The 140823-nt window shown below is 40.7% G+C and overlaps 4 protein-coding genes across 18 annotated transcripts; 2 read left to right on the plus strand and 2 right to left on the minus strand.

Moving 5' to 3' along the window:
• Window positions 1-7302: 7302 nt before the first annotated feature.
• Window positions 7303-48952, plus strand: GNB4 (G protein subunit beta 4). Of its 3 annotated transcripts, none has more exons than XM_036349581.1 (10): window positions 7303-7496; window positions 28064-28161; window positions 34708-34746; window positions 40698-40804; window positions 41882-41945; window positions 43302-43464; window positions 44895-44961; window positions 45065-45266; window positions 46024-46240; window positions 47411-48952. In XM_036349581.1, the coding sequence occupies exons 2-10, from the start codon at window positions 28105-28107 to the stop codon at window positions 47515-47517; spliced, it is 1023 nt and encodes a 340-aa protein (XP_036205474.1). In that variant the 5' UTR covers window positions 7303-7496; window positions 28064-28104; the 3' UTR covers window positions 47518-48952. The 3 variants fall into 3 exon arrangements, with proteins under 3 accessions (XP_036205474.1, XP_036205475.1, XP_036205476.1); XM_036349582.1 differs by lacking the exon at window positions 7303-7496 and adding an exon at window positions 9805-10303; XM_036349583.1 differs by lacking the exons at window positions 7303-7496; window positions 28064-28161 and adding an exon at window positions 32862-33881.
• LOC118676151 (acidic leucine-rich nuclear phosphoprotein 32 family member B-like) lies at window positions 23665-25030 on the plus strand. The gene has a single exon (XM_036349585.1). It carries the CDS (start codon window positions 24183-24185, stop codon window positions 24954-24956), a length of 774 nt encoding a protein of 257 aa, XP_036205478.1. The 5' UTR covers window positions 23665-24182; the 3' UTR covers window positions 24957-25030.
• Window positions 48953-52823: 3871 nt separating the features above from the next.
• Window positions 52824-90267, minus strand: MFN1 (mitofusin 1). Of its 7 annotated transcripts, none has more exons than XM_036349588.1 (19): window positions 90148-90207; window positions 88976-89071; window positions 88758-88876; window positions 85729-85864; window positions 83399-83561; window positions 80974-81098; window positions 78975-79083; window positions 77734-77841; window positions 72876-73029; window positions 72696-72763; window positions 66297-66418; window positions 64530-64656; window positions 64246-64350; window positions 63864-63966; window positions 63507-63736; window positions 61827-61970; window positions 60807-61003; window positions 58572-58706; window positions 52824-54848 (listed from the first exon to the last, which is right to left on the minus strand). In XM_036349588.1, the coding sequence occupies exons 3-19, from the start codon at window positions 88867-88869 to the stop codon at window positions 54767-54769; spliced, it is 2220 nt and encodes a 739-aa protein (XP_036205481.1). In that variant the 5' UTR covers window positions 88870-88876; window positions 88976-89071; window positions 90148-90207; the 3' UTR covers window positions 52824-54766. The 7 variants fall into 7 exon arrangements, with proteins under 7 accessions (XP_036205481.1, XP_036205482.1, XP_036205480.1 ...); XM_036349589.1 differs by lacking the exon at window positions 90148-90207 and adding an exon at window positions 89844-90115; XM_036349587.1 differs by lacking the exon at window positions 90148-90207 and adding an exon at window positions 89844-90115 and having other exon boundaries at window positions 88976-89115.
• A 1910-nt stretch (window positions 90268-92177) lies between these two features.
• Window positions 92178-104204, minus strand: ZNF639 (zinc finger protein 639). Of its 7 annotated transcripts, none has more exons than XM_036350154.1 (6): window positions 103947-104204; window positions 100063-100133; window positions 99071-99155; window positions 97759-97869; window positions 95575-95709; window positions 92178-95436 (listed from the first exon to the last, which is right to left on the minus strand). In XM_036350154.1, exons 3-6 carry the CDS (start codon window positions 99126-99128, stop codon window positions 94283-94285), a joined length of 1458 nt encoding a protein of 485 aa, XP_036206047.1. In that variant the 5' UTR covers window positions 99129-99155; window positions 100063-100133; window positions 103947-104204; the 3' UTR covers window positions 92178-94282. The 7 variants fall into 7 exon arrangements, with proteins under 7 accessions (XP_036206047.1, XP_036206043.1, XP_036206044.1 ...); XM_036350150.1 differs by having other exon boundaries at window positions 99071-99139; window positions 103947-104202; XM_036350151.1 differs by lacking the exon at window positions 103947-104204 and adding an exon at window positions 103731-103923 and having other exon boundaries at window positions 99071-99139.
• Between the last annotated feature and the right edge of the window lie 36619 nt (window positions 104205-140823).

The following is a 140823-nucleotide window of genomic DNA, read 5'->3' on the forward strand; positions in this document are numbered from 1 at the left end:
GGTCTCTATAAGCAAAGGAGACTCACTCCCCAGCTGGATGCCAGCCGGGTCCTGGATTTGCTGATTTGTCCAGGAAGGTGCTCTCAGAGCCTGGGAAGTGTCTGGGAAAGACTGCCTACTATTTCATGGTGGTATTCCAGGCACAGAAGGGCACGGACAGTCCCCTCAGGTTGTTGGCTTTAAATACAGAAGGAAGGACAGAGGAGCCAGTTTTTGGAACAGCACTGACAGAGAAGGCAAAGCACCTACTCTCAGAGAGGCAAAAGAACTAGGTGGAGTGAAAATTACAGTAAAACAGTAAAAGATGAACCTGGAAAGGTAAGTTGGAGCCAGATTATGTAAGTAAGGCTTTGCATGTCAGGGCAAGGCAGGTGTACTCAATTCAGTGAAAAATTGGAAACCATTGTAGGTTTTTAAGCCAAAAGGGATCTCATAAGTGCTGTGGTTCAGGAAAATCCATTTGACAGAAATGCATGGACGGTTCAGGGCAGGGAAAGGTAAGAGGAAACATGCATGTGTGATGCTAAAGAAGATTTAAAGTTAAGCACCTTTATGAGATACCACTACATACCTATTTGAATGGCTGAAATTAGAAAATATATACTGATAATATCAAGTGCTGGTGAGGACTCAGAGCAACTGAAACTCCAATATGTTGCTGGCCAGTTTTGCTAAGTGGTTAGAGTCACCCTGCACACCGAAGGATCTGCAGGAGGCAACCCACAGACGTGTCTCTCTCCCCTCTCTCTCTCTCTTCCCTCCTCCCTTCCTCCCTTCCACTCTCTCTGTAAAAAAAATAAATAAATAAAAATGTACCAGCCACGCTGGAAAACAATTTGGCAGTTTCTCATAAAGTTAAACATACACAGACCATATAACCCCCAAATCCCAGTCATAGTTATCTACCCTAGAGAAAGGAAAATATATCCTATCTAATAAAAGAGAAACATGGTAATTAGCTGTACCTCCACTACCCTTCCCATTGGCTAATCAGGGCAATATGCAAATTAACTGCCAGCCAAGATGGCGGCCGGCAGCCAGGCAGCTTGAAGCGAACATGAGGCTTGCTTGCTTCAGTGACGGAGGACTCCAACGTTCCCCGCCTGCCGCTGCCGGCCTCTGAGCTTGCAGTTTGAAACATAGTTACAAATATAGAAGCTAAACAAAACCCCAGAAACCTGCTTTCAGCCAGCCGGGATCTCAGAGCTGGAGTTGAAACAGTGTTTTGATTATAGAACCCAAACAAACCAGATACCTGCTTTCAGCAGCTGAGGCCTAAGAGCTGGAGCCAAGCCTCAGAGCTAAAGCTGGCCCAGAATAAAAAAAAAGAAAAAAAGGAGTGGTTGGGAGCTTCAGTCACCCGCCAGCCTGAAAACAGCCCTCAGCCCCTCACCCAGACTGGCCAGGCACCCCAGTGGGGACCCCCACCCTGAAGGGTGTGTGACCAGCTGCAAACAGCCATCATCCCCTCACCCAGGCTGGCCAGGCACCCAAGCGGGACCCCCACTCTGATCCAGGACACCCTTCAAGGCAAACCAGCTGGCCCCCACCCGTGCACCAGGCCTCTATCCTATATAGTAAAAGGGTAATATGCCTCCCAGCACCGGGATCAGTGGAGCCGCGAGGCCTCCTGGCACCGGGATCAGTGTGACAGGGGGCAGCGCCCCAACCCCCTGATTGGCCCTGCTCTGTGCGTGACAGGGGTTGGTGCCCCAACCTCCCAATTGGCCCTACCCTGAGTGTGACTGAGGGTGGCATCACAACCTCCCAATCCGCCCTGCTCTGTGCATGACAGGGGGCGGCACCCCAACTCCCCAATCGGCCCTGCTCTGAGCCCGACCAGGGGCTGCACCTAGGGATTGGGCCTGCCCTCTGCCACCCGGGAGCAGGCCTAAGCCAGCAGGTCGTTATCTCCCGAGGGGTCCCAGACTGCGAGAGGACACAGGCCGGGCTGAGGGAGCCCCTCTCCCCCCCCCCCCCCGAGTGCACAAATTTTTGTGTACTGGGCCTCTAGTCTATATATATAAAAGGCTAAGTGACTTCTGAGTGTCCAACCGGCTGGTACATATGACGCACACTGACCACCAGGGGGCAGGAGCTGCCGAGCTGCGGTGACTTGGCAGCAGCGGGTCTCTGGTGACACACCCCAGAACCAGAGAGGAGAGAGCCTGATTCCTTGTGGGGCAGTGCAATTCCACCTTCGGCCGTGGGTTATGTTGTTGCTGGGGCACTGTCGGCCCTGAATCTGGTTTACTGCCAAGCTGCAGTGACTTCTATTATAGAGAAAGGGCGAATAGTGATATTATAATATTTCTTCTAATTAATTTCCTTTCAATGTGCACGAATCTGTGCACTGGGCCACTAGTGTTAACATAAAAACCTATGCTTGAGTGTTAATAGAAACTCTATTCATAATTGTCCCCAAATGGAAAACATCACAAAAGTTTTTGAGTGCGTGAGCAGATAAACAAAGTATGGTACCTCTGTACCATACAGCACTACTCAGCAATAAGAAGGAATAAGGCATTATGCTGAGTGAAAGTTTCCAGTCTCAAAAGATTTCATGCAGTATGATTCTGTTTATATAATATTCTTTTTTTCCCCAAAATATAGTTTTATTGACTTCAGAGAGGAAGGAAGAGGGAGAGAGAGATAGAAGCATCAATGATGAGAGTGATTCATTGATCAGCTGCCTCCTGCACACCCCACACTGGGGATCAAGCATATGCCCTGACTGAGAACGGAGCTGTGACCTCCTAGTTCATAGGTTGATGCTCAACCACTGAGCCACACCAGCCAGACCATGCTCTTCTAAAACCTTGCTATTCCTCCATCAAGAGGTCAGCATCCCTATCATTTGAATGTGTGACTGCCTAGACCGAGAGAGTATGGTGGAAGCTACAATATGGGCTTCCTGAGGCTAAATCATGAAAATACAATGCACTTCCTCCTTGTTCTCTTAGAACACTTGCTTTGGAACCCAGCCACTGTAGTATGAGACATCCCAAGGCACCCATGGAGAGACCTATGTGAAGAGGCATGGAGGTCTCTGTCCACAGCCCTGGCTGATCTTCAACCGAAATCCAGCGCCACTCGCCAGCCATCTCAGCCAGCCATCTTGAAATTAGAGTCAAACTAGCCGACACTGCCTGGAGCAGAAAAGAGTGTGTCTGCCAAGCCCTGCCGAAGCTGGCTATTATGAGCAAAGGAAATGAATAAGGAAATGGATGCTGTTGTTCTAATCTGCTATTAGATTTGGGGTGGTGTGCTACGCAGCAATGGATAAGTCACACAGTGCTTTTACTCACTTATCAACATTAAAATCAGAGTGCCTTCCTGGTGTGTGGTGTTCAAAAGAATTCTTGGGACGGGATGAGTCTTAGAGGGAAAGAGTACATGATGGATTAATGAAGTTACACATTGGGCATAGTACTGACTGGTGGGATTAGTGATATTTGCCAATCCTGTTAGAACCCAGAACTTTCCTTTTAACTGTTGAATAAGACAGGATTCAGGAGAGTTGTGACCTGCTCAAGATCATGCAAATATTTAGAACCGAAGGTAATGCTCTAAATCAGATCTTCTGACATGCAGTTTAGTACTCTTTTCACTTTGCTTGCCCTTCCCAATAACAGATTCCAGAGACCTGAATCACAGGACCTAGAAGAGCAAGTATATTCCTGGGTGTTTCTGCTCCCCACCCCTCCCCCAATGCCTGTGATATACATCATGAGTTAAATACAGCACTCTCCTAAGGTCACTGATGTGTAGACCATAGGCCCAAATTACAATTAGAGACCCTGAATAGGAAAACGCAAGATGCTATCACTGATTTGCTATCAGGAGTGTCAGAAGCACGCAGCAAAGGTGGGCCGCTCAAAATATAAGCTGTAAAATGATTTAACATCAAAACGCATTGTGCCTGAGCAAGATGGGAGGCTTTAGACATGGCTGCTCAGGATTAAGTTGTCTGAAAAAAAAAAACCTCATAAACTTATTTCTTACAAGAATCTACTTAGGAATCCATTCCCATATCCTTAGGGACCTCTGCCGTAGATCCCATTAGACAAGTTCCATTTAATATTTTAAAGTTTTATATTTTTTTGTAGTTGCAAGAAAACCTTTACTTTAGTTCTAACGTTGCATGTATATCATCTGGCCTCATCCCAAATACAATAGAATTGGAATGCATACAATAGGACAGTACTGGAAAATTGTACCCTTCGATGGTTCTGTTCTTTATAATGCAATTGATATTGTCTGAGAGCAAAGTAGGCTAAAAAAATTAGACCATTTCTGGAATATGATTTAAAAGCAGAGTTTACAGGCCTATGGCATTGTGGACTTTAGGGTAACTCATCTAATATAGGACCAAGAGCAGAGCTTCTCCGAACTCGATCATAGGAGAGTAAAACACTCTGCAGTGGCAAGTGTAACTAAATAATGATTGTTCTCCTCTTTCTAGGATTCGGAGTAGGGCATGGGGGTTATGTATTGAAGGTTCTTTGAGTAAAATAAGTAGCCACGTGCATTCATTCATTCATTCATTCATTCATTTGTTCATTCACTGAGTACCTAGTATGTGCAAAGTATTCTGTTAAAAACTACTGGGAATACAAAGATGTAACAGGCAGGGAGTTTGTCTTCACAGGTTCTCTAGCAGGAATGCCACCAACCTCTCTTAATAGAGTAAGATTTGAGTCCTGGCCAGTATGGCTCAGTTGGTTGGAGCACCATCCCATAAACCAAAAGATGCAGGTTTGATTCCCTGTCAGGGCACATACCCAGGTTATTGGTTCCATTCCCAGTGGGAGGCAACTAATCCGTGTTTCTCTCTCACATTGATGTTTCCCTCACAGCGATATTCTCATTCTCATTCTCTCTCATTCTCTCTCTCTCTCTCTCTCTCTCTCTCTCTCTCTCTCTCTCTCTCTCTCTCCTTCCTCTCTCTAAAAAAATGAATTTAAAAAAAAGTAGGATTTGAGAACATGGGCCTAAGGACTTAGAAATCTAAATACCACCCAATGGTACCCAAACACAAGACCCTTGGTTTTAATCGTTAGAAGCAGGACATATCACCACAATTGTCTATACAAATTAGCAGTCTTCAAAAATATTAATAGCATGTCCTTCTTTCTCTCTCTCCATTTTTTCCCTAAATTGATTATATTATCATTTGAAAAACAACTAATGGCTGGGCCACTTAGATGCATTACTGTGCTCTTAGGAAATTATTCGTGGTAATGAAATTCTTTTCATTAGCTCCACTTTCAGATTTGTAGTGCAGGCTTGTCCTTTAAAAGTAAGTATTCTTTTCAGAAAAGTATTCAGCAGACGTGGCAAAACAGAAATGGGATATTCTTAGAAGTGGTCTCTTTTGGATAATAATTACACTTTCCTTTCTTGTACTTGGACTTTATTCTTCTAGTAATTTTTCTGTCCACGTAAAATTTTCAAGAAGGTTAAATTCGTCATTTTGTGTAATTTATTCTCAAATCTTCAAAGACCAGTAAAATCTTTTCAGGTTTCTGTGCTTAGAAGCTATTGTTTTGTATTTCCCCTAATCTTTTCTGGAATAAAATATCTCAGTACTTTCCACTGGATTTTCCTAAATATCAGCAACTCGTTTTTCAACTGATCATCTTAACCTAATCACCTCCCCACACCCTATAATACCTGTTAAGTGTCAGTGCCCGAGAATAAGACAGAAAGAATCGTGGTGGACTTTGGAGTCAGTCCAACTTGGGTTTCACATAAAGCTCTGCCACTCCCTGTGAGACTCCAGATAAATTACTTAATCTCACTGAGCCTCAGTTTCCTGATCTGGAAAGTGGGGATACAACACACATTGTAAGATCATTATGAGAATTAAGTATGATTTGAAAAAGCAGAGAGCCTAGTACTTAATAGGCTCTCCTTAAATAACAATTTTCCTTTACTTCCTTCTGAAAAGGATAACAAGGCTCAGGATTTAATCATTAAAACACTTAAAAACTTAACAGTTGCAAACCACACAGGTCCCAATCAACTTTCCTGATACTTTGATATGCAGAGGATTTGGCATTTCTTCCCTTTCTTCTGAATGGGAAACAGCACTGCACCTTAGGGAAAATGAAAATTTGAGCTAAAACCACCTCTCATGTCATCATCCTTCGCCCCACGAATCTTTCCACTTTTGTCATGGTCTGGCTTTTTTACAAAATGGTCACATTTCTTTCACAGTCGCCATCAGGGTGTGCGTATCATGGCATCGCCGCTTTTAAGGTACTAAGAGATTTTTTCCAGATGATAATGGGAAGCTGCTGAAGAAGAAGGAATGGCAGGCTGCGGAGGTGAGGCTCAAGATACTGTTGAAATCTTTCTCCGGCACAGAAACTCCACAGAGAACTCCTCTGCAGTTTCCCTTACCCAGGTCTATTTCTTTAAATTGTTTGACGTCAGAGAAGGAATGCTATAGCAACAGTCTGTCAAACTGAAATTAACTCAGAAGAAAGATGGGGGGTGGAGAAAGGAAAACTGCTCCCGGGCGGGTACTGACTTCAGAGCAAGTAAACTGGGTAGTTGCATTCACTTTATGACATTTTAAACATCAAACGCCCAGAGGAATGAAAGAAAAAAGTCGCTTGCGATGCCTATGATCTTTAACTCATGCAGAGAAGAGCGACTTGACATGCAGGGTTATCTGGAAGGCCTTCATTAGCGACAGTCGTAACGATACCTTCCAAGTATTGATCATTTATTTAGAGGCAGGCTCTGTGTAAACGTTATCTCATTTCACATTTTAACACCTTTCTGGGGCAGGTCTCCTCATCCCTATTTTCCAACGACGAAATCAAGGCCCCGAGACGGTACGGTCGCACCACTAGCGATGGTAGCGCGGGGATTGCAATGCAATTTTGTATAACTCTGGGCTTCCGTTTACTTCTTACTTTAGAATGTAATAAGGTCGATCTAAACGGGACCTTGGGGTCTTCCAAGTCGGCCCCGCTCTCCTGCCCACGAGCGCACTGAGGCTTCTGCGGTGCCAGGAAGGAAACCGGCCACACCACTTGGGCGCTACTCAGAAGTATGCGCGGCGTCCAGGCGCCACGCCGACAAGAAAACGAAACTGCCCGGGAATTAATGTTTTTCTTCTTCTGGCAGGAAACGAGACAGAAAATAGGAAGCAGAAGCTGCCCGCTCCCTGCGCCCCCCGCCCAGGCCGCGCGCGCGCGCTCCAGGGTCTGCGCGCGCCCGCAGCGCGTCCCCGCCGGTTCCGCGCGCCTCGTGCCTCGCGCCTCGCGCCTCGCGCCTGCGGCCACGTCCACGCCCCGGCCCGGCGCGTCGCGGAGTTGGCAGCGGGGAGGCGCGGGCCTGGGTGTGGCCGACGGCTCTCGGCGGCGCTGGTCTCGGCGGTGCTCGGCGCTCTGCTTGCCAGCTCGGCGCGCGTGGGGCTGCTGAGAATCCCGCGGACCCAGGCAGCGCCCGGCGGTGGACGCGGGCCCGAGCTCCTCCAGGTAGGCGGCGATCGCGCGAGGGCGGCTCGGCGGTGCGCCCCGCCGGGGGACCCCGAGCTTCCCGCAGGGGGCGTGAGGCGCCGCGGGGCCGCTCCGACGGAACCCGGCCCGTTGGCGGCGCTGGGCCGGCTGGGTGCCTCCCGACGCGGGGACTGGGGACTCCGGGCGGCAGACCCCGAGGGAGAGCGACGGGGCGGGCGCGTCTCAGTCGCGCTCTGCTCCCGCGCGGAGACCGGCCGCTCGGCCGCCGCCTTGGGCATTTCCTGGGAAGCGGGAGGACGGTCGGTATCCCTGGCCTCGGGACCCCCAGGTTCCTCTCCGCGCCCCGAGCCCGCCGGGGGGCAGAGCGAGAGCTCGTGTTTGCCTTGAAAATAGCGGTTATTGGGAAATGCCCAGAAGGGTATTGGGTGGAGAGCGCCGGGAAAGCTCATAAAAGTTCTCCGCTGAGTGCTAAAAAAGAGCCCAGCGGTTTCGTGTTAAATTTACTTGGGAAATGTTATGATGCCCAGCATTTTGGAGGTGGGGTGGGGGAAATTAATGGATTTCGAACACTTGGAAGTTCAGTACATGGCAAAATGTTTTCCTTTACTCTCCACGTCCTTTTTCTGTGCAAAACACAAATGATTGCCGTGTGTGTTGATATTTATTACTCTTCGGCAAGGGAGGATTGACTTTCCACAAGCTCAAAAACAGACTTTCATTTGTTTATAGAAGCTGTGCGTTGTTATTTTGCATCCTCTCTCTTCCCCTTTTTCCACTCCTTCGATTTCTCTTCTAGTGAAAGATTTGGATGCATCTGTCTGCCATGGGCAAAACAGCTCCGCCGTGGATTGGCACCCTGCTGGGAAGTCTTCTGAAGGCATTTAATTGTTGGTTAGATCACTGTGTTATCAGCCCATTTTAGCGTTGTAAACTGAGATGGGGGCCTTTTAGTACATCTTGTAGAGCAGAGATAGAGCACACACTGCTTATTTAAGATGAAAGAGAAGTCGTTCCTACTCGGGAGGAAAACAAAGGTCTGTGTACACAAGATGGCATTCGTGGAGTCTCTGCCATTGCATATTTTAAGACTCTTAAGTGTGGGGCTTTCAGGTTATTACTGACCCTCGGCTCTGTGGAGGTAAGGACCTTCCAAAGCTGTAGAGAATTGTTAGAAGAGTTTATTTGGGCCAAACTGACTACATTTGGGGATGCAAGATGTCAAATGTTCCTGGAGAATTACAGTTTTGCAGGGGGTTTTTTTGCTCTTTTTACACATTTGGAATTAAGGAGGGAACATAAGGAACATTGTATGAACCCATAGGAAAAGGCAAGGCAGGGAAGTCACTGGTCGATTGGATTACAGCAGCGATTTTAAAAAACCCTTTTCCTCTCATGGCACACATAATTACTAAAATTCTGTGGCACACCAAAAAGTATATTTTTGGCCAATCTGACCTAAAAATGTAATTTTGATTCATGCATTCACATTGCACAGCTATTGTTGTGTTGGCTGTTGTCCTTTTTAATTTGACGACCTAAGAGGAAGAGGTCAGCTATTACATGTTTAAAAAATGCTTGCAGCACACCAGTGGGCCTGCCTCATTACACTGGTTGAAAGTCGCTGGATGGCAGGATACTTAACAAGGTTTTATGCTCTCTTGAGGGTGTCTCAAAAAGGGACATTTCAAAGGTGTGTTAACCTAGATGCACAGAAAACAATGGACAGGGTTACTTAAGATAAAGATAACCTTTTACTAGGGCAGTTATAGGCCTGAGGTGTAACTACCCACTGTAACCTGCCCAGTTAGGGATTTCTGATCCGATCACTCCATGAGGTTACTTTCAGATAGATTTATTACAGAAACCCCCTCCCCCCCTTTTTTGTCCACTGCTCTGAAAGTTTATTGTATATTTCAGTATTTGGTTAAAGTTCACTTTAAGATTTTCCTTGTTGCATTTTAGGTTGTAGATAAATTTGAAACTGAAATAGAAACTTTTACAAATGTTTTTTTTTAAAGTGTTTTTTTTTTGTTTTGCTTTTTAAATATATTTTTATTGATTTCAGAGAGGAAGGGAGACAGAGAGAGAGACAGAAACATCAGTGATGAGAGAGAATCACTGATCGGCTGCCTCCTCTACGCCCCTACTGGGGATTGAGCCTGCAATCCTGGCCCTTGATAGGAATCGAACCCAGGACTCGTCAGTCCACAGGCCGACGCTCTACCCACTGAGCCAAACCAGCTAGGACCAAAATGTTGTTTTCTGAGCATGGTTAATTCTCTTGTGTACACATTTATAAAATTATAAAATTGTTTAGTATGGCTTGTGATATATTTAGGTTTATCACTTTGTGAGGCATAGGCATTATTTAGGTTATTCTGAGTCATTTCTCAGAATAACTTATAGGATTGCTTCTTTCAGTATTTCTCCAGCTTTATTGAGATATAATTGACATATAACATTGTGTAAGTTTAAGATGTACAATGTGATGATTTGACATACATATATTGCAAAATGATTACCACAATAAGGTTAGTTAACCACACCCATTACCTCACATAATTACTTTTGGGGGAAGGATGTATGAGGCATTTAAGATTTCTCTTAGCAACTTTCAAGTGTGCAATGGAATATTGTTATCCATAGTCACCATGCTGTACAGAAGATCCCCAGGACTTACTCATCTTATAGCTGGAAGTTTGTACCATTTGCTAGACATCTCACCAGAATTGTTTCTTTTAAATCATTGGCACTTTAGTATGTCAGCACATATTTTTACACTTTAAAAATAGAGTCTGGGACATTTTGAAGACTGAGAATTGCAAGTAAGTGTTGTACATTTTTCTGCCCTTACCAAATACTGCTTGAGATGGTGTGATTTCTCTGATTTCTTTCAGGCAGGTTGTTGAGGTACACTGTGTGATTAGCTTCTTCACCTTGCTGACTAGTTTAATCTGCATTTATTATAGGGACATCTGTTTATTGAACATCTGTTCTGGATCAGGGGCAGTGTTATACATTATTCTATTTATATCTCACATTAACTTGGCAAAGGAGGCATTATTCAGTTCTACAGTTAAGGAAACCACCCCTGAGATGTGCCAGTGACCATGTAGTTGAGTAACTCAGCTGGGATTCGAGGTCAGACCTCTCCATCTCTAAAGTCCATGTTCTCTGTGCCTTATTGACTTAGAGCCAGTGCATGAGGAATGACCCTCCATTACTAGCATACATTATTAGCATATCTGTAACTTTCCCAAAACATGTTAGAGATGCGGTTTGTTTTTCCAGAATGATTGTTATTGTTTGTTTGTGTTATTACACAGATCCTCACCTGAGCCATTCTCCTCTCACCTGTCTATTCCTGATCAAACATCTAGCTCAGAGTTCAAAACCTACCTCTTGCTGTGGCAGAATTCTATTGACATTAATAGGTAGTGACAGCTTAGTTGTCCTTCCAAAATAATAACCCCATTTCAATGTGGGTTCTCTAAAGCCATAGATATAACTCATTTGGAAGGTTACAAACAGGATGGCAACCTATTTTGAAATTTGGTAACCTTTTGATATCCCTCAAATTAAACTAGAAGATACATATATATTTTTATTTTCAATCCTCACCCGAGAATAAGTTTTTCTTGAATTTTAGAGAGAGAGGAAGGTAGAGAGAAAGACAGGGAGGGAGATTGGTTGCCTCTGTATGTGCCCTGACAAAGAATTGAACCCACAACTTAGGCATGTGCCTTGATGGGTAATCAAACCTGCCACCTTTTTGGTGTACCAGACAATGCTCCAACCAACTGAACCACTCAGCCAGGGCTAAACCAGAAGACATTTTAATAGATATTTCCCCCTTTAATTGTCCTGTCCCTCCTACAGCTTCAGTTTCAGTTTCTATGGAATCATTTAATTATTATAGAAACATTCTGTTATGTGTGCCATCCTATATAATAAAGCCCTAATATGCAAATCAACTGAACAGCGGAATGACCGATTACTATGATGCACACTGACCACCAGGGGGCAGACGCTCAATGCAGGAGCTGCCCCCTGGTGGTCAGTGTGCTCCCACAGAGGGAGTGCTGCTCAGCCAGAAGCCGGGCTCATGGCTGGCAAGCACAGCAGCGGTGGGGGGAGCTTCTCTTGCCTCTGAGGCAGCGCTAAGGACACCTCGGGGGATGTACAACTGCCCACAGGGAGCAGGCCTAAGCTGGCAGGCGGACATCCCCTGAGAGGTCCGGGTCTGTGAGAGGGCACAGGCCGGTCTGAGGGGCCCCCTCCTTCGAGTGCATGAATTATGCCCTGGGCCTCTAGTCTTAAATAAAATTCTTTCTCGATCCAGTATTCTGCCCCATCTCTGCTCAACATGTAGAAAGCATAATTTTTTGGTAGAACAAAACCAAATATTTTTTTGAGATAACCAGAAGCTAATTAGTTACCTACAGGGAATGGGTGGTGGGTAGGAACTGAGTAAAAAGGATAATGGAGGGAATGCTCTGATTATACCTTTTTGTATACTTTTGAGTTTAGGAAAGTTGTTAATGTTTTATATGTTCAATGAGGTTGGGTGAAAAAAACCTCCAAAATTGAATACAAACAGCAACAACTGAACCAATTGTATTTCAATGAATAACATCAACTCTCAGAGGGAAAAAAAATGAATCCAAGTATGTTTTATTGTTTGTTTTTAAAATATATTTTATTGATTATTCACAGAGAGGAAGGGACTGGGATAGAGAGTCAGAAACATCGATAAGAGAGAAACATCGACCAGCTGCCTCCTGCACATCTCCCACTGGGGATGTGCCCGCAACCCAGGTACATGCCCTTGACCGGAATCGAACCTGGGACCTCTCAGTCCGCAGGCCGACGCTCTATCCACTGAGCCAAACTGGCTAGGGCCCAAGTATGTTTTTATTTTTTATATTTTATTAAATTTATTGGGGTCCCATTGGTTAATAGGATCATATAAGTTTCAAGTATACATTTCTATGGTACATGATCTGTGTATTGCATTATGTGCCCCCACCAAAAGTCACATCATCTTCTATCAACATATATTTGGCTCCCAAGTATGTTTTTAACATAGGACTTTGACTATATACCTTTAATATAAAGGTAAAAAGAACTGCCAGAAAAATCTTGAACCCTGTATAGTAGGCTATTATTTATAGTGGTAGAGATGAGACATAGCAGTCCTAAAATAGATTTGTGTATATAGTAGGATTGGGCAAATGAGTAAATTTATTGATATTTGGGGATCTGGGGTTTTAACTGTGGGAGAAAGGAAATAAAAATATGAAATGGGAGAAGGCAATGAACAACTCCTTGTGTTGGATTGGAATTAGAGTTATCAATATGAACTTGTGATTAAAATACACATACATTCATATGTTTATACGCATATATTTCCTCTTCCTGTCTAACAAAAGGGCCTAGAAAAAATGATATCCTAGTAGCAGTGAACACAACCAGTGCTCAGATCTAGTTAGCTGGTTCCAGAGCTGGAACAGGGGAAGTATAGGATGAGCCTAGAATACAAAGTAAAAGAAGTGTTCAAAAAAATTGATGGGGCATGTGAAAAGGACGTAGGAACTAGCTTGAATGGCCAAATCTGGGAAAATTTGAGCATCAAAATGAATTAATGATAATAATGTATTATAACCTATTGACTAAAATAAGAGTTCACAAATCTATCATCCTATCTAATAAAAGAGAAACATGGTAACTAGTGTACATCCGCTACCCTTCCCGTTGGCTAATCAGGGTGATATGCAAATTAACTGCCAGCCAAGATGGCGGCCGGCAGCCAGGCAGCTTGAAGCGAACATGAGGCTTGCTTGCTTCAGTGACGGAGGAAACCAACATTCCCCGCCTGCCTTGCCGGCCTCTGAGCTTGCAGTTTGAAACATAGTTACAAATATAGAAGCTAAACAAAACCCCAGAAACCTGCTTTCAGCCAGCCGGGATCTCAGAGCTGGAGTTGATACAAAGTTTTGATTAGAGAACCGAAACAAACCAGATACCTGCTTTCAGCAGCAGAGGCCTCAGACCTGGAGCCAGAGCTAAAGCTGGCCCAGAATTAAAAAAAAAAAGAAAAAAAGGAGCAGTTGGGAGCTTCAGTCACCTGCCAGCCTGAAAACAGCCCTCAGCCCCTCACCCAGACTGGCCAGGCACCCCAGTGGGGACCCCCACCCTGATCCAGGACACCCTTCAGGGCAAACCAGCTGGCCCCCACCCGTGCACCAGGACTCTATCCTATATAGTAAAAGGGTAATATGCCTCCCAGCACCGGGATCAGAGGAGCCGCAAGGCCTCCTGGCACCAGGATCAGCGTGACAGGGGGCAGCGCCCAAATCCCCTGATCGCCCTGTGGCTCTGTGTATGACAGGGGGCGGGGCCCAACCTCCCTATCCGCCCTGCTCTGTTCGTGACAGAGGGAGGCGCCCCAACCCCCTGATCAGCCCTGCTCTGTGCCGGATAGGGTGGAGCTCCCCAACCTCCTGATCGCCTTGCGGCTCTGTGTGTGACAGGGTGTGGCGCCCCAAGCCCCCCCACGGGCCCTGCTCTGTGTGTGACAGGGGGCGGGGCCACAACCTCCCTATCTGCCCTGCTCTGTTCGTGACAGGGGAAGGCATCCCAACCCCCTGATCAGCCCTGCTCTGTGCCTGATAGGGTGGAGCTCCCCAACCCCCTGATCACCGTGCGGCTCTGTGTGTGACAGCATGCGGTGCCCCAACCCCCCGATCGGCCCTGCTCTGTGTGTGACAGGGTGCGGTGCCCCAACCCCCTGGCCCCCCACGGGCCCTGCTCTGTGTGTGACGGGGTAGAGCCATAACCTCCCCATCGGCCCTGCCTGAGTGTGAGAGTGGCGGTGCCCCAACCCCCTGATCTGCCCTGCTCTGTGGGTGATAGAGGGCGACGCCCCAACCCTCTTATCCGCCCTGCTCTGTGTGTGACAGGGGGCGGTGCCCCCACTCCCCTATTGGCTCTACTCTGTGAGTGACAGGGGGGAGCTCCCCAACCCCCTGATTGACCCTGCTCTGTGTGTGACAGGGTACGGAGCCCCAATCCCCCTGATGGGCCCTACTCTGTGAGTGACAGGGGGGAGCTCCCCAACCCCTTGATTGGCCCTGCTCTGTGCGTGACAGGGGGTGGCGCCGCAACCTCCCCATCGACCCTGCCTTGAGTGTGACAGGGGGCGGTGCCCCAACCCCCCAATCGGCCCTACCCTGAGCGTGACTGAGGGTGGCATCACAACCTTCCAATCCGCCCTGCTCTGTGCATGACAGGGGAAGGCGCCCCAACTCCCCAATCGGCCCTGCTCTGAGCCCGACCAGGGGCTGCACCTAGGGATTGGGCCTGCCCTCTGCCACCCGGGAGCGGGCCTAAGCCAGCAGGTCGTTATCTCCCGAGGGGTCCCAGACTGCGAGAGGGCACAGGCCGGGCTGAGGGACCCCCCTTCCCCCCGAGTGCACAAATTTTTGTGCACCGGGCCTCTAGTCCTATATAATAAAAGCCTAATATGCTAAGTGTCTGGTCGTCCAGTCATCCATTCAACCAATCAAAACATAATATGCTAATGATATGTTAAGGCTGCTCACCACTCGCTATGACATGCACTAACCATCAGGGGGCAGATGCTCCAACCAGTAGGTTAGCTTGCTGCTGGGGTTCAGCCAATCCCAACTGACCTAGATGGGCCAGACACACCCTGGAGCCCTCCCGTGATCCCTCCCCAGCTGGTCAACCTCCTGTGTCCCTCCCCAGCCCCAATCATGCACCGGTGGGGTCCCTCAGCCTAGCCTGCACCCTCTTGCAATCTGGGACACCTCAGAGAGCCGGTTTCGGCCCGATCCTGCAGGCCAGGCTGAGGGACCCCCTGGTGCATGAATTGTGTACCAGGCCTCTAGTAAATAAATAAAATAAGGAAAAGGGGAAAGATCTGCTAGATAGATTGCCAATAAAAAATGTAGAAGAGCCTGGCTGGTGTGGCTCAGTGGTTTAGCATCAATCTATGAACCAGGAGGTCACGGTTCAACTCCCTAGTCAGGGCACATGCCCAGGTTGCGGGCTCTATCCTCAGTAGGCAGTATGCAGGAGGCAGCCAATCAATGATTCGCTCTTATCATCGATGTTTCTCTCTCCCTTCCTCTCTGAAACCAATAAACACATATTTTTTTAAAAATGTAGAAGAAATGATATTAGTCAACAGTTTGCAATTATCATGGTAATGGTAATTCAGGCAAGTACTACTAATGGAGAAAGTTCGGTAGGGAAAATGATATTAATACAATTTCCAATGATCTCTCTAGAGCAGTGGTTCTCAACCTTCCTAATGCCACGACCCTTTAATACAGTTCCTCATGTTGCGGTGACCCCAACCGTAAAATTATTTTTGTTGCTACTTCATAACTGTAATTTTGCTACTGTTATGAATCGTAATGTAAATATCTGATATGCAGGATGTATTTTCATTGTTACAAATTGAACATAATTAAAGCATAGTGATTAATCACAAAAACAATATGTAATTATATATGTGTTTTCTGATGGTCTTAGGCAACCCCTGTGAAAGAGTCGTTCAACCCCCAAAGGGGTCGCGGCCCACAGGTTGAGAACCGCTGCTCTAGAGGTTAATGACCAAGAGAAAAACAACTTCACAGTGGAGAAATCTGGCAGACACCACTTCAACCAAGTGACCAAAGTTAATATCACTGGTAGTGGGATAAACATATCCTTCTTGATGTGCTTAAACTAGGGACATCATTACTCTTCTGCAGTGTTTCTAAAATGCTTAACCAAAATCTATTCATGAGGAAACAACTGAGGAACCTTAATTGAGGATTGTTCTACAAAGTAACTGGTTGTAGTCTTCCAGTATGTTCATGTCCTGAAAGACAAAAGCAAAAGGGACTGTTGCAGATTAAAGGAAGTTCATGATACCTGGCAGTGAAATGCAATGCATAATTCTGGATTGGATCTTGGATTGAAAATTCAGTTGCAGAGAGAGAGAGAGAGAGAGAGAGAGAAAGAAAGGGAGAGAAAGGATCCAGTTGCTCAAGAACATTATAAAATTTGAATATGTACTGCATATTAAATAATGGTGGTGTATCAATGTTAAGCGTCCTGAATTTGATTGTACTGGGATCATGTAAGAGAATACCCTTGTTCTTAGAAGAGACACAGTAGCCCTGGCTGGTTTGGCTGTTTTTGCTCAGTGGTTAGGGTTACCCTCAGTTCCCCTGTTTCACTCACCGGATGTCTATTCTTCCATTGCAAGTATTATGGGCTCTAACTTAAAAATTACTCCATCATCTCTAATGCCACTACTTTTGTGTCAAACCACCCTCTTTCCGGGCCTGAACTGCTGGGGCAGCTAACTGGTCTTTCCGCTTCCAATCTCTGTCCCCCAGCAGCCAGCACGAACTTTTAAAAAATGTCACACTAGTCAGATGTCTCTCAGTCATCTGAACCCATTCCGGTGAGATAAAATCTGAAGTTTTCACTATGGTCAGCAGGCCTCCTTGATCACATGATAGGGTTCCTCCTGCTGGTCCCCCTAATCTCTTGTGCATTGCGCCCTTCCCTCCAGCCGCACTCTCCTCCCTGCTGTTGATTCAGCAGCACGCCAGCTTGGTTTCTGCGGCTCGGCCTTTGCATTTACTGTTTCTCCTGCCTGGGCTGCTCTTCCCCCTTTTAAGGCATAACTCATTCAGTCATTTCATTCAGGTCTTTACTTAGATTAATTTATTTAAAAATAGCCTTCCTTGTCACCCTCTAATTTCCCTGTGTAGTATTTATCTGTACTTGAAACTGTTACTTATTTCTGTGCTTTATTATCTGTCTCCTAGACAGATATAGAATAAGGCTCCATGACAACGGGAACTTTGGCTTGTTTTGATGACTGCGGAATCCCTTGGAGCCTGGAATGTGCCTGGCATGTGTTTGGAACTCAGATATTTAAATAAATGAATAGATATATGAATTAATATTTGCTAACTTTTTTTGCTGTGTTTTACCTAATCCTATTTTCAAGTGACACTGTCTCCGAGAATCTAATAATGTTAGTGCTGTTTAAAGTTTCTTGGTGACACTGCTACAGCTTCTCTGGAAGATAACAAGTTACCAACTTTGTTTTCTATCACTTCATCTTCCTTTTGTCTGCCCTCTGGTGGGAGTAATCAAAATAAGCAGCAGATGAATAGAGTAGGTTGGTAGGAAGAAATGAAAATGGAAGAACCTTGCCCTGGTTGGTGTGGCTCAGCAGTTAGAGTGTTGGCCTGAACGCCAAAGGGTCTCAGGTTCAACTCCCAGTCAAGGGCACATACCTGGGCTGTGGGTTCAATCTCCGGTCTCACATCAATATTTCTTTCTCTCTCTCTCTTTCTCTCTAAATAATAATAATAATAATAAGTACTATTATTATTATTATGATGTCTGCTTAAAAATAATTCTTTCCATTAAAATACTTTAAACATTTTTCCATATTTAATTCAAAGGCACCTTTTTCTCAACTGTAATAAGAATTTCGGTTAACCTTTGTTGATTTTTCTACATGTCAGTTAACATACACCAGTGGAGAAGCTAGCACTCAAACCCTAACCGCTGGGTACTAGGGGCAGCACTCCTTTTTTTTTTTTTTTAAATTCAGACTCTGCTCTTCATTTTATTTTATTTTTTATATATTTTTATTGCTTGCAGAGAGGAAGGGAGAGGGAGATAGAAACATCAATAATGAGAGAATCAGAGATTGGCTGCCTCCTCTATACCCCCTGTTGGGGATCCAGCCCGCAACCCCGGCTTGTGCCCCGACTGGGAATGGAACCGTGAACTTCTGGTTCATAGGTTGACACTCAACCACTGAACCACACTGGCCAGGCAAGAGGCAGCACTCTTGATTATGATGTTTCACTACCTTCCTAATGTCCGAAGGATGGTACAGGTACCAAAGAATTTCCTTTGGCGCAATAGTTATATCAGAAAGTGCATGATAAATTCCTCCGTACCACCTGTTCCTCAATACCATTTTTCCAGGATGCATTACGGAGAGCCTTTCCTTCTCGAATTGCTGGGAACTATATCTTATTTAATGTTTTAAAGTATGAGATAATGGCCTGACTGGCCAATGTGGCTCAGTGATTGAGCATAGACCTATGAACCAGGAGGTCATGGTTTGATTCCTGGTCAGGCCATATGCCTGGGTTGGGGGCTCAATCCCCAGTGGGGGACATGCAGGAAGCAGCCGATCAATGATTCTCTCTCATCATTGATGTTTCTATTTCTCTCTCCCTCTCCCTTCCTCTCTAAAATCGATAAAAATATGTTTTTAAAAAAGTATGAAATAATGATTTCAATACTAATGTGCTAGTGACCTGCTAAAATAATATTAAAATTTCTCTTAATGTCCACATTTTATGTTTATTTATTTATTTGTTATTATTAGGGTGACACTGGTCAACATGATCATATAGGTTTCAGGTGTGGGTTTCTATGTTACAAGAAAAGGTGTGGGTCTCTTTTGCACCATGTGCCCACCACCCAAAGTCAAATCTTTGTCACCATATATTAGGACCCCTACAGGATTGTACAGCTTAAATTCCCCCCTCCCCAATTTTGGTTGTAGCAGTTATTACCAAGGAAACTCCATATATACTTTGCTGGGTAAGAGCAAACTCCTCCCACCAGGATCCTTATCTGCTTACAGTTGGAGCCCCAAAAGGGAGCATTTGTTCAGAGGGCATATTAGTGTTGGCATCTTTGCCAGTACTTAGAGCTCTGACATTCTCTTCTTAATAGCCGCATAATATTTCATATCAGCTCTCCTGTTGATTTATATTTGTAACTAGAGGCCCAGTACACAAAATCGTGCACTGGGGGGGTGGGGGGGTTGGTGGTCCCTCAGCCTGGCCTGCGCCCTCTCGCAGTCTGGGAGCCCTCGGGGAATGTCCGACTGATGGTCGGACATCCTTAGCACTGCTGCAGAGGCAAGAGAGGCTCCCGCCACCGCCACTGTGCTCACCAGCCGTGAGCCTGGCTCAGGGCTTCTGGCTGAGCAGAGCTCCCCCTGTGGGAGTGCACTGATCACCAGGGGGCAGCTCCTGCATTGAGCGTCTGCCCCCTGGTGGTCAGTGTGCATCATAGTGACCGGTCGTTCCTCCGTTCAGTCGATTTGCATATTAGCCTTTTGTTATATAGGATTTTTTGTTATATAAACATTTGGCAATAACTAACCTTAAACATTCATTCTTATCTATTCAAAAATATCTTGTGTTTAAAAGCCTCGCTATTTCCTCATCATCTAACTTGTAATAAATTTTAGCCATAGACTCTAGAGAAATAGATGGAATCTGTACCCTAAAGTGAGAACACTACCTTGGGAGAGACGAAGGTGCGAACAGTGGTCCCGGTGCTCAGAGAGCTCATCATCTCTGGGCTCTTCCAGAGGAGTGTTTGATTTTTTGTTATGGTAACATTTAGCAATGGCTTGACTCCATTCCCCCCGCCCCCCCTTCAATTTGTATGAGGTCCCCACCTAAGCACCTTTACCCAGGAATTGTTTCAAGTACAAAAACTGGGTTTTAACTATTTGGTCAAGTGAAATTAAAGCCCAGTAATGAATGAGGCGTTGTTGTCTAATTAGCATGTGACATAGGTTATACTAGTACATTTTATCCAGGATAGTTAATAAGGCTTATAGTGACCAGCTGTTAAAAGGAAATAATTAAAAATATATTTTTTTACTTTCTAGACTTCTGTAAATTAAATTATCTATTTAAACGGGAAATGGTAGACAGCTGACTACTTAGGGAATTTAAATTTGTCAAGGGCTCGTCATTATGTGCATCACTTATGAAACGGGCCTCTAGGGAAGCTGTTGGCATGGGGGAGGGGGACTGTCAACTTTGAAAAATGTCGTCTCCTTATCCTACAGCGTAAGAAGCAAAAGCAGTTGGTACTTAATGATTTTTAAACTTAGATGTTAGTCTTCATGGTTATGTATTAACCTTTATCAATGGGAATTAAAATTTATTAGCAAGGGATTTTATTATGTTTATTAATTGTTAATGTGCCATTACAGAGGCGTTTGAGGGAGAAAAACAAATTTAAAAACACACACAAAGACTCCTCCATGTCTTAAGATATAAAGAAGAGGAGAAACGTTGGTGTGTAAATTTCACCCATGTTTATGTGCTAACTAATCTTCCAGTGAGGGAATGTCTTTGTGAAGGTGTTAGAGGTGATGATGAGAGTATGAGGGATAAGGAGTAACCTGTGTTCCCTTTAAGGCTGCTGGTGCATGTGATACTAAGTGTTGCAGGATGCAAACGTCAGGAAAATCAGAGCAGTAGAATAAAACTAAATGTGACAAAATGAACTCACTGTTCAAGGTCCCTTTGATTGATGGGTTTTGAGAACATTGGTGGTGAGGGTAAGGAGTTGGGGATGGAGTGGAATCCCAAATGGCTGGCCTGAGTCACTCATTAGCTGTTGGTCTAAACCCCTGACAGCAGTTGTATGGTATCTTGGTAAATAAAGCGGGATGCTGAAGTAGCATTGGTGGATGTCTGTTCATCACAGACCAATGTCACACACTTGCTTTTTAATTAGTAAAACCTCCAAGGTCTTATCTTGTCCCTTTATGCCGGGGTCCAACCCCAGCAGGTCCAGGGGTCCCTGAAGGTGTGGATGGAGTCGGCGAAGAAGGAATGACACGGAGACAACATTCAGTTGATCAGCAGCCTAGCCAGGATCTCTAGCCAGGACCTCCAGCCAAGTTCTGGTCTGGATCTCCAGCGAAGTTCTGCTGTTTATTGTCTTGTTACATCCGTATTTATACCAGTTGATTTTAATCCTGTCAATTTCTATTACAAAAGTTAGGGTGTTTCTTATCTCCATTCCAGGGAGTAAAGATTATGTAGCTTAAGCATGATTGTTTGTAGTGATTAACTACCCGCCTGGCACTTAGTTAAGGAGTTTTATCCCCTCCCTGACTTCAGGGAAAAATTCCTACCTGGGGAAGCAACCTTTCTAGGAGGGGCATCCCCTCCCTGACTTCAGGGAAAAATTCCTACCTGGGGAAACAACCTTTCTCGGAGAGGTGACCTTGGTTAAAACACACAGCGCTAAGGGGAGCAAACATATTAAGAACAGTATGCTATATACGCCAGGTCCTTTGAAACATATGCTGTGCAGATGTTTCTTTCCTGCAGCGACTGTGTCAAGCAGCAAGGATGGACCGGCTTCCGGCACCTTTAGGTGTTATAGCTTTCTGTTAGAATGAAATCTGCACTGGGGGAAAGACTCGAATTAACACTAGAGTACTAATTATGATCGGCAACTTATTATTGGTAGTAAGGAGAGAGAGAGAGAGAGAGAGAGAGAGAGAGAGAGAGAGAGAGAGAGAGAGAGAGAGAGAGAGAAACAGAAGAGGAGGGAAGAGAAGAGAAGAGAAGAGAAGAGAAGAGAAGAGAAGAAAAGAGAAGAGAAACATCGGTGTGTGAGTGAACATTAATCAGTTGCCTTCCGCAGGTGCCCCCACCAGGGATCCCCTGCAACCTAGGTATGTGCCCCGACTGGGAATGGAACCTGAGACCTTTCGGTGTATGGGTGATGCTCCAACCAACTGAGCCACACGGGCCAGGGCTATTATTGGTAACTTTAAATATTTTACTTTTGTTAAAGCTGTGAACACATGGAATTGTAGCTACCTTTCCATGAATATGTTAATTGCACAAGTCATCTTTTGTCCAGTGACGCCAAGTCAGCAAGTAAACTAGATCATGATGCCTGTTAGGCTCTCATAAACATTTGCTAGATGGAATTCTGATATCCCTGGTTGTCATATTTTCATTCTTTAGCAGTAAGATTCATTAAAAAACATTTTCATATAACAGAGTAATATGTAACCAAGTCTGATAAATTTAAGGCTTTTTTTTCTGGTTAAACAAAAACAAATTATGTGACTTTAACGCGATACAAGACTATGTGACTTAGTGATACAGGGTGAGCCTCACATGGTCCTATCAAAAAATCCAAGAGGCGATAATACTTGAGTAGAGTCATATGAGAAAAGATAGACTGTCAAGGTTATGGTTTGTAATTTACATAATCATGATTTATTTTCCTAATGTTTAGTTCACACAGTCTTAGGAATCCTAAAACTAGAGGTGTCGCGACTTAGAGAAGGTAGTTTTAGGACTAAGTAAAAGGTAAATAAATTCACTGTCAACTATGCTGTTTGACATAGCTGACAGTGAATTTATAGAACTTGTTACTTTGAGGTAGTACAGCTAAAAATATAAGCACACTAAAATGGTTTCAACAGATACACCGACGGTGGTTTCAAAATGTATTGCATAAAGTTTAAGGGAAATCTTCAGTATATTGAGTTCAGCTGCGTTCTCATGAAACAATTGGTTTTGGTGGCGTAAACCTTGAACATTTGTAGCACTTGCATCTTGATGTAATTATTATTAGCCAGCTGCTTTTCTGAGTGGAGTGGGGCCATTCCTGTGAGGGAAGGTGTTAAATACATGTTTGTTGAGTGGAAGAGTGGGCCACATGATGACCTGGATTGACTGTAGGTCAGGAGAATGCTCATTTTTTTTGTATTTTAGGCCTATAGATAAAAATAACAGGAATAACGCAAGAAAAAAAACTTTCTGAAAGTTTCCCAAAATGTTGACCGGAAAAAAAGCTAGATCTATTCATTTAAAGCTTCCAGTGTAGCCCAGCTGCTGTGGCTCAGTGGTTGAGTGTTGACCTATGAACCAGGAGGTCACAGTTTCAATTCCCTGTCAGGGCACTTGTCTGAGTTGTGGGCACATCCCCAGTAAGGGGCGTGTAGGAGGCAGCCAATCAGTGATTCTCATCATTGATGTTTCTATTGCTCTATCCCTTTCCCTTCTTCTCTCTCTAAAAATATAATCAATAAAAACATATATTTTTTTAAAAAAAACTTATGTGATTTGAATTCATTTGGTGCCACAACCTCACCTGATCTAATAGGACACTTGCTGGCCGATTTTCCCCCACCTCGTATGAATGTGCTTACGTTTTTGCTACAGGAGCACTCCTTCCTGATTATGTGACATCCTTTCCCAGGGTCTAGTGGGGTATTATGTGATATATAATGAATACACTTTTTTAAAATCTGAAAACTTCCAAATTCTGAAACGGATCTGGCCCTAGGGCATAGGGTAATGGGTTGTGGACCTGAGAGAGTGTGTGCTTACACATCTGCGTTTCCTCTTAGACTGCCACGTGCTGGAGAGCTGGGACTGCCTTATTCACGCGTAGCCCCGATTCTTGGCACATAACAGAAATTCAGTCAACATTTGGTGAAAGAATGAACTACGTTAGAAAATAGCAGTTAGGCGAAGGGAAACAGACCTGACCCTGGGAGCAGCACCTTATTTGTTTCCCGAAACACAGACAACACAGGTTGCCTTCGGTTTACAAGACGCTGAATTGGTTTACTTCTGGGACATTTAAAAATATTCAGTGTAGGCTCCCTCGAGTAACTTGGCTCCGGGGGTTCCGCTCGCCTGCCCGCAAGCTGCCCGCAGCTCAGCCCCACGCCCGCTGGCCTCCGCCGCAGCCGACCCCTCCCAACAGCCCTCGCTGCGCAGGCCGGGACGCCTCTCCCCCCTCTGCCCCCGCCGCGGAAAGTTAAGTTTGAAGAGGGGGGAAGAGGGAAACATGGACATGAAGAAGAGGGTGCACCTGGAACTGAGGAACCGGACCCCGGCCGCTGTTCGAGAACTTGTCCTGGACAATTGCAAATCAGATGATGGGAAAATTGAGGACTTAACAGATGAATTTGTGAACTTAGAGTTCCTCAGTTTAGTAAATGTAGGCTTGATTTCAGTTTCAAATCTCCCCAAACGACCAAAATGGAAAAAGCTGGAGCTCAGTGACAATAGAATCTCTGGATGTCTGGACATGTTGGCAGAAAAACTTCCAAATCTCACACATCTAAATTCAAGTGGAAATAAACTGAAAGATATCAGTACCTGGGAACCTTTGAAAAAGTTGGAATGTCTGAAAAGCCTGGATCTTTTGAACTGTGAGGTTACTAACCTGAATGACTACCGAGAGAGTGTCTTCAAGCTCTTGCCCCAGCTGACTTACCTGGATGGCTATGACCGAGAGGATCGAGAAGCTCCTGACTCAGATGCTGAGGTGGACGGTGTGGATGAAGAAGAGGATGATGAAGAAGGAGAAGATGAGGAGGACGAGGAGGATGAGGATGGTGAGGAAGAAGAATTTGATGATGAAGAGGATGAAGACGAAGATGTAGAAGGAGAAGAGGATGAAGATGAAGTCAGTGGGGAGGAGGAAGAATTTGGAGATGATGGAGAAGTTGATGAAGATGAAGACAATGAGGATGAGGATGAGGATGAAGAGGAGGAAGAATGCGGGAAAGGTGAAAAGAGGAAGAGAGAAATAGATGATGAAGGAGAAGATGATTAAGAACCCAAATCTGCAAAAAAAAGAACTGTTCAGTATTGGTTGGAATGCTCATCATATGGATTTGGTAGCTGTTTTTTTTTTTAAAAAAAAGGTAACTGTGATACAAACCCCAGGACACCCACCCACCCAAAGAGCCAAAGAATAGTTCCTGTGACATTCCGCCTTCCTCCATTTAGTCCCTTTTGGAAATTCACCACCAAGCTTGGGGACTGCACCCCAACAGAACTGTAAGCGTTGCTAGGTTTTCCTATAAGACTCTTGCTGTAGCGTGGATAGCTGTGATTGGTGAGGCAACCAGCTGTGGCTACCAGTTACACCAAGACTGTAACAGCATTTTTACTTTCTGTACAACAAAGAAGCTTTGTGAATAAAATCTTAACATTTAAAAAAATATATATTCAGTGTAGCCCTAGCCGGTTTGGCTCAGTGGATAGAGCATTGGACTGCAGGCCAAAGGGTCCCCGATTCAATTCTGGTCAAGAGCACGCACCTCGGTTGCAGGCTCCTCCCCAGCCCGGGCGCTGGTTGGGACGTTTCTTTCACATCGATATTTCTCTCTCTGTTTCCCTCTCTCTTCCACTCTCTCTAAAAATCAATGGAAAAATACTCTTGGATGAGGATTAAAAAATAATAAAATAAAAATCCCACACCCAACCCAAGGAAAAAAAAATTCAGTGTAATGAGAAATTTGATAGCAAAATGAAAAACCAAAACTTAATGCCTATGCTACAGTTTAAGCATCTCTAACTTCTATTTTTCTCTCTTATCCGTTCACCCATGCCACTCTTAAGTTTTTTGCTGACTTCTTGAGAGAGAAAGCCACATGGGTATATCCGTATACAGAATACTTGGGATGAGTAGGCAAGAGTGTATTTAAATTCCTTGTTAGGAATGATCATAAAAGCTTTTTAAATATCCTACCTAACTCATTATGGGGTTAGGGTTTTTTTGAATTTTACAAAGTGTAGAAATTATATTTTCATTTTATATGCTTTCATGATCAGAATGAAAATTATTAGTAGCTAAGCTACTTGTATTTCTGTCTCGTATGATTAAAATAGCTATTCACTAACACAGCAGTATAATTGTACAAGCTACATAATGCCTTGCTTTATTAAAAATTCTGTGGACATTTGAAGAAGTGGAGGGAGAAGGCAGTTTGAATTATGCAACTGTATTTCCCATTTTGTTTAATAAATTGGCTTGGACACAGTGGCTCATTGGTACTTTTGATATTTGTAACTGGTACAGCTGGCTTTTAAAAGATAACTGATATGCTGCTTTCTGCTCCACTTACATGCTCTCACTGTATGATAGTTACCTAAACTGTGTTAAATGAATCAAATATTCATGTCAAAAAAGAACTTGGTCAAGAAGTTACAGTAGTTGAAAGAGCATTTTAAACTAGTTTAAAAGTTGTTTTACTCAGCAATTTCAATACCACTTCAGAGTTGAAGTGAATAAAGATGGATACCTGAAAAAAGTTCTTATGGGAATTTGGGTTCTAATCATGCCCTGAGCAGATATAAACTGAGCCTTTTGCTCAGAGAAGCAGAGGAAGTAATTCTGTAGAAAGAGGAAAAACAAAGATCTGAAGAGAAAAGCAGGACAGTTAGAAAACGAATGCTACCAGTTTTAGCCTCTGGTCTCTTCCTGAGGTGGTAAGAGTCATGCCTTTTGGTTCTGTGATTCATCCTAAATCTTTAGAACAAAGTTCCCTTTATTTCTTAAGCGATTTCAGGTTAGCTTATTTACTGAAGAAGAAAGTGTCCAAGTCCCTGCATTAAGGAGCTTATATTCTGCTAGAAGGAAACAAGACAACAAATAAGCAGATACATGCTAAATGGTGTTGAGTCTTTGGTGACCTGATTGAGAGAGAGTGAGGAGGCTAGATGGGTGCATAAGTGCTATCAGGGAAGGTCCCCGAGAGGTAGCATGGAAGCAGAAGTAAAGGACCTGGGGCGGGGGGAGGGGGGAGTGTAAGAGCATTTCAGGCAGAGGGAAGAGCAAGAGTAAGGACTGGGAGGCCAGAGCTACTTGGTGTGTTCCAGGAACATGAAGAAAGCTTCTGAGGGGCTGGATCCGAGTGAGAGAGAGACAGATGAGGTCAGAGGGGTGTGTGTAAGAGTTGAGTAGGACTCTAAATCAAAATAAAGAGTAAGTCTCTCCTCCGAGTGGAGCGGAAAACTGCAGTAGGAATTAAAGCGGAAGAGTGATTTGTGCTTTGAAAGGATCACTAATTGCTATATTTAGAATATAGATTGGAGCGTGGTTGAAAGCAATAGAAAGGAGACCCGGTGAGAGATGATGATGGCTTGGACCAAGGCGCTCAAAGTGGACATAACCAGGGTTGGTCAAATCCTGGAATCTTTTTTGAAGGACTGTTTGGCATGCGTTGCTGATGGTTTCCGTGTAGGGTGTGAAGGGAACAGAAGTTAAGGATGACTCCCATGTCTTTGGCTTAAACGATTGGAAGGATGGGATTACCGTTTACCGAGATAGGGAAGACCTGGGGTAGGGTGGGGTTAGTTTTGAAGCAGTAAGTTGGAGGTGTTTATTAGACATTTAAGTGGGTATGTCTGTGTGTGCCCTGTTGGGAAGTGCTTCTCACAAGACTCCATTCTAGTACGAATTCTCTCTAGTTTAGTCTTGAAAACTACAATTCAAGATTTCGCTTCCATCCTCTAGTCCAGTGATGGCGAACCTATGACCTCTGACACGAACTCATTTTTTTGGTTGATTTTTCTTTGTTAAATGGCATTTAAATATATAAAATAAATATCAAAAATATAAGCCTTTGTTTTACTATGGTTGCAGATATCAAAAAATTTCTATGTGTGACATGGCACCAGAGTTAAGTTAGGGTTTTTCAAAATGCTGACACGCCGAGCTCAAAAGGTTCATCATCACTGCTCTAGTCACATTCCGCCATAATACCCTTTATAAATAATCTCGGTCTATATGTACTTAGCAATTTTACATTCTAGTAATAATTGACTATCTCATTGGCATTTCAGAAGGAACAAAAAGAAACTATATGTCAATATTTTCAAAGTAGATTAACCTGTAAATGGAGAACTGAATTCGTCTCTTTCTATTTTTTATAGTTGTTTTGTGTTGTTAATTTTGAAGTAAAAATTTTCCAAAAATGAGTGAACTGGAACAGTTGAGGCAGGAAGCCGAACAACTACGGAATCAGATCCAGGTAAGAGCAATCCTTTTCATTTTCTCAAAAACATTTTTAACATTTTTATCTCATACCAGTAATGAATGAACTAGATTTGTTCATTAGGTCATCAGTCTACAGATGTTAAATAATTTATGAGACAAGAAATGGTCAATTTGTTTTATCATATATTTAAAGAACTCTCCAGAAATCATTCCTAACAAATACGTATGTTGGACTAATGGCCTCTGTGTCCCAAAGAAGTGAATATCATATATGTAATCCCTCCTGAAAGACAAGCATACTTCTCTTCTTAGTCACACACCTGGAGTCATAGTTTGATTTTTTTTGGTGCAATACGACGAGGCAGATTATCACATTGTAATATACTAAAAATTATTCACCTGTAAAACATTACATTGCAAAAAACATTAAAAGGTATTAGTGGCATAATAAAGACGTGTCATCTTTTACTCTTGCAAATCAACTGAAAACAGTAAAGAGCATAAGAAACAAATACAAGCTCCATCTTTAACACAATTGAAAGACACTTGGAACTTCATAATAGGATGGGGAAAGTTGTCAAATATAGCGATGCTTTGGGGGGAAGGCTCTGAGAGGGGTTTCTGCAGCTGTGAATCTCATACAGAGTAGGTGGCACTCCCTCAGGGACAACTCCAATAATCCTTTTTTGGAGCAATGGGAACAGATGCTTCTCTGGACTGAGGAATATCAAGATAGGCAGAGAAAAAAAATGAAAGGGTACAGACTTGCCATCTTTTAGGAAGCCTCTTGTTGACAGAGTGGAGGAGAGAGACTTGTGGGTAGCCTGGCGTTGCTTACTTCTTTTCACAGGGAAAAAGTAAGGGCTGAAACAACTTACAAATCTAAATGGAGGCCTTTGGCATGAAGCAGGGAGAATCTCTAATAACTTGGACTACCGCCGTGGCCCTCTCCAATATGAGCTTTTGCAATAGGTATTTTGGAAGAACTCATCTCATTTAAAAGTGAAGAGTAAGAAAAAAAGGAACAAGCACAGGCTCTCTACAAAGATATCACAAGAAAGGAGGGACAGGAGCAGGAGCAGGGAGAACAAGGACTGGGCCAAGAACACTCACTGGGGAAAGGTTGATTGAAATAACCAGTGGATTGAAATCATAACCAGTCTTATTGCCGGGAATGCAAAGAAGTTAAAGATCTAGATGTGAGTAAGAACTTGGAGTTGATACCTTAGGTGTCTGAACAAAGCTGACAAAACAAAGAGGGATTTATTTTGCCTGGAATGATCAGGGAAGGCTCCATGGGCTAACCTCTGAGTTAGATGTTGTTGCCACCACCAGAAAGGATTCCCTCTCTCTCTACTTTTTGTGACTTGCTCCATATGCTGAGCAAGATCTACTGATTAGCCAAGCACATGGTCACATGCCCATCTTATTTTTAGAAAATTTCTCTGTATTTATGAGTTTCTTTCTTTTCTTTTTGGAGATTTTACAAATAAGCGAGATCATAAGGTATTTATCTCTCTGACTTTTTCACTTAGCATAATGCCCTCAAGGTCCATCCATGTTGTTGCAAATGGCAAGATTTCTTTCATTTTTATGTCTGAGTAATATTCCATTATATAGATGTATCACCTTTACTTTATCCATTCATCTGTCAATGGACACTTAGGCTGTTTCCATTTTAGGCTGTTGTAAATAATGCTGCTATTATTCACAGAACATGGGACGTCTGTATCTTTTTGAGTTAGTATTTTCATTTTTTTTCAGACAAATACAGTTCTTCAGAAGTAGAATTGCTGAATCATATGGTAGTTTTATTTTAAATTTTTTGCGAAACCTGCATTCTGTTTTCCAAAGAGGCTACAACCAGTTCCTTAGTACACCCCAACAACAGTGCATCAGGAGTCCCCTTTCTCTACATCCTCACCAATACGTGCTATTTATTCTTTTTTTTTTTGATAATAGCCATTCTAACATGTAAGGTGATATATTGCATTGTGGTTTTGATTTGCATTATCCTGATTATTAGTGATGTCAAACACATTTTCATGTATTTCTTTACATTTTATTTGGAAAATGTCTATTCAGATTCTCTACCCATTTTTTAAATCAGATTTGTTGTTGAGTTGTATTGGGTTTATTTGTGGGCTGTCTTCTGTTCCATTGATATGTATGCTTGTTTTTATGCCAATACCATACTGTTTTGATTACTGTAGCTCTGGAATATAGTTTAAAATGAGAGAGCAGCTGATGCCTTCAGCTTTGTTTTTGTTTCTAAAGATTTCTTTTGTTATTTGGGTGTTTTTTGTGGTTCCATACAAATTTTAGGATTTGTTCTATTTCCTTGAAAAATGCCATGGGCTTTGATAGTGATTACATTGAATCTGCAGATTGCTTTGGGTAGTATGGACATTTAAATAATACTAAGTATTCCAGTCCATGAGCATAAAATATCTTTTCATTTATTTGCATCTTCACATCAGTGTTTTATAGTTTTTAGTGTTTTATCTTTTACCTCTTTGTTTAAATTGATTCCTAGTCTTTTAATTTTTTGATGCAATTGTAAATGGGATTGTTTTCTTAATTTCTCTTTTTCATAGTTCTTTATCAGTATACAGATACACAACAGATTTCTGTATATTGATTTTGTATTCTGCAACTTTGTTGAATCCATTTATTAGTTCTAACAGGTTTTTTTGTGTGTGAGTTTCTAGGATTTCCTATATATCATACTGTGTCATCTACAAATACAGTAGTGATATTTTTACTTCCTCCTCCCCCAACCCCCCATTGATTTCAGAGAGGAAGGGAGAGGGAAAGAGAGATAGAAACATCAATGATGAAAGAGAATAATTGGTCGGTTGCAGGCCCCAACCAGGGATCAAGCCTGCAACCCAGACATGTGCCCTGATGGGGAATCAAATCGTGACCTCCTGGTTCATAGGTTGACAATCAACCAATGAGCCATGCTGGCCAGGCTTTTCATTTCTTTTTCTTGCCTAATTGCTTTTGCAAGGACTTCCAGTGCTATGTTGAATAAAAGTGATGAGAGAGTGGACATCCTGGTCTAGTTTCTGATCTTAAAGGAAAAGCTTTCAGCTTTTCACCAGTGAGTATGATGTTAACTGTGGGCTATATATATATATATATATATATAGCCCACATATATAGCCTTTATTATTTTGAGCTATGTTCCCTCTATGCCCACTTTGCTGAGAGATTTTTTTATTATATATGGATGTTGGGTTTTGTCAAATGCTTTTTCTGCGTCTATTGAGATGATCATATGATTTTTATTTTTCATTTTGTTAATGTGGTTTATCACATTGATTGATTTGTAGATATTGAACCATACTTGCATCCCTGGAATAAACACTTGGTCATGCTGTATGGTCCTTTTAATGTATTGTTGAATTCCATTTGTTAATATTTTGAGATTTTTTTTTGCATCTCTGTTCATCCAGGGATATTGACTTGTAATTTTCTTATGCTATTCTTGTCTGGAATGACTGGCCAAGCACATGGCCACTTGCCCATCTCATTTAATCCTCATAGCAACCCTGTGAGGTAGATGGTGTTACTTCATTTTGTAGCTGAGGAAACTGAACCTCAGTGAGAGAGAGAAAAACATAGATGTGAGAGAGATACATTGGTTGGTTGCCCCCTGCACGCATCCCAACCAGGACTGGGGATCAAACCTGCAACTCAGTTACATTCCCTTGACTGGGAATCGAACTCGTGACCCTTGGGTGCTTGGGCCAACACTCTAACCACTGGGAAACACTGGCCAGGGCAACAGATTTATTTTATTTAATCCTCACTGCTTTTAAGAGTGGAAGGGCTGGAGGGAGGGAGAGAGAGAGAGAGAGATAGAGAGAGAAACATCAGTGTGGGAGAGACACGTCAATTGGTTGCTTCCTACACGAGCCCTGACCAGGGCTGGGGATCAAACCTGCAACCCAGGTTTGTGCCCTTGACTGAGAATGAACCCATGACCTTTTGGTCTGTAGACCAGCACTCTAACCACTGAGTAAACCTGCCAGGGTGGCAACTGATTTTTTAATTGAATGACTGAATTAAGAAGATGACCTAAATGATATAGTTCATTTCATAAAGCTTAAAATCAGAGAGCCCTTTTTTTAGAATTTAGTCTTCAAGTCCACCATTTTTGGAACATAGTTCAGGCCATCACTGTCATTTCTGGAAATCCTTTTCATTGCAGGAAAGTGGGCTAAATCATTCCTTGCCAAATGAGGTTTCTTAACCCACAATTTGACTAAGAATGAGAGAATCAAATCGTATGTTTGTATAACTACTTATAACACCCTGACATAGAGATATTCTAAGTGTTTATAAATAGGTTGAAAGGGCAGCCAGAAAGATTATGCAGTCCATCTAGTCTTTGCTGCAGGTAGAGGCAGGCCTTTTCCCCCTTCGCTGTGGAACACGTCCATCTGGCACATTTATTCAACAAATATTGTGTGCTTCCTCTGTGCACGAGCACGCTAAGCATAGTAGGGAAAAACAAAGTTGAAAAGGATATTACCCTAATATTTGAGGGGGAAAATTGTTTCAAGTCCAGTAGGAAGAGTTAATTGCACTTCTGATTTTCTCATGTTATATGAATCCTCTAAATTTATTATTAAACTTGGTTTAAAATATATTTTGCTTATTATATATGTTCTTTCCTTTCCTTATTTTGTTATATTGATTTCTGTTTCATTATCTTCCTTTTGATAATTCCCTTCAGTTTGTGTAAAAGTTTAAGATCTCTGAAAGTCTACCCTAAAATTCTTAAGCATAAACACCAGCTTACATGCTATTAATATAAATATATAGATGTGCAACTTAGTATAAACTGTGGCTATTATATAAATGTTGTTTTTCCTGAAATGTCATGTCTTTTTCTCATATTGGATCTAAAATATTTTATTTCTAATAGCATCTGTATCCAGTGTATTGGAAAGCATTTCCATAGAAGTGCTATGTAGTTTTAAAAACATTTCTGAAATGACCGGGTTATACTATAAATATCATTCCTATCACCTCGACTTCTAGATGCCAGAACAAACAGAAGGGGAACTCAGATCTCTTGCTTTTGCTGCAGCTTAGTAACAAATATAACTGTGGATACTGTGGCCTTATTAAATCAACCTAGTTCATTTTTACTCAGGGAATACAATTAAAAATTTCTTCGTTATAAACCCAATATATATTTGCACAATGAAATACATTAGGGAGTCCATAAGTAAGTCAGTTTGCCACAGATATATGATTTTTCAACAAGGGTAAAAGATCAGTCAATAGGGAAAGAATAATTCCTTTTAAAATGCTGGTACAACAGGATATCCACACACAAAAGAATGAATTTGGACTCCTACATCATACTGTGTATAAAAATGAACTCAAATGGCACCCAAATATAACAGCTGAAAGTGTAAAATTCTTAGAAGTTAAACATAGTTGTTAATCTTGGTGACCTTAGATTAGGTAACAGTTTAATATGCCACTAAAAGCACAAGCAACTAAAGAAAAAATATACTTCATGAAAAGTTAAAAACCTGTATGTCAGAGGACACTATCAAGAAAATGGAAAGTCAGCCTACAGAATGTGAGCAAGTGTGTAAATCATACACCTGATCAGGGCTAGTACTCAGAATACGAGAACTCCTACAACTCAACAATAAACCCTACCGGTATTGAAAATGGACAAAGGATTTGAATAAACAGTTCTCCAAAGAAGATACACAAATGCAGGTATGCACATGTAAAGATTCTCCACATGAAAAGATGCTCAATATCACTAATCATTGGTGAAATCAAAACCACTAGATAAAACTTCACCTCCACTAAGATGGCTGTAACAATGCAAATTAAAAAAAGAAGACAGCAACTGTGCTGGTGAGGATGTGAGGACATTGGAGCCTTAATACATTCATGTTGGGACTATAAAATGGTGCAGCTGCTGTGATGAACAATTTGACATTTTCTCAAGTTAACAAAAACTCGTACATGAATGTTCAATGCATTATTATGCATAAAAGCCAGAAAATGGAAGTAACTTAAATGTCCATCAATTAATTAATGGATGAACAAATGTGATATATCCATATAATGGACTATTACTTGGGCATAAAAAGAAATGAAGTACTGATATGTGCCACCCTATGGAACCTTGAAAACATTATACTAAGTGAAAGAAGCCAGACACAAAGGGTCATTTATTGTATGATTCCATTTTTATAAAATGTCCAGAATAGGCAAATCCGTAGAGGTAGAAAAGTAAATTAGTGATTACCAAGGGATGAGGAAAGAGGGTTTCTTTGTTTGGAGTGATGGCAATGTTCTGGAATTAGGTAGTGGTCATGGTGAATATACTAATCACTCAATTATACACCTTCAAGTTGACTTAAATGGTTAACTTTGGGTTATGTGAATTTTATCTCAGTAAAAGTTGTTTTGAATAAAGATTATGTGGTACAGTGAAAACACATTTGCAAATCTACATTTGCAATGAAAATATTGAGTTATACCTAGTGATTTCCATGTCTAAATGTTTTATCATCCTCTTTCTTTTCTTCAGGATGCCAGGAAAGCATGCAATGATACAACACTTGTTCAGGTAAAGTCGTCGTCCCCGCCCCAGCTCCAAGCCCCCAGCCTGTTTACTTTAGTGATTCACATGAAACAGCTTTGCACCAAGGCAAATGACATTCAGATTCTTTTCTGTTAGTATTTAATTGAAAAAATGAGATTTCTAAAAACACTTCGTAATTTGTCAGATGCTGTACAAGTGCTTTTAAAAGCACACTTGTTAAAATAGAAGGCCGTGGAAAATAAATACTATAAAATATATAGATTCTTTGGTTTCTTTTTAGGGAGCTTCTTGATTCTTTTAGATATACTCTGATTAAGCTTTCTTATTAGGTTAATTAACATTAATAATTTTCATTAAGAAATGTTTTATGTGCTTTACAAACATAAAACTGGCTTTCTTACAGGCAGTTAAAATTATAAATGTTTTACTCTTTGATCATCTACCATTAGATTTTTATTTGGGCTGGGTTTTTTTTCCCCTAAAGTTTGGAGGTATGTCTATTCTTTTCAGTTAATAGTCTACAGAACATATTCTTACTAGAAGGGATGCATGTAGCATAATTTTAAATCAGTTATACTTTTTCTTGAACTACATATTGATCCTATAATTACTCTGTGGAATTATTTATATTGAATTACCTTCAGTCGCTCTAAATTGGTTTTATGCCTGATTTCTTTTTTTTTTTAGTTTTTTATTTCAAGAAAAACGATTTTAAATATGAAGTTACATACAATAAACACCAATTCAAGAAAAATTATCTTACATATAATAACATTACATGCAATAAACATTAATATTTCAAGAATAAAAGGATTTTAAGTATAATAAAATTACCAAAACTCTACTAACATAGTATGATATCACAAAAGTTGTAGGAAATATTAAAAATCTGCAAATAACAGGGTTACTTCTATTATATTCTAGTATATTTTTCCCCCTCTGGCTCTATTTTTGTTCATCAGTTTATGTTGTTCATTATATTCCACAAATGAGTGAGATCATATGATATTTAACTTTCTCTGACTGGGTTATTTTGCTTACATGATGCTTTAAAGTCTATTTTGTTGGATGTGAGTATTGCTACTCCAGCTTTTTTTTTCCTTTTCCATTTGCATGGAAAAATTTTTTCCATCCCTTCATTTTCATCCTGTGTGTGTCTTTTGTTTTGAGTTGGGTCTCTTGTAGTCAGCATATAGTTGGGGCATGTTTTTGTATCCATTCAGCTACCCTTCACCTTTTGATTGGAGCATTTAATACACTTACCTTTAGGGTTATTATTGAGAGGTACTTATTTATAGCCATTTTAATTCTGTACGGCTAGGTTTCTCTCTCTGTTTCTTCTTCTCAGCAATCCCTTACAACAATCCGTTTAGCATTTCTTGTAATTCTGGCTTTGGTGGTGATGAACTCCTTTAACCATTTTTTTTTGTCTGAGAAGCTCTTTATTGACCATCCATTTTGAATGATAGCCTTGCTGGATATAGTAATCTTGGTCTCAGATCCTTGCTTTCCATTACCTTGAGTACTTCATGCCATTCCCTTCTGGCCTGTAGAGTTTCTGATGAGAAATCAGGTGTCAGCCTTATGAGAACTCCTTTGTAGGTAACAGTTTACTTTTCTCTTGCTGCCTTTAAGAATCTCTCTTTGTCTTTAATTTTTGGCATTTTAATTATGATGTGTCTGGGCATGGGTCTGTTTGGATTCTTCTTGTTTAGGGTTCTCTGTGCCTCCTGAACTTGTGTGACTTTTTCCTTTACCAGGTTAGGGAAGTTTTCTACCATTATTTCTTCAAACACCTTCTCTATTCCTTTCTCCTTTTCTGCCTCTTCTGGCAGCTATTCTAATATTGTTACATTTCACATTGTCCCACAGCTCCCTTAAGCTGTCCTCCTGTTTTTTAATTGTTTTTTTTCTTTTTGGTTCTCTAATTGAGTGATAGTTTCAACTCTATCTTCAAATTCACTGATTTGATCCTCAGCTTCCCCTAATCTGTTGTGTATTCCTTCCAATGTGTTCTTTATTTGTTATGTCATTCTTTATCTCAGACTCTTCTTTTTTCATAGTTGATTTTATCTTTTTTCATACTGTTGAGCATTCTTAACATCATTACTCTGAACTCTGTTTCAGATAAACTTCTTATCTTTGCTTCATTTATCTCTTCTTCTGGAGAATTCGCTAGTTCTTTGCCGGGAGCCGGTCCATGCATGGGACTCTTAATCCCAGGGTCGTGGGTTCGTGCCCCACGTTGGGCGCCATGGAGAGAACAATATGCCGGGGTCCTGCCCCAGCAGGTCCAGGGGTCCCCAAAGGCGTGGACGGAGTCGGCGAAGAAGGAATGACATGGAGAGGGCGTTCAGATGATCATCATAGCAAGGTTCTCTAGCCACGTTCTGGTCAGGATCTCCAGTGAGGTTCTGGTTAGGATCTCCAGCCAGGATATGTGTCCATGTTCTCTTGCTAGGTTCTCCAGGTCCTCCAGCCAGGTTCTATAGCCATGTTCCCTCGCTAGGTTCTCCAGCCAGGTTCTGTCCAAGTTCTCCAGCCAGGTTCAGTCACCAGGTTCTAGTCAGGTTCTCTTGCCAATTTCTGTAGTCAGGTTCAGTCCAGGATCTTTTGCCATGTTCTCTCCAGCGAAGTTCTTCTGTCTGTAGGTTCTGTGTAGGTTCTGTGCCTAGGTTCTGTCTCTCTTGGTTCTGTTCTCTTAGTTCTGTGTTCTAAGTTCTGTATTCTAAGTTCTGTGTTCTAAGTTCTGTCTCTTGCTGTCTAGTTACAACTGTATTTATACCAGTTGATTCAATCCTATCAATCTCTATTACAAAGGTTAGGGCGTTTCTTATCTCCATTCCAGGGAGTAAAGATTATGTAGCTTAAGCATGATTGTTCATAGTTAAAGTGATTAATTACCCACCTGGCACTTAGTTAAGAGGTTTTATTCCCTCCCTAACTTCAGGGGAAAATCCCTACCTGGGGAAACAACCTTTCTCAGAGACCTTGGTTAAAACACATAGTGCCAAGAAGGTGAGCAAACATATTAAGAACAGTATGCCATATATGCCAGGTCCCTTGAAACAGCAAGCATGGACCGGCTCCCGGCAAATTCCCCCTTTTTTATTTTTTAAAAACAGGCATTAAAAAGAAAAACCTGAAATGCTCTCTTGTATCCATTTTAAGAGTAGGATTGGCGCTTTCCGCTATTACCTGAGTCCTGATCTATCACCCCAGGGAGAGCTTGCAAATCCTGCACTTTCCTGGGGTGGAAAGGCTGCAGTGGGGTTAAGGATAAGGCTCCTTGGGCCTACCTCCTCCCATGCCTTTACATTTACCTTTCCTTCCTCAGAAAAGCATGGACATATTTCTTGTATAAAACGTTCTGTCTGACTGGGAGTAACCTTAATTCCTCTGCTAGCAAGCATATATGTTAAAAGATCAATACCGAGTCTTTTTTCTTTAGACTCAGTATGGCACATCTTCTTAATCTAAAGATCAATACAGAGTCTTCTTTCTTTGGACTCAGTATGGCACATCTTCTCAATCTAAGAATCAATACAGAGTCTTCTTTCTTTGGACTCAGTATGGCACATCTTCTCAATCTAAGTTCTGTACTATCCACCTTCTTACCCTACTTATCCTCTATAGGGGGGTCTGCAGTACCCTGGTGGAGTCCTATCCGTCCCGAGTGTGGGGGTTCTCAATGGGGGGGGGGGCTTACCTAGGGGAATCCTGTTCCAAGGCTTCCCAAAGGTGTGGACGGAGTCGGCGAAGACTATCCACCCTCTTCCTACGGTGGAGTCCTATCCGTCCCGAGAGTGGGGCAAAGACTATCCACCCTCTTTCTACGGTGGAGTCTTATCCGTCCCGAGTGCGGGGCGCTTACCTAAAAGGTCCCTGTTCGGGCGCCAGATGCCGGGGTCCAACCCCAGCGGGTCCAGGGGTCCCCAAAGGTGTGGACGGAGTCGGCGAAGAAGGAAGGACACAGAGATAGCGTTCAGTTGATCAGCAGCCTAGCCAGGATCTCCAGCCAAGTTCTGGTCTGGATCTCCAGCGAAGTTCTGCTTAGGATCTCCAGCCAGGTTCTGTGTCCATGTTGTCTCGCTAGGTTCTCCAGCCAGGTTCTGTCCAGGTTCTCCAGCCAGGTTCAGTCACCAGGTTCTAGTCAGGTTCTCTTGCCAATATCTGTAGTCAGGTTCAGTCCAGGATCTTTTGCCATGTTCTCTCCAGCGAAGTTCTTCTGTCTCTAGTTCTGTCTCTTGCTGTCTTATTGCATCTGTATTTATACCAGTTGATTCAATCCTATCAATCTCTATTACAAAGGTTAGGGCGTTTCTTATCTTCATTCCAGGGAGTAAAGATTATGTAGCTTAAGCATGATTGTTCCTAGTTAAAGTGATTAATTACCCACCTGGCACTAGTTAAGAGGTTTTATTCCCACCTTAACTTCAGGGGAAAATCCCTACCTGGGGAAACAACCTTTCTCAGAAGGAGACCTTGGTTAAAACACATAGTGCCAAGAAGGTGAGCAAACATATTAAGAACAGTATGCCATATGTGCCAGGTCCCTTGAAACAGCAAGCATGGACCGGCTCCCGGCAGTTCTTTCATTTGGGGGTTTTTTCTTTGTTCCCTCATTTTGGTTGTCTGTTTGGGTTTGTGACTATGTTTAGGTAGATCCTCTCACCTCTCAATCTCTAGTGCAGGACAGTGAAAAGGCTGTTTCTGACTAATTGGATCAGGCAAAGACTCAAAGCCTCCAGAGACCGCCACTGCCTACAGAAGTGGTTCTCAACCTTCCTAATGCCACGACCCTTTAATACAGTTCCTTATGTTGTGGTGACCCCCAACCATAAAATTATTTTCATTGTTACTTCATAACTGTAATTTTGCTACTGTTATGAATCGTAATGTAAATATCTGATATGCAGATGTATTTTCATTGTTACAAATTGAACATAATTAAAGCATAGTGATTAATCACAAAAACAATATGTAATTATATATGTGTTTTCCGATGGTCTTAGGCAACCCCTGTGAAAGGGTCATTCGACCCCAAAAGGGGTTGTGACCCATAGGTTGAGAACCGCTGGCCTACAGACTAATAGGATTCTGACGTGAGTAGCCTCCAGGCAGTCATTCTCAGGTGTGGTGAAAGTTTTTTCAACAGGGTGGGGTAGTTTCTTCTGCCTGGAGGTTGTTACTTTTGATCTCGTAAGTGGCCTCAGGGCAAGATGTTTTCCAATTGGGTGTGTCGACTGTCTTCCCCCCAGGCAAGGCAGATGTCTAAGTGGGAAAGATGTCCCCCGCTGTATGAGGGAATGACTCAGCCCAGGAATCTTGGGGTGTCTGCCTTCTTAGCTCTATCCCCGAGTCCCCAGTCCTGCTCTCACAGCTCCAGTCTGCTTCACCCTCCCTCTGCTGGAGCACAAGGTGCGTGGCTTCAGAGGGAATTTAGTGTGTTGGCCCTTTAAGGGGGTGCCCGAACTTTCAGCTGCCACTCCCTGGCAGATAGCACCCCACTGCTTTTCACAGCTAGATGTTATGTGGGTACCTTCCTCAGTTTGGTGCTCTCTGCTGGGGAGCCCAGCTTCAGGATTAGATCCCAGAGTTCTCAGTGGCACCCCCCCCCACCCCCACCCCCGCACAGCTGAGCTCTCTCTCTGGGGCTTCAGTTGCCTGTCTGTGGGTGCCTGGCCAGCCCTTTCGTGCCTCCGCCCCTCCTACCAGTCTCTGTGTGGTCTCCACCTTCGGTCCTTGGGTATCTGGGTTCTCTCTTGTGAGTTTTCCATTGATTATTCAGAAAGTCTTTCCGTATTTCAGTTGTAATTCAGCTTGTTCCTGGGAGCATGTCTGTTCAGCATCCTCCTACTCCGCTGCTATTTTTTATCCCTTCTTACACCCGATTTCTTGCCTATTAATTGTTCTTACTTTGTTTTCTGAGCTATGTCTAAGGTAAAGAATAACATTTATGTTGCTTTCTAAAGATCACATCAAATATGGATTCCGTGGGTCGGATACAAATGCGAACAAGACGTACGCTGAGGGGGCACCTCGCTAAAATCTATGCCATGCATTGGGGCTATGACTCAAGGTTTGTACCTGCTATCTCCAAACTACCTGCAGAATTATAGTCATTAAGAATCTCCATTCGCATTTCCTTTAAAATAAATAATTTTATAGTTAGTAAACAAACTGTATTTATGAAATGTTTGCAGAAAATGCATCCAATATGAGACTTTGCTTTCATTAAAAATAATCAGTGACACTTTAAAAGTTTAGAAACCTTTACTATGGAAATAAATTTATCTCTCAAAAATATCCATTATTAAATTATCTAGGTAAACTGTTTAGGGTTTCTTTTCTTTGCATGGGGTGTTAATACTGTTGTTTACTATGCCAAAAGCAGTTCTGTTGTATGTTAACCTTGCAATTTCAGTTAACATAAAATATTGTTGAATATAGCTATGTACAAGTTCCTGGATATTGCTGTAATTATTACCTAAATTCACAAAGGATGGAAGTACATATGTATTGTTAGCTCTACAAATTGCATTTTTCAAGATGCATTCTCTTTTGTGAGACTACTTGGTTAATTCAAATAGCAGTTATTTTTCCATCTTTTGCTTTGGTTTGGCATTTATTTTCTGCTACTCCTCTGTTAGTTTTCACTTACTTGATTTCTTGTATGTGTAAATATCTTATCTACCAGGTAGTGGAGCCCTCAAAGGTAGGAAGTATTTTCTGAGTGTACCCATAACACTACCTTCACATCTCAATTGATACTTTTTGATTGAATGAAATACGGTTTTTAGGCTTACATCTACTCCATTGTCATTAAATTTATATCACTAAACACAAGCCAGTCAGCTAATACTTACCAGAATCTTGAATAAGAATCCAGAATGCTGTCACCATGAAAAAGTTGAATCATAACCTGACATTTTTAGTAAAATGTCTAAATTTTGCTAAATTTTTATGTTATGATGAAAATTTTGGCATGCAGAATACATTTCTTTTAAAGTTGGAGGGCTGTTTTCTGGTATCAAGTTTTTAATTCAAGAAATTATATATATATTTTTTCTGAACTGTTCTACATTAATTCCATGCATAAATAATCTAAACTACTTTTTTCCTCTAAGTGTCAAATTATTTTTGTTTGTTCCTCTAGGCTACTAGTCAGTGCTTCCCAGGATGGAAAATTAATTATTTGGGATAGCTATACAACAAATAAGGTAGAATTTCTTAATCATTCTCTTAAGTAACCTATTATTTGATTTGATGTTCATCAGTTCTTTCCTTTATTCTGTAATTTTCTTCTAAGATAAATTTATTCTATTTATTTTAATCTAGATCCTCTCTTGAAGCTTAGGCTTTATTTTAATATTTAGCCCCATTTTCATGCCCAAGGACAACTGCAGGAATATTTTTCAATGTGTTTTACTAGACTTTCATATTTGAATATTAGAGAAGAGTGTGCATCAGTTTTACATAGAAATAATTTGCTAAACAAATTCCAATTCCCCAGTGTGACCATGACTCTGAGATTTTTATTTCTAGCTGTGGGTGAGGAGGCTTTTCGTTGGTCCACTCTAGGCATTGATGTGTGTGTGGGCTGCTCAGAAGAGACAGCGGACAACTTGCTTAGAGCTCTTGCTGGGGAAGCCAGCAGGTCCCCCTCACGTGTCCACTGGAAGGAATGCCTGACACACAGGTGCTGAGTGGTAGTGGAAAAGCTTCAGGAGAACTTTCAGAGGTCAAATTCCTTTAGGTTCTGTGTACTCTTTTATTAAAGTTTAAAAAGTATTGTTTTGTGAAGTAAACAGTATCTTCAGCCTGTTGAGAATTTAAAAGTAGCCAAGATAGATTTGCATTATAACAGTTCTTCTACTTTAACTGGTATTAAGCATGGGTCTTTCAATGATATTTTCCTAAAACAAAAAAATGTGTATTGAAAATACTGTTTTAAGTTAAGTGAGAGCACAGTAGTCACACACAGTGTATTGATTCTCTGTATGGACCACTTAGCCTTAGAAGTCCCATATACCTTAAATTTTACTGCCTGACCTGCAAATGATTGGTGTTGGGTAAGAAGGCCCCAGATAGTGGTAGGAGTAGGTAGTGGAAACTCTTCCTGTTGTTTAAATTCGAGCCTATGATTAGAGGAACCATCTCTTCATGGGAGAACCATATTTAATAGACTCTGATACTTATATTGGAGGAAATTCCTCTTTTGCACAGGACTGCAAAAACAAAGAATTTTATTACATTTTTTACCTTTAACATTTTACATTTAATATTTTAAGTAGTTATATTGCATTGAAATATCCTTGTTCTTGCTTCTCTTAAAAGAATAATTTCTGAAAAGAGCAGTTAAATTGAATTATTTATAATTCAGAAATAGGTATTTTAGTGTGCATTAGTATTTTATTTTTCAGTGTTCTCTTTCCCAAGCCATTGCATTCTTTATTTTACCTTAATTTTTAGATGCATTTAATTTTTCATAATATTTGCTTCTTTGTAAATAGGTAGGAAGATGAATGACTGTCATTCCTTAGTGATGGATTTTGTGCATTTCATTTGTTCTGCAGATGCATGCCATTCCTTTGAGGTCCTCCTGGGTGATGACCTGTGCTTACGCCCCTTCTGGTAATTATGTGGCTTGTGGAGGACTGGACAACATCTGCTCTATATACAACTTAAAGACCAGAGAGGGAAATGTGAGAGTGAGCCGAGAGTTACCGGGTCACATAGGTGAGCTCCACTGAATATTGTCCTGTTTTTCTTAAAAAGGTATTATTTTTGTAAGGGTGATACATTTATTGCAAAATATTTACACAATAATGAAAATACAAAAATAAAGCAAATATTTTTTGTATTCTCTGCAACCATATAACATCACAGGGTTTTGGCATATATACTTGATTATGTAATTGAAAGTATATATTAAGACTAAAGCCCCGAATTCGTGCACCAGTGGGATCCCACAGCCTGGCCTGTGGGATTGGGCCAAAACTGGCTCTCCGACATACCCCGAGGGGTCCCGGATTGCGAGAGGGCACAGGCCAGGCCAGGCCAAGGGACCCCACCGATGCATGAATGGGACAGGGAGGGATGCAGGAGGTTGGCCAGCCCGAGAGGGACTGCGTGAGGGCTCCAGGGCATGTCCAGCCTGCCTCCCTCAGTCCCGATCGGTTGGACCTCAGCAGTAAGCTATCCTATTGGTTGGAGCATCTGCCCCCTGGTGGTCAGTGCATGTCATAGCGAGCTGTTGAGCTGCCTTAGTATATCTTTAGCATATTACGCTTTGATTGGTTGAACAGCCGACTGGACACTTAGCATATTAGGTTTTTATTATATAACATTTATAAAGTGTTTTTCACTGTGATAGCACATTGCTTTATTCTCCAGAGTGCACACGAAACCATAATTCAGTGGTAGCGCATTTGGTTAGCAGTGTTTATTATGATTTTTGGCCACTCATCGGGTTTCTGCCTCTCTGAATTCCTTGCAATACTATTTGACCATGCTTGTTACAAAATCTCTACAATGGCATTTCCCTGCCATTTTCATGTTTTGAAATACTGGTGAATTCTGAACATTCAAATGCTACCTTTTTCATGAAGCCTTCGCTGGAGTGGTGGTTCTAATTTCTCACAATACTTTTAATCTTTCTCCAAGGTACTTAATCCCCATCTGCCATAGATTATAGACATTCGAGAGGAGTATGTCTCTCAGGTAATTGTAGTAGGTGGGAGGGACTTCGTATTACTCAGGTTGTAACTTTTAGAGAGTGTCCAACATGATGTCATTGACATAGTAAATACCTAAAAGAGTTGGTTGATAAAATTTAGTTTCAGATAGCATAGAGTTTGAAGTAATTAAAATTTGAACTGTAGAATGTACTAAAAAACACTGTTGCCCAGGTATTAAATACTTAACAATACATATAAGTATTTGTCCTAGGCTGGGTAGCTCAGTTGGTTAGAGTATTGTCCTGATACACCAAGGTTGCAGGTTTGATACCAGTCAAGGCACATGCAGGGAGCAACCAATGAATGCATAAGTAAGTGGAACAACAAATAGATGTTCCTCTCTCTCTGTGTATGTATATTAGTATTTCATATGCTTATGGGGTTATTTGATCAATGATAACCTAAAATATGTTACTCTCTATGCTATAGGCTACTTGTCCTGCTGCCGTTTTTTAGATGACAGCCAAATTGTTACAAGTTCAGGAGATACAAATTGGTAAGTTTATTTCAGAAGAACACTGATTTGGGTGTTGAGGGTGATAGTAGGAACTAATATAAGAAGATATAATGGTCATTATTTTTTTCATTTTTAATTGCAGTGCGCTATGGGACATTGAAACTGCCCAGCAGACCACCACATTCACTGGGCATTCTGGAGATGTGATGAGTCTTTCTCTGAGTCCTGACATGAGGACTTTTGTTTCTGGTGCTTGTGATGCCTCTTCCAAGTTATGGGATATTCGAGATGGAATGTGTAGACAGTCTTTCTCTGGACATGTGTCAGATATTAATGCTGTCAGTGTAAGTGAATAGCATTTCTAAGGGACATTTATTGTGCATTTGAAGTACGAACTCTGTAGCATGGTTTTCATAACACATTGCCTTCAAGGATTCTTACAATTTATAAATTCTTATAAATAATGGGCTCTTATGACATTGAATTCCCAAATAGTAGGGGTTTGATTTAAATAAGAAAAATAAACCCAGCCCTGGCCAGTATGGCTCAGTTGGTTGGGTGCATCTTGTGTACCAAGAGGTTGTGGGTTTGATTCCTAGTCAGGGCATATACCCAGGTTGTGGGCTCCATCCCAGGTAGGAAGTGTGCAGGAGGCAGCTGACCGATGTTCTGCTCTCACATCGATGTTTTGCTCCCTATCCTTCCTTTCTCTAAAAATCAGTAAAAACACATCCTCAAGTGAGGATTAAAAAAATAAAAGAGTACACATATATAAATTCTGTAAATAGTAACATTTATATTTAAATATTTTAATAAGACATATGGAGGACCAGAGCTAATATTTACTGAATTACTTGCTATGTGTTAAATAATAGGCGGTGTACTTGGCATATGTTATTTCATTCAATTTTAACCCACATTCTAAAACTGAAACTAAGGCCCAAAGTGTTGAAGAATCTTTAGTGCCCAACAGCACTCACCGGTAAGAAGCCAGGTTGGAATTTGAATCTAGGTCTGTTTTCCCCCAGAGCCTGTTTATTATACTGTCTCACATGGTTTTTGTACATGTCCATGGAATATGTTTATTGCTTTTCTTTCTAGTTTTTTCCAAATGGCTATGCCTTTGCCACCGGCTCCGATGATGCCACTTGCCGTCTCTTTGACCTTCGTGCAGACCAAGAGTTATTATTGTATTCTCATGATAATATTATCTGTGGGATCACCTCCGTAGCCTTCTCAAAAAGTGGGCGTCTCCTGTTAGCTGGTTATGACGACTTCAATTGTAACGTGTGGGACACACTAAAAGGAGATCGTGCAGGTTAGTACCTACGTCCACATTACGTTTGGGTTTTGTCAGGGAACATGAAAGGTTCCTGACTGTTGTTGGAGGCTCTTGGATAACCTGGATCTAGGGAATGGCAGCCCAGCTCTTCTTATTCATGGTCATTGTGGCCATGTTCTCTGAGATGGATTTTCCACTTTTCTCCCTGGAATGGATAAACTGGCTGCCAGTTTAGGGGTGATTTCAGGAGGCAAGCTGGGTGGTAAAACAATTAGCAAGTCAACTTTCTTTATTCCCCATTTTCAGCAGTTTCACCAATCTCACCTGGGCCTGTTTTCTTCGTTAAGAGACTCTTCTTTACTCTCTAGCAAATAAGTCTCTATAGCAGCGGTTCTCAACCTGTGGATCATGACCCCTTTGGCGGTCGAACGACCCTTTCACAGGGGTCGCCTAAGACCATCCTGCATATCAGATATTTACATCACGATTCATAACAGTAGCAACATTACAGTTATGAAGTAGCAACGAAAATAATTTTATGGTTGGGTCACAACATGAAGAACTGTATTTAAAGGGCCAGAAGGTTGAGAACCACTGCTCTAAAGCCTCATGTCTTGGTGCACGTTGGAGTCACCTGGCTCTGCAGTGCAGGACACCTGGGAAGCCCGATTCCTGAACACTTTCTAGCATCTTAGTTTACCCCATCTTTGCCGCCACCTGGTTCTGGAGATGCCGGGGCTCACTAGGACCTGACCCTTTGGGAGGTTCTGCAGTGTAATTTTGTTTCTTGGCTTACCAGACCATCTGCTATGAACTGAGCATTTTAAGGTCCACTAAGATAGTCCCCACCATCCAGCTTTGTAGCCATTGCCTGCTTTCATTCTCTTATTGTCTTTGTGGGTTTTTGTCCTTACCCTTTTAAATTCCTAAACAGTTCTTGAGGTTTCTGAGGGAGTAAAAGTACAACATGAACATTCCCAGGGATAATTTTCTACAACCTCTTAAGACATTGTAGGAAAGTTCACAGTTTGCATTTTGGAGCTTTCTGTTGCCCAAAGCCAATTACTTTTTGGAAGTATTAGGTGTTTTGCCTGGGTTGAATCAATTAGCACCCATAACAAAACAAAAATGTGTGTTTCCTACATTTTTAAACATATGCTTGAATTTAAAACTTGCCGTTGCTATTTACTGGACTTTGTTTTTCAGGTGTTCTTGCTGGTCATGACAACCGGGTCAGCTGTCTGGGTGTAACTGATGATGGCATGGCAGTGGCAACAGGCTCTTGGGACAGTTTTCTTAGAATCTGGAATTAACAGTGCATACAATATTTCTGTTCTCTGTTGGTATCTGGAGAAATCAGTGCTACAGCCTATAGCTGTGATAAAAAAATTCTAATATTTGCTGTTGAAAATTTTTCTATTGAGGTTACTACATACAAAAGGAAGCTTTCAGTAAACTACAAAACAGAAAAGGATAAAAAAAAACAAGGCAAAGGTGCTTGCTGAGATCAAAAGGACCAGTGCATTGAGCTCATTTAACCTTGAAGTTTTACTTTCACTAATTGTTTTCTTTGTGTAGAACAAAATGTACACATTATAGCAACCTATCATGTTTGATTGCTTTCATTTATGAACTTCATGTTAAACTTGTATACACCAGAAATGTCACATTTTTTATTTCTGTAATGGAGGCAACAGGCACAGTAATAGATAGAGGTAATACCATGTGTTTAGGTTTGAAGAGTCTCCTTGAATTCTGACCTCCCTTTTTGATCTAAAAGATCCTGGTTGCTTACTGTATTAAGAATGCTGACAGGGAGGTGCCTGAGGAGAGCCCTTTTGAGTATCATTAGTTTCTTGGTGCATCCTTTGCCTTCCTATCAATTTAAATAAGTGCTCATTTTCAGTCCTTCGAGGGGAAGATGATCTGAAGGGTAGGGGATAGAGATTTCACTCTGAAACTTTAGACATATGTAAGAAACTTTATTAATAGGAAGACAGCAATAATCTCATATAAATGATTCTTGGCATTTTAAAAAGCAGATTATGATCAAATAACACTCCGCACGAGTAATCCTCTAAATAGTTGGTTTCATATTCTAGAATTGAGTTTGTATACTCATTATTCCAGGACATGGATGAACACTTGGATTGTCCTTGCACCTGAAGAACTTTTCCTAGTGTTCTATCAGTATGCATCTAGATCTAAGGAAATAGGACAGCATTGTTTTGAAAAGTGTAAAATCTAACCAGTCACTAGATCTGAGTAGTTATAGTTGTGACAGGGTGGCTTCATGAATTTATGTTCACACATATGAAATCTGAATTGATGTAAACTGTCAAATTTTAAAAAGGGAACATTAAAGCTCTGCTCTTCTGTAATATTTTCCTTCACACAAAATATTGGTTTCTATGTGGCGTGGCTCTGCTTTGAAGAATGGCTAGATCCAAGTGGCTCCATTTTAAAGCCAAAAGGAAAATTCCAAGAGTAAGTACTTAAAGGAGAGGAAAATACTAAGCAATTCATTCCTCTGCTTGTCAATGGTATAATAAAATGTTGTCTGTTACTAGAATGAGCCCTCCTGGATTTAAACAAAGATACTCTCCCCCTTGGATTTTCTCCTACAAATAAATCTAAATGACTGACATGGGATGATTGTTAGTCTTGCTTGATGGTGAAGTCATCGGTTATCCTGATACATTATAAGAAGTGTACTGTTTTGTTAAATCAATAAACTATCACTGTTGAGATAGGTCTCTGTTAACTTTTGATCACCTGGAATCCTAGATATTCCCATTTTTTAGGTCAGTTCTCATTTTTATATTGTGAATGTGCTAGTAAGTGCACCAACTATATTGAAGTCAGTTTTAACATCAGTTGATATTAAAAAGAGAATAAAATGAATAAAGGAAGATTAAGATATGGGGCCAAGAAAACATACTTGTAGATGGCAGGCATAAATGTATATTCATTTATACATGGATTTCTATGAACTTTTTGCTATTACTACTTGTGGACTATATCACTTCATAAAGAGCAGCTCTTTGAGATTAGGCAAGAGTATTTTAAAGCAATATATTCATTTCCAAAAGGGGGTGAGGGTTTGCCATGTAATTCAGCAATTCATTCCAAAATCTTCAGCACTTCTGCCATGTGCAAAATAGCCTTGTGTAGAGAGGGTATCCCCTCTAAAAGTTATTCTAGGAACTTTAGTGAGAGGCACACTAACTATAGTTCTATGGTTTTAAACATCTGGATAAAAATGATTTATTTTACTGTCAGTTTATGTGGATAGTTGAAAATCAATTCCCATAATTAAATATGTACCAGGTAACTGAAACCTACTAAGATTGTGGCTAATTACACATGACCAAATGGTTACCTCCTTACCACATTAACTTACTAAGCTTTTGCTTTCTAGTAATATGGATTCCAGTTGCTAAATATATTTACTTGAAGTTCAAGTTCAGCTGATTGTTTAATTCTGTTTTCATGAGACTTCCTGAAGTAAAAAAAAGACAATATAGAATTTGTAGAAACACTGTAGTTTGAATCTTAGTTTTTGAATACTTAAAAAAGGCCAAATGTAGTTTTAAAGAATTTGTATTATCAAGAATATGGCTGGTTTGGCTCAGGGGTTGGAGCGTTGGCCCACCAACCAAAGGGTCACAGGTTCGATTCCTGGACTAGGGCACATACCTTGGCTGCAGGTTGGTCTCGGCCCCTGTTGGGGCATGTGCAGGAGGCAACCAATCGATATCTCTCTCACATTGATATTTCTCTCTCCCACACCCCTCTCTCTAAAAAAATCAATGGGAAAAATATAATCAGGTGAGGATTAAAAAACAAAAAAGTATATTGGAGTTAACTAAGCCCTATTTTTCTTTTTACCTTGTAAGAAACAGGTTTTATTTGTAGACTCTCTAATCACCCCATAAAGTTGTTTTTAGAGATCTAACAAGAACTTTTTAAAAATAGTATTTTAAAGGCATACATTCTTTTCTAAAATAGTGACCTGCCATGTGATTAAATCACCCAAAAACCTGCTCAAGAAAGGACTTCTTGCTACCATGAGCTAGGTCCCTCCCTAGCTCATATTTCTATACCTATGACTCCAAGGTTACACATACCATACTGAGTTCCATCTTCATAGAGGCAAAGATTTGGTCTTAATATTTCAACTATAAGATAATAGCAAGCAGTTCTTTTTAATTTAGATTCAGCTGAACTGATGAATACTATGTGACGAAAGTGTAGTCTGCTAGACATAATGGATTATAGGTGCTTCTGGAGTATGGGGTAAGCAATTTAAAAGTTAACCTTGATGGATCTTGACTTATCCAGGTGAGAAAGTGAAATTTTATTACTGTTAAAAAAGATACTGTGAAGTATTATATAATTGACTTTTTCCTGGCATTTTTGAGGTCTTAGATTTAATAATACCGACTGACCATTTTAAAAGCAAAAACCTTCAGGGAAGCTTATGCTTTGAACACTGTGAATGTACCACATTATAAAACTTTAACAAGCCCCGCCAGTGTGGCTCAGTGATTGAACATTGACCTATGAACCAGGAGGTCACAGTTCGATTCCTGGTAAGGCACATGGCTGGACTGTGGGCTTAATCCCCAGTAGGAGGTGTGCAGGATGCAGCTGATACATGATTCTCTCATCATTGATGTTTCTATCTCCCTCTCTACTCTCAAATCAATAAAATATATTTTTTAAAAATAACAAAATTGAATACTTGTGACTTATTTGTTGATGTATATAATAGTAAATGTATACAAACTGATTAAACAACCTCCCAAAAGCTTATTTTAATAATTTCCTTTCTATGATTTTTATTTTTTATTTTTCTAGAGTCTTTAGGGTGTGAGTCAGGCTTAAAGAAATTTTTTTAAATTAATTACTATGTTCAGCTGCTAGTTCCCTTTTCGCCATTGTGGAAAGCAAAATTTTAAACTTTCTCCCATCCTGTTAGAATTTTTAAGACCCACAAGCTAAACTGTCTTTCTTGTGAGGAAAGGTAGCACAATGATAAAATTGGCATTTTAAATTTGATTAAGTAGAATGTAAAGTACTTTATACTTACTAGTTCTTCCCTCGTTCAATTTTAGTTGGCTTAAATTTAGTGTTTTTAAAAATATTGGTTACCATAGGTACTCATGAAAATGGTTTGTATTTGAATGTCTTAGCACTGTTTTAAAGAGTAAAGGTACAACTTGTATTTAGCTAATTTGTTTGCATGTTGATAAAATTTCCTCTTTTTTCTCTTAATCCAATTACCCTATAAAAGACAGTGCAGCATTATGAAAAAAACTGGTTGTGTTCTAACTGGTGTTCAATGTGCCCGACAAAAAAAATCATACAATATTTATTTCTTAGTTAATAGAACCTTGGAGATATACTTGGTACTTCCAGCCTTTGATGTGTCACACAATGGTGCTCTATCCTTTTGTTTTCTTTGCAAAGAAGCATTTGCATATTCTTATTCAAAGGCATTCACATTTAAGTGGGTTTTTAAACGTTAGATTAAAATGTTTTTCTTCACTTAGAATGGTTTTGACACACTTGTGGCCAATTGACTTGGGATGTCAGTAGTATAGCTATGGGAGAGGTGAATGTACTAGATTAAAGCTCTTGTACAAGCTTTAAATCAAACGAAAGATGGATTTGTTCCACGATTTAACTGTATTCTTGGATCTTTCTTGCACAGTCATTCCTGTATTTGTACAGTAGCTCTGTGAAATAATGTTGGCTGTGAAATGATATTGTAATCAATAAAGTACTTTAACCAGATTTCATGTGGTATATTTTAAGTCAAATTTAGATTTCAATATTAAGTCCCAGACCTAAACTACAAGCCCAATATGTCCTTTATCTAAATACTAGAGGCCCGATGCATGAAACTCGCGCAAGAGTAGGCCTGCCTTCCCCTGGCAGCCGGCACGGGTTTCCCTCTGGCACCCGGGACCGGGCTTCCCTTGCAGCCCTGGCTTCGTCCGGAAGGTCTTCTGAATGGCTGTCCAGTCTAATTAGCATATTATGCTTTTATTATTATAGATTTGTAATGAGCTTCCAGAGCAAGAGATCGTAGTGCCCCTTTAGTACTATGTTAGCTTACCCTTAAAAGGACCACAAATTGTCATTAAAAAGCAAAATTAAGTCATCCTTTCCCTTGAACTCCCTTTGGAGAAATAATTCCATTGCTTATAGGATTTTAAGTTTTTAAAAAAACATTCTTATTGATTTCAGAAAGGAAGGGAAAGGGAGACACAGAAACATTAATGATGAAAGAGAATCATTGATAGGCTGCCTCCTGCATGCCCCCTACTGGGGATGGAGTGGACAAACTGGACATGTGTCCTTGACGAACTGAACCCATAGTGAAGTGCCATCCACTGAACCAAACTTGTCAGGGCTAGAATTATAAGTTTTTATTTTCATAACCACAGCCTTGGGGGAGGATTAATGAGGAAACTTCCAATATACGACCAGGCATGCTAAATGAGTAAATCCAATCAAAAGATGAACCAGTCTGCCCAAGACAGTTTATATACTTACCATAAAATTAGGAGCAAGACTCACTAAAATGCCAGTATAAATGCTACATTTATCAACTATCAGACAAGTTTTATTCTCACCTTGCAAGTTTGCATACTTATTTTAAAAATGTAGTTTTGTAAAAAGTTTGAGGTTATACAAAGTTTATAAATTAATCTGCAAACACATAGTGAACAAGCACTCTGAATTACATCAGGTGTAACTTACATGATTTCTGTAGAATTCACGGGCTGGGTCATAGGTGCACTTACCTCTAGGCATAAAGGTTGGGTCTCATTATTTTAGTGTCCATTTCCAATATTCATATAGATTTTCAAACTTGATCAGGTGGAATGCATTCAAACTGGTGATGGAAAACTTACTACAAACTTATATACCAGAATCACAATTCCTGGACTTCCCAAATATTAGCATGCATCAGGATGACCTGAAAGGCTTCTTACGAGAGTGCTGGCCCCCAGAGCTAGTGTTCGATTCTTGGGTCTGGGGTAGGACCAAACTTTGAGAGCCATAGTAGTATACTAATGAGGCGATACCAAACCACTATGCTGTTTCAAAATTTCAAGTACTTTGTATAAATTTAAGAACTAGAGCTTGTAACTTTAGACATCAAGTTTTCATGCTGCAGGTGCTACCTGATCCACACTTATTGGTGGCCTGTACCAATTTTGGTTATAAAGCAACAACAAAAACTATAAATTTTTATTGCAAATTTGGCATCCTAGTATCTGATTGGCATAAAAATATATTTTTTAAGGGCTTGTGGCCTACATAATATTCTCTTTAAAATAGCCTGAAAAATAGTGTTGTTGCACCAGCTGTGAAAAGACAGAACGGCATCCAGGAGCCTTAAAGGCACAGAAAAGGAAGCACTGAGTATTAAAAGAAGAAAGGAGCCTGAAATGTTATCCCTCTGGAAAAGCAGCACTGTGTCCTCCTTGCTGTCTCACAAGCACCTAGGGGGATTGAAGATGATTTGGTGGTCCTCAAGGCTCCCTTTGGCATAACAAAGCCCTAGAATGTCATTTTTTAAACGTTTCCATGTAAGTTTCAATTAGTTTTTAACACAAACACACACAATACTTGAATCCATAAACATTTCATTAAACTAAAAAATACAGTGATAATTTTTAACCATGCCCTGGCAAATTCATACAATTAAATAAAAGTAAAGCCACCACAGGAGGACAATTCATCAGTATCCTCAACAAATAGCTTCTGAAGAACAGAATTTTTACATGACTGTAACCACTCAGAATTCAGACCTCCCATCTGGCTATTTTTATCACTTCAAACTTCTAAAACTTAACTTCCCTTACTGTACTCATAGCTGAAGCTGAAAATGTTTCTCTAGAAACATCAGGAAGCTATTTCAACCCAGATACTTTTAGAATAACCTTTATACTGCTTTACGTTAGTTTTAATGGGAATATAAGGAGTAAACAACAGCTTATTTATTAGTGGTTTACATACCTGCCAGAATGGCAAAAATGACTGTAACTCACAAGATAATACACTCAAGAACATTACACACTCCTTTTTGGTGGTTAAAACAATGCAGGTATAAAACAAAAAAGTGACTATTCCCATTAAAGTGACATCAAAAATTAGTTTTGAGAAGAAAGAGCATTCTCTAACTCCTGGATGCCAGGAAGCTGAGTGTTTCAGAAGCAAAAACGAAGAGAGCCCTAATCAAGAGTAAGGCCCCACCCCTCAGGGGTCACATAGTTGGTTCTGCTGTTCTTAACTAATTCATCACCTTACCACATCAAACAACTTAGCCTGTTCTTTACCCAGAATTAAATTAAGAGATATAATAATACTCTTCAGAAATGCAAACACCCTGAGATAGGTCATTACCAGAATCTACACAAGAATTTGCTATTTAGGTATAGTGAATACAATTCATATTTAAAACCATTTCATAAAAATAACTGTCCCAAATCATCCAAGCTGCATTTTCTCCTATGATGATCACCAAAGCGATTTCTATTGTTAAGATTCTTCGTCATTGCTTGAATGTAGAAACTGCTTAGTAAAATTCTCCAGCTCATTTTTAAGTCGAACAGCTTTATTTCTAATGAAAAAAAACACACGAACAAAACACCAAAATCATTAAGGTCAATTTAAAAATGCATTCCATCCAATCTTAAAAAGTAAAAAACACACATACAACAACACTACCCAACTGCTGTTACATTTATCTGAACTCAGACTACACTATAAATACCCTTTTAAGAGTACTTACATGTGCTACTACATTTAAGAATACTTATATGTGCTACTACAGCTATGCAGTAAACAGAGTCCAATGCTCAGGACTTAAAAGAATTATTAAAAAGCGTAGAAAACAGGAGTCCTATCGCCTTTCATGGGAGTCAAAGCCTAAGTGACGTACAGTTATAACTGTCCTTGAATTTCCTTTAAGCATCAAGTACAGAATAAGTGGTTTTATATATGGACCATGGTATAACCAAAAGAATTTTTTTTAAATACTAGAATCGTATTTGATTGCGAACTGTCCATAAAAGAAGGAAAACTGGACCTAAAATTGACCAAGGAACACAGATTCGCTCTTCCATTCTCATACTGTGCCAGAGCACACACACATACTTGAATGAGCTTCTCCCTTTCTTTTTATCTTGGTCTTGTTTTGTTGAGTGCACATGCTTGAGGTCATATAAGTTAGATGTATATGAATTCTACTGTATATTTCTTCGAACCACTCTCCTGAAAAACTAGGTAAGTTCTATCTCAATGGCTGAGCCTGATCTAGTAACAATGGAGATTCCAATTATCTATAACTAGAGGCCCGGTGCACAAAAATTTGTGCACTCGGGGGTGGGGGGGGTTCCCCTCAGCCTGGCCTGTGCCCTCTCGCAGTCTGGGACCCCTCGGGAGATAACGACCTGCTGGCTTAGGCCTGCTCCCAGGTGGCAGAGGGCAGGCCCAATCCCTAGGTGCAGCCCCTGGTCGGGCTCAGAGCAGGGCCGATTGGGGAGTTGGGGCGCCGCCCCCTGTCATGCACAGAGCAGGGCGGATTGGGAAGTTGTGATGCCACCCTCAGTCACGCTCAGGGTAGGGCCGATTGGGGGGTTGGGGCACCACCCCGTCACACTCAAGGCAGGGTCGATGGGGAGGTTGCGGCGCCACCCCGTCATGCACAGAGCAGGGCCAATCGGGGTTGGGGCACTGCCCCCTGTCACGCACAGAGCAGGGCTCATCTGGGGGGTTGGGGCTCCTTACCCTGTCACGCACAGAGCAGGGCCCATCAGGGGGGTTGTGGAGCTCCCCCGTCACGCACAGAGCAGGGTCGATCAGGGGGTTGGGGAGCGCCCCCCTGTCACGCACAAAGCAGGGCCCATCAGGGCGTTGAGGAGCTCCCCCCTGTCACTCATAGAGTAGGGCCGATAGGGGAGTTGGGGCACCGCTCCCTATCACACACAGAGCAGGGCGAATCAGGGGGTTGGGGCGCCACCCTCTATCACCCACAGAGCAGGGCCGATCAGGGGGTTGGGGCGCCGCCACTCTCACACTCAGGGCAAGACCGATGGGGAGGTTATGGCTCTACCCTGTCACACACACAGCAGGGCCCGTGTGTGTGTGTGTGTGTGTGTGTGTGTTGGGGGGTTGGGGCGCTGCACCCTGTCATACACAGAGCAGGGCCGATCAGGGGGTTGGGGCGCCGCACCCTGTCACACACAGAGCCGCAGGGCGATCAGGGGATTGGGGAGCTCCGCCCTATCAGGCACAGAGCAGGGCTGATCAGGAGGTTGGGGCGCCTTCCCCTGTCACGAACAGAGCAGGGCGGATAGGGAGGTTGTGGCCCCGCCCCCTGTCACACAGAGCCACAGGGCGATCAGGGGGTTTGGGCGCTGCCCCGTCACGCTGATCCCGGTGCCGGGAGGCCTCTCGGCTCTGCTGATCCTGGTGTTGGGAGGCCTTGCGGCTCCGCTCATCCCGGTGCTGGGAGGCATGTTATCCTTTTACTATATAGGATAGAGGCCTGGTGCATGCGTGGGGCTGGCTGGTTTGCCCTCCTGGGTGTCCTGGATCAGGGTGGGGGTCCCCACTGGGGTGCCTGGCCAGTCTGGGTGAGGGGCTGAGGGCTGTTTTCAGGCTGGCGGGTGACTAAAGCTCCCAACTGCTCCTTTTTTTCTTTTTTTTTTTTTTATTCTGGGCCAGCTTTAGCTCTGGCTCCAGCTCTGAGCCCTCTGCTGCTGAAAGCAGGTATCTGGTTTTTTGGGTTCTATAATTGAAACAATGTATAACTCCAGCTCTCAGATCCCGGCTGGCTGAAAGCCCGGCTGGGGTTTTGTTTAGCTTCTATATTTGTTACAATGTTTCAAACTGCAGGCTCAGAGGCCGGCAAGGCAGGCGGGGAATGTTGGTTTCCTCCGTCACTGAAGCAAGCAAGCCTCATGTTCGCTTCAAGCTGCCTGGCTGCCGGCCGCCATCTTGGCTGGCAGTTAATTTGCATATCGCCCTGATTAGCCAATGGGAAGGGTAGCGGTCGTACGCTAATTACCATGTTTCTCTTTTATTAGATAGGATAATAAAGGCGTAATATGCTAATTAGACCAGATGTCTTTCCAAAGAAGCGGGGCTGCAAGGGCAGCCCAGGTCCCGGGTGCCAGAGGGAAGCTGTTACCAGCAGCCAGGGGAAGGAAGGCCTAGTCTTGCACGAATTTTGTTCATCGGGCCTCTAGTGATATATATATATATTTTTATTTTTCTCTTATAAAAGGATGAATTAGTAGATCAAAAATATTCATACTTCTTTAAGTCAGTCCAGCCAAAATCAGAAAAGTACATAAGTGCCAATTATCTGTTTTGTCATTTATGTTCTGCTATGACAAGATGAAACTATTTAAAAACCTCCCTAGGTTAAAAAACAAAAAAACTTCTACTGCATATAGTTTTACCAACTTTGAAAGTTTGTCTTTGGGAAGATCTAACTTGAAATGGGAGCAATGGAGCACTTGGTTGTGACTGGTTGTGAGAAAGGAGGCTGGGGCCTAAGGGATAGGCAGTCATCTTCTCTGGAGTCTGAGACTGAGGTGCACTGAGAGTGTGCCTGCTGTCAGATTGGGACACCATGGAGAGACATGACCACACGTGCTTTAAATAGACGTCTCAAAATTCAGAACCCAAAGACAGCCTCTCCAATTTGTAGACATTACAGACTGCTCTTATATGGGCAATTGTATATAGTAAGTACCCAGGTAAGTAGCAGCAGGGACTAAATGATGCTTAATGATTCCCTCAGATTCATACGTAAACCAGCAAATGGGTAATGAAGTGGAAAGCTGTTAACTGCCAAGAAGTAGAGACCACATGGTAAAACTTGTTCCCTAAAACAGAATTGATTTAGACCCCTGAAGAATCCATGAGAAACCATATTAAACAAGAATTCCACATTAAAGTACGTGGTGTTTTTTTTGTTTTTTTTTTACTTTCATAGCCTTGAATTTAATATTCCCCAGTGAAAACGGAAGTTATGAGTCTTGGAGATACAGGATTAAAAAGTGATACTTTTAATTACAGAACTTGTACTCTCAAAAGTGACTAATATAGTTTAACAGAGAGTTTGAAGTTGACATCTAAAAGCATCCATTTACCTCAGATGTTTCTTCTTGTTGAAATTAGCATTCATTGAAATTTTTAAACTATGGAACATTATAATTTAAGCCATCAGAAAGCTAAAGTTTTAATATAATCACTAGTGATTTACATAATTATATTTTGGTAATGAGACTAATAAATGTTCATATTATTGAGAAAAAAATGCTTTAAGTACCTTAAAAGCTTTGAATTGTTTTGTATTTCCTCCAATTGATCTATCTCTTTGGAAAATCTAGCAATTTCTTCTTCCAGATGTTTTTGTGTAATATCAACTTGTTGGCAAAGGCGAGCAAAAGTGGTTGCCATTTCCCTTAAAATAAAAAACAATTTTATCAGCTATCACAAATGTCTTAAAATGAATGGGCTTTCAAAAGATTATATAAAAGATCACAAGTTTAAAATATTCTTAAAACATAAGGTATTAAAGAACAAAGTGCTAAGAATGGGATGAGGGAGGCATGGAACTTGTAAGTTTAATATGACTGTGGGCCTAATTCCATCTGGCTTCAAGATCAATGCTCAACAGGCACTATTTCCTCTGCCATATGGTTGTAAACATGAACAAGCTATAAAAAGGCAAACGATGGGTATATTTCTTCAGAAGCACAGTAAACCTTACCTCCTACCATAAAAATAATTACTGAGAACAGAAAAGAAAATTTCATTAATCCTATAACTTATGAAAAATACTCTAAATCATAACATTTAACCATGTTTCCAGAATCAAAGGGCATTACTTCTTTTGTGTGCTAGTTCATATGTTATATTTTGTAACTGGGAACATGGCTAGCAGGTGTATTTCTGGAATATCATTAACTGTCTTACTCATTTTTCTCTGCCAATTATTCTCCTGTATATCTTTCCCATTCCATGGTCTTTAATTATCAATATTGGACAAATGAAGCATCTTTCATTATTTTAATGTTTTATTAAATTAATATAGAGCTAGTATTACTTTGAATAATTAGTTAAGGTCATCTCCATTACAGTGTGACATCCTCTAGGGAAAGTTTTCTTTAACTTTTTATTTCCTGTAACATTTAGCAGTTATTGTCACATGGCAGACAATAAATGTTTGACCATCAGTTGAATGGAAAGCTTTATTAACTTTGTTTTTGATTCCCATCAAGGGCACGAAACTCGGTTGCAGGCTAGATCCATGGCCTGGGTTGGGGTGCATTCGGGAGGCAACCAATCGATGTGTCTCTCTCACATCGATGTTTCTCTCTCTCTCTGTCTCTCCTCCTCCCTTCTAGCCCGTCTAAAAATCAAAGGGAAAAAATATCCTCAGGTGAGGAATAAAAAAAAAGAAAAACAAAAAACAAATAAAAAACCCCTATTATATAAAATAGGAATTCAATAACTATTTGGTATATGAATGAACTAATTCAGTGGTCTCAAATCCATGCCCTCATTGTCTCCATTCTCTATAGCTCTGTTAAGTACAGGCTTTCATCTTGTATCTGAAACAGCAAAATCTACCTGCAAATTCTTGTCTCCTTAATTTAAACCATTCTATACACACCACACCACTGCAAAGCTATTTGCCCTGGAGCTAAATATTAATATCACTCCCAGGATTTCTAATTATCCAGACTCCTGTCCCCATCCCCATATATACATTTCTCACTGAAACTCTCCTGTTTCTGAACACATTCCTTTTCCTCTACCCTCTTGCCTTTGGTTTGGGCTGTTTTCTCTCCCTATATCTTCCCATTCTGCACATTCTACCCCTACTCTAGGAAATCTATATTGATCCACTACCCTTCATAATTTCAGATTCTAGTGCCTCACATTAAGAAGCTCTCATATTACTTATCACTTTTCACTTTTATTATAATGATGTACATTATGTCTTTTATTAAGTTGTAATCATGAACTTTTTAATTCATCTCTCAGTAGTATCCAAATGCAGAATATTATGCACTGAATTGGAATTCTACATATTTTTACTAAATCAGTGAAATATTTATGATACATAAAAGAAGACACTCAATGGACCCAGGTATTTATTATGTCAACAACACATGGGTTCACATTGTAATCTTTGCACTATACTCTTTTTTAAACTTTTTTATTTTATTGATTTTTTACAGAGAGGAAGGGAGAGGGATAGAGAATTAGAAACATCAATAAGAGAGAAAAATCGATCAGCTGCCTCTTGCACACCCCCTACTAGGGATGTGCCTGCAACTAAGGTACATGCCCTTGGTACATGTCCTTGTCCGGAATTGAACCTGGGACCCTTCAGTCGGCAGGCTGACACTCTACCCACTGAGCCAACCGGTTAGGGCTGCACTATACTCTTATTTGTGCATTTTCTGCATGCATGGCATACTTCAATATACGGCCCTTTTTTAAAGCTGAAGATGAATTTTTTTTTCTCATTAAGGTGAATTTCTCAACTTACTGTTGTACTTGATGGCTGCAGTTTGCACTTGTGAAGCTAACAATCATCTGTAGTTTCTCAGTTGCATAGTTCACAAACTGCTGCTTAAAAGCTCTCTCCTTGGCTCGGGTGGTCCAGGCCAGCCTTTCATAAAGATATAAAGCTCCATACATACTTAATGAGACAGATATGAGTTTCCAGCCTACAGCTTTCCAAATCTGTAAGATAAATTTACAGCTTACTTTGACAAAGAAAAACACTGCTGGGGAGATTGAACTCAAAGGAGATTGTACTATAGGTCTTATGAGTCAGATCCATTTTTAAGAAATTTATATTCATTCTCTAAGAGAATCTAAAGTTATCAGAAATCAAACAAGCTGAAAAAGGAGTTAGCACATAAATATCAGGCAAGAAGTTTGATAACCTGCTAGACATTTGGTGAGATGATTCAATATATCTTGAAAAAGGAGGTTATTTCTTTTAGGTTAGAGGTTTCAAAAACCAAAACATGTAAATTGATGCTGTTAATGATATGAAAAAAAATTTTTTTTTAACATATAAGAACTACTACTAAGAAGTAATCGTTAATACTTTAAGGCAGATCCCTTTGGTATTTAGATAAGATTAGATATGGGACCTGGATCATTCTTGTTACTCCATGGACAAATACCATTTCTTTGTGTGCTGTGATGGAAAAATAGTTGGAAAGCATTGTTCATTGTTCAAGGACCAACTAGTAGGTGGTATTTCTTTTCTAAAGATGCATTTTAAAAAAATGTATATTGTGGTAATAATTTCACTGTACATATATTTATCAAATCATTATGCTATACACCTAACACTAACACAATGTGTCAATTATATTTCAATTAAAAAATTTAAGAAGAGGCTTGTGAAACTCTTCTTAATTCACTAACTTTAACCTACACCTTTTGATGTCATTTTATACATCCTGAAAACAGAAATATACCTTTCTCTTTGTGATACAGCAGAAAGCTTTGTAAAATTTCAATTTTCATTATAATAAAAAGTATTTCTTACCACTCCTCCAACAACAATGATGCCCATAGACGTTCTGGATGTCAGAGAAGCTAATGCTGTTATTAAGGTAACCATGATTTCTTCCTGTGATGCATTATCTGGTGTTGCTGGATTGGTGGGAGTAGAAGCTAAAGATCTGGGAAGCTAAAAACATTGGGTGAAAGGATTACAATTAAACAACTATAAATGGAATGAAGTTTACTATATTATATTACATTTCTTTTAAAATTATAGTAGTAAATCAATGAAAAAAACAACTTTAGTTAATGAGTTTACCATAAATACATGAAGAAAATAAGTGATCTGAAACTTATTTCGATGACATAATTTTCTATGACTTAGATACTGTAAAGAATAATGAATTTCATAATATACAATGAGTTTACCTGTAACAGTAGACTCTCAAACTAAAGCCCTGGCCAGTTTGCTGCAGTGGATAGATTGTCGGCCTGCGGATTGAAGGTTTCCGGGTTCAATCCGGTCAAGGCACAAACCTCAGTTGCAGGGTTCGATTCCAGTTGGGGTACAAATAGGAGGCAGCCAATCGATGTCTCTCTCACATCAATGCTTCTATCTCTCTGTTTCCACGCCCCCCCCCCCCCCACTGTCTCTAAAAATCAATGGAAAAATATCCTCGGTGAGGATTATAAAAGAAAATAAAAATAAAAATAATCACAAGAGCCCTGGCCAAGTGGCTCAGTTGGTTGGAGCATTGTCCTATACACCAAAAGACTGCGGGTTTGATCCCTGGTCTGGGTGCTTACAGGAGGCAACAAATCACATTGATGTTCTCTCTCTCCCCATCCCCAACCCCTTTCTCTCTTCCATTGAATAAACCCTATGTTTCCTCACCTGAGGAAATAAATATACCTCAGGTGAGGATTAAGAAAATTAGAAGCCAAATAACCTGATTAAAAATTAGGCAAGTGATTTGAATAGATATTTTATAAAGCAAGATAACATGAATGGCTAAAAGCACATGAAAAGATGTTCAAAATCAATATAATCAAAACTATAATGAGACAGCACTTTACATACTCTAGGAATAAAAAAGATAGATTAATAACAAGTCTGGATGAGAATGTTGAGAAACAGAACCTTAACATGTTGTTGGTGGGAATGTAAAATGCAGCCACTTTGGGAAACATTTTGGCAGTTCTTCAGAAAGTTAAACATGTTTGCCTTCACTATAGCAATTTCACTACTAGGTATACACTCAAGAGAAGTGAAAACTGATGTCTACATAAAGAAAGAACAAGAGCGCCCTGGCCAGTGGGATTAGAGCATTGACCTGCTTACTGAAGGGTCGAGGGTTTGATTCCCAGTCAAGGACAAGTATCTGGTTGCAGGTTTGATCCCTGGCCTGGGTTGGGGCAAGTGTGAGAGGCAACCAATATCTCTCTCTCTCTCTCTCTCTCTCTCTCTCTGTCTGTCTCCCCCCCCCCCCCCCCCCCCCCCAATCCTTCCCTAACTCCTTTCTACTCTCTCTAAAAATCAATGGAAGAAATATCCTCAGGTAAGGATTAACTAAAATAAAAACCTCCACAAAAACAAAACACAAAATACAAGGAGAATCTCAACTGGTAGAATCATAGCCACATACCTGTGTAGCAGTACAGCAATAAACACCTGATAAAAAGACTACTCCAAACAGTAAAAACAAAACAAAAAAATCTGTACCTGAAAGACAGGCTCAGATAATCCTAGAAGCACCCTCTGTGCATTGGTAGGACCCAAGAAACGATGGACAAGGGAAGACCAGCCCAAGGAAAAACGAAATACAATATCCTCTTGAAAGTCTGAACATAACATGTGGCAATTTAGGTCATAGCTGAGATCAAATTTCTTGCAAGGAACCAGTGTATGTAGTTTATTCTGTATATCAGAAGGAAGTAACGGTTTCAAATTTTCTAGAAAGAAAAGTAGGACAATTATTTTAAAAAACAATAGTGAATAATGTTTTACATTTTGTAAAATATCTAAAGGAAAATAAATCCTTTACCAACAAAATAAAGAACTTGTAGACATAAATATTACCAATAATTTCTTGCTGGGATTGAAGCATTGAAGCGTTGACTTCACTGGTACACCGATCAGCCAAATTTCTTCCCATACCATCTTCTATGTGCTTATTTAACTCCTGTTAAAAACAGTAAGTGTCCGCATTATTTTTTCTCTAGAATATAAGCAGTTTTATAAAAACTTTAGATATTTACTAAGTGCTAAAATGATCTCATTCTAAGAGGATAACTTTACTGTATACTTTATATACTATACAAGGTAGTTTACATTTATTACAAGAGTTCACAGGAGATGTTAACAGTCAATTGAGTACTGACTGCCAAAGACACCAAAACAGACAAACCACTACATAAGAGTGTAGAATACGGTGTATAGCTTTAACTACAATTTAACTTACACTTTTATATACTTTCAATACACTTGGAGTAGGATGAAACTCAGAACAAAATTCATCAACCAAAACAGAAAGTCGACAAATTTCATCTGTCATTGCACATGAAACCTGAAAATATGGGAAAAAAATCAGAGTAAAAAAATTAAACAAGATCATTAACCATTCAAAAAACCAAACTGAAAAAAAAAAACCCACAAAATATTCCTTTAAGGCAAAAGGGATAACATTTTTAGCATTATCAAAAATATTTCCATTCCCAGTTTAGTCATAAAATTACTTTAACCCACCTTGTTTGCCACCTCCTCTGTAACCTCCCTTATTTTCTTCTTAACATCCAGTGTCAACAGGTTCATCTGATTTCGGATAAAGTCCAGTCTATCAATGTGGTCTTCCCTTTCTTCCATTGAATAAACCCTATAATGGTATGAAGAGTAATTAATAATCAGGATATTAAAGTCTCAAAGCAATTAAGCAAGGGCACTCAATTATGTAACGAACCATCTGTTAGCATGATAAAAGAAAAAAAATCTCATATTCCAACACTGAAAAGGATTCAAACTATATTTCACTTATAAAATATTTTAGAGGTGATTGTATATAAATTACTTTGTTTCTCTGCTTATGTGTCACCTGAGTCCCACCAAAGGATTAGTAAGAATTCTAAGTCTGCAAACACTTCATATATATATGAACAGAACTCAATACTGACTTTATATAACAAATAAGGGCCAGCTAATGGCATCCTGTAAGCCAAATCCAGCAGTTTTCTTGGAATATAGTTATGCTTATTCATGTACCTACTACCTAAATGCCTGCTTTTGCTCTAAAACTGTAGAATTGAGTAGCTGCAAGAGATGGTATGGCCCACAAAGCCTAGAATATTTTTTCTCTGGCCTCCATAGAAAACTTGCCAACCTGAAGATGATGCAGGGAAAAAAGACCTGAGATCTTTTTAAGAACGTCTTTAACAAGAGTTTCTGAGGCATTATGATTATACAAACCATCCTCAATCACATATTCTTTGTGCCACGTTTGTTCAATGTCCTATATTTTTAAAAAATTAGTAAGGTCAATCCAGCGGACTGACTACTTTGGCAACTATAATGAAGCTACTGAGCTGAAAGGGACATAAAGGGCAATAAACCTCATTATACAGAAAAGTGCACAGAGCCTGAGATAAGATTCTGGGGTCCTCACCCTTTTGTTTTATATGTTGGAAATTCTCTAATTTTTTAGATAATACATTCCTGCAAATGTGTTAAAATTACACAATAGATTTAGACAGAAGAGGAGTTGTTCCTAGCAACATCAAATACATTTAAAATTCCCAATTATATGTCATCTTGGACTTAATCTTTAATGCTTTATATCTTTCTTTTGATTGGCCTAAACTCACTAAAGGTTCAATTGAGACTTACCGTCATTATATTTGTCAAACTAATCACATCCTGATCATTGTTTCAAGTGATCAAGGTTGTGACAACTACCTTTCTCTTTTATAGCTCTGCCATTTTAATTTTTATAAAGTAATAAATGGAATAAAATCATGCAGTACAGCGTGACATAGAGAGTAGTGCTTAACAAACTGACTTTCTGGCTGGCAGATAATATTACCTTGTTTGTTTGCCAACTGATAAAAAACAACCACTGGCATAAAAAAGTGATTTCAAGGGATTGACGTATGAATATATAAAAGATGGATCATGCTTTGAATATAAAATAAGAGGGTCACCTGCTTTGCACTTCTTTAAGAAATTTAGCTTGAAGAAATAATTCTTCCACTGCTTTACAGATATTTTAAAGCCACTAAACATTTTAAAACCACAAGCCATACACAATGTTGAACTCCAGGGAATGCAAATGATGTGTACAACAAATAAACAGAATATTTACATTTAATATTCATTTAAAAACATGCAAGTAGACACCAGCTAAACTCACAAGGTTGATTTTTGTAGGAAAAGTATTTATAATGTAACAATTTCAAATCCTAGTTTAAGGAACTCATCTCGATACAAAAACAGACGTTTATTTTGCAATAAATGCATTCATACCTTTTCTCTGCTGCTGCCACGTTTATTGAATCCATTATGTCTTGCACAGTATCTAATATCTGTTTAGCTCTGATAGTGTGCTGTTCAAACTTTGTTTTCACTGCTGACTGCGAGATACACTCCTGCGAGGGGCCCAAGCCATACACATTACTGTAATTCCATCCCAACATTTTTAGGAATTGAAACACAAAAACTTGCTGTTTATAACTTTAACCAAAACAGAAATTAGAATAGAAAATAAATACATGATAAACACAACTTAAAATTACAAAGGTTAAAAAAATTACAAAGATGCAAAAGTAAAACGCACTTTCAAACAGCAAGTTCAAATCTTTTGTGTTAATTTTACACAGTAATGTGCAATGGTTTTTACTATATTATTTTTCAAAATAAATAAATAACAGGGTCAAAAATAAAAATTTTGTTAAAAAGGGTTTTTCTTTTATAATTACTATTTTTATTTGTATTGCCTTTAATCTACTTATAGTCTAGATTTTTCTCATACTTGCAATAGGCATCCTAATAAAGTTATTGAGTTATAAATTAGAATTCTACTGTATTAAAAAAATTTAGTTGAATGCTATGATTTACATAAGGTTATTATAAAGGACTTCTACAGGTGAAAACTTGCACAATTTGAAAAATACTCTTTAATAATAACCTAAGTAATATTTAAATTGTATATAGAAAAAATAGCAACTATTTCAAAGATAATCTTCCTATTGTCATTGGTCTACAGTGTGTGCATATAGGTCCCAATGATGCCCTAACTCATTTGTTTTACCTTCAAGCTAAATACAGCTCACAACCTGTTAATAGTTGTACAAATCAGAGTTTCATGACCAGTGTTTATTTAAATAGAAGAAAATATATCAGAATGTATCACATATAGTAATGAATGCTTATTTTGTGAAATTTTAGTTTCAATTTTAATATATGTGCATACTACTTGTTATTTAAAATATTTATAGTGATTCATCATTGAATGTTTGCAAAATCATTAAATTAAAATCAGCCTTTCATGTTTACTTCACAGAACATAACACTTGAAAACAACTTCAAGTATTTACAGGAGAATACTATCTGGACTTGGAACAATCAAGAGATGTTCAGCTGCCCTGACCGGGTGGCTCAGTTGGTTGGAGCATCGTCCCATACACTAAAAGCTGGGGGGTTCGATTCCAGGTCAGGGCACATATTTAGGTTGTGAGTTTGATCCCCAGTAAGGATATGTGCAGGAGACAACCAATTGATGTTTCTCTCTTTCCCTTCCTCTCTAAGATCAATCAACATATCCTTAAGTAAGGATTTAAAAAAAAGACATCATCTGGGTCACAACATTAATAACTAAATAGATGTTTTGGAGGCCATGTTTATTTTCTATGATGAATTTTTAAAAATTAGGCATATACCCCAACTTCAATATTTCTTTAAATTCATCTTTTTTAACCTCTTTGTATATGTATAACTAGTACAAAATTGTGATCATTACTTCCTAAAGTTATTACTATCCTTCATTAAAATAAATAGCTTTCAGGATTTAGCCCTGGCCAGTGTGGCTCAGCTGGTTGGGTGTTGTCCCGTGCACCAAAAGGTTGCTAGTTTAATTCCCGGTCAGGGCACATGCCCGAGTTGCGGGCTCGATCCCCAGTATGGGGTGTGCAGGAGGCAGCTGATGTATAAAAAAAGCTTTCAGGATTAAAAGGATATCCACTTAATACTCTAGAGTTCTATATACAGGCTGGGGCAAAAGTAGGTATACAGTTGTGAGTACACAAAACACAGAATTTATTCTTGTATTATTATTTGTTAATTATTATATTATTGCCCATACAAACAACTGTATACCCACTTTTGCCCCACCCTGTATATTATCTTGAAATCAGTATGTTACATATTCATTTAATGTACTATTTATAACCTATGCTTCGCCTTCAGGTCTCTAAAATGGTTATCTGTTCACTTCACTAAGGTAGAAAAGATGTAAAATCTCTTTTGCCTCTTCAGTTGCCCTCTTGAGTATTTGTTTGAGGTACAGAACACAAAACAAAAATCATTTCTTTAGCTGTAAACCCACAAGGGTAATTAATTTAACTAACAGTTCATACAGCTTTAACTCAGAAACATTACTCTCTTTCATTGCATAGCCTCACTTTTGCTGGTGGTTAAGCTCACTTATACATCACTCCATATCACTAATCCAGAGGATATTGGTGGTAGAAAGTTCCATGCTTCCTGTTCAGCAAGTACATGCCAAAGCAAAAACCACCAAGAGCTATACAATATTAAACATTTAAAGTGTAAACTGCTTATTTTTAACAACCAAAACTCATGTTTTACTTTAAATAACTGTCTCATAAATTGCCAAATTAACCTCCACAAAAACAATAATAAAAGCATTAAAATATTTTTAAAAGGAAAAATGGTTAAAAGAAACTATGTTCCTCGATGAAGCAGATCTAGATATCAGCAATGAAGATTTCAATTTGTAGATAACAGCACAGTATTAGAGCTAGACTAGACAGGAAAGAAAAGATCTCCAAAAGTTATTAAGCAATATAAAAGTTATTTCTTGATTAAAAAATATACAATGATGAATAAGTATAAGAAGAACATAGGAAATCTTCTTGTAATAAAAAGTATCCCACAATGATGTTCCCACTGATCAGAAAAATATCAAGAGTCAACCTGCAAAAGAAATACTCTATTTTACTGAATTATTTTACTAATATGTTTTTGAATTTCATGAGAAATATATTTATCAGGAACTCTAATTTTCCAAAAAGTTTAAAATACTACATCAAACCAACTTCAATTCCATCTTGTCAAGATATCATTAAACTGTTTTACAACTTATTAAAGATTTAGAACCAAAACAATAAGCATATCTCAAGATAGTTTTCTGATTTTCTAAAAACATCTAAATAAACCTGCTAGTAAGTAATCATACACAGCTACACAGTAAATATTAATATTTATGTGTAATTAAAACATAAAACAAACTTGTCAAGACATCCTTGATAACAGACCCCAAACACTCAATAACATATAGTCCTATTTACCACTCTCAACTTATTGTTTTGAAATATTTTTAAATGAAAAGAAAGTGTAAGAATGAACATCAATATAATATACCTTTCAAGTAAATATACAAACTATCAACATTCAACCTCATTTTTTTAGCCTTCCTTCTCTGGCTCTCCATACAGATATATAGTTTTATGTCTCTATATAGAGATATACATACATACATATACATATATATATGCACATATACATACATATATATGTGTGTGTGTGTGTGTATTTCTGCTATAACCACACAGACACACAATTTCCTGAGTAATATGACAGTTCACTGCAGCCACCACCTTACTACTAAATATATGAACATGTGTCTCTTACAGATCCATGAAAACAATTATTGTATTCAGAACATTTATTACTGGGACAATACTATTACTCTAACACAGAGTCCATTTTCAAATTTTACCCGTTATCCCAGGAATGTTCTTTACAACAAATTCATTGACATTTTGCAGAAGAGTTATTTTATATATTTTTTCCACCATACAACCGAAATTATTAAAAAGTTAACGGCCAAATAACTGAGCAAAGATATTTAGATTTCTCAAAGGCTTAGAATATACACCTGTCCAAATACAGGTTGAAAACAGCAAGAAAGACCTAGCAGGTTTGGCTCAGTGGATAAAGTGCTGGCCTGTGGACTGAAGGGTCCCAGGTTCAATTCCAGTCAAGGGCACATGCCCGGGTTTTGGGCTCGATTCCCACTAAGGGGCATGCAGGAGGCAACCGATCAATGGTTCTCTCATCATTGATGTTTCTATCTCTCTCTCTCTCCCTTCCTCTCTAAAATCAGTAATATATTTTATTAAAAAAGAAAACATTATATTAGAATTAATGTTTATTTTCTTGATTTAATCAAGCTTTGTTTAACTTGGTACTCTATGTTTGTTCATTAATATTTAGCTCCTTTGAATCAAATTAATTTCAAAGAAGTCCATGACAAAAATCGGACTTTGATAAAAATGATGAATTTGGCAGTTTTTCTTCTCACAAAAATCATAAGACTACAAAAGAAAGGGAAATTTTAAAAATGAAGACAAAATGTGTATAGAGGCTATAGTCTGTGATCACAATGCAAAGAAACTAATAAATTAATAAACAAAAGTTGGATAAAAAGAATAAAAAATCTGAATTTTAACTCCTGCATTAAATAGGATATTCCAAAAACTATTAATGTCAAATAAATAATGAAGACTAAACTGGATACTGAAGCCCATGGAATACACCCAAAGTTACACTCACAGAGAAATTCATAGCCCCGAATTCTTTCTTAAAGAACAAAAAGCAGAGTACACTTTCCCCGACTGGAGCTGAAACACCAAAGACCGGGAGCAGAACAGCGGAGGAGACCAGCGCAGGCTGGTTCAGACTATTGTGGAGCTGCCTCACTGAAGAGGGTCCTGGCCTCAAGGACCTGCCCTGGGCAGCCTCACAGACGCTCAGTAGCACTACCAAGCTGCTCCACAGCAGTGCTGTGTTCACAACCATGCTGTATTACCATTGAGCTATTTGCACTAAAGTTTCCTTCTTCAAAAATACAAAAAGCAAAAAATAATGCCACTTAAAATGCTTTGGACACACAGACAAAAGTTTTGGCCCATCTGGTTATTTCTGTAGATAAATTCAAACATTTTCTATCTGATTCTCATTTTAGATCTATAATAGTTTCAACTAAACAAAAGTTTCAAATTCTAAATCCTGACATTCTCCACAAGTTTAGTTTTTTTGAATATAATTTTTAGATTTCCAAACAAAAAAAAGTAAAGTGCCAATTTCCTCCTACATATATTAAAAAGAATAGTTCCCAAGTCTGCCTGATTATTGCAATCAGCTGGAAAGCTTTGAATACATACAGATTCCTAGGTCCATCCTAGCTCCACTGGATCAGTTCCTGGAATAGGTCAGGAATCTACAGATCTCTAAAGCACCTCATGTTATTCTCAAGATCAGCCATGTTTGGGAACCAATGCTCTATAATACATCTGTTATTCTTCTCATCTCCACCTCTTCAAGGAGCTATTTTTGGAGAGCAAAACTGTACCAGAAACCAGTATAAAAGAGGTATAAATGTATATTATTTGGTAGGAGAAATCAATGACAAACAGGGAAGGGAAAAGGATGTAAAGAAGGAAAAAGTTAATAAATAAGGAAAGACAAGGGAAACATAATAGATCCTCTCCCCATTATTTTTCCTATGGATAAAAGAGTGAGAAGAGCATTAAATCTCTTATGAAAGCAAAGGGAAAGAACATAGATAGCAATGGTCTTTCAAGAACTGAAACTTCATGTATCCTATGGCCTAGTTTGAGAGAATATGTGCTGATATCGCAGGGGGTCTCTGAACAATTAGAGATCTTACCAAGAAAGCTGGTATTGGGTGTTCTTTCTTTAATACTTTTTCTTCATCTACCTAATCATCTTTCTCCCTCTCACCAAATTAAAGACAGGGGATAGTGAGCAAATATTTAATTCTGCCTACTACATTCAACATTAATGTCCTTATCATTAAGGCAGTTACTGCTTATAAGAAAGAATAATTACAGCAGATCATTCATGGGTGAGAATATGCAATTTAGGCAAAGCTACATTAAATAGGGTTAAATAAGAGTTTAGATGTCTTTTAATATCTAAAAAACTATTCAGTCAAATGCAGGATAAGTTTTAATGTCTCTGAATAAAACATCTACACCAAGATATAAAGAAGTATCCTCCCTCCTCAATGTTGCATACACATGAGCTATTTTTGAGCTTCAGTGATTCCTAACAGATTCCTAAAGTACAGATCTTAATTATTTTTGTATTCATTCATGTGTTCAGGGCATTTGGCATAAAATGTGGAGAATTAACAGGTGATAAGACAGTTTAGAAATATAACACACTTTCATCACATGGCATCAACTATGTTCTATCTCTCTATAAATACAGTGGTCCAAAGGAAAAAAAGATGATCTTCACTTTGCTCTATTATCCATTCCAACAGCAACTGCATTTGTTTAGTCTTACCCCAAATTAGATACTAAGTTCAATATAAAGAAATTCCCTCAATTCACAACAAAAGAAATATTAGAAAGCAGCTTCAAATTTAAATGTAAATACAAAAGAATGTAAAAGAAATTAGAATCTTTAATTCTCAATTCTTACGAATCATCCATTTTGCAGGGACTTGCATTCTTCAAACTTCCCTTGTTTCACTTGCTGTGTAACTCTACTAAGTAACAGTAAAATTATCAACAAAGATAAATAGTGAAAATATAATCACTCTCCATTCAATGATAGGGTTTTATATTAGCCAATACATTCACAAATTCCTACCTCAAAGATTCGTTCAAAATTCTGAAACTCCTGTAATCTTGCCTGAAATCCTTCAGCAAGTGCCCCACCTGTAACAGTTAGGTGAAGATTTAAAAACCATATAGTAAGGTAAGATTTCTGGCATGCCATTTTTATAATGGATACTTGTATTTCAAAAGTAAGTCTATAATGAGTACATACCACCTTCTGGCATCCCCTGTGCTTTGTGCATTCTAGCACTAAGAACTTCCTTTGCGGAAACAAAGAAAATACGATTCCTTGCTTCTGAAGGATCCACAACTTTGAGTTCTTCCACCAAAAAATGTAGGCATCTTTCTGTGTGCTGTCTGCGTACCTAGAGCAAAACAGGGTATTAAAAGAATTCTAATAACTAAACAAATATAATTGCAACGGAGAGCTACAGACTTAAACGCCATTTATAGTAGTGATATCATAGTTATAATTCCCATATACTTAACAAATTCTAATTATACTTGTAATAATTAAAGTTTGATACTTGCTGATAGGAAATTTCTGTCTCTTCACTTAAAGTAATGATTCTTCCATTGAACAGTCAATTTAAAATTCTGATGGACCATCCAATACTACATAGTCATTATAAAATATACTGTAGACCAATATTAGTACTTAATGGAATAGGAAGACATCCCTAATTCTGTATTAAAGATATACATGATTATACAACAACAAAATGAAGTGTATACATATATATGCTTATATTTATGTAAATTAATAAGTGACATGCAGGCCAACACCTACAAAAATGAGTGGCATTTTTACTTCTTCCTCAGGCTTTTATATTCCACAATGATGCTAGTAATATCTTTGAAACCAGGAAATAAGAGGTACAATAAATTTGCTACAATGAGTCTATTTTTGTTTTGAAGTCAGAACATATACAATATATTCCTCTTCTTAAAAACACTGGTAATCAAAATTGGGGAGAATGGGAGAGGAACCAAGATGGCGGCTGAGGTAAACACCGGAGTTTGCTGCCGCGCACAACCACTTCAAAGATACAACTAAAAGACGGAACGGACATCACCCAGAACCACAGGAAGGCTGGCTGAGGGGAAATTCTTCAACTAGAAGGAAAGAGAACAGCATACCGAGACTCAGAGGAGGCGCAGTGCGGAAAATACAAAGGTGCGGAGGTGTGCGCGGAGTGGGCTGGCGGCTGAGGGCGCGGTTGTCTGTTTCAATCGGGAGGGAGCCTCAGGCTCTGAGCTCCTGTTCTGGGCGAATCTCTAGGGACCCAGACTCAAATGGGAGAAGCGGGACTGTCTGGCATCGGTCGGAACTCGAGGGCAGCTTTCTCTCCGAGGTTTGCTGCGGTTGCTGCGACTCTGAGAGGCAGAGCCTCTGGGGACGGGACTGAGAGCAGCCATAACTGCTCGCTCCGCCCGCCCTGTTGATCCCATGCGACCCGCCCGGCCCAAGCCCTGCACAGAGGCATGTGCAGATAGCCTCAGGCAAAGGCTAGATTAGCACCTCCCCAAAGGACAGAACTTCTCTCACTGCAGACACAGCTGATTCTCACAGCTAGTTGGCCTGGAGGCCAAATCCCCCCTAGTAATACCTACAACAATCAAGGCTTAACTACAACAAGACTGCGCACAAAGACCACTAGGGGGTGCACCAAGAAAGCATAAAAAATGCCGAGACAAAGAAACAGGGCAGAAATGACAGAAATGGAGGATATAGAGCTGAAAACCACACTTTTAAGGTCTCTCAAGAACTGTCTAGAAGCCGCTGATAAACTTAATGGGATCCTCAAGAAATCTAATGAGACCCTTGATGTTGTGATAAAGCAGCAACTAGAAATTAAGCATACACTGACTGAAATAAAGAATATTATTTCTCCCAACAGCAGACCAGAGGAGTGCAAGAATCAAGTCAAAGATTTGAAATGTGAAGAAGCAAAAAACACCCAACCAGAAAAGCAAAATGAAAAAAGAATCCGAAAATACGAAGATATTGTAAGGAGCCTCTGGGACAGCTTCAAGCGTACCAACATCAGAATTATAGGGGTGCCAGAAGATGAGAGAGCGCAAGATACTGAAAATCTATTTGAAGAAATAATGACAGAGAACTTCCCCCACCTGGTGAAAGAAATAGACTTACAGGTCCAAGAAGCGCAGAGAACCCCAAACAAAAGGAATCCAAAGAGGACCACACCAAGACACATCATAATTAAAATGCCAAGAGCAAAAGACAAAGAGAGAATCTTAAAAGCAGCAAGAGAAAGACAATCAGTTACCTACAAGGGAATACCCATACAACTGTCAGCTGATTTCTCAACAGAAACTTGCAGGCCAGAAGGGTGTGGCAAGAAATATTCAAAATGATGAATACCAAGAACCTACAACCAAGATTACTTTATCCAGCAAAGCTATCATTCAGAATTGAAGGTCAGATAAAGAGCTTCACAGATAAGGAAAAGCTAAAGGAGTTCATCACCACCAAACCAGTATTATATGAAATGCTGAAAGGTATCCTTTAAGAAGAGGAAGAAGAAGAAAAAGGTAAAGATACAATTTATGAACAACAAATATGCATCTATCAACAAGTGAATCTAAGAATCAAGTGAATAAATAACCTGATGAACAAAATGAACTGGTGATTATAATAGAATCAGGGACATAGAAAGGGAATGGACTGACTATTCTTGGGGGGAAAAGGGGTGTGGGAGATGCGGGAAGAGAGTGGACAAAAATTGTGCACCTGTGGATGAGGACAGTGGGTGTGGAGTAAGGGCGGAGGGTGGGGTGGGAACTGGGAGGAGGGGAGTTATTGGGGGGGGGGGGAAGAGGAACAAATGTAATAATCTGAACAATAAAGATTTAATAAAAAAAAAATAAAATTAAAAAAAAATTGGGGAGAATGTATTAGCTAGGAATTAAGAGTGCAATATTAGGTTTAAGATTAACACTTGGGTATTAAAGTTAGGATTAAGGGTTAGAATTAGGGCTTGGTACTAGCCTTTAGCATTATGGCTATGATTAAAAAAATCTCTATTTTAATACTTAATAACCAATGTCAACCCAATAAATTTAATTAAAGAAAAATAAACAAACTACTCAATAAAAAAAAAAGTAAAAAACTTAAGCTACATAAGAATAGAGAAAAACCATCTATGGGTGATACTTCCTAATTCTCTGATGATTGAGTGAGACCCCAATTTGAAAGAGTGTGATTATAAAACAAGAGTTAATGCCCTGGCCAGTTTGGCTCAGTGGTTGAGCATCGGCCCACGAGCTGAAGGGTTGAAGATTCGATTTCAGTCAAGGGCACATACCTTGGTTGTGGGCTTGATCACCACGTGCAGGAGGCAACCAATTGATGTGTCTCTCTCACATCGATGTTTCCCTGTCTCTACCCCTCCCTTCCACTCTCTCTGATAACCAATGGAAAAAATATCCTGGGGTGAAGATTAACAACAACAAAAAATTTAATACCAGGATATAAAACTTCATTTTAAGCAAAATTCTAATTTGGGGTGTGGGAAGAACAAGGAAAGCAAATAATCTAACATGTGAACTGTAATGGAATAGTGTAAATTTTAATTTTTTATGCATTTTATGTATCTTTTATGATAAACATATACAACTATTAATTAAAATCAGAAACAGTGTCAAGCAAATTAAATAGACATTATTTACAGACCAAATGCCAGATTTCACTGTACAAGACAATATTCCAACCAACTGAGCCACACTGGCCACTTCTTTTTAAAAAGAGGTTCTAAAATCACCAACATGACTAAAATACCACGTGTTGATGGGGATATAAATCACCTGAAACCCTCAGTCACCTGGTGGGAGCATAAACAGGTATAAGCACTTTTGAAAACTCTTGGGCTATGTTTGCCAGTAGTACATTTCCCTAGTTGTGACAAAAATGTCTTCAGACATAGCCAAATATTCCCGTGGGTCAAAACTGCCCAACCCCTCACATTGATAACCACTGATATATACCCAAAAGAAATATAAACCTATGAGTTACAAAAAGACATATATATATATAAATAAAAGAATATGCACAGTATCATTATCCATAGTAACTAAATACAGGTAATTTATCCATATGCCTATCACTAACAGAACGAATAAATCAAGTGTAGTTAATCACAGGATGAAATATTATACAGTAATAAGAATGCTTCTTAACTATGCACAACACTGTGACTGCATATCATAATGTTGAAAAGAAACCTGACACACAAAAGTAGATACGGTCTGATTATTACATAAATTTGAACAACTGGAAAAATTAGTCTAGGGCAGTGGTTCTCAACCTTCCTAATGCCGCGACCCTTTAATACAGTTCCTCATTTGTGGTGACCCCCAACCATAAAATCATTTTCGTTGCTACTTCATAAGTGTAATTTTGCTACTGTTATGAATCGTAATGTAAATATCTGATATGCAGGATGTATTTTCATTGTTACAAATTGAACATAATTAAAGCATAGTGATTAATCACAAAAACAATATGTAATTATATATGTGTTTTCTGATGGTCTTAGGCGACTCCTGTGAAAGGGTCATTCGACCCCCAAAGGGGTCACGACACACTGGATGGCGACCCACAGGTTGAGAACTGCTGGTCTCGGGTGTTAGAAGTCCAAGGTAATTATCCTTTGGAGGAAGAACAGAGGGTGAAAGGGAGGGAATACTGGAGTGCTGGGAATGTTCTGTTTCTTGATCTGGATCCTGACAAAGTTGTGCTAAATTTGTAAAATTTAACTGAGCTGGAATGATTTGTACACTATTCTATTATGTTATACTTCAATAAAAAATTAAAAGAAAAAGGAAGTTTCAAGATCTAAAATGATTACATAGTACTTTTATAACATAATTTTCTTTCCAGGTAGCTTAATAACATCTGTATCAAACACTGACTTCAGATTTCCTGTAATTATATTCTTTCAAGTGAGAGAATAGCTGCTTATGATGTGCTCTACTATAGGTATACAGTTCCCTACCATAACAATGTACATAAGTATACTTCAAGTATTAAGGGGAAAAGAACTTACATCTTCCATATATTCTGGCTCTGATGCAGAGGCGTCCCAACGATTATTCAGAATGAAAATGTTAGGCTTGGAAAGTCGCTCATTTACCTTGTGAAAAAACTGTTTTTCCTAAAAAACATCAAATGGCCAACAGTATGTTCACTTTTAAAAAGTATTTTTATATTTGTATTTATAATTAAGGCTTTCTTGTAATCTAAAATTTGGAACCATTTAGACAACAGTGATTAACAGCCATTGATAAAGGATCCCAAAGCACTATAAGCATTAAACTTTTCAAAGATAAGGAAACTAAAACATAAGAAAGGGAAAAGCGAAGGTTTTCCTGATCCCGCCATTAGTCTTTTGAAATTCAATTAAACAAATACTTAAAAGGTATTGCTTGATACGAAAATTTTGTCCAAATTTTCAAAAAGCTACAGCAAATCTTTTTTTAAGATTAAGACCTGTTTACAACACATCATAATAAACAACAGAGAAAGGTATGTGCCAAAAATACTATAAATAAATGCTGGTACTATTCAAAGGAAGGAGACACCCTGTCTAGTTGAAATTATGAAAAGCTCCATAAAGAAGGAAGAGGTAATAAAGGTGGGCTTGAAAGTACTGGTTACAGGGCTTTTTGAAATGAAGTTGGAAGGGGGGAAGAATATGGGGAAGGAACAGTATAAATGAAGGCATCAAAGTCAGAAGGCATATCAAAGTTTGTTTATCCACCACCCCAACAATGGAATTATTCTAACAGATTTTAAAGATTTATCCATTTTTTTATACCATCAGGTTATAAACGACTGTCAGTGTTGTCACAACAGCCAGGTCTATGTGACATAGATTTGGCTATTGGCCACTCAAACACTAATAACACTGCGACAAAACAAAGATCTTGCTGGGGCGGGGGGGGGGGGGGGGGTGTGGGGGGGGGTGGGGGGGGTGGTGGTGGTGGTGGTGGTGTGTGGTGTAAGTCAGTATCCTAACAATGCTGGTGCCCATTCCTTCTGAAATTGGCAAATAACCACAGTAAAGGTCAACAACACACAAAGATTCAGTAGAAGCTAGTGCCATCAAACCCTGGGAACACTCAAGACCAAAATAAGCCCTTTTAGTCCCATGGAGACATAAACCCCTTCGTTCACCCTTGATTTAGAAGTTCCTTCTAATCCAAGATTTGGATTTCCCTCACTTTTCAGAATTAAAACAGACACCATTTCATTTCCTTCCACTAATTGTATATGATTAAATCCTACCGTGTTCATTAATGTTGATTCAGAGTTGGCAACCAAAACAAAGACATCAGCATCTAAGCAAAACTTATCAATCCAGCTATCCAGCTCTGTAGTGACATCTGTACCTGGACTAATGGAAATAAAATAAAAAATTATATAACATTTCTTAAAGACAATTTTTATAACTTTTATAAATAGTTTAAAGTCTAAAGGACAGAATTTCTATCAGTCATCAGTATCAAACCCAGGAGATTTACATTACTTTTTCACCTACAAGAAAGCACTTGTGGCAAGGTAAGAGCCTGTGCTATAAGTAATTCTCCATATTTATTCTGCTGACAAGGAACTTCCAGAGCCTGTCCAATTGAGAACAAATGCTTAAAAAAAAAAAAAAAAAGCCACCCAGCAAGGGCAATAGTTTAATCTCTTAAATGTTTATGCTTTGGAAGGCTAAAAAATAAGTACTAAAAACAAACAAGGCTAATGTATAATAAAAAATGAAGGTGCTGCCCTAGCAAGTTTGGCTCAGTGGACAGAGCATCGACCTGCGGACCAAAGGGTCCAGGGTTCGATTCCAGTCAAGGGCACATGCCCAAGTTGAGGGCTCAATCCCCAGAAAGGAGCATGCAGGAGGCAGCTGATCAATGATTCTCATTATTGATGTTTCAATCTCTCTCTCCTTCCCTCCCTCTCTGAAGTCAATAAAAACGTTAACACGTTAAGCACCCAGTCAGTCACCGGTGACTGACACTATACTTTCTGTCCGGAAGACAAAACAGGCTGGCTGCTTAATGTGTTAAAAAAACAAAATGAAGGTGCTTGTCCGTCCAGTATAGCTCAGTGGTTGAACATCGACCTATGAACTAGCAGGTCATAGTTAGATTCCAGGTCAGGGCACATGCCCAGGTTGTAGGCTTGAACTCTGGCAGGGGGCATGCAGGAGGCAGACAATCAATGATTCTCATCATTAATGTTTCTATTTTTCCCTCTCACTTCCTCTCTGAAATCAATAAAAATATTAAAAAAAGAAAAGAAGAAGAAATTAAAAAATAAGGTTCTAGCAACTACATTCAGTACAGCTCACAAAAGACTAGGTGCTTTATAAGCATAAATAATAAAAAATAAAACACCCTCTACTAGACATAAATATAGTGTACAATCTATACTATAAAATTTATAGTGCAGCTATCCCTCAAGTTGGCTTAATGTGTCCTGAGACAAGTTGGTGAGTTGATAGGTAAGTGTGATGGATACATTCTGACCATGAAATAAAAACAAAGTTAACTAGCTAATATTACTCTATTTAAACCAAATATTTTTATTTCACAAGCATCTTCTCTCTCATCTGAGCTATTTCTATTAATTGGAAAACTCTTCCAAAAGGAATGCCTGTCCTCAAAAAACAAAATGGGTTCCACAGATCACTGAAATTTTAACTGAAGAAAACAAAAGAACACATAAAAAATAATTTAAGTACCTTTTTTGGTAAATGACATTGCTTAACAGACATGAATTATCATTTACTAAGCATTAGTGTAGTAAGGTGATTTAAAAACATATATAAATGCAAATTAATGAGAAGAGTTGGAAAAAAATTCCAAAAGTACTTGATTAATTCTTGACCAATGAAAAGCTACATAAATTGTCCAGTGAAGTTATTTTGGGAAACTTGATCTCAAGAATAAATTAATTACTAGTTTTAAAAATTAACTATTTAGAATTCTCTACCTAGGTACCTAGATTTACACAAACTATGAAGTCAATCTAGAGAAACAAAGAAATAAGACAAAAGTAACTATCCTTGAAATTTTTTATAATAGAAATACTGATAAATTGGCACTTTTATGATATGATTAAGATACAAAAACAAACACCTTATTTGTTCTTTAACAGTCTAGAAAATAAGAACAAAGCAGCAATTGAACATTTTAAATTTTTATGTACTACATGCTAAGGCAAGCAGCATTATTTTACAAATACACCTTTACAAAAAGAAAATGCAATTCATATGTAATTTTACCTGTCTACTAAAACCAGGTCATCTCTCAAGAGGGCACATTTTGCCTTTGGCCAAAACACATGCACGAGAGAGCCAGCTTTTAAGTCTTTATCCATATGCAGGGCATGGGCCAGCTGATTAACTGTCTAAAGTGGGAGGAAAAGCAAAAGCAAAACATTTACTTGTAATAAAAAAGAAAAATAGTATAATTTGGCATAACATTTATTTTTGTAAATATGCTAAGAATCAGAATTTTAAATAATTTGAAATAAAACCATTTGAGAATCTTGAAAAACCCAAGTTTTAGAATTACCAAATAGAAAAAAAAAAGTGATACCCTTAAAACAGTTTATTCATACCATTCTGCAAAAATAATCAAGGCTGTAAACATTCTAAATGTCCTCCAAAATAGAACTTGGTAGTGGAAACCTATGCAGTCTCAGAAATTGATATTACATGTAGGAAAATAAATGTATATCAAGGGGAAAAAAGCAAATCAGGAAATAGCACATGATAGAAAGCCATTCTGCTTTAAAAATACAGAGAAACACAAATTTAACTCTACACCAAAGGGCTTCCATTGGTTTTTGGGAAGTGTGTGAGTTTTGTTTGGAGTTTTTCTTTGTGTTTATTTATGTACTTTCTGACTCTTCTAAAATGAATGTGTATTGCATAGAAATAACAAGGAATAGAAGAAATGTCATTAAGGAAGAGCATCAGCACTTATACCTCTGTGGTTCATTTGTGATCTATATCAAATTGTAAAGAGGAACATCTATTTTCAAATGGGCACAACAGTCCTGATCATGGATGAAGTGACTCTCCATCATAACACTATTAGGTAGGTTGTGTTGTTTTGTTGCTTTCCTAAAGTTTTTGATAGAATTATAAACTTGTACTAAAATCTTGATGTCTCACTTATAAAATTAAAATAAAAGCATCTATTTACAAAACTGTGGTGAGGTCTGAGTTATTACAAGTACTTTGAACAGTTCCTGGTAGCAAGTGTACAATGCAGTACTAGCTATTACTGTTGCATTTCTTTTACTAAGTTAACTATTCAAACATGAGCACAAGACTCAGAGTCTACCTATACCTTAAAGCAGGCCACTACTTGAGGTAAACAAATTCAAATTTTGGAGTAAGGGAGAGGAGTAAAAGAACACAAAGGAAGAGGACTGGAAATAGAGAGCACAGATCAGGAAAAAGAAATGATTACTTTAAAATATCACAGCATACCTGACTTGAGGATCTAAAGCCACAGGCAATTTGAATTCTAATTTGCTAAAAATCTTGATTTCACAATAAATTATTCCTTCATTTGTATAGGTTAAAAGTTTAAAGAAATCGTTTCATAAATTTTATCTCATTCCTCAGAACTACTCTGAAGGGTATTACACAGACTGAGTTATCTGATAAAAGATCAAACAGCAAACACCAGACCCATGAATTCACCTACAATTTACCAAAAACTAAAATGGTATAGATCTTCAAACATTGAACTTCTGCATTTGTGGGACAGAAATTGAGACTTAGCCCAATTGGAGTGGCAGAGTGGTTGAATGTTGACCTATAAACCAGGAGGTCAAGGTTCGATTCCCGGTCAGGGCTCATGCCTGGGTTGCAGGCTCAATATCCAGTGTGGGGCATGCAGGAGGCAGCTGATCAATGATTCTCTCTGTTTCTATCACTCTGCCCCTCTCCCTTCCTCTCTGAAATCAATAAAAATTTATTTAAAAACAAAAGACTTAAGAAAAAGTGACTGTAGTGAGAAACAATGCCTTTAACCAGTAGTTCTCATTCCAGTCAATTCTTACATCCAATGTTTTTTATTGTTTTTAGCTGAAGGAATCTAGTGGTACTGAATCCATTAGGAAATTTATGAAAGGAAATTTTCTTTAAAAAGACTTCAACTTTTTCTTGGGACATTATTTTTAAAACTTAGTAAGCTTTTTCTTTAAAAAAAACAAACAAAACAGAAACAAAAACAAAAACCCTCACCTGAGGACATGCTTAGAGAGAGGAAGGGAGAGAGAAGGAATGGGAGAAAGACAGAAAAATCAATTGATTGCCTTATGTAGGTCCAGATATGCCCCGGAGGGATTGAACCCACAACCCAGGTATGTGGTCTGACTGGAAATTGAACCGGAAACCTTTGGGTGCACAGGAGGCCACTCAACCAACTAAGCCACTTCGGTCAGGCATTAATAAGCTTTTATCTTTTATTAACTTACATTTTAAGTTAAGGTAGGGTTTCTTATCCCAGTAATTTAACTCTGAAGCAAAAGAATTTTAGAGAATTTAAAATATTACTGATGGTTTTAAAAGCCATGAACAGATATTAATGGTTCTTCCATCTCCAGTAATGCAGGCATCTTATAATTCTTTTTTAAAGAACTAGGGCATGGTTTAAAATACATTATATTGCTAAGGTCAAATGTAATACCTTCACACTCTTTTTTTCATCTGATCCTTCTGTCATAAGATAGGCTCTATCTCCATCGGTTCCTTCAACACTCAGTAAGCAGTTGGTTGTATGGCCAATCCCACTGGGGAGGACTTTATCCCACAACATTGCATTGATAACAGAGCTCTTCCCACTGCTTGTCCTGAAGAATGAATATACAAAATCATGAAAAACAAAACATAACAATAAAAACTTTGTTATTTTACTGGGTCTAAGACTGACTTTTCTAGAATTCAAATTTAGTTAAAATTTCATCAGATGGTATTTTTCATAAAAGAGTTGATAATTTATACAAATATTAGCAATGTACATTTCAGAAAGATAAAGTAGAGGAAAACAAATCCTACCTTTCCCATAAAGCTATCCTGGCCTTCTCCTTCTTGCTTCTTGGGGCAATTTGTAATTACAGCCCCAAATTCTATGAGACTACCCAGCCCAAAATGTGGTCTAATGTCCCATGTCCTTAAATCCACAGTGAACACCTATTTCTCCTTCTCAAGCAGGATAACTGAGGCGTCAACCTCTAGGATAGTGGTCGCCAACGGGTGGTTCACAAGGTCTGAAAGGTCGGCAACCGCTGCTCTAGGAAGCCTTTTCCTTCCCACTCTTACTCCACCTTAACCTGAGGTAGGGCCTCTTTAGTAGATCTACCTCATCCTTGACTCTCAAAGACCTTGAGAATATATGATTAAGTGGGAGAAGCAGACAATAAAAACATAAAACAAAAATAACAGAGCGCTGTAACACTGTTTTAAAGGACATAAACAGGGTGATTTAAAACAGAATAACCGAAAAGGAATATTTAACAGTGAAAAGGAAAGGTTTCTAAGGTAGTAACATTGAGGATGAGATCTGAAGAAAAAGAAGGAGCCAGACATACACAGAATAACACAAAGAGAATTCTATGAATAGGAAATTGCAAGTGCTAAAGCCCTAAGATGGGAAATAGCTTAGAAGACATGAGGTGTAGTGAGTACATAAATGGCTCTATTGGTACATAGCGCATATTTGAGTCACCAAGTATGAGCTAGTCATTTGTCTTTGCATCCCTGGTGCCCAACAGAGTGCATGGTACTTAGGTAGTTAACAAATGATCCTTAAATGAATGCGACAGAGATCACTCTATCACTCCAGTGGGTTACATAAGAACTGGCACTTCCACCCTAGCCGGTTTGGCTCAGTGGATAGTGTTGGCCTGTGGACCAAAGGGTCCCAGGTTCGATTCCGGTCAAGGGCACGTATCATGGTTGCAGGCTCCTCCTCAGCTTGTGCCCTGGTTGGGGCTTGTGAAGGAGGCAACCAGTCAGTGTTTCTCTGTCTTTCCCTCTCTCTTCTACTCTCCCTAAAAATCAATGGACAAATATCCTCGAGGATTAACAACAACAAAAAAAGCTTCATTAATTCTCTGCATAATACCTTGTATCAAAATTATTCTTAAAAACAAAAACAAAAAACTGCCTACTTCCTACTCTCTGGGAATCATTGCGGCTGAGAATCCTTTCAGAAGACATACCTGATAATCAATAGAAGCTTAAAAGAGTAAGTCACAATTATATATATCATTATCTGCATTTCTATTCTTTTTTAAAAATGTTTTTATTGATTTTAGAGGAGGGGAGAGGAAGAGGTAGAAACTTCAATGAGAGAGAAACATCAACATAGGTTGGCTGCCTCCTGCACAACCCCTGCTGGGGATTGAACCTGAAACCGAGGCATGTGCCCTGATCGGAAACCCAACCAGCGACCTCTTGATGTATGGTTTGATGCTCAACCACTGAGCCATAGCAAGTGTGCTGTATTTCTATTCCTATAACTGGCCAATTCTTAGATATGAGCATCCTTAAAAAATAAAAATATGGCTGAAACCGGTTTGGCTCAGTGGATAGAGCATCGGCCTGTGGACTGAAAGGTCTCAGGTTCGATTCCGGTCAAGGGCATGTACCTGGGTTGCGGGCACATCCCCGGTGGGAGATGTGCAGGAGGCAGCTGATCGATGTTTCTCTCTCATCGATGTTTCTGACTCTCTATCCCTCTCACTTCCTCTCTGTAAAAAATCAATAAAATATATTTTAAAAAAATAATAATAAATAAAATAAAAATATGATTGACCTCCATAGCTTCATTTTATATCATGATCTAAAATAAATTATCTTATATGCTAACAGATTTACCATAACACAGCCAGAAACTGTTGTGGGAGAAGGGGGAGAAATAGCACTTGCTGGAACATCAAAAACAAAGCTGAGCCTATTAGAAAAAAAAAGCTGATTTCTGGAAACTACTCTTGAGAAGAAATAATAAAGGATTACCTGCCAAAAAAGGCCACTTTCATGTGTCTCCGAGACAGCACCTCGCCAATGATGGAAAGCTTGTTTTTATACCCCCGTATTTCTACTAGATCATCCTCAGTAGCTATTCGATCAAGTTCTGAATTCCTGTACGTTGCTGCAAAATTGCAATGGTATTAGAAAAAGTGATACAAATGAATATTAAGAATTACATAATGTAATACCTAAGATATGCGTGTATTTTGGCTCTGTTCTATACTAACATGCCATTTGAAAAGTAAAAATGCCTATATCTCAATATTTGGTAAAAGATAAATGCCTTCTTGCAATGGTTCATAAGAATCCTGCCCAAAAGAATGTCAAAATTATTAGACTTACAGGGGCCCAATCAAAAGGGTATGTTTGTTATTCATCTAGGTCTCAAAAATACAAAACAGCCAACTAAGACAAAAATGTATTTCTGAACAGAGTAACTAGAATATGCACTTATCATTGTCCCATCCTGACTGAATCTTCAAATCTTGAGCTGAGAAGAGGGATACAAATGTTAAGAGTAAAGTTTGAATGGACACCCCCCAAGAAACAAAGACATGGTTCAAGATCTCCAAGCTAGGTAAGACTCTGCTACCTTATCACTTCTTATCTGCTACCCACAGGGATGACAAAAACAACTCACTTCACATGAAAGAGAACTGTAAATTGAATCCCACCCCAGCCCCAACCTCACTTCCCCAAGGATAAGCCTGGATTTGAAAAGTAGAAAAGCCCTTCAGTTTTGTTTTTATAGGATTATACAGTTATGCTTACAGTTATATTTTTGTATTTCAATTTTGCAGGCAAAAACATGGGAGATTCATTTGGCTAACTGGAGACAAACTGTTAGGGGGTAGAAATAGAATACTGGGGACTAGCTAAGAAATAAAATAAGAAATATTAATCATGCTGTTAACCCTGATTGTTTTGTTCTGATTAAAGAAAGCACATTCTAACCTGACTGGGAGTTGTATGCCTCCGGGACCTAAGAGTCAACCTTGAAATGTGGTCCACCCTCACTCAAGAACTGTTTAATATCAAGAAAAGATTACAACCTTATTGTCCAAACAATGGAGTCCCACCCCAGCCCACCTTGCCTAATTCCCTATGCCTATGATTCCTGCTTCCCCATGTAATCTTTGTCCTACCCAATATAAGCAGCTGTCTTATGGGGGCTGCAGAGCAGATTTTTGTGGATGACCTGTTGCTCTCCCATACCACTGGCATAAACGCTCATATGTAATTCAATCTTGTCTCTGCTTAATTGGCTCAAGTAGTGACAGGCAGCTGGACCCATTGGTTCTCCGATTACAAAACAATGATAGAGCTTACCGAAGCGGTTCTCAACCTGTGGGTCTCGACCCCTTTGGCGGTTGAACAACCCTTTCACAGGGGTCGCCTAAATATCTGCATGTCAGATATTTACATTACGATTCATAACCGTAGCAACATTACAGTTAATGAAGCAGCAACAAAAATAATTTTATGGTTGGGTCACAACATGAGGAACTGTATTTAAAGGGCCAGAAGGTTGAGAACCACTGGCTTACCCAGTACTCATCTAATTCAACTTAAGCCTTACATATCTCATCATACTTTTCAAGTGCAGTAATAAAATACATGGGATCTGGTGAATAAAGTGAATGAATAAGTACAATTATATTCACCTCTGTTTTTTATTTTATTCTTGTTCTTCTATGTTCTTCCTGATTTATTTGCTTTGTCTCTTTTCATAACATTTTTTTTTCCTGAGGTTCTAAAACCAGTAAAATCAAATTCAGATTTTTAAAGCTGCTATTCACTAGCTCCGAGCATGACACTCAATCTATAACTAGCTCATTACACAAAATATATTTAATTTTATCTTCACTTCCTATCGTTTTAGAATAAAATATGATTCAAAGTCACTGTTCCAGTTCAAATTTTTCCCAAACTGTAAATATAAATGTTCTACACCAATACTTCTTTTTTCTCACTCCAACAAAACTGTAATTGTGTTAAGGTTTGGTGACAGAGACACCATAGTAAGGCATGATCCCTACCCTTAAAGGAGCTCAAAATCTGGTGAGGGAAAGTAAGGAGGGAAAAGTAAAGTTTGATTCTACTAATCTATTGATGTGTCCCAATTGTCACTGGAGAGGTTTCCGGAATCCCTCCCTTTTCATTGTACCCTTGAAGGTCATGTAATCTTAAGAACCAGAGAAGTTTTAACAGTTATCTCCAAGGCAGTAATCCCAAGCAAGCCACTCCTATCCCCCTTGTTTGAACAGTTACATTCATTTTAGGAAGACTTTTTTGGTTCTTTCCCACAGCATCCCGCCTCATTTGAGAGGATAAAATTGGCCTGAGATCTTGGCTTAACTACTGAGTTGGGGAGGAGATAAGTATAATGGCTAACTGTGGGCTGCCTACTTTGTAGTCTGGGCATTTACTAGCTTTGTGGAGAGAGGAAGGAGAAAGAGACAAACACTGATGTGAGAGAAAAACATTGATAGGCTGCCTCCTGCATGTGCCCTGACTAGGGATTGAACCCGAAATCTAGGCATGTGCCCTGACGGGGAATCGACCCCGCAACCAGCTGGTGGACAGGAGGACACTGTAACCAACTGACCCACCTGGCCAGGGCGTCTTGGGCTTTTTTATCTGTAAAATGAGTGTGATTAAAATTGTGCCTCAGTGTTGATATGAGGATTAAATAAGCTATTAGTGTTACTGATTTGAGTTAATTATAATTAAAATGTACTTTGTATAATAAATGAGTTATTAAGTTTTTAATGTGTTAATATAATAAAGTGCTAGGATAGCACCTCACCTACAAGCACTTATTTCTTAGTTGTTATTAATTCCATTTTATCTTCCTCCTCTCGAGGGCAAAAATAGGTGTTATTTGTTACGGTATCTCTCATGGCATACACCACCGTGCCCCTCTATTTGTGTTCAGTAACTAAGGCTGAAAGAATAAAGCGCCGCGGCCTATTTTCAACAGTCCTTATTTGAAACACTTAAGAGACACTAACCTTCAATAAAATGTGAACCTTGAGTAACAAATTCCAGTAACTGGTCAAAAATCGCAGTAATTGCCTTCTTAGCCAGCACAAAGCGTTTCAGGGGAGAAGCAGCTTCTGCCATTATGCCACTGGGAGGGAGAAAATAACAAGTCAGAAGGGCACGAATTAACCTGGGTCGCAAACACCTGCAAATCAGCGACACTTCCCAGCGACACTGGTGAACTTACCCGAGGAAAGGAAACCTCCTGCCGAGGCTGTTTGCACAGTCCCTGGCGAGCAGGGTTCCAGTCCGACAACCGGAGACGCTCTGGGGTGGTATGCCGCTAAAACAGGTGAAAATCTTGGCTGCAATGTCTACTTTATTTCCCTTTGGAGAAGATGAAGCGAACTGAGGCTAAACTGCGACTACATGCGACTCTTAAGTGCATCGGCAACAGGGTTCGCGGGAAGCCGAGTTCACAAAGGGTAAGGGATTAAGTTCCTCGGCCTGGCGCTCCAGGTGGGCGGAGGTGGCCGTGCAGGGTGAAGAAATAAAATTCCAAGGCCATACTTGCACACTGACGTTCGAGAGACGCAGCTCTCACAACGAGGAAGAAGGGCAAGGCTTACAGCGAGCAGTGACGTTTCCAGCCCAAGAACTTCAAGGAATAGAAGTTCAAAGGGGAAAAATGTCCCCTGACAGCCTCTCATGAAAAAGGGCACTAAACCAGCGGTTCTCAACCTGTGCGTCGCGACCCCTTTGGCGGTCGAACGACCCTTTCACGGGGGTCGCCTAAGGCCATCCTGCATATCAGATATTTACATGACGATTCATAACAGTAGCAACATTACAGTTATGAAGGAGCAACGAAAATAATTTTATGGTTGGGTCACAACATGAGGGACTGTGTTTAAAGGGCCAGAAGGTTGAGAACCACTGCAAATACACACACACACACAAAACAGAAGAATAAACACCCATCCTGCGTGTGTGCGTGTGTAATGGAGCAGAGCGGGCACAAGGAGAGCTGAGGATCGGGAACCGACCGGGCGCAGGAGCCGCGTGGGACAGGCGGGGCGACGGCAGCGCCCGCTGCAGCCCGGGACAGCGCCTACCTGGGGGAAGGCCTTCCACGCCGCGCGCCGCGGCCGCGGGACCCCGCCGGCAGGGCTAGCGGCCAGACCCGCCCCGCCCCGCGCGCCGTCCGGACCGGGCTCCCACTTCCCGGGCTTCGGCCTCGCGGGCTCCTCGGGCCGGACCCGCCCGCCGCCCCACTCGCTCGCTCCCGTCCCGCAGGACCGCGGCGGCGGCGACTCGTCACAGAGCACCCGGCGCACGACTCCCCGCCCCGTCCCTGGCCGCACGAAGGTCACCCCGGGCGAAGGACCCCGGCCGGCGGCCAAGGCGGATGACACTCACGCTGTCCCGGCTCCCCCTCGTCACCGGCCAAGGTACTCCAGCCAGCTGCCCGCACTCCGCCTCATCCTGCTCTGGCAGGCCGGGCAGCGGGAGGAGTGTCCAGGGGGCGGTAACTTCCGGTCCCACGCCCTGACGGATTTTGTTTGGCTCCCTGGCCGGAAGTGCCCCTGCGTCGGGCGCCATTTTTGTTACGGGCAGAAGGCAAGGTTTGTTGTGGGTAAAGCATGCTCTCAGAGGAATGATTGGTCGTTGACCCTCCCTCCCCTCTCCCCCCACTCCAGCCTCCTCTTGATTCTCCCTTTCGGGTTGGCACACCTCTGCCCAGCCTCATCTGAGCCGACTGCCAGGGCTTGCTGAGGGAGAGCTGAGGGGAGGCCGGGGGAGGTGGGGCTGGAGCAGCCAGACCCGCGGGATCCTTCTTATGCTGACATAAAGGAAAGCCCCCTTGGGCGCACTGCCTGAACTGGGTTTCTGTGCGTGGAGCACAGCTGTGAGTGGTGTGTTGAATTACTTTAGAGGTGAGACGTAGGAAATTAATGCATCCTTGTCTCTTGCTTCTCAGACTTTGTAGTGAGGAATCGCCCGGGGATCTTGTTAAACTGCAGATTCTGAGTCGATGGGTTAACATCCAGGGGAGCGGCTGCTGCTGGTCTGTTCGGGGCTCAACACAATTCCTGAGGGTGTCTTTCTTTAGAGCTGGCAAGTGAGATGCAGTTTTGTTTTTAATTCTTTATGGTTGAAAGTATTACATATGTCTCCTCCCCACCCCCCTATTGTCTATGTCCATTGGTTTTGCTGGTATGCATGTTTTTTTTTTTTAAATATATTTTGTTGATTTTTTACAGAGAGGAAGGGAGAGGGACAAAGAGTTAGAAACATCGATGAGAGAGAAACATCGATCAGCTGCCTCCTGCACACTCCCAATTGGGGATGTGCCCGCAACCAAGGTACATGCCCTTCACCAGAATCGAACCTGGGACCCTTGAGTCCGCAGGCCGATGCCCTATCCACTGAGCCAAACCAGTTAGGGCAGATAATGCATGTTTTGAAGTGAAGCCGCGTCATCTTCCTGAGCCTGAGGTTCTTCATCTATAAAATTGGAGTACTAATAACACCTACCCTGTTTGTTGTGAAAATGGGTCAATATGATGTAAAGTGCTTAGTACAGTGTTGGGCATACAGTAAGAGCTGGATACATATTTTTCTTCTTATGGACAAAAAAAAAAGGGGGGGGGGGTTCTGTGGAAAGTCACATCACAGGGTAATCTGATCATAAGGTCCTAACTGGGCAGGTCATGGTGGATAGTCACGCCCCAGACCTATACTTCCTTATTGGAAGGTTTTAAGCCAGCCCTGCCCCTTTCTTGTGCATCTCGGTTAACACACTTAGCCCCCCTGTGCATTCTCCAATCTTCCTGGCATCCCTTCATTTTAAATGTAAAGAATTAAATAATTCAATTCTTTGTAAATCAGATTTAAAAATTAGGAATAGTGTTAATCTGTTGAAAAAGAAACGCCTATATATACTATGCCTGCCAACAATTCAGCAACCACCTAAAAACCTGCTACAGGCCCAGTGAAACTGAGGAACTATTATTATGTGATGACATACATTCAAAGAAACCTAAGCAAGGTGATTTAAAATAGTAAAACTGGCAAGTTTACAATAGGGAGAGTCTTTTGAGTAGTGCACAATCACCTTGAGATTTTGGAGGACAAGGGAAATGCTTTGGGATTTCAAAAGTAGTCACTCATTGCAAGGTGGAGATAAAAACAGCAAGAAAAAAAATGACCCATCACTACTGATCACTGCAAAGAATTCTATTGTAGTACTAATAAAAAATATTCATACTTGAATTGTGGTTCAAGTCACAGAGTACAGTGGAAATGCCTGTCTTTGAGAGGAAAAAACCCAATAGTTAGAAAATTTTCTTTTTAGGTATGATTTTCCAAAGAAGTCCTTTAAGTAAAAATATTGCTGAGCTACCTCAGCAATTTATAGTCAGTCACAGACTTATTTGAAAGCTGAATCAAAGCCAAAAGTTTTTATTGGGACAAGCAGTCAGTGGGATGTCACTTCAAGCTGCAGATTCATCAAAAACACAAAATGTTTGTATGTTTTTAAAACTTAGATTTAATGTTTAGTTTCATTACAGTTTTTTTAAATTTGATTACTAATACCCGATCAAAGCAAAGCAATAAATTACAGAATTTTACAAAACCAATAAGGCATTACTTATTTAAGGTTTGTTTCCTGAAAATCAAATTCCTGGAGTTTGATATATACCAAACAAGTGTAAAAACAGACTTGCCAAGAAGGCATCTGAATGGCTAGGTTAAATAGCCATGAAAAATACCCCAAGGACAAAGCTTGGATTTTTATGTAACATAGTGTAATGGAAACATTAGAACAGAAGCCAAATAACTTGGATTCCCTCCTGTCTGCTCTAATGGTTTTGTGTCCTTGACCCAACAATAACCTAAGTTTCTATTTATACAAGAAACTTAGAAAATCAGAGGGTTTAGATGAGATGGTTTCTAATTTAAACTATTATAGTTTTAAGTCTTCTAAGAAACACTTGTATGTGACAGCTCTACCTGGAAAGTTATAATCAGATGGGATGGCAGTTTGTAAGAAGACAGATAAACATACATGACAAAACAGTAGAGAAACAAATGGTTGGTTCTAAAAGTACTTTTTGCTGCCAACTTTTTCAAAATAAATTCCTATTGTTTTTGAAGTGGAAAAATCATAGGTCATAAATTGGTTTCTTCAACTTTATCAATACTCCTGAACAATATTGTTAGCTGCAGTTTTTATTAAATTGGAAGCCAGTGATATGCAAAATTTTACCTTCTTGATACTATTTAAGAAGCTGCTTTTGAATTGTGGTGGTTGTGTCTCCCTCCTTCCTCAGAATTCATATGTAGAAGTCCTAGGCCCTAGTACCTCAAAATTTGGCCTTATTTGGGGATATTGGTCTTACCATATCCAACATGACTGATGTCTTTGTAAAAAGGGAACATTTGGAGGCAGACCTGCATATAGGGAGAACACCATGTGAACATGAGAATGTCCATCTACAAACCAAGGAGAGGGGCTCAAAACAGATTCTTCCCTCACAGCTCCCAGAAGGAACAAACTATGCCAACATTTTCAAATTCTAGGCTCTAAAACTGAGACAATACATTACTGTTGTTTAAGCCACACAGTTTGTGATAATTTGTTATGGCAGCCACAGCAAACTAATATAGAGCTAAGATTATTTTACCTTTATCAAAAGTAATTTGTATGTTATCATGCCAGCAACCCCTCATCGCCTAGATCTTCCTAATTCTGTGTTACTACTTCAGTGGAATTTCTCAGTCAATAAATAATTGGAAATCAAAAATTTGGACATCACTTTGCAGTTGTATAACTGAAAATGAAATGTGAACAGGTTAAGCATTATGAAATGTTACTTTTTCATTGTCTCATCCCTTACCAATTCCTCCTCACCCCCCCACCTTAAATTCTTGAACATATATACACTATTTAATATATATAAGGACTAAAATAAAGTGAGAATTAAAAAAGACTGCCAAGAACACTGGCCTTCTAGTGTTATTAAAAGAATCATTCAGATGGAGAGCCCTGGGAATTACTGATGGGGAATGCAAAGGGAGGGTCTGGGTTCTTATTGATGGGAGTACCAGTAGACTTAATTGTATATTATGTTACATTTTAGTTTGGGTACTGTAGTACTTTAATGTCTTCATACGTGAAAAACTAAGCTTGTCTTGAGTTTTAAAAAGTTAACAGCACCAATGGTTATGGAAGGAAAACAAGTCTAGTATTTTTAGTACATCTGGTTCTTACCCATTCATGAAATCAGAGCACATGCACAGGATAATAGACCCTAAGAGTGGTTAAAACTATGAGCTACCATGCACTGAAAATATCGTATTTTGGATACATTCATATACTAAAAAATGTAGCCATGCCAAAAGAATTAGACAATTAAAAATCTTGCTTGTTAAAGGCAGTTCTCATAAATTCTGTTTAACAGAATTTAACGTTAAAAATCATCCTTTTTAACATCTTCAAAAATGTTGTATTTATTATTTTACATTAACATTATGGAAGTTAGAATAATCAAGTTGTCTCATGGACTGGAATATGACTTAATAATTCCCTTTCATTTCCAAACCTCATCAAGCAGTCACTACATTTATGAGGTAAGTCAGCCGAATGCTTGAAGTCTAGGTGAATTTTAAGATCTTCAATTTGTCCTGTTGAATATTCACAGTATTGACATAAATAAATCCCTTCAGATAAATGTGAATTTAAATGTTTGCAATATTCTAGCATACTTGAAAAGCCTTTGCCACAATCATCGCAAACATGAGGAAAAATTTTAGTATGTTCAATAGCAACATGCCTGTTAACATTTGTATGAAGTCTACTCCGAAAACCACATACTTGACATACAAAGAAGTTTTTACATTTGTCAAAGGTAATTTTGCTCAGGAGGCTGTACTGTCCATGCTCTCCATTGTTATATTTGTCACTTAACTCTATTAATTTACATGCATGTTCATTTACCACATGGCTATGCAAGTCTTCTGGATCATTTGTTTCATGTTCACAGAACTGACACAAGTACTGTTCATCACAGCTGTGCTCCTGGAAATGCAGGTAGAGCTCACTGCTTGAGGAGAACTGTACGTCGCACTGCTCACACCAATAAAGGTGATCACTAAAATGGGTGTCGGCAATGTGCTGGCTGAGGTTCTCAAAAATTACTGTCTTATAATCACAGTATTTACAAATGTAGGGATCCTCTTCATGCAGTTTGGCATGTTCGATCAGAAGCATGTTGGTAGAGAAACTTTCCTTGCACACTCGACACACATTTGAATCAGTACGCTTATGCTTCAGGATCATATGCTGCTTTAAATCAGAAAAATATTTGCTGTTGAACTCACAAAGCTCACATTTATAGAGGCCACTGCTATTAGCTCTCAGCAAAGGCCATTTCTGCTGGGCAGTCACATTCAGAGCTTGGCTCTTGTCAAGAATTTTGCAAAGTTTAGCCGGTGGCTCTTCATCAGTTTGGTCTTGGAGACTCTCAGAGGAATTGTTTTCTGCCTCTAAGTCGTAATCTTCAGAAATTGCATGCACTTCTGCAGCGATTGGAACATCTTCAGCAGTGTGAACTTCTATAGGACTCTCCTCTTGAGTTTGTTGGTTGAGTGATTCAGGTGAGTCACACTCCTCATCACAAATTTCAACATCGGCAGATTTTTCTGAAAAATAAAGCAAGCCTATTATTACTATTACTAAATAAAACCTACTAGTTAAATAACTGGCAAAAATTTATTTTATGCATTATCTCTTCATTGAGCTATAAAAATATGCAAATGCTATTACTTAGTTTCCCTAACCTGTAGAAAAGGCAGTGTGGTCTAGAATTCTAAGTACGGGACTGGGAACCAGATAGTTCTGATTTCTGTTTCTGGCCTTGACTCCGTCTGTAAATTTTGGCAAATCATTCGATGTCTCTGTATCAGAATCATCATCTGTAAAGAGAAGTTTGGAAAAACTTATTGTTTGTATCAAGTATTAAATGTTAAATATTATAACACAAAGCACCAAATATTTTAAATATAATTTTGAATTCCAACAGGAATAAGGACTTTCATTTGAAGATGTTACGTATTATCACAGACACATAGAAAATCTGTCCAAACAAGCAAATGTTTTTGCTCCCATGCCCCATTTGGACTAGAACACATTTTTTAATGTTACTGAACTTGAATAAGCCTTTATCCCCTCAGCCCAGCCCCAATGTTTTAAAGTTAGCATGGATAAACTGAAATACAGGTCAGTAGAGAACACTAGGCTTCAACCTAACATCATTGTTATTTTTTAATGTAATTTTTTAGAGAGAGAGGAAGGGAGAGGGAGAATGAGATAGAAACACCAATGAGAGAGAAACTTCTGATCAGATGCCTCCTGCACACCCCATACTGGTGACCAAGCCTGCAACCCGGGCATGTGCCCTGATTAGGAACAGAACAGATAACCTTTTGGTTCATGGGTCAATGCTCAACTACTGAGCCACACAGGCAGGGCTGTTGTTTTTAATATACTTTATTTTTTAGATGTTTAAGATTTACTGAAAAATTTTGAGTAGTACAGAGAATTCCCACATATCCTGCATTTCTCCACTATTAACATCTTAATATGTACATTTGTTACAATTCATGACCAATGCCGATAAATCCTTACTTTCTCCAGATTTCCTTAGTTTTTAGCTAATGGACTTTTTCTGTTCCAGGATCCCATATGACATTTAGCTGTCAAGTCTCTCTAGGCTACTGTTAGCTGTGGCAGATTCTCAGACTTTCCTTGGTTTTGATGACCATGACAATATTGAGAACAGATCGGGTATTTTGTAGGATGCCCACTATTAAAATGTGTCTGTTGTGTTTGAATGATTCAACTGGGATTATGGGTTAATGAGAGCAGACCAGAGAGGCAAACTGCCATTTTATCACAACTTGTCAAAGGTACATTTGATCAACATGATTTATTACTGCTGATGTTGACTTTGATCACCTGGTTGAGGTAGTATTTATCAGATTTTTCTTCTGTAAAGTCATTCTTTTACTTTCATTTACTCTGTGCTTTGGAAGGGGGACACTACGTAGAGTCCACATTTCAGAAACCAGGATTTACATTCCACCTCCTTGAGGGAGGAGTAGCTACATAAATAATTTGGAATTCTTCTGTACAAGAAATTTGTTTCTTCCCAAGTCTTATCTGGGAGAGGTCAGTAAGCAGTAGGCATTTCTCCAAGAAGCCCTAGTTCCTTTCACTGGAGAATGATACTAGACACCAAGATCCCAACACTAGATGTGCTTGCTCACTGCTACTGGGTGTCATTTCTTTTATGCCCTCTCAGACAATGAAACAAAAAATATATGTTTGTGTATACCACCACATTTGTATAAACATACCTATAAATATTTCTGTATGTTACATCTGTGTCTATATCAAGCCAACATGAGTTCATACTGATGTCTCTGACTCCATATTATTTTTAATAATTTATGTTTCTGTGTCTGTAACAGGACTCAAGAAAACTGAGTATTTTGATGGTTACAGAGGAGAGAGAAAACAAACCCAAATTGTTATCATTCATTCAATGCTCTAGAAAAGAGAAGCCAACAGAAGATGAAAGATTGAAAAAGACCAAATTCTTTACTCTCTGTTCTTTCCTTCCAACTATGCCCTCCAGGCTGAAAGGTATAGTTGAGTGAAAGAACCATGTATAACACCATTTTTAACTTTTAACCATAATACTCCCAACTCTGCATCACTCCAACTTTGCCACCAATTCCTAGCCAACTAAAATAGATTTAGGAAAATGTACTTTTTATTATATATCTGAAATAATGTTAAAAATTAAAATTCACTTACTTTATTACAAAAAAGTTTTCTTACATTTAAACAAATTTAAACAGTTGCCCATTTTGAAATCATAATTCACCCACATTTTTAAATAAGAAATGATTATAAAAGTAATTTAAAGAAAAAATATTTTGGAAAATATTAGATAATACCTTTGTTGTCAAAATATTTTAAGTCTGGTTGTCTCATAGAACAGACACTGTAACAATGATCAGAAAAAATGCCACTGAATCCATCTGCAATTCTGCTTATTCCAGAGGAATCTGAACATAAAACAAAATTTTTAAAATTTCAAGCATAGTAAACACATATACATTGATGACAGCCACCCCTTTATCCAACAGATGTAAATTTTTATAGTATCTGTAATAAAGTAACAGTTCCCTCAGTTCTGATAGCTTTTATATTTCAGACCTGATATTAACATTGAGTTTTGAAAGAACCACAAATTATTCAATATAAAAATATAATATTCTGAAGCATATAAAGATACCTTACTGTCTAAATCCCACAAAATAAAAATATGCAATTAATGTGTTAATTGCAAAAAAAACCAACAAAACAAAACAACCCCAACAACCCCAAAACCTAAATTAACTCCCTGAAGACATTTTATGAAGTGCAAAAAAAGCACTAATACATAGGAAAAATGGTGGGAGGACCAGTTAGGGCTTCTGAATAGTGTAATTTCAAGTCTTGTCTGGGAGGAGTCAGTAAGCAGTAAACTAGATTTAATTTCCTTAGGTGTGAAGAATGTGTAGGTTGGGTGGGCTAACAGGTATGCCTGAGATTGTTCCAAGTACTGTTCATGGGAGGTATATTACAGATGACCACAAATATCTCTTTTCCTTTTTTTAAAAAAAGAATATTTTTATTGATTTCAGAGAGGAAGGGAAAGGGAGAGAGATAGAAACATCAATAATGAGAGAGAAACATTGATCGACTGCCTGCTGCATGCCCTACACTGGGGATCGAGCCCAATACCTGGGCATGTGCCTTGATGGGGAATTGAACCGTGACCTCCTGGTTCATAGGTTGATGCTCAACCACTGAGCTATGCCAGCTGGGCAAGACCTCTTTTCTGAAAGTAATATATAGAATAAAAATTTTTTTTTGCAATGTGAAAAATATCTTCTAACAAGGTTATTGTTGTGCTTAAGCACAAGGTTGGGAAGCACACAGACACATTTCAATTATGCTGTATAAGTACCCAACTGTTGATATTTAATTTTAAATGTCTATAAACCTTTAAGTTGTGAGGATTAAATGTCTATAAGTTCTGATGTGTACCTAGCACGTGGTAGACAAAGAAGAACTTATATTCAGAGAACTTATTTAAAATTTTCTCTTATTTAAAAATTGATTCAGATATATAACTTTTATCTGATCATTTATGAGACAATAGATTGGAATACAATTGCATGGAAATTAATCCATGGCTCAACTTTAAAATAATTCACTAACCTGAATAACGAGAAGGGTGTAAAGTCTTCCTTTTTCTTTTTTTAGGGTATTCATTCATATCTTTTCAATCTAAAAATGAAAAAAACTTAACAAATATGTCACAAATAACCATTGTTAATCCTATATAATAAAAGGGTAATATGCAAATCAACCAAATGGTGGAATGACCAATCTCTATGATGTGCACTGACCACCAGGAGGCAGATGCTCAATGCAGGAGCTGCCCCCTGGTGGTCAGAGCACTCCCACAGGGGGAGTGCCGCTCAGCCAGAAGCTGGGCTGACGGCTGGCAAGCAGGAGCCTCTCCTGCTTCCGCGACAGTGCCAAGGATGTCCGACTGCCAGCTTAGGCCCACTCCCCCGAGGAGTGGGCCTAAGCCATCAGTCAGACATCCCCTGAGGGCTCCCAAAGTACAAAAGGGCACAGGCTGGGCTGAGGGACACCCCCACCCCAGGGGACTGTGTCTGCCGCCCCGGCAGGGCTGAGGGCACCGCCATTTTTAAGGGTGTGATAGTCAATTAGCATATTCCTTCCTTATTGTCTGTGGGTGCTGCCATCTTTGAGGGCGGGGCAGTCAATTAGCATATTCCCTTATTAGCTGTGGGCACTGCCATCTTTGCAACAGTGTGAGGGTCAATTAGCATGTTCCCTTTTTATTAGATAGGATAAATTGTGCCTATGATAACATACTAAGAATGAAACAGGTGCATTTTTTAAAACTGGGAAAATTTTGATATAGTTTTCAAGCAAAAGGTGAATATGATCCCTTAAAAATGTATATTTTCACAAATCTGTATTGATTCCCTGGCTTCCAGGAAGAATATCCATCACACTGAAGCTCAAAATATAATTTTCAACAAAAACCCCTTTTCTTATAAGGCACCTTCAACAATCTCCTGAGAACAAAACATATATAGCAATAACCAATGTATAATTAGATTCTCATGGACTGTTATAAAATTGACTCATTCGTTTTACGACATTCCACTTACTGGTATAATTCTTAATATGGAAGTGAGGAAAATTGAATTACAGCGAAGTTTTCACAGATGGTAAAAAGTACCTGTAGGAAAAATATGATATAAGTCACAATGTAGTTCATTTCTGAGACTCAAGAATACAACAGTACCAAGATCTTTAATCAATTGGAAAGTTATACAGAATTGAAGTATAATATTCTTTTGAAGATGCTGTATTAAGTACTCAAAACTGTATATATTGCTAAATATGTAAGTATGTCATATTTCTTTGAATGAATTTACCTTCTAAAGCAGGGGTCCTCAAACTACGGCAGGCGGGCCACATGCAAATACAAATATTGTATTTGTTCCCATTTTGTTTTTTTACTTCAAAATAAGATATGTGCAGTGTGCATAGGAATTTGTTCATAGTTTTTTTTTAAACTATAGTCTGGCCCTCCAACGGTCTGAGGGACCGTGAACTGGCCCCCTGTTTAAAAAGTTTGAGGACCCCTGTTCTAAAGCTATATCTTAACACCAAAATAGGAATGCAATTCTGCATAAATTTATTCAGCCGTAATAAAAGCAAATACCAAATCACAGACTTTTACTATTTAAGTCCTTATAGATTACTTACTAATAGAAGAATAATGATCACTTATTGAGCACCTATTATTAACCAGGCTATGTACCTTCTCTCATTTAATCCTGTGATATGCAAAATCCACTACACTCTCAAAATCATTAGTGGTAAGAAACTGAGGCACACATTATTTTTGCTGCTTCACAAAGTCCTGGGTATATTAGCACCACAGGGGATGTCATCATTTGGTAATAAGTAGTGCTTTTTAGTTTACTGAGCATTTTCCTAACCCTTATTTTATTTAATCTTCACAACAATCCTATGAGGTACATAGAGGAGCCACTACTAAACCCACTCAATATTACTGATGATGAAACAGACTCAGTAAAAGTCAACTAAGTGGCAGAAGCAGAGATAAAAAACACACACCAAAAAACCCATGGGTTTTGAACAGCTAACTGTGTGAGTAAATCTTCACTGTCAATCTCTGCTACCAGCAAGTTACATCTTGCTTCCAGTTCTTACTCAGCTACCAATTCAGAGAAGGGGGAAGGGAATCACCGAAAGAAATTGACAATCATGAGATATATAGAAATGATATCAACATATATAATGCCTCACCTAACAAAACAAATAGCATTTCTTGAGCCCATCCCAATCAAGTGCATTCAAAAGTAAAAGAAAAACTGTTTTCATTTTTATGTAATAAACCAAAATTTCAAGACTTTTTCTTAATACGTCTTTTTTTACACTTCCAAAATGTAATCAGCCAAAAGCTTTTTACTTCACTAGGCCTGGCTGGTGATCAGGGCCGATTGGGGCCTTCCTTCCCCAGCTACTGGCTGTCAGCTGCAGGCCGGGGCCTGCCTTCATTCTGCGCTGCCTCCTGCTGGTCAGTGCACATCATAGCAAGCGATCAAACTCCCAATCTCCTGGTTGAACACCCGAGGGGACCCTTGGCACATTGGCCTTTTATGTATATGGATGTTCTAAATGCGCTACAGGTATCAGGGAAAACACTGAAAACTGGCAGCCCAACATGTTCAAGTAGCCTCTTTTTCCTTCACAATATACTTCAAATTCTTTCGAACATGAGGAGTAAAAAAGAAAAGGAAACGGAGGATGGCATTAAAATTAATGTTGCAAGCTGGTCTGGATTCAGACTATTAGGTGAAATAGGATCACCTTGAGCAGAAAAAGATTTGACTCCTACTTAGTGCTGAACAGTATCGAAACACTTATCAGACCTCCTTTCAGAGAGATGGTAAAATGCCCACTCAAGACCAAAAATTTTTAACCATCCTTTATTTCAGCAAATGCTTTCATGTGCTTTTTGTATGCACAACTGCCCAGATGAAGAAGTTTAGCTTTTACTTAGGGATGTCATGTAAACATTTACTCACTAGTCCTTATCTCATGGGGAAGATTCTGAATCAAACTACTGATACATGTCACTGCAGGAAAATTAGAAAAACATTTTTAAAAAATATTTTATTGATTTTTTACAGAGAGGAAGGGAGAGAGATAGAGAGTTAGAAACATCGATGAGAGAGAAACATCGATCAGTTGCCTCCCGCACACACACCCTGCCCCCACCCCCACTGGGGATGTGCCCGAAACCGAGGTACATGCCCTTGACCACAATCGAACTCAGGACCCTTCAGCCCACAGGCCAACGCTCTATCCAGTGCCAAACCGGTCAGGGCTAGAAAAACATTTTTAAATTAATCAAGTCACCTAGCATCTATACACCCAGAAAAAATACTATTAACATTTTGGTGTATAAACTTCTAGACATTTTTCTATTCTAAGATATACATTAATTTGCATGTACAAAAATGAGATCATGCCACAAGAAACTATTTTAAAAAGCAACTTACAAAATACATGTCAGGCCCTGGCGGGCTTTGCTCAGTGAGACGCTCAGCTAGCAGAGGAAGGGTCTCGGTTCAATTCCCAGTCAAGGGCATGTACCTAGGTTGCAGGTTCGATTACTGGCCCGGGTCAGGTGCCTGCGGGAGGCAACCAATCAATGCCTCTCGTTCTCTCTCCTTCCCTCCACTCTCTCTCTTTTTCAACAATAAGAATATCTATGCACAAAACAGACTACACATAGTAGGCACCACCTTGTCTAACGGCCTTTCAGGCCATGTAAATATTCTGTTCCTAATTAGTATAAAAATAAAACAAGCATGTACAATAAAAGGCTACATTCTAATACTAAAGCTTTAAAACCACGTCCTTTTCCGCCAACATTTAAAAATAATTATATGGCCCAGCCGGTATGGCGCAGTGGTTGAGCCTCGACCTAACAACCAAGCGGTCACTAGTGGATTCTCGGTCAGGGCACGTGCTCGGATTGCGGGTTTGATACCCAGTAGGAGGCGTGCAGGAGGCAGCTGGTTGGTGATGTTTCTCTCCTCAATGTTTCTCTCTAGATCCCTCTCCCTCTCATTCTTTCTAAATAATCAATGAAAACGTACTTTAAAAATAAGTAGATGTTTTCCAGGTTTCAAATGAATTTAAACACAAAAATGTTGCAGGAGAGCTTGAATTAGAACCCACTTATATGTATGTCCAACTTGTGTCCGTCTTTGCCTCTGCAAAGAGAGAAACTGCTTCAAATTACTCGTGTTCCTCAGTTGTACTGAAACACACCGCCCCCCAAATCAAAAGGGGTGCATGAGCACCCTAAAGAGGCTTACACCACGGGCTGCAGCTGCAGGGCCCGGACCCAAGCCTGCTCGCTGCGGCCGCGCTGCAGGCGCAAGGTCGGGGATGTGTGGCCGGAGGGTCGCCCTGCCGCCTGGCGGGGCCCGTGGCCAGCGTGGCACCCACGGGCGTCGGCCAGAAGCCGCGGGACCTGCCCGGCCCCGCCTGGGCCCGGAGACTAGCGGGGACTCCCAAGCCCCGATACTAAGGGGCCCGGGGACCCAGGTGGCGGCGTCGCCCGGGGGTGGAACTGCTGCGCGATGGGGGAGGGGACCGCCATCCCGCCGGGAAACGAAGGCAGCGTCTCGGTTTCCCGGACGCCATCCGGCCTTTCCCGCCTCCTGGGGTTGGGAGCTGCGCCCGCACGCGGTGCCCCGCGCCGCCCGGCCGCCCCTCCCGCACTCACCGGTCCCCGGGCTCGCGGGCCAGCCGGGGCGCAGCTCGCAGGCGGCGGGGGGATGGCCGGAGGGACCGCGCAGCCCCGCCCGCGGGCTCAGGGTGGCGGGCGCCGCCGCTCAGGCCCCGGCGCTCCCGGGCGCCCCGCCGGGCCGGCCCGCTCCCTCCCGCGCGCCCCACACCCGGCCCGCCAGGCCCCGGGCCCAGCTCCGCGGCCCGTACTCACCGCCCCGCTCCGCGCCTGCGCCGCGCACCTCGGGGCCCCGCCGGGAGGGCGGGAGGTGACAGGGTGAGGGTGGGGGCAGGGGACCGGGCCGCGCGGCTGGCTCACCGGCCTGGGAGGGACCACCGGCCTCCAGCCCCGGGGGTGGCCCGGCGCCCGCGCCCCCTGCCGGCACCTCTGCGCCGCCGCAGGCCCCATCGGCGCGGGGTGCCGCCCCTCCTAGCGGGGCGGGCGATCCATCCCCGAGAAAGGCTGCCCGCGAGGCCGTGCGGGGAGTCGCCCTGCCCGCGCCCAGCCCTGCCTCCCTCCCTCCCGCCCCGGAAAAGTGGGAGAAGCGCATCGCGCCAGCGGCCCTTGCCCACCGCCTCCTCCGGGGGACGTGCGGGAAGGATCCTGCGCGGGTGAGGCTGGGCACGTGGCACTGCAAACCCCTGCCGTGGCAGCAGCCCGCAGGGAACAACGGAAAGGGCAACCCCCGCGTCACGGTGTTACTGACGTTGGTCGGCGAGCCTCACGGGGCTGGAATGCTGTCCCCGGCCCGGCCCGGGGTGAAACTCTGGAAGATCGCGAGTTATTATTAGGCTGCAGCCGGATCCCTTGGCTCCCGAAATCTTGGTGGAAATAAACATGCAATTATAGGGATTGGATCAGTGGTGGCGAACCTATGACACTGCGAACTCATTTTTTTGGTTGATTTTTCTTTGTTAAATGGCATTTAAATATATAAAATAAATATCAAAAATATAAATCTTTGTTTTACTATGGTTGCAAATATCAAAAAAATTCTATATGTGACAGGCACCAGAGTTAAGTTAGGGTTTTTCAAAATGCTGACACACCGAGCTCAAAAGGTTCGCCATCACTGGATTAGATGATTTGATTCCTTTTCCTTAGTTTCTATGAGCAGATATAGAGAGGGTTAAACTAAATAAGCACAAACAAACTTGTGGATACGGGTTCGAAAATGAAGATGTCTGGCCGGGCTGGAGTTGCTCAGTGGTTGAGAGTTGCCCCATGAACCGGGAGGTCGTGGTTAGATTCCCAGTCAGAGCACATGCCCAGGTTGCAGGCTCCATCCCCAGTAGGGGTTGGGGGCTGGATTCCCAGTAGGGGTCCTGCCAGGAGGCAGGTGATAGATGATCCTCATCATTGATGTTTGTATCTCTCCCTCTCCTGAAATCAATAAAAACGGGCTTTTTAAATTTGGTTTTGTTGTTGTAATCCTCACCTGAGGATATTTTCCCATTGATTTTTACAGAGAGTGGAAGGGAGAGGGAGAGTGACATAGATTGTTTGCCTCCCACAGGGGCCCCAGGCCAGGGCCAGGATGCAGCCTGCAACTGAGGAACCTGCCCTTGACCTGAATCAAATCTGGGACCCTTCAGTCATATGGGCCATTGCTCTCTCCCCTGAGCCAAACTGGCCAGGTCTAAAAACACTTTTTTTTTAAATGAAGATTTCTGTCCAAGAGTGGCCATATATTTAATCTTTTTGACAAGTTGAGATGGTTAGTTCCAATTTACAAATTAGAAGAGTGAATTTATGAGGGTCTAGAGCAGTGGTTCTCAACCTTGGCTGCACATTAGAATCACCTGGGAATCTTGTTAAATGCAGCCACGGTTGAGTCTAGGACCTAGGTCTTACTCATTTTTGTAGCCTCAGCACCAAATTGTTAAGTGGATGAATGATTCCCATGTGGATTATCAGGTGCTCAAGGTCACTGGGATAGTCAGGGCTGTAATCTGGCTCATTTTATCCACATCCACATCCACAGTGCTTTTTCTGATTGCCACATAGGTACCAACCAACAGCTGGATAGTAATAATCACAGACCTTACTCCAGAATCCCTTCAACTACCTCCCAGGAGGTAAAGCCATAGTTGCAAAACACTAGTTTGTGAGGCTCAACTCTTATGGCCTCATAACTTCTATGTGTGCTCAGCCTAAATAAATGAATATATACGCATGCTGGCAAAGCCTGAATACAGTAGGAAGAGATTTAATGGCATTTTATCCAAGTCTAGTTAGTACCTGGCACAGAATAGGGAATGCACACATGTTTGCTGAATTTATAAAGAGAAGTATGTATGTATCACTCCCTCTTCTTGGCTGGTTGGGTTGTTGCCCAATCTGATACAGTGGAAGCCACAAGGGGGTGTTATGGGACCATTTTAAATTACTGTTTGCTCATTGTAGCCAATGCCAAACAAAACCTTCACATTCTAAGGTTGAAGTTTTATTCCAAAACATACATTTCATAGTGAGAGCAAACACCACCCTCATTATTTAAACAAACAAGCCCACACTATTTACCCAACAAAGTAAATAAGGGCATCCCAGTGTTTACATGTCATTAAACATAATCATGAATCAGAGGCAACTTGAGATTCTGTGATTGTATGTTTTTCAGTTTGATTTTTAAATCTTCCTTTTTCTATTCTTCCTCTTGAGGATGGTGGCTGTGAGGATAAAACCCTCAAATCTCAAGAATACCAGTTTGTTTCTCTTTTCTATATTCTATTTTAGAATATACACTGAGTGGCCAGATTATTATGACCACTCCATCAGTACAATGAAGTGAATTAGTTATGCAAATGATAATAATAATAATAAAACCTTAAGAGTATTTGCTTAGGAAGTTTTCAATATTCAGTATTTTTGGAAGTGTCAATGAAGTACTGATGGGGTGGTCATAATAATCTGGCCACTCAGTGTATTTTGTTATATTCTGTTATAACTTTGACTGAGGGGATATTGAATCATCATTCTTTCAACTTTTGGCAACACTTTGTAGTACAGCTTATTTTTTTCCTGATTAGAAAAAGGATGCATGGTTACCACATAATGGAGACAATGGAAGGATATGAAGAACAAAAAAAGAGGTATATGAAGAACAAAAGAAAAATGTATCAATTCTACACCAGAGCTAACCACTGGAAACATTTTGCTCAATATGTTTCCCTTATTTTTATATCTTTATCCATATAGATTTGTTTTTTAATTAAGATTTTATTGGTTTATATTATTTTGTAACAGCTCCCCCCTCCCCCCATTTCACATAGCATGAACATTCGTTATGCTCTTAATGCTAATTGCACCTTGGGATTCCAATATAAGTGACCATACAGTTAGATAGTGGACAATTAAGTTGCTTCCATCTCTAAAAATGCTCTGCTGCCCTGGCTGGGCTTGCTCAGTGGTTGAGCATCGACCCTACCTATGAACCAGGAGGTCATGGTTCGATTCCCAGTCAAGGCACACACCCAGATTGAGGGCTTGATCTCCAGTGTGGGGTGTGCAGGAGGTAGCTGATCAATGATTCTCTCTCATCATTGATGTTTCTATCTCTCTCTCCCTCCACTTTCCTCTCTGAAGTAAAGAAAATATATTTAAAAAAATAAAAAGCAATGGAAAAAAATCCTCACTCCTTGGGTGAAGACAAAAAGAAACGCTCTGTCAATTTGCTAAGTAAAATATACTATTCCATTTTAATTTGTATTTCTTGTTTTTTTTGTGAACTTGAATATTTTCTCATGTGGTTATTGCCATTGTATTTTTGTGTGTGTGAATTTTCAGTTTGTGTCCTTTGCCCATTTTTCTAGCTTTTTAAAAATTAAACTTTTTAGCTTTTTGTCTGAGATATATGTTGTGTATATTTCTTTCTAGTTTTCTATTTTTTCATTTATTGATTTTGAGAGAGGGAGAGAAAGGCGGGGAGAGAGACAGAGATAGAGAGAGAGACATTGATTTGTTGTTCCACTTATTTATGCACTCATTGGTTGATTCTTGTGTGTGCCCTGACCGGGGATCGAACCCACAATCTTAGCCTATGGGGACAACATTCTAACCAGCTGAGCAACCTGTCCAGGTTCAAGTTTGTTTTCTTTTTAATGTTGTTAATGTTACAAATATTTTAAATTGTTGCAAAAGCAAGCCTATTAATCTTTCCCTTTTCAGGTTCTATTATTGGCTTTATGTTGGAATAATGTTCTTCTACCCATTTTTACTTTAACTTTTTATTTATCTGTAATTTATTTTAAGGTATGAGATAAGAAGAACGCTCTCTTTCGTTCTGTCATAATCCTTTTTGCTTATCCTCCTTCAATTGTATACCAGCCTGAAATTATATTTGTAGTAATAAAATAGCTCAAGTAACTTTCTTTTTTTTTTTTTTAAGTATGTTTTTATTGATTTCAGAGAGAGGAAGAGAGAGGGAGAGAGAAACATCAGTGATGAGAGGGAATCATTGATGAGCTGTCTCCTGCACGCCCCCTACTGGGGAGCGAGCCTGCCACCCAGGCATGCGCCCTGACTGGAATCGAAATGAGTTAGATCTCCTGGTTCATGGGTTTACGCTCAGCCATGGAGCCACACCAGCCGAGTTCAAGTAACTTTCTAGTATTGATTTTCAAACTTTAACTGCACCAGACTCAAAGCTTTTCCTACTCAACCTCAGAGTTTCTAACTGGATAAGTTTGGGCAGGAGCCTGAGGGGCTGCATTTCTAACAAGTCTTCAGGTGATGCTGGCCTCAGGCTTTCCCCATCCCACCCCACGCTGGCCAAGAAGTCCTTCTTACTGTCCCACAGAGAGGCTCTAGCTCTTTCTCAGCTGTGTCTCAGCGTGTTTCCTCCACCTACAGTCCCTTTCCTTCCTCTGGGAAATATCACACTCATAATTTATCCCTTTGATGAAATCTTTGACTTTCCCAGCAGAAATCTCTGATCACAGATGTCACAGTATTCGGTACCTTAGTCCACTTGTCACCAGAGATGCATCTACAGTGAAAATAGTGTGGCTTAAACTTCAAGTCCCCTCAACTGCATGAACCTCTTCCAAGATGAAGTACTTAATTTTGCATTTATAATTTTATATTATTGCTCCTAAGTTGGCCCCCTTAGTTTGTATAAGCTTCTGTCCTCACAAAATTTGGCCCCACTCCTGTTTATTCTGTTGTGTCTCCACTGACTGTGAATTCTGGTTTTATTATATTACAGTCTTGCTCCGTCTCCCTGCTTAGCACAATGACTTACTAGTACAAAGAACCTCATTCATTTAAAAAAGTGTTTTTAATTTATTGATTTCTTTTTAGAGAGAGAAACGTCGATTTCGTCGCTTCGCTTACTTATTCGTTCATGGGTTCATTCTTGTATGTGGCCTGACCAGGGATACAACCCGCAACCTTGGCATATGGGGAGAATACTCCAACCAGCCAAGCTACCCAGCCAGGGCCCTTCATTTTTTAAGTAAAATATTTATTGCATGTCTACCTATGTTTGGCACTGTACTAGGTACTGGGGATACAGTGTGAGCAAGATAGACATGGTCTTTGCTCTGCTGGTCATTACCATAGGCTAGACAAGGTAGGGAGTGAAACAGCAGTAGAATGTGATAGCTAAGTTTATGTAAGCTAAGAGTCTATGGAAGCACATGACAGGCAGCCTAGCATGGTCTAAGGAGGATGGGGCAGGTAAAGAGTCTAAGCATTCCACTTGTGGAATGAAGTGATCAACTCTTTCCTGACCACTTACCTTGCTGGCACTAATGGCAACCTACTCCTGACTCGGAGATAAAGCAGCTGCAATATCTAACTGTGATAGCCACTACGGAGGAGGCAATACAAAAATATGTTTTTAGTTACTTTTTAAAAAATGTATATTTTATTGATTTTTTACAGAGAGGAAGGGAGAGAGATAGAGAGTTAGAAACATTGATGAGAGAGAAACATCGATCAGCTGCCTCCTGCACATCTCCCACTGGGGATGTGCCCGCAACCCAGGTACATGCCCTTGACCGGAATCGAACCTGGGACCTTTCAGTCCGCAGGCCAACGCTCTATCCACTTAGCCAAACTGGTTTCGGCAATTACTTTTGTGGCAGTCTTGTCAGGCCACACTGAAAATCCACGTAAACCTGTGAGAACTGTAACTTTTTGTTGTACGTTCTCAAGTCTTACACCAAGGGTGCCACATACTCAGTGGTAACCATGGGAGCTGCTTTTGATGAGCAGGCATATCCAGAAGTTTACCTTTTCCAAACTTTGACTAACTCAAACTGAGTAGCATTGCTTTCTCTGTTTGGGGCAACAGGGAGTCAAAAAACAAAAAGTCATTGTGGACAGAATGAAAGGGTTCTATGGAAAGTAACCTCACAGGGTGATCAGATCATAAATTCCGAACTGGGCAGGTCGTGGTGGGCAGTCACACCCAGGCATATAGCTTGTTAGTAAGAGGTTTATCTTTACCTTAGGCAAGCTTTGTCCATTGTTACTATGCATCTAGGTTAATACACCTTAGAAATAAGCCCAAACTACCCTCAGGAGAGCACCTAATTTTGTTTACTATCCTGTCATCCATTCCCCGCTTTGCTTCCCCTCACCTCTATGTAATCTTCCTTAGTTCTTTCCATTTCTAATGCACAAGAGAAACTGTTATTCTCCTGAGCACTTGAGACTTGCTCCCCAGCGCATGATGTCAGTTTGGCTCAAATAAACTCATAAAAATTCTCTCCAGGTTTGGACGTTTCTTACATTGACATCACAATTATTTGTAATTCTTGTTAATCACAATAAAAGTGGGTGGATAGGGTCTCTGTGTCTTCCCCAGTAGATTGTATACTTTGTGAAGGTAAGAGTCTGCCTTGTTGATGGCTAATCCCCAAAGCCCTGCACAGTGCTGGCCCAGAGTAATCACCTAACACAGCGGTTCTCAACCTGTGGGTCACGACCCCTCTGGGGGTCAAATGACCCTTTCACAGGGGTCGCCTAAGACCATCGGAAAACACATATATAATTACATATTGTTTTTGTGATTAATCACTATGCTTTAATTATGTTCAATTTGTAACAATGAAAATACATCCTGCATATCAGATATTTACATTACGATTCATAACAGTAACAAAATTACAGTTATGAAGTAGCAAAGAAAATAATTTTATAGTTGGGGGTCACCACAACATGAGGAACTGTATTAAAGGGTTGCGGCATTAGGAAGATTGAGAACCACTGACCTAACAGTTATTGTATGAATGAAGGACAAAAGGAAAGGATGCAAGAAATTTGTATAATATTTGTGTAAATGTGTACAGTGTTGATATTTGTTCAATGTTTAGTCCATTTTGTGTGTTCAGAGTATGTTTAATAGCAAAGACTTACTTAGTAGATATTCCTTCTCATTTTTAATTCCCCCCCTAAATATGTTTTGAAATGTGAAATCTTATTTTTTCTTTTTCCAAAGCACAGGCCCTTCTCTCAGGGGCCGAATCCATTCACAAAGAAAAGAGAACTCTTCCTGGGCTCCCGCTGGCTTCTGCATATAGATTGCATTACCTCACTGGTGAAAGCCATTTTGAAATAGAAAAATTGATGTGGAATCTTCAAGGGGAAGGGTAACATCAAAGCAAGCTTAGCTTAGTTACTCTTCGAGCTACAGGATTTTTCAGCTATTTTGAAACCATTAAGAAAAGAAAAAAGATTTAAGGAGGAACATCAGAAGGAATACCGGTCTTGATTTTTCAGTCCTTCCCAGATATAAAATTCCTTTATTGAATGGTTTTAAAATGGATTATGTATCATTGATCTACTCGTTAAAATGATGAAGTTTGGTAAATTCAAAGGGTAGTTTATTTGGACAGTAATCTCACTAAATTGTTTCCGCTTTTAGTCTTCATGCCTTTGGGTATTTTTCATGGCTTTTATAAACATAAACAAGAATGGAATCATAAATGAATTCTCATATACTTATCATTCTATTTTCAAAAATTACCAAACCATACTTTACTTGATTTTTTTTTTGTTTTTCCCCCTTTTGTCCTTTCCCCCTCCTTTCTTCCCTTCTTTCTTCTTATTCTCTCTTTTCTAAAGCATTTTAAGAAAATCCGAGGTTATTTCATTACTACATAATGCTCTATAAAATATGGATTTTATTTTTTAATGAACACCATTTTATTTTTACACCTAACAAAAAGAACATTAATTTCTTAATATCTTCACAGACACAACTTTCACATTTTTTTCAGTTATTTGTTCAAAACAAAATCAAACAAGGTTCATAATTAAATCTATTTCTCATGTCTTTTTAGTTTCAAGTAAGCAGAAAAAATCTTCTTCCTTTTTCCATGTCATTATTTGTGGAAGATGAATTTCTTTATTTTTTTTTTCTTGTGTAAAATTAATTTAAATTTTTTACATTTAAATGTTTTAAATTTATTGCAAACAGAACTCCAAAGATTTGCACTTTAAGGAATCTTGCATCTGTTAGTCTTTGCTAGCTTACAAAAAGTAGGCAGTTTCAAAACAAAATAACTAGCTTTATGAGGGTGAGGGGGAAATTATTCTGCTTTTATTAATCTATTTGAAAATTACTCTGTATATGTTAATTTATCTGAATCCTTAATATTAAACAGATTTAGAGGTCTCATTTTCCAAAGCGAAACAATACATTACTGAGTACAACATAAGTACGTCAGTCACATTTTCCAAGTTTATCACTTTGACACTTGTGGCTTCTTCGCCTGCTTCATTTTTAGCTGTAAGGACCTCTGAAAATTAAAGGCTATATGAAAATCAAGATAAACTGTTAAGAATGAGACTTCCATTTCCCTATCTAGTGTATATATTACCTTCTTTCTTGTGCACCATATCCTGACTGACATAAACATCAGAGTTGTATTTTAATGATGACTTCTAGCAGCCACAGTATGGTTGCTTCCCTGAACTCAGAGAGAAGAATCTGAAGCTATTGCATTGTTCTGGGTGACAGGTGAGAAAGACTTAGAAACAGGGCAGTGAGTAATAAGGACAGAGGAACATGGTAAGTTTAAGAAGAATTTAAGAGGTAAAATTGTCAGAATTTGGTGATAATAGACTGTTTGGAAGTGAGGGAGAGGGAGTAGTATAGAAAGGATTCCCAGTGTCTGGCTTGTGTGACTGATAAGAGATAGATTAACTGGCATATGGACTGCAGGAGGGAAAAGAGAATGAGTTAAATTTTGATCTTGTTGAACTGAACATACAATTGGAGTTTGTTAGGGAGGTCTAACACTAGGGAGAAGGGACTGGGTCTGGGAATATACATATATGGTCAGCATTCAAATGTCATGGCTCCTATGCCTAATATAGGAGACTAGAGACCCGGTGCACAAAAATTTGTGCACTTGGGGGGGGGTCCCCTCAGCCTGGCCTGTGCCCTCTCACAGTCTGGGACCCCTTGGGGGATGTCTACCTGCTGGCTTAGGCCAGCTCCCTGGGGGATCAGGCCTAAGCCAGCAGTCAGACATCCCTCTGGCAGCCTGGGAGCCCTCGGGGGATGTCCACTTGCCAGTGGGGAGCAGGCCTAAGCTGCAGTTGGACATCCTTAGCGCTGCTGAGGAGGCAGGAGAAGCTCCCGCCACCACCGCTGCACTGGCAGCCATCAGCTTGGCTTGTGGCTGAGCAGAGCTCTCCCTGTGGGAGTGCACGGACCACCAGGGGGTAGCTCCTGCATTAAGCATCTGCCCCCTGGTGGTCAGTGTGTGTCATAGTGACCAGTCATTCCCAATCATTCTGCTGTTAGGGTCAATTTGCATATTACCCTTTTATTATATAGGACTAGAGGCCCGGTGCACAAAAGTTTGTGCATTCGGGGGGGAGGGGGGGTCCCTCAGCACGGCCTGTGCCCTCTCACAGTCTGGGACCCCTCGGGAGATAACGACCTGCTGGCTTAGGCCTGCTTCCGGGTGGCAGAGGGCAGGCCCAATCCCTAGGTGCAGCCCCTGGTTGGGCTCAGAGCAGGGTCGATTGGGGAGTTGGGGTGCCGCCCCCTGTCATGCACAGAGCAGGGCGGATAGGGAGGTTGTGATGCCACCCTCAGTCACACTCAGGGTAGGGCCGATTGGGGGGTTGGGGCACCGCCCCCTGTCACACTCAAGGCAGGGTCAATGGGGAGGTTGCGGCACCACCCCCTGTCATGCACAGAGCAGGGCCAATCAGGGGGTTGGGGCGCTGCCCCCTGTCACTCACAGAGAAGGGCCCATCAAGGGGGTTGGGGCTCCGTACCCTGTCACGCACAGAGCAGGGCCGATCAGGGGGTTGGGAAGCTCCCCCCTGTCACACACAGAGTAGGGCTGATAGGGGAGTTGGGGCACCACCCCCTGTCACCCACAGAGCAGGGCCAATCGGGGTGGGGCGCCGCCCTCTATCACCCACAGAGCAGGGCCAATCAGGGGGTTGGGGCGCCGCCACTGTCACACTCAGGGCAGGGCCAATGGGGAGGTTATGGCTCTACCCCATCACATACAGAGCAGGACCCGTGTGTGTGTGTGGGGGGGGGTCGGGTTGGGGCTCTGCACCCTGTCACACACAGAGCAGGGCCGATCAGGGGGTTGGGGCGCCTTCCCTTGTCACGAACAGAGCAGGGCGGATAGGGAGGTTGGGGCCCCGCCCCCTGTCACACACAGAGCCGCAGGGCGATCAGGGGGTTTGGGCGCTGCCCCCTGTCACGCTGATCCCGGTGCCGGGAGGCCTCGTGGCTCCGCTGATCCTGGTGCCGGGAGGCATATTACCCTTTTACTATATAGGATAGAGGTGACTGAAGCTACCAGCTGCTCCTTTTTTACTTTTTTTTTTATTCTGGGCCAGCTTTAGCTCTGGCTCCAGCTCTGAGGCCTCTGCTGCTGAAAGCAGGTATCTGGTTTGTTTGGGTTCTATAATCGAAACAATGTATAACTCCAGACCTGAGATCCCGGCCGGCTGAAAGCAGGTTTCTGGGGTTTTGTTTAGCTTCTATATTTGTTACAATGTTTCAAACTGGAAGCTCAGAGGCCAGCAAGGCAGGCGGGGAACGTTGGAGACCTCCATCACTGAAGCAAGCAAGCCCCATGTTAGCTTGAAGCTGCCTGGCTGCCAGCCGCCATCTTGGCTGGCAGTTAATTTGCATATCACCCTGATTAGCCAATGGGAAGTGTGGCGGTCGTATGCTTATTACCATGTTTCTCTTTTATTAGATAGGATTATATAGGATGCTATGTTAGATTCATTCATTCATTTACTCATTCATTCTTATTATAGTGTATTTTCTGCCATTAACACTGTCAAGAATCTGATGCCAGACTGATGTATTTCAGAGGGAAGGGTGTGGGTGGGAAGAGATTAACCAAAAAACTTATCCTATCTAATAAAAGAGAAACATGGTAATTAGCGTACCACCGCTACCCTTCCCATTGGCTAATCAGGGCGATATGCAAATTAACTGCCAGCCAAGATGGTGGCCGGCAGCCAGGCAGCTTAAACTGAATATGAGGCTTGCTTGCTTCAGTGACAGAGGACTCCAACGTTCCCTGCTTGCCTTGCCAGCCTCTGAGCTTGCAGTTTAAGAAACATTGTAACAAATATAGAAGCTAAACAAAACCCCAGAAACCAGCTTTCAGCCAGCCAAGATCTCAGAGCTGGAGTTATACATTGTTTCGATTATAGAACCCAAACAAACCAGACACCTGCTTTCAGCAGCTGAAGCCTCAGAGCTGGAGCCAGAGCTAAAGGTGGCCTAGAATAAAAAAAGAAAAAAAGGAGCAGTTGGGAGAGTCAGTCCCAGCCTGAAAACAGCCCTCAGCCCCTCACCCAGACTGGCCAGGCACCCCAGTGGGGACCCCCACCCTGAAGGGTGTGTGGCCAGCTGCAAACAGCCATCATCCCCTCATCCAGGCTGGCCAGGCACCCCAGTGGGGACCCCTACCCTGATCCAGGACACCCTTCAGGGCAAACCAGCCAGCCCCCACCCATGCACCAGGCCTCTATTCTATATAGTAAAAGGGTAATATGCCTCCCAGCACCGGGATTAGTGTGACAGGGGGCAGCGCCCAAACCCCCTGATCCCCTGATCGCCCTGCGGCTCTGTGTGTGACAGGGGGCGGGGCCACAACCTCCCTATCGGCCCTGCTTTGTTCCTGACAGGGGAAGGCGCCCCAACCCCCTGATCGGCCCTGCTCTGTGCCTGATAGGGGGGAGCTCCCCAATCCCCTGATCGCCCTGCAGCTCTGTGTGTGACAGGGTGCGGCTCCCCAACCCCCCCACCCCATGGGCCCTGCTCTGTGTGTGACTGGGTAGAGCCATAACCTCTCCATTGGCTCTGCCCTGAGTGTGACAGTGGCGGCGCCCCAACCCCCTGATCTGCCCTGCTCTGAGCCCGACCAGGGCTGCACCTAGGGATTAGGCCTACCGTCTGCCACCCAGGAGCAGGCCTAAGCCAGCAGGTCATTATCTCCCGAGGGGTTCCAGACTGCAAGAGGGCACAGGCAGGGCTGAGGGACCCCCCCCCCCCCCGAGTACACAAATTTTTGTGCACCGGCCTCTAGTCTATATATATATAAAAGTCTAAGCAAACGAACGAACAGCCGAATGACCAAACAAGTGGTCCACCAGTTGCTATGATGCACACTGACCACCAGGGGACAGATGCTCAATGCATAGGATCAGGCTCCCTCCTGTCTGGATCAGGCCTGTGGGGATTGGGCAGAAACTGGCTATTCGAAATCCCCTGAGGGGTCCCAGATTGGGAGAGGGTGCAGGCCAGGCTGAGGGACCCCACCGGTGCACGAATCCATGCACCTGGCCTCTAGTATACATATATGCTTAATGCATGGACAGACAAAAGTGAGGTGAAGGCCTGGGGTGGGGGCAAGAGCAGGGTGAAGGAGGCCAATGGGGGGAAGGAGACAGCTGTAATGCTTTCAACAATAAAATCAAATTTAAAATAAAAAGAACTTGTTGCAAGTGATAGAAATCCAGTTTGAACAACCTTAGGCAATAGAGTATTGGTTCACAACAACAGCGAAAGAGAGAATGCAACCTCAGAGAAAGAGGTCAACAATACCACGGAACTGGAAAGTAGACACTCAGGAATGAACTAACTCAGCAGACCACAGAAAACTGACTTCTGTCCACATTCACCAGCCCAAGATCGCCAGGAACACACTTGGAGCTAAATAAAGTAATATCTGCTTAATTTCCTGAGCAAAGGAGAACACACCCGGAGGAATCTTGGGAGCATCTCAGTGAAGGAGAATCGAGGAGGAATTCTTAAAGGGACGGGGTTGTGCTGCATGATTCAAAGGAGGGATTAGGGAAGCAGTGTATCACCTCTGAATGGGATAGAGTTGAGAAATGGGGGAATTTCAGCAATTGGATATCTCAGAAATAATTTTTGGGGGGGCACTGAATGAATAAAACCAGACTGGGGATGTCATTGTCAACAAAACAGCAATCATTTGAAGGAAATATTGTTAGTCATTTTTGCAGCTGTGGTATGTCCTTGTTTATGTGACCTTGTCCAGGTCCCTGGAAACATTGTTTATGTTCAGTTAGGAATATCACAGCCTGATTCCCAGCAGGGCTGATTTTTTTTCTTTTTCTCAGATCTAACTGCCTGAGAAGAGGGTAAGTCCAAGAAGCCAGTTTTCAGACTAGTATCCTAGAAAGGCTCAAATAGGACAAAACAGGCATTGGTATGAGTTTGATTAAAAATTTGAGAAATTCTAAATGAAAGTCACCATAAGAAAGCAGTTAGGCTTATTACAGACCGGTTGTTTGCCCCCCACCCCAAATTCTTCATGGGTTGAAGTCCTAACCCCTATTTACTGTTATTAGCAAGTGGTGCCTGTGGGAGGTGATTAGATCATGAGGCTGGAGCCCTCATGTTTGGGATTAGTGAGTGTCCTCATAAAAGAGACCTTAGCTCTGGCCAGTGTGGCTCAGTGGGTTGGGTGTCATCCCATGCAACAAAAGGTTGCTGGTTCAATTCCCTGTCAGGGCACATGCCCCAGTTTCCAGCTTGATCCCCAGTAGGGGGCGTGCAGGAGAAAACCAATTGATGTTTCTCTCTTACAGTAATGCTTCTCTCCCTCTTCCTTCTTTCTCTAAGATCAATGAAATTAAAATAAATAAATAATAAGACCCCAGAGAGCTCCCTGACCCTTCCATTATGTGAGGACACAGTGAGAAGATAGCTGGGTGAAGAAGCCTAATAAAATGGTTTAACTTAAAACATGTACATATGTTACTTTTTAAAAATATATATATATTTTATTGATTTCAGAGAGGTAGAGAGAGGGAGAGAGAGATAGAAACATCAATGATGAGAGAGAATCATTGATTGGCTGCCTCCTGCATGCTCCACACTGGGAATCGAGTCTGCAACCCGGGTATGTGCCCTTACTGAGAATAGAACTGTGACTTCCTGGTTTATATGTCAACACTCAACTACTGAGCCATGCCAGCCAGGCACAAAACATTATTTAAAAAATCATAATAACTGAGAAAGTAAGGTAGATAGGTGGAAACAACTGGAACCATGGAAGCTTGCTCTCTCTCTCCTGTATTTCTCTGTGCATCTGATTCATATTCCCTCACTGTGGATCAGAGTTATTGTTGCTCAGTGGGGTGGAGGGACTAGGGAGGGCGGTGGTTACCAGCAGACACATCCTAGCTAGGCATGGCTCCTAGCAGTTTGGGACTCATTATTCTCATAGCTTTGCCAATTGAGAGCAGAGAACTTTCCCTCAACCTCAGTTAGTATAAGAAAGACTTGCATTTTTTGCTCTCTGGCTCTCTTCTGCATCTGTGAAGGCTACTTTAGTGTCCTTTGGACCCTTCCTCCCAATGTGGATGTGCTTAGTGATTATGAAAACATTTGTAAATAAAGATTTTATTTGCTTGTATTTGCCAACATTTCATTTTTCAGAACAACTTGGAACCTCATAATGCTTTCCAGTGGTAGCAGCTACTATTACTATTTTGGTAAGGAGATAAAAAAGAAAAAAACTAGCCCTAGGCTGGTTTGGCTCAGTAGATAGAACAATATCCTGCAGCCCAAAGGATCCCAGGTTCGCTTCTGGTCAAGGGCATGTACCTCGGTTGCAGGCTTTTCCCCGGCCCAAGCCCTGGTTGGGGGACGTGCAGGAGGCAACGAATCGATGTGTTTTTCTCATATCGATGTTTCTGTTATGCCCAGATTTCAAGATCCCCAAGAGCCCACCAAGGAGCCAGTGAGTCCGATGCAAAAGCAGAGAGTCTTTTATTCGAACTATTTCGGCTCCCCGACCACACTCACCAATGCAATGATGCAACGGTAAGCCCAGTGACAGAGAGCCCGCCCGTGGGAAAAAATGGGGTTTTAATAGGGGGGTGGAGTGAGGGGAGGGGAGATGACTGTGGGCGCTGCCGATTGGCTAGGTGCAAGTCGGGTATGTGGTCATCTCCATGGCACACAAGTCCCCTGATTGTCATTGGTTAGTTTAAAAAGATTCCGGGCATGGCCAGCAGAGGCCTGGGCTTCCAGGAAGAAGGTACTTTCCTGAGCACATGGCTGCTGCCCCAACATGGAGGATACGGGGCAAGATGGAGGGCATAGCCCTCGCCCTTTCAGTTTCTGTCTTTCCCTCCCCCCCCCCCCTAAAAATTAATGGAAAAATATCCTTGGGTGAGGATAAAGAAAAGAAAAGAAAAGAAAAGAAAAGAAAAGAAAAGGAAAGAAAAGAAAAGGAAAGAAGTAGATCAGTGACTAGGTTTCTTTTATACATGTTAGCAAAACACCTTACATGGTACCACATCCTTTCTTGGCAGGAGTTGGTCTTTGTTATTCATCTGAGATCTTGTTAGAAATGCAGAATCTCAGGCCCCAGAATGTGAGAATCATTGTGCCAGATCTAATTTAGGTATTGGGAGCCACTTCCCAGGTGATTAAGTTGTTAACTAATAATCTGAGCAAATGAATCATAATTCTATTCTTTCTTCTTTATGTTTGTGACTGAGTTAACAGTCAGTGCTTCTCAAAAATTTGTATGCATGTAAATCACTTGGGTTCTTATATTTAAAACTTCTTATTTTTAAATAGTTATAGAGTTGAGGAGGAAACTGGTCTTGCAAGACTTGTTATCTAAATGCAGAGGCCATGGAACTGTGAACAATGCACTGCCCTGGGTGGGGGAGGGTTGTTATGCTGGTGCCAGGATGGACCATCGGATGTGGCCTGACACCTGGGGGCCTTCCTGCAGGGCCAGGAAGCGGGCAGGGGGCATATCTGCAAGACAAAGACCCCAGCGGGGGGTGGATATATATATATATATATATATATATATATATATATATATATATCTCGACAGGCTCTCTGCATGTTTCTTCACTCTGATTTGGAAATTATTCCCGGAGTCCACTAGTGTTAATAAACAAGGTCCCTCCCTTTCTCTAGGAAGCGTGCTTGGTATTTCTTTGGTCTTTTGCAACATAGTCACAGGAACCAGCAAAGACAACACAGAGACGTCCTGTGTATCTTTAATGCCGCTTCCCCCAATGGTTACAGTTTGTGTAATTTCAGTACAGTATCAAAACCTGGAAGTTGATATTGGTTCAATGTGTTTGTATAGTCCTATGCCATTTTATCACCTGTGGAGGTTTCTGTAACTATAACCAAAATAAAAATACAGAACTATTCCATAACCACAAAGAACTTCCTTACGTGCATTCATTTGTGTGTATTTGTGTCTGTGTGTAGTTCCCCTCATATTTATGGTCATTACTATCCTTTTTTAAATGAAGAACCTAGGCTCAGATTTCTGGAATTGCTCAAGATTAAAGTAACCACTATGGCAGACCTGGGTTAGAACCCAATTTCTTCATTCCAGCTCAGTTCTCTGATTCTAAGTCCTGGTTGGCATAGGAACCACCTGCAGAGCTTTCTAAACCTACAGACACCCGGGACCCACCCCAAATATATCTCATCAAGGAACTCTGGGATAAGAGACAGGGAACAAGCATTAAAAAGAAAATAAGTACAACTCAACAAGTAGTTCTAATGATAGGAAAGGATTGAGGCTCACGCAGTCTACAGTCTGCTCTGAGCACCCTTTAAGTTGGACTTCCTAGGACTAAAGTCTATGCACAGTTTGGTTAACCTAGTTCAGCTGAAACTTTCTTGAACTTTCTCCGGGTGAAAATGCTAATTAACCCAATATGTTAATGCCTCAGTTCAATGTGCTAAGGTGTTTTCTTATAATTAGTCTCCTGCCTCCGCACGGAGAAAGCATTTCCCAAAAGACGGGTTTTTTTTTTTTCCTTTGCGATTGAATTTCTAAATTGCGCTTCGTTTTATCATCAGGTGAATTTCCATGACCAGCTCCCCCAAGTTGAGAATCACGTAGTGTAGTGAGAGATGGAACTGACGGGAAGGTGTGCAGATAGTCATCTGTACGTTTATGAAATGAAGAGAGTTTCAAAAAAAATGAGCATGTTTACATTTTACAAAAGAGAAAATTGTGCTACATAGGTAGTTTATACCAGGGCCTCAAACTTATTAAATTCGGAGGTTTTTAAAGCAAATTTAGCTGCCCATGTTCACTCACCGATGGGCACTTCCGGTCCTTCTCTAAGAGGTCCTACTGCATCTCTTCTTCTTCCTGGGAGTAGTCAGTCCAGACCAGAGCAACCACAGGACCAACCCTTAGACAGGGCCCCTTAGCAGGATGCTCTTGCATGTGCCTGTCATTTGTTATTTTGTCTTTTCCCTCCCCTTCCTCTAAAGAGCTGACTGTACACTAAAATCATCTGTGAGCTTAAACAAAAATTGGTGCCTATGCCCCTATCTCCAGGAATGTAATCTCAACTGCATGGGTTTGGACTTCCACCTCCCCACCTTTAGTCTCTTATCAAACTAATCCATCCTACATATTCCTGACAGGTTAATCTCCCTAAAATCCATCTTGATGAGTTTAAAAGATTGAAGATTAAAAATGATCTTCTGGCCCTACACAGTTTGACTCAGTGGATAGAGTGTCAGCCTGTGGACTGAAGGGTCCTGGGTTCAATTCTGGTCAAGGGCACATACCTGGGTTGTGAGCTTTGTCCCAGTAAGGGCCATGCAGGAGGCAGACAATCAATGATTCTCTCTCATCATTGATGTTTCTCTCTTCCTCTCTCTTTCTCTCTGAAATCAATAAAAATATATATTTTAAAAATAATAATTTAAAAAAATGATTTGCTTTTTCACACCACGTACAAAAATTAACTCAAAATGGACCAAAGACTTAAATTAAGAGCTAACCCTATACAGTTCTTAGAAGAAAACATTGTGACCTTGGGTTAGAGAATTATTTCTTAGATATGACACAAAAGCACAAGAAATATATATATATATATATATATATATATATATATATATATATATATATATATCAGCATTAAAATGAAAGATTTTTGTGCCTCAAAGGATACCCCCATTTCTCACAGGCTGAAAGACATTTTTTTGTAAATATACATCTGATAAGAGACTTGTATCTAGAATATATAAAGAGCTATTACAACTTAATAATATAAAGATAAATAGCCCAATTTAAAGTAGGCAAAGAAAGAGGCATTTCTACAAAGATAGACCATGGCTAAGAAGCACATGAAAAGATACTCAACAACATTAGTCCTCAGGGAAATGCAAATCAAAACCACAACGAAATATCGCTTCACACCCATTTGCATGGCTCCAATAAAAAAAGATAGATGGTAAAGATGTGGAGAAATTGGAACTCTCATACATTGCTGGTGGGAATGTAAAATAGTTTAATAGCTTTGGAAAATGGTCTGACAGTTTCTCAAAAACTTAAACATGGAGCCATATGACCCAGCAATTTTACTCTCAGTATATAGAAAATTAAAGACCTACCTACATCCACACAAAAAACTTGTACCCAAACATTCAGAGCAGGTTATTCATAATAGCCCAAAATGTGGAAATAACCCAAATGACCATCAGCTGATGAATGGATGAATACAGAGTGGTATATACCTACAGTGGAATGCTATTCACCAATAAAAAGAAATGATGTCCTGATGCATGCTACAACATGGGTGAACTTCAAAAACGTTATTCTAAGTGGAAGAAGCCAGTTCCAAATGACCATGTATTGTATGATTGCATTTATCTGAAATGCCCAAAACAGCCAACTCTATGGAGATAGAAAGTAGATCAGCGGTTATCTAGAACTGAAGGGGGAACGATTACTGATAGGAGTGTGGGGCTTTGTTTAAGCCTGCAGCAGTTTTCAACCTGTGGGTCTCGACCCCTTCGGTGGTCGAACGACCCTTTCACAGGGTCGCCTAAGACCATCCTGCATATCAGATATTTACATTATGATTCATAACAGTAGCAACATTACAGTTATGAAGTAGCAACGAAAATAATATTATGGTTGGGTCACAACATGAGGAACTGTATTTAAAGGGCCAGAAGGTTGAGAACCACTGGTTTAAGGGTAATAAAAATGTTTTAAAATTGATTGCAGTGATGACCAACTCTGTGAATATATTAAAAGCCAGTGGACTGTACACTTAAAAAAATGACCTTCTAAGTGCTGGAGTGCCACAGCCTGTCTTTTTAAAATTATCTACTAATTAAGGCTTCTCTTCTATTCAAACTTCAGTTTTATCTCCTTTTATTTTCCTCCCTGTACAGTATTAGATGACAGCCAAACTGAACTACTCAAGGTTTCTCCAACAAGCCTTGCACTTCCCTTTCTTCCTGTAATGCCCCACTCAGCCCCTTCTGTCCGCTATATCTAATTCTCAAAAGTCCAGATGTCAGGGCTGGGTGAAAAGGTGAGGGGATTAAGCAACCTCCCCCTCCCCCCCCTGACCCCAAAAAACCCAAAACAAACAAACGAACAAAAAATCCCACAAAAACAAAACAAACTCCCTTGGAGTGGTAAGCACACAGTACAATGTAAAGTTGTACACCTGAAACCTATATAATTTTATTAACCAATGTCACCCCAACAAATTCTATTAAAACGTTTTTTAAAAGTCCAAATGAAATGCCTCCCTTTCTTTTTTTAATTGATTTTTTTAGAGAGAGGAGAGAGAGAGAGAGAGAGGGAGAGAGAGAGGAGAGAGATATTTGTTGTTCCACTTATTTATGCATTTATTGGTTACTTCTTGTATGTGTCCTGATTGGAGATTGAACACACGACCTTGGCATATGGAGACATGCTCTAACCAACTAAGCTACCCGGCCAGGGCTGAAATGCTCCTCCTCCATCTCTGCCCATCTCAGTTCCCATAATATTTTCACTCAATCTTCTAAGTGCTCAGTTATGACAGAATATGGGGAAAAACTTGCCTCTCCCCCCACCTTCTTATCCTCCAGGTGGCCTCCACTTAATTGCTTTCACCTTCTCGTCTTAATTATTGCAAAATATAGTCAATACAATATTTCTTTTTTTTTCTTTTTTTTTTTTTTGAGGAGGGAAGAAAGAGTTGAAGGTACATCTGTATTTTTCATTTTGCTTAAGCTGTTTGTAAGAATGTTCATATGTTGAATAGTGTTCGTCTAGTCTAGAATCGGATGATCAGGTCAGGTTGACCCAACCAGAACATACTTGAGGTGAGAGAAAGCTGGGAGTGATGAATGAAGATTCCAGATGTCGGCTTGTAAAAGTTCCCCTATTTTTTCAAGTGAGTGGGACAGCAGGCACGCAGAAACCATTCCTGAGCTGGGAGTCCTCCCACGCCATCTGCTGCTGGCCTCAGGCATGGCCCTGTGCGCCTGCTCGGAGGAGGCTATGGGCAGCCCAGACGGCCCGGACAGCCAATGGCGGAGAGGAACCCGAGGACTCCTCCTCAGGTTGTTTGCCTAGAGGGTCCTCCTCTTCCTTCACTCAGCTTGAAGGGAACTTTCCAGGTGATGGTATCAAGTTCAAGAGGGACCTAATTATTTGTCCTTAATCACGTGTTAATTTTGGAATTAGAATTCTAAGAGGGGAAACAGGAATACAAAACCCTACTCAGGCATCTGAAAGAATAGTTGAAGTAGGACAAGTATGCAATTTTAAGGTCCCAAATTTGATCTTTTAGGAAACCTTAAGAACAGAATAATTCTTTTGATTGAATTTACCTCCCCACTCTAAATGTTTCTAAATTAAGATTTGGGGACATTATTTCAGTCTCAGGTTAAGGTATTCTAAACTGAAGTTTGTCCAATGTCCCAAAGCATTACAATTTTTTTAAATTAAAAATTGCTTAAGTAATACATGCTGTAGTAACAAATTCCAACACTATAGAACCCAACATTGTTCATTATCTGGTTTGTATTATAGCATTTAGCTTACCCTCTTTTGTGTTCCGTAAACAGAAAGCAGTACATATACCATGCATATGTAGAGAGCATGGAGTGGGATAAACAAGTCCAGACTCTAGCCAGGGTGTTTTCCTTTGGGTAAATTGCTTAATTTCTCTGAGTCAGTTTCTACATCTGCAATCTCCCTTAAAGGGTTGTTTATGAGGATTAAATGAGATAATAATGATGAATGATTTAGCATATAGTGTTTGGCACTGGTTAAGTTTTAACAATTGGGAGCAAACGAAAGAGGTTTATACAGATGTTCTCTTCTTTACTCAGTTATGGGACAGCAACCATATAACCATGTCTTAGTCAGTTCCCGCAATGTCTAATAGGAGTAGGGGCTGAACAAATATTTGTCAAATAATAAACGAATGAATGAATGATGGTTTATTGAAGTCCCTGATATAAATGAGCAATACATTTTTCAACAGTGAGATTTTATTTTGCACCTTTTCTTTTTTCCTACATGATTTCCTTTTTTTCTGAAGTCGTTTTGCTTGTTTTATATAAAATGTGAATAAAGCTTGATATGCTCTGGATGCTGCAGTTCCCCACCCCGGAGAGTGAGGCGATGACTTTCCTGCCTAGTGATGGAGACTCAGAGGACACAGGGGTTTATCTGTCAGACTTTGCAGTGAAATTAGCATCAGAATCTTTAGTCTTCACAGCAACAGAATGAATTCTTTTTAAAAAAATTCTTCTCAGCCCTCTTTTTCTTTTGTTTTTCTAAATCTATTAGATAAAAATCACCTCTAAAGCTCCTATTTCTGCCCTGGCCGGTTTTCTCAGTCGTTAGAGCAGCGGCCTGCGGACTAAAGGGTCACGGGTTTGAATCCCAGTTGCAGATTCCATGAAATCTTGGTTGCAGGTTCCATCCCTGGCCCTGTTTGGAAGGCAAATAGCCGATGTTTCTCTCTCTGTCTCTCTTCCCCTACTCCCTCCCTGCCACTCTCTAAAGATCAATGGAAAAATATCATCGGGTAAGGGAAAAAATATATAGATAGATAGATATAGATAGATATAGATATAGATATAGATATAGATATAGATATAGATATAGATATAGATAAAATTTTTATTTCTTCTCAAAGAAAGCCCTTTCCACATAGGAAATGGTATTCTAAATAAGAAACATAAAAATAAATGAATGATCCTGGTGGAAAGCTGAGGGAGATGAGTGATGCTGTTTAGCTTGCCACGCTCTGCATCCCTTTACAAATATTTTTATTGTAAAATATTGCACATTTGTTCAGAAATGTGCATTAACTTATTTGCACAGCTTGACAAATAAAGTGAACACCATATAACCTGGTATTTTGGTTAAGAAATTAAACATTGTGAGTCCTTTACTCCAATCCACGTATCTATTTCTGATCCTAACCCTTCTCCTCTCCTCAGAGGTAACTGTTATCCTTTTAAGATAGTCATTTTTTTGGTTTGCATTTTCATGATGACTAATGAGATTTAGTAGCTTTTCATTGGCAAGTTGGATTTCCTGCTTTGTGAAGCATCTGCTCATCTTACTCATTTTTAAATTGGAATGTGTGCCTTTTTCTCCATGGATTTGGCCTGTGTTCCTTTCATGAGTAATATAGGTGGATGTTGAAAGAAAGTGGAGTTCTTGGTCATATCCAATCTTTTAAAAAAATACCAGGTGCAGTTTAAGTTATGGGGTGTGTGTGTGTGTGTGTGTGTGTGTGTGTGTGTGTGTGTGTTCCATCCATTCTCCTTTTCAGATGTTACCTCCAGCAGCTCACAAGTTTGCTGCCCTTGATGCTGGGCAAGAGCCTGGGTAAGATCTGAGTAAGTGCCATCAAGAGAGGGCACAGGAGTCATTTAATGGCGGACACCAAAGGCCTGCTGTAAAGGGAAGACCTCCAGTTAATTGTTACCTGGAAGCAGAGAGCAGAACTTGGTCTCAAAAATCCCCTAATCTGGAGAGTCCCCTTTAATCAGTGCTTGAAGACAGTTCTATTCCCATTAGACCCATTAGTTCATCTGGAAGCTAATGTTTACTTGGAAGTGAGCCAAATGAGAAGGGGAGTTTCGGAAGCAATCCCCTGGAGAAATGCGTCGTCCTTCCTCTAAATAAAGATAAAGAGGAGGAAAGAGAGGAAAGTAGGAGAAAGTTAATTGCAGTCTCCAATACATAAGCTGCGGGAGCACTTCTGCATGGCTTTAAACATTGTTTGAAAAATGCTGATGGGCTGATTTTGCAGCATAATGACTGACAGCTTTTTCATTTGAACTTTTTTTTTCAACCCTGAGGATTAATCTTAAGAGCTTTATTTTGTTTTAAATAATGTTTGAGCCTGGTTAGAATTTTGCAAAGAGTTATTTTTTTCAAACAAAAATGGAGTTACAGCCCTAAGTGGTTTTCTCAGTGGTTAGAGCGTTGGCCCAAAGACTGAAGGGTCACAGGTTTGATTCTGGTCACAAACACAAACCTCGGTGGCAGGCTGGATCCCCACGTGGGGGACGCAACCAATCGATGTGTCTCTCTCACATCGATGTTTCTCACTCTCTGTCTCTCCCCGCTGGCTTCCACTCTCTCTAAAAAAAATAAACAGAAAAAATATCCTCGGTGAGGATTAACAACAAAAAATGGACTTAGAGCTTCTGGTAAGCTCTACAGAGGCAGGGATTTGGTTTGGGGCACTCAGTGGCTGAGGTTTAGAGAGTGAATCCCAGTGAGGAAGCAGGAATCACCATGGCGCACTTGTCCAAGGAGAGACAAGGCTGGGATGGGCATGTGCTTAGATTGGGGAATAACTAACAAACGCACCCTAGTAGCCCTTCAGGTCAGCAGTGTCTCACTAGCGATGGTCTGATGGGAAGGTCAGTGTTAGGAAGCTTGCGTTAGGTCTGGCTCAGCTGCCGACGGGCAACAACCCTGAGCAAGTCACTTAACTTCTCTGGGTTTCAGTTTCTTTGTAAGTCTGCGGGGTGTGGGCTAGGCCCACACTGTCCAGTATAGCAGCCATCAGCCACGTGTGGCTACTGAGCACTGGAAATGTATCTAATGTAATTGAGGAAATACTGATTTTTTAATTGAATTTTAATTTAAATTAAACTGAAGCAGTATAAAATATTTTTCCTTTAAACACAACTTCATAACTTTGGTAGGACTGTATTTCACTTTAACTGAAAATTTAGCATCCTACTGAGATGTGTTAGAAATGTAAAATACAGCCCAGCCAGCATGATTCAGTGGTTGAATGTCGACCTATGAACCGGAAGGTCACGATTCGATTCCCAGCCAGGGCATATGCCTGGGTTGTGGGCTCAATCTCCAGTGTGGGGCGTGCAGGAGGCAGCTGATCAATGATTCTCTCATTATTGATGTCTCATCTCTCTCCCTCCCTCCCCTTTCCTCTCTGAAATAAATAATAAAAATAAAATAAAATAAAATAAAATAAAAAAGAAATTAAAACGCACACTGTATTTCCAAGAGTATGAAAAAGTCTGTAGATTATCTCATTAGTAGTTTTTGTGTTGGTTACATGTTGAAATTTGTAATATTTTGACATATTGGGTTAAGTAAATGTATTTTTAAAATTAATTTCAACTGCCTCCTTTTTGCTTTTAAAATGTAGCTCCTAGAAAAATTTGAATTATGTATATAGCTCATATTGTATTCTGCTGGATGGTGACAGGCCCACTTGCTAGCTGTGTGATGTTGGGCAAGTTACTTAACCACACTGGGCCTCAATTTCCTCATTTTAGGAATAGAGATAAACACACCTACCTCATAGAGCTGCAAGGATTAAAGGAAAGAGTACACGTAAGGTGCCAAAGTGCCTGTGATTTGCTGAAATAAATTCTCTCCAAACATCTCATCTCCCTGATTGTAATTTTTAATACCCATGAGGATCAAAAAAGAAAATCAGGAGAGAAAATATCCTTACACTTGCCTTGTAACTCTAAATGAGACCTTATCTCAGAGGGTCCTAGTTCCAGTGATGTTGCCCCCATGGGGGGTTGAAGGGTAGTTTTCTGCGTGTCCCGTGAGAGTTAACTAAGGCCACCAAAGTCATTTGATGACCTCAGCCCCCTCAACAAGACTCAAGCTACTCAAAAGGCTCTCTGATGAACTTGGCACTAAGCTTTCCGATCTAGAAAATGGGGAGAAATCGCCAAGGATTTTTTTTTAAAGTATTGAATCACATGTTGTTTTTACTCTTTAGCGCCAGCCAATCCAGATTCCTGAGAAGGAAATGGAATCATCAGCCCTTGTGGACACTTGAGTCACCTGCTCCAGGGGCTGTGCTTGGGGAGCAGATCTGGAAGCTAAGATGTCTTCCTTTGATCTGGTGTTAATTGCTTTCCAAAAGTGCTACCCGGATGCACAGGACAACAGCGTGCAGGAATGCCACAGGCACCTGAACCCGCCTGCTACTCCCTTAACATGGGGGAAACTGGATGGCAAGCAGGGTGGATAGAGCCATTTTGTTATTTGACCAGGTTCCCATGACCCCTTGCGTATACCTTTATTCTTGTACCTGTCATATATAATCATTCCTTTATAGCTCTGTCACCAGCAGGAATATGAATGCCTCTGAAAGTATTGCAAACTCCCAGGAGCACATTTCACATGGTAGTTGGTGTGGATGGCGCCTCCTGGAGGTGTGCAGTGCGCAGTCCGAGCAACCCGCCCCCTGACCCCACCTCAGGCAGCTCTGCTGGGGCTGGGCGCAATGGGTGGTTAGCAGAATAGCTTTGTACATCTTTTATCCTGACACCTGGTACATGGTAGGCGCTCAACAACTATTTTTGAATGAATAACACTGGCCTTACCATTTAGTCTCAGTTTATTTGACCCATTTTCCCAATCTGTGGATCTTTTCATCTAATCCATTAGCCTATTATGATGATGCTCCCTTCCCCACTTTCATCCAGGAGAGTGCTTCAGTTTTCCTCCCAATTATTTTTATTATTGAATGTATTGGGGTTACATTGATTAATTAAAGAGTTCTTCCATTTTAAAGGATCTTTTTTTATTGATGTTTCTTGTGTATCCAGAACATTTTCCAGAAATGAGCTCACATGTGGGGAGGAGCTGGCACATTCAGGCTGCTTGGTGCTGCTGGGGTCTCTCCTGCTTGGGGGACTGGGCCTAGAGGGCTGGGTTGTTCCATGTTTGACCCACTTTCAATGCTGAGAAACAGGTCAGTGACCTCTGGCCTCATTTTCAATGTCACAGATGTGGCTCTGGAGGAGAAACTGTTTATATCTCCATAACGTGATAGCGTTGAGTTTGGATCACAGCTGCAGCAAAATCAACCAGAAACAGATACACAGGATGTCAACAAAGTGGGAATGAATTTCAACCATTTTCTTAATTTGGAGGAGTGGGATTGTGGGTGGATTGTCCGTCTTGGATTTTTCCGGATTTCTTCAATTCATACTTGAATGAAGAAAAATTTAGCCCTGACTGCTAATGGTACCAGGGAGCAAAGCTTTCCTGGTTTCCAGATTAAAAGCTCCCTGGTTTGGCTTCATCTCTGAGCTTTCCTATCCCATTAGATAAACAGCCATTGAGCACTCACTATGCAGGGGACGTGGCTGGCCTTGGGGATTGTCTTCTCCCCCAAATCCTTTCACCTAACACTGCAAGCCTCATGTCCTAAGGAAAAGAAGCCATAACCTCCTATGGTCTTGAAGAAGTTGAGCTGCCCAGACCTGAGTTCACCTGATCTACTTCTTTTTTTCTTTTTTTAAATAAATTTTATTGATTTTTTTACAGAGAGGAAGGAAGAGGGATAGAGCGTTAGAAACATCGATGAGAGAGAAACATCAATCAGCTGCCTCCTGCACACCCCCCACTGGGGATGTGCCTGCAACCAAAGTACATGCCCTTGACCGGAATCGAACCTGGGACCCTTGAGTCCCAGGCTGATGCTCTATCCACTTAGCCAACCCGGCTAGGGCTGTTTTCTTGTTTTTATGTGACACTATATGAAGACCTCAGGAAATGTAAGTTTCCCTTGGTTACAAATACTTATGTCTGTAGAGAGTTTTTGATTTTACAAAGTTCTTCTACCAACCCTTCTAACAGCCCCATGAAGTTTATGACTATTCTCTTTCTACAGGTGAGGAAACAGAGGGACAGAGAGGTTAAATGACTAACCCGACTACACAGCTAGTAACCAGGGGAGCTAGCACTCAAAGCCAGGCCATCTGACTCTACCGTCCTTGTGTTTTCCTCTCTGCCCTGCAAAAGAGAAGGCTCAACAAAAGCAGTTGCAATGTGAACAGGAGCAGGGTGCAGATTCAGGAGATAGTTCAGAGGGCTTAGCAACAGCCTGCAGTGACTCACTGACAGTGGGAAGAGGTGGGGGTGGTGGTGAAGGAGAGAAGATGATTCAGCCTTCCAGCCGGGTGACGAATGGGGTGGATGCTGCTGCCATTAAGACCCAGCTCATAGGCAGAGATAATTCGCAGCCTCTCAGGTATATTCCCTTCCTCCCATTTAGTTCCTGAGCCACTCCTGATGAGACCCATGCAGGACCACCCCCTTTTCCCTCTGCCTTCTGCTATCTGGTCAGGTTCCTTCTTCTGGCCTTGGGATCCAGTGGTCCTACCTCATCCTGCCCATGTGTGGATTTAATGACGCACAACATGAGGGTTAGCTCAGGCTCATTCCATTCACTTTCAATTCATTGATGATTTTATTCTCTGCATCCCTTGACCCATTGTATTATTACAGATTGGGATCCAAAAACATAATTTATAACTCATGGATCTAGTTTCATGGTTGGCTAGTGGTCTAACCTTTATGTCTTTTCTTCGACTTCCTCTAGGACTTGGGTTCTTTTGTTGCCAATTTGGACTCAGGGTTTGATGGTCCTGGAAGCGAGTCCTGGTGCTTTGGGTGGCCTGAGTTCAGCACACAGAAAGCTGACTCAGTTTCTCCTCCTTAGTCCTAACATTCTGGTGCTGCCTTCAGTGATGAGCTACCACCCTGACTCCTGAAGATCAGCTTGGATGACCCAGCACATTGCTCTGCTTGACTGTCTGAAGGGCTGGGGGCCGCTGGGCTTGCCTCTTCCAATGCACTTAGTTTCTGCTTCTCTCTCTTGGTGTCCCTGACATAGGCATCAGGTCTACTCTTGTTCACCTTGCTGACCAAACTTTTCCCACCTTAAAACCTTTGCACTGGCTGTAGCCCTGTCTGCAATGCTCTGTGCCCTGGCCTGGTAGGCTTTTTATTGCCATTCAGGTCCCAGCTTAAATGCCATGTTCCTATTCTGTGTTGCTGCCCTCTTCCCACCTCTTTATGAATCATCACCTCATATTTCTTTCCTCATCACATGGTATATTTGGTATTCTTTTATTTGGGTTATTGTTTCTTATCTGTTTTCTCACTAGAATGAAAGCTCCTGGAAGGCAGAGGCCTCCCCTCTTAAGCTCAGTGTTATATTGGAAGGCCTAGAACAGTGCATGCTACACAGTAGATGTTCAATAAACAATATATAGCAAGACATGAACGATTCTTGATTGCTGAGACCACATCATGTTTGGTTTATGCCAGGGAGGAGAAGATGTGATGGATTTGTGCAGGCTGAATTGGACGGTTGTCCACTTGGATCTGTCCAGCTCCTTCTGCTGGAGCTGTTCACCTGGTCAGGCAAGCAGATTTCTGAATTCAGCTTAGAATTGTCCTTTCAAAAACCTTCCCTTGCCCTGACCCCCAAAGCAGTAATAGGCACCCATTCTTCCTTGCCCTGGTAGCACTTCTTTCCAGTATTTGTATAGTTGCTCACCTATTTTTCCCCCCAGTTAGAATGGGAGCTTTTTGCCAGCAGGAATTCTGTGGAGCTTGTCTTTGGGGCCTTGAAGTCTAACACATAGTCACAATTCAATTCCACAATTATTTGTGTGGGAATATAAAAGTTGGCAAGTGCATTAGTAAACTGGATGCATGAATTTGTTATGCAAGAGATAAGCCAGGCACAGTGGTGCAATAATAAAACCAACCGATTTAATAACCAGTTATCCAAAAATGATGACACTGAAGAAAGAAACCTTTGAAACTCTGGCCATTCATCTGCAGGAGAGCTCACGCCATTGTTATTGTGTCAAGTTAAGTTTATCCAAGCCATCCTCCTAGTCACATGCTCTTATCCACAAGCCTAGGATAGAAGTACAGAGAGTTATGTGTCCTGACTCACTCTGGACAACTCCAGAGTCATGATTCTGACATTCTCAGCTCATGAACAAGTCCATTTTCATCTAACCTGAATTGTAGTCGTGAGTCCTGTGAGGCCAACCTCATTAGTCATAAAAGTCTGTGCTGGCAGGGCACCTCCTCATTCTGCCCACGTGTGGATTTAATGACGCACAACACGAGGGTTAGCTCAGGCTCATTCTATTCACTTTCAAATCATCAATGATTTTATTCTGTGCATCCCTTGACCCATTGTGTTATTACAGATTGGGATCCAAAAACATAATTCATTTGGTAATGCCATTCTGAGAGGAAATTTTAATTGTGAAAGAAAATGAGTTGTTTATTCACCAGCCATTTATAAAATGTGTAGTATATCACAGGCATTGTGCAAGGAGTTGAGGACAGGATGAATAAGATCAAATCTTTGTCTCCAAGGAGCTGATAGTCCTAATGGCAATGCCAGACAAGAGGGTAAATTAATTCAGTCTGATCTGGTGAGGGCCATGATAAGGTGAAATCTTGGGGCATGAATGCAAGCTGGTCAGACAAAGGGTGGGAGGCAGCAAGAATAAGACAGGGAAGCATGGACAGGGAGTAGCACAAGACAAATCAGAAGATTCTCTGGGCCATGTAAGGTACCTGAATTTTAACCTATAGACCAGCGTTGTCCAAAATGTACTTTAAATCATACTTACTCTGTGTGATAGTACTCTTACATGGTCTCATGGATAACCAAATTTGGGAAACACTGATTTAAAAAACAGTGATTTAAAAAACTGTGCGTCATCCTGCGATAGCTGTGGGGAGGGGGAAGCTATGCAGCAGGAAACAATACATATGGTCCCATACTTATGGGGCTTCTAGGCCAATGAGGAAAGTAGGAATGAAACAAATGGCTAACAATGATTTTTTAAGTATTTACAAGTGAGAAAAGTCCCAGAAAGGTGACTGTGTTAGAGGATACAGGATAGAGTGGTAAATAACAAGAATTAACATTTGTTTAGCCCATGCCATGAGCCAGACATTGGGCTAAGGGCTTCACAGTCATTATGACATTTAAACAAAGCTGATTTCAGACAATATATTAATGTGATTTTTGCATTTCCTAGTGTTGGACATGATAATAGGGCATTTTCCAAGTGGATTTTACTACAGGACTCCTCTCCTCCCCTCCCCCGTCCCCCGCCCCCCATGGAAAACCCATTCAATTCAAAGGCAGTTTTGGCATGGGGAGCCATTGAAGCATTATCATCTGGGAAGAGATATAGTTAGATTTCATTTTCCAAATGGTAGAAAACATTAACTTTGTAATTCCGGTGACTCAAAGAAGACCAGAAACTTTAGAAAGAGTTTAGGTGTCCTCAACCTTGCCAGTGAGTAAAAATTACCTTTACTTTTTAAAATACTGAAATATTGACAGGCCAGTGTGGCTCAATGGTTGAGTGTCGACCCATGATCCAGGAGGTCTCCAGTTCATACCTGGTCAGGGCACATGTCCGGGTAGTGAGCTCAATCCCCAGTATGGAGTGTGCAGGAGGCAGATGATCAATGATTCTCTCTCATAATTGATGTTTCTCTGTCCCTCTCCCTTCCTCTCTCTGTAAAAAAAAATCAATAAAGACATATTAAGAAAAAATACCGACCTATTAAATCTGAGAACAGTCTGTATTTTTTCAAAGCTCCTGGATATGTAGGAAGCTGGTCACATTAGTTGCCTCTGGACACAGGGACAGGAGCAAGACCCTTACTATCAAGTTGTGAGACATGGTTACATATTACCTATTACAAAACAAATGTGTAAATGTAAAAGCTCTCTAGGGGAAATCCAGATGCATTCAGGATTGAGAACCACTGGGAGAGTTAATTAGTGAATTAACAAAATAATGTGAAACAAATAATTAAAATGTTTATTACAAGTAAGATGTGTAGAATAGATTTGATCATCGAAGGTTATTAACCTTAAAGAAAGCAACTTTCCAATGATGAGGTAGGAAAGACAGAGCATGAGGGGTTAAGGAGACAAGGAAAATGGATGCGGGGAGCAGAGGCCAAACACGATCAGCTGTTCTCTGGTGGGCAGCTGCAGGGTGGGCTGTCAGAACCATGACCTCTACTCACCAACTGACTAACTGTGGACTTGGGAACATTTGTCTGTTCCCCAGGTTTCTCATGGTAACATAAGAATAATACTAGTCACCTTGGAGGGTGATGGGAATTTCCCCTAAATGAGCCGAATGAGAAAGGACTGTAAGTTCATTTGAGTAGACGTGTTCTATTTGATCTAAGAAAGATGCTGGCAAACTTTATCAGAAAGTCTGGAAAAGGATATGTGGAGCCCGGCCAGCATGGCTCAGTGGTTGAGTGTTGACCTATGGACCAGGAGATCATGGTTCAGTTCTCAGTCAGGGCATATGCCTGGGCTCGATCCCCAGTAGAAATCATGCAGGAGGCAGCCAATCAATGATTCTCTCTCTTCATGATGTTCTATTGCTCTCTCCTCCTTTCCTCTCTGGAATCAATAAAAATATATATTTTTAAAAAGGAATATATTGAGTCAAGCTTAAAAATGTTTCTGCATTATAATTGTCTCCTTCATAGCAAATACTTTACTCTCCTGAAATGAGATTCATAGATGAAATAACCTATCTACATACATTAAAAATAATGTAATGCTCCAACTACTTTATATAGGATAAAGTAAAGTAAGTCATCATTAAATATGTAATTTTCCATGTGAATACTTTCGCATGTCTACATCAGTAGCACAATGAAGTACACAGATGCTGACATCTGCATGCACAGTCACCGTGGATGTGACAACTGAAAACCCATTTGTCTGTTTTATTATATTGGCAACTCAAATACCACGAACAGCTTTGCTGATGGTGATTTTCCAAAACGTGAAGGACTTTTGATAAAATTCTGAACAAAACAAGTGCACATTTTTCTCCACTTACACAGCACATGCTTTTTTTTTTTTTTTTTTTTTTTTTTAAACTCAGTGTATATTGAGAAAAATGCAAAGACTCTCAAACACAAGATATTTTGTGTTTATATGGAAAATGGAGTTAGGTTTTTAGCTCCGCTCATTGTAAACACTCCTTTTTCTCCATGAATGTCCAGTGGGACATAGAAAGTTCCATGGCACTCAGGGAAATGCTTCGTTGCGTGGGACTTCCCTGTGCACTGCAGGACACCTGCCACATTTGGCCATCCACTCCACTCATGGTGACAACCAAGAAGAACCTCACAGACTTCCAAAATGCCCCCAGGGGGTGGCACTGTCCCCTCTGAGAACCACTGCGGTGGGCTGTGACTGTAATTGAAGTGTAGGTTAGGAGAAGCTCACTAAGTGCCTGTTGAATAGAATGAGTAACAATCTTGCAGATACTCACAACCATCATTTTGAACTTTATTCCACACAATGGAGAGGCTGTGGATATAAAGGAAGATCTAGACTGGGAAAGCCAGATGTTTCCATCTTTCAAGCTTACCCCAGTTGCTTGGAAGTGGCTGCCTTTAATACTATATGCCAGAGATTTTCAACCCTTTTCATCTCATGGCACACATAAACTAGTTACTAAAATTCTGTGACACACCAAAAATGTATTATACTAGATGCCCAGTGCACAAATTCATGCACAGGTGGGGTCTGGCCAGCCCACCCCAATTGGGGCGATTGGGCCAGGCTGGCCAAGGGGAGGAACTGTGGGTGGTTGGCTGGCTAGCTCTGGTCCCTGCTCAAACTCCTGGTTGAACTTCCAGTCTAGGGGGAAATTTGCATATTAGTCCTTTATTATATAGGATATTTTGCCGATCTGACAAAAAAAATAGGTATAATTTATAATTTTTATTCATTCACACCTGACGGTTATTGTTGTGTTGGTGGTTGTCATTTTTTTTATGTGACAATCTAAGGGAAAAGGGGTCAGTGCCCCTCACTCAATAGTTAGGTCTTGCAAGTTAAAAATATTTTTGTGGCACACCAGTGGGCCTGATGCTGAAAATCACTGCTATACAGAGAAAAAAGATGTAAAGCCTTAGACTCATGGCTGGCTCATAGTAAGCTGAATAAGTGTTAGTGACTAGTATTTTTACTCATTAGAGCAGGAAGAACACCTGCAGGAAGGTGATGCTGGGTTCTCTGGCACATGCCAGTGCCGATTTGATTAGCAAAGGTGGCTGGAGATAGTCATTAAGATTAAAACACACACACACACACACACACACACGTACAGAAGATCCCATCTAAGACTCCACAAGTGGGTGGCACAGATCAGACTCCCTTGCTGTTTTTCCCCCTGCAAAGAGAATGTAAGATCAGATATGACTTCACTTTTTTCATTTGTAATTTTTGCTTACATCAATAAAAACTACTCAAGCTGAGATGATGGTTCAGTTAGCAGGGGTCCTCAAACTACGGCCCGCAGGCCACATGCAAATACAAATATTGTATTTGTTCCCGTTTTGTTTTTTTACTTCAAAATAAGATACGTGCAATGTGCATAGGAATTTGTTCATAGTTTTTTTTTTTTAATATATTTTATTGATTTTTTACAGAGAGGAAGGGAGAGAGATAGAGAGTTAGAAACATCGATGAGAGAGAAACATCGATCAGCCACCTCCTGCACATCTCCCATTGGGGATGTGCCCACAACCAAGGTACATGCCCTTGACCGGAATCGAACCTGGGACCCTTCAGTCCGCAGGCCGACGCTCTATCCACTGAGCCAAACCGGTTTCGGCTCATAGTTTTTTTTAAACTATAGTCCGGCCCTCCAACGGTCTGAGGGACAGTGAACTGGCCCCCTGTTTAAAAAGTTTGAGGACCCCTGAGTTAGGGGTTTATTTATTCTCCAACACACAAATACATAGACTCCCAAAGGACATAGGCTGTTACAGACTTTTTTGGTTGTTGTAAATGACTTGTGCATCTCTGAACTTGGAAAGAGAAATATAGCTCTCATGAACATGGAGAATTTTAGCAACAAAGGAATTTTAGCTATTCTTAGCTGTAATAGGAGCGTGTAATTGAGAGAATGAGAAAAAAAGTAATTTCTCCATTATGATTAGAGGGAGAAATGGTTCTTTTTTCTCTTGAGTAAAGCACCTGTAAAAAAAAAAAATGATCTGGACCCTGGAGTTGGGAATTCATTATGCCAGCATCTTGCAATAATATCCTCTTTCATCTATAAATCTCACAGCAGTTTATGGGCACTAATTAAGTTTCACCATACTCATCCAACTCACACTGAGTTTTATTTACTCCCTTTTTACTGAGGAAAACTAGGGCAGAGAATCTTTACAGAATTACTTGACATTACAAAGCTGGGATTTGAACCCAGCACTCAAAGACTAGCCCAGAGAGGGAGGAAACCCACATGGTAGTTGGCAGCTGACTTCTGTCTGATGTTCTGTGGAGCAAGAAGTGTTCTCTAGCAACTCTGAGAGGAAGGAATAAGCTAGGAGTTCAGGGAGGGTCTAGGCCAGTGGTCGGCAAACTGCGGCTCGCAAGCCACATGCGGCTCTGTGGCCCCTTGAGTGTGGCTCTTCCACAAAATACCACGTGCGGGCGCGCATGTAGAGTGTGATTGAAACTTCGTGGCCCATGCGCAGAAGTCGGTATTTTGTGGAAGAGCCACACTCAAGGGGCCAAAGAGCCACATGTGGCTCATGAGCCGCAGTTTGCCGACCACTGGCTAGGGGACCAAGAGCGGGGACCAGAGATCCTGACGTACAATGACGGCACAAGTACCTGGTGTCTCTTACCACCACCTGACTGTCTTAGCTTGCCATGCTCCTGAATGGACACAAGGGATTGTAATTTCTACCAGCCACTCCAGGTTCTTCTGGAGAGGTAGGCTTGAGAGGAGTCTATGTGTGAATGGGACATTGCTGTAGCGGCACAAAGGGAGTGGTCTGGTATTGGTGGACAGAGAGGCTAGTCAGTTACCAAGTGAAGGAGCACCAGGGAAAAAAACCAAAGGGCAACAGGTTATATTATTTTTTCTCACTTGCCATCTGGGCCCTCGTTAAAAAGAACCAAAATAAATCTATCTGGGCCTATCAGAACTTTTGAATTGACACTAAAAGTAAGTTAAAGTAACTCACTTTCTCTCTCCATACTTTTTTTTTTTTTTAAAAAGAAAACGTGTGCTTTTTAAAAAATATTTTATTGATTTTTTACAGAAAGGAAGAGAGAGGGATAGAGAATTAGAAATATCGATCAGCTGCCTCCTGCACACCTCCTACTGGGGATGTGCCCGCAACCCAGGTACATGCCCTTGACTGGAATTGAACCGGGGACCCCTCAGTCCACAGGCTGATGCTCTATCCACTGAGCTAAACCGGTTAGGACCTCTCTCCATACTTTCTTAAGGTGAATTTTTAAAGATGGTGCATGAGTATTTTTTACATAAATGGAATTAGAATTAAAAGAGGGGAATGAGCCCTGATCAGTCTGCACTCGGAAGGGTCGCAGGTTTGATTCCTGGTCAAGGGAACATACCTTAGCTGTGGGTTTGCTCCCCACCCTCAGTCAGGGTGTGTGCAGGAGGCAACCAGTTGGTGTCTCTCTCTCACATCGATGTTTCTCTTTCTCTCTCCCCTTCCCTCCCTTCCACTCTCTCTGAAAAAGCAATGGGAAAAATATCCTTAGGTTAGGATTAACAAAACAAAACAAAACAAAACAAAACAAACAAACAAACAAAGAGGGGAATGACCGGAAGCCCCAGTAAAGGCAGGTGCAAATTCTGGGTGTCAAATATGGTCTCACAGGCTCAAAAATTATTATATTTCTGAGGTTAAATCAAATATATAAAAATAGCAGCTAATCATTAATTTCTTCAGACAGAGTTACATACCAAATTGCAGAGGAATTTTTTAGCACATCTAAATCTGAAAACCAGTTATTATATTCACAATGCTAAGTTACAAGCAGAAGGCAGAGGCAAAAAAATTCTGATTGCTATCAGTTTTTATTCCAAGATGGAGTTCTTATTCTAAAGTTCACTAAAAACAAGTAGTTTACCAAGGACCTAATCCCTAACTCTAACAAGAAAATAATACAAACCAGAAGTATATAAATTATACCTTTTCATTAAACAATATTAAAATAACTGCAAGAAACAGTTAATATGGGATGTTTACATGGATGCTTATAGATGAGATTATACTTACATTCTTGCTCCCACAAATATTTCAGAAAATGTTAAGTTAATATCTTTACTAAAAAACATGCAACAAAAAACATACAGCAAAAGGAGTCCAGCTAGCATTCTATCATCCACATGCCAGTAAGCTGCAATATAATAATAATTGTTTATAATTTGGGGGTTATTAAAAGATCCCCAAATGCCTTTTAGGTAATCAAAGAAAGATACAATGATATTTGATTGTTTTTAACCTTTGAAATAGTTTTTTAAAAATATATTTTTATTGATTTCAGACAGGAAAGGAGAGGGAGAGAGAGATAGAAACATTAATGATAAAGGGCAATCATTGATCGGCTGCCTCCTGCATGCCCCCTACTGGGGATCAAGCCCGCAACCAGAGCAAGTGCCCTTGACCGGAAT

Source organism: Myotis myotis, unplaced genomic scaffold (assembly GCF_014108235.1).
Source record: "Myotis myotis isolate mMyoMyo1 unplaced genomic scaffold, mMyoMyo1.p scaffold_m19_p_2, whole genome shotgun sequence".
In the NCBI taxonomy this organism is placed as follows: Eukaryota; Metazoa; Chordata; class Mammalia; order Chiroptera; family Vespertilionidae; genus Myotis; species Myotis myotis.

Coding starts and splice junctions, on each gene's coding strand:
- GNB4 (XM_036349581.1), top strand. CDS start 28,105: ATGAGTGAACTGGAACAGTTGAGGCAGGAAGCCGAACAACTACGGAAT. Junction 28,162..34,707: donor AACTACGGAATCAGATCCAG/GTAAGAGCAATC, acceptor TCTTTTCTTCAG/GATGCCAGGAAAGCATGCAA. Junction 41,946..43,301: donor ATAGCTATACAACAAATAAG/GTAGAATTTCTT, acceptor TTTGTTCTGCAG/ATGCATGCCATTCCTTTGAG.
- MFN1 (XM_036349586.1), bottom strand. CDS start 88,869: ATGGCAGAAGCTGCTTCTCCCCTGAAACGCTTTGTGCTGGCTAAGAAG. Junction 64,657..66,296: donor GTGGCAGCAGCAGAGAAAAG/GTATGAATGCAT, acceptor ATACCATTATAG/GGTTTATTCAATGGAAGAAA. Junction 63,967..64,245: donor TATTGAAAGTATATAAAAGT/GTAAGTTAAATT, acceptor TGTTTTTAACAG/GAGTTAAATAAGCACATAGA.
- ZNF639 (XM_036350154.1), bottom strand. CDS start 99,128: ATGAATGAATACCCTAAAAAAAGAAAAAGGAAGACTTTACACCCTTCT. Junction 97,870..99,070: donor ACACCCTTCTCGTTATTCAG/GTTAGTGAATTA, acceptor TTTTATGTTCAG/ATTCCTCTGGAATAAGCAGA. Junction 95,710..97,758: donor AAAATATTTTGACAACAAAG/GTATTATCTAAT, acceptor TTCTCTTTACAG/ATGATGATTCTGATACAGAG.
- LOC118676151 (XM_036349585.1), top strand. CDS start 24,183: ATGGACATGAAGAAGAGGGTGCACCTGGAACTGAGGAACCGGACCCCG.